This window comes from Triticum aestivum, chromosome 6B, assembly GCF_018294505.1.
Source record: "Triticum aestivum cultivar Chinese Spring chromosome 6B, IWGSC CS RefSeq v2.1, whole genome shotgun sequence".
NCBI classification, from domain to species: domain Eukaryota; kingdom Viridiplantae; phylum Streptophyta; class Magnoliopsida; order Poales; family Poaceae; genus Triticum; species Triticum aestivum.
The window spans coordinates 349,799,357-349,943,535 of NC_057810.1; the positions used below are offsets into that span (position 1 = coordinate 349,799,357).

Consider the following 144,179-nt stretch of genomic DNA (forward strand, 5'->3'; position numbering starts at 1 on the left):
CGTACGCGGCCGAAAGCAGACCTAGCCTAGTGGCGTTCCAGTCCAATTCGGCGCGCGCCGCTCCGTCGCTGACGTCTGAAGTGCTTCGGCTGATACCACGACGTCGGGATACCCATAACTACTCCCACGTAGATGGTTAGTGCGTATAGGCTCGTAGCCAGACTCAGATCAAATACCAAGATCTCGTTAAGCGTGTTAAGTATCCGCGAACGCCGAACAGGGCCAGGCCCACCTGTCTCCTAGGTGGTCTCAACCTGCCCTGTCGCTCCGCCACAAAAGATCCACACAGAGGGCCGTCGGGACAAAGGTCCTTTCAGCCCCCAATCCGTGAATCACTCGCGGGTACTCTTCGAGCTGACCCGACTTTAGTCACCATCTGTATAGTATGTATGTATGTATAGTATATACCCGTGATCACCTCCCAGGTGATCACGGCCCGATAGTATAGCAAGGCAGACTGACAAGAATGTAGGGCCAATGATGATAAACTAGCATCCTATACTAAGCATTTAGGATTGCAGGTAAGGTATCAACAGATGTAGCGACAATGTCAGGCTATGCATCAGAATAGGATTAACGAAAGCAGTAACATGCTACACTACTCTAATGCAAGCAGTATAGAGGAGAATAGGCGATATCTGGTGATCAAAGGGGGGGGGCTTGCCTGGTTGCTCTGGCAAGAGAGAGGGGTCGTCAACTCCGTAGTCGAACTGGTCAGCAGCAGCGTCGGTCTCGTAGTCTACCGGAGAGAAGAGGGGGAAGAAATAATGAATACAGAGCAAACAGATGCATATCGATGCATGACATGTCAAGAAGCAATGCTAGGCGTGCCCTAACGTGGTATGAGGTGGTACTGGTTAAGGGGGAATCATCCGGGAAAGTATTCCCGGTGTTTCGTGTTTTCGGGCAGAGGAGCCGAAGGGGGAAAGTTGCGGGTTCGATAGGTTAGGGGGGTGTGGTGGACGAACGGACTGCGTATCCGGAATCGTCTCGTCGTTCTGAGCAACTTTCATGTTGAAAATATTTTAATCCGAGTTACGGATTAAAAGATATGATTTTTAAAAGATTTTAACAATTTTGGAATTTAATTATTTATTTAATTAATTCGAAAAAAAGGTATTTATGACGTCAGCATGATGTCATGCTGACGTCAGCAGTCAACAGGGGTTGACTGAGTCAACCCTGACAGTCAACCCTGACATGTGGGTCCAGTGGGACCCACCTGTCATCCTCTATTTAGGTTAATTAGGGTTTAGGTTAATCTAATTACAGTTTAATTAATCTTAACTAGTTAATTAATTTAATTAAACCGGATTAATTAACTTAATTAATTAATTAATTAATTAATAATTTTATTAAATCATTTTAACTTTATTAATTATATTTATTGTTTTTATTTATTTTATTATTTATTTATTTTATTAATTTATTTTTAATTCCCTTTTTTTTAACGAAACGTTCTCGGGCTGGGGCCCCCATGTCAGTGGGATAGGGGCAGCCCAGTCAGTAGTTGACCCAGTCAACAGGCCAACAGGGGGCCCTGGGCCCACCAGTCAGCGGCCCAGGTGGTGGGACCCGCAGTGCCGGTCAGCAGGGCCGGCCCTCGCCGCCGGCGACCAAAAGCAACGGCGCAGACCCGCCGGAGTTCACCGGAAAGTGCGCACAGGGCACGGATCCGCGCACGCCTGGGCTCGTTCGAACGAGCGCGCAGAGGCGCATCTAGTGGGGGCGGTGGCGTGGCCGGAGGAGGGCTGCAGCGTCACCGGTGACGAGCGGGGAGGCGCAGGTGAGGGGCGCAGCCGGCGCGAGCGGTGCCCGGGGCGAGGCCGTGGCCGGAGCGGTGCACTGCCCGCGGTGAAGCGGCGATCAGGGGCCGTGGCAGGGGAGCCGGAGACGGGGCGGAGCCGGCGACGGGGGGGGGGCGCGGTGGTGGCGCTCGGGAGGGGGACGAGGGGAGAGAGGGGATCCACGGGGGGGGAGGGGGGGCGAGCTCACAGCGCGGAGTAGGGGTTCGGGCAGTGGGCTCGGGGGAGGTCGAGGGCGACCGGCGAGGAGGAGGGCGGGGAGGCGTGCACCGGCGTCGGGGAGGGCGGGGGCCGTCGGGGGGCTTGGTGCCCCGATCCAGAATCGGGATGGGGGAAAGCGGAGCGAGGGGAGGTGAGCCGGAGAGGCGGCGAGGCGAAGGCGCTCCGGGTGGTGCGGCCTCGTGCGGCGGCGGTGGCCTCAGGGGAGCGGCGGCGCGTCGGTGGCCTCCCCCCGATCCCGATCCAGATCGGGGGAGAGGGGAGCGAACGTGGGGGAGGGGGCGAGGGAGAGTGGGGGTCGTGGGTAGGGTTTCGGGGTGGGGGGGGATGGATAAGGAGGCCCGGCTGGGCCGGTGTTCGACTGGGCCGGCCTGCTGGGCCGGAGCCCAGTGGGGGGGGGCCTCCTTTTTCCCTTTTCCCTTCTCTTTTTTTTTGTCTTTTCTTTTTTTTATTCTATTTCTTTTCAGTTTTCTTTTATTTTTGTTTTATAAAATATAAAAGTTGTATCTTAAATAGTAACACTAATTATACCTCTGCCACAAAAAGGTTTAACCCCCAAATAATATAGTTTAGTATTTTATAAAATACCAACACATTTATTTATTTGTTTTACCGACAGTTTTAATTAATTGAATGCATTTAGACATTTTATAAAAATGTGGTTCCTCCACCAACATTACTTATGAATTATTTGTTACATTTAGAACATTTTAGTTTTGACTTTTGAAAACTTTAACTGTTTGACTTTATTTTGAATTTGAATTTGAATCGGTTTCGAACCAATGTGAGTTTAGCAACAGTAATCGTGGTGACGTGGCATCATTAGCAAAGGTTTACTGTAGCTTGATTATCCGGGCGTCACAATTCTCCTCCACTACAAGAAATCTCGTCCCGAGATTTAGGAGCGGTTATAAGGGGGGAAGGGATTTGGTTACGAAATTCTAACGAATCTTCTTGTCTTTGGTTGCTCTTCTCGAAGAGGTGGATCCATTACGTTGAAGTCTTCATTTCTCTGCTCCAGGTCATCATGATAGAGCCGTCATCCTTTATTCAGGATCTCCAATGTACTAACGAATCAATAAGGGCAGCTCGGCTACGACAAAAATGCTTATGAGGGAACAAGCTGGGGTTAACCCAAGAATGAGCATAAGAGTATCTCTCTAGTTTAACATATAAAATACATCGAGAGTAAGGTACGAAGGTACAATAAGAGGTTCCAAGCGGATAGATAGTTGCTCGAGGTCTGAACCAGGGTGAGAAAGGGGTTCAGAGCAACGAGAGTAAGGATTGCATCTGATACCAGAATAGAACACTAGGAAGGTGGCCCGTGAATTAAATACGAAGCCAAGCGTGAGGAATAACCATTGGAAACAGGGTTGTACAGGAGAGTCAGGTTTCGATCATGTGGAACTGTGGGTTATGGGCCCACCATGTGGTTTAAAAGCGGGAAGGCGCTAATATTTGCACGGTCAAGATAACAAGGTATGTCAGAGGATAGCCTGTCGGTTTTGTTGTCAACAATGTCGGCACCAAGGGCGAGGGACGAAGAGAACCATTTTCCTGCTCGTTGAACGAGGCGGACCAATAGGCAAAGTTCTCGTCCATCGATGACTACCGGAATGTCATCAACAATAGTAACAGGGTTACACCAGGCAAGATGGTACACCGAGGTGTTTACATAAGCAGGGATATTACTGCTTATATTATATAGATCACAAGAAGGTTTAAACAAACCAATGGAAAGGAAAATGTGTTTAAACACATCTTTCAAGGGTAAATCCTTCCCAAGGACAAGCAGAGCAAGATATCCATGACAGGATATAAAGTAGAAAACCATTTAGGTAAGGGGGGAGGAATCTCATGATAATAATCATACAACGGTGTTAGGATAATTGATAATTAAAATATAGCATCGTGCTTCAAACGTGCCTGTTGAAAATTGGAGTACTATTGACATGCTTCGAGATAGCCGTGACATGGTCTTCAGGTGAAGATCAGACTTTGGAAACACGAAGGATCCATCAAGAATAACTTGTAGAATAAGTCTTACAATTTCCTCATGGATGAATGGATAACCTTGCTGAAAAGGAATCTATAATGATAGGTCCTCCAGCAGGGGGGGGGGGTGCTAGGCATGACATCATGTTACCGGGTCATCAAAGGATCAACGTCATAACTCTTGGAAAGTTGTCCCAACCATCATATCCGACCAAGATTCAGATCCGATTGGTGTCAGGATACCTGAGACTCAGGATGTCCGAGAAGAAAAGGCGCAACACAAATCGTTGAAATGGCATTGCAAGCTTCTCGGGAAATGAACTATGGGAGCGGGTTTCTGAAGCAATAGTTCACCATTAAACCAAGGAGAGGACAAGGAGGTGTCTGGTGAACTCAACGGCAATTCACCGAGATTCCCAAAAGATGGATTTCCACAATTATGTGAACAAGGAGATAACATTTGTCGGATCAAATGAGAAAATGGTGTATGCTCGAGGAGAACATACACAGTTAAACATTGGATGAGAGGTGCACCGGGAATATGGGCTGAGTTGCACGACCAATGCCGGGATGATGTTTCAATAATCAATAGTCTAAGAATGAACGACCGACCATTAACTTCAAAGCAATAGGGTTGCTAGAAGGAAGGAATACAAACAACACCATTCACTTGTTGGAATTAACACGGGGACCAAGAAAGAATGGTGATGGTGAGAAGTATTTCGATGTCAAGAATTCTCAAGAGGGGGAACAAATCTCAGAACATTCTTGACATAAAGGACGGTAATACTCCAAGGTAAAGAAGAACAATTGCTGGATAGCAAGGAAACCAAGGTACAACACAAATGGTGAACAAGTTTGTGTTGGGGGGGGAGGCAAGAATGTTGCCGCTGATAACTCAAATCATCGAGGGACAAGGATGGTATTTCTCATCATGAATTCAATTGATATCCTGGAAGAACTCATAAGGTTGATGAGGAATTTGTCAACAGATTTCATGAAGAAGTAATCAATCAGCGACGACATCAAGTCAAAGGAATGATGAAGCCAAAAGTCATTGGAACCATGGGTACGACACAAACTCGAAACCAAGCTTGTTGTTCAAGGAGAAATGATATGACGATGAGGATCGACATAAGGTTAGTTCATCGTCGAAAATTGGTGCTCCGAGAATAAGGACCAGGTAGCACAGTTAGAATCGTCACGACAATGATATAGCCAAACAGGCTAGGAATGGCGTGATCGGGTACAAACTCGTATTTATAGAAGCTTACTGAAGAGTTGTTGAACCGTAGTGCGGACTCGGTTCAGTTATCGGTGTCTTTGAGTGTTCAATAACTCAGAGCCCGCGAAAAATTGTAATCAGTGGGAACGTAGCACTTGATGAAGAACTCATAAGGAGTTATGCAGTTCCATGATAATCTCGAGATACCAGGGGGGTAATACTCGACACAAGATCAAAGTAAAGGTGGGACTGGTGTATTGATCCATAGAAGACAATTGTTTTAACTTGTCCGAGAAATGAGATCAAAGAAGAACAATCATGGTCGGAACCACGGTTGCAAGGGATCAATTCACAGATACCATAGGTTAGTTATCAAGGAAATAGTTATTGTTACAAGAAGCTTTAATGATAGGATATATATCGCGTCCATGGGCATGAACACAAGTTCAAGGTCGACTCCCACTTCTCCAATGCATAACCTTTCATTCACTTCTCACGTTCGATGAAGTTGCAGTGTTGAAATTTTTTCTGGTGAAGCACCAGAAGAGTATGACTCGTGAAAACTTTCGGGTTCACACGGTTTAGAGAAGGCATAGGTTCAACCCATCGGGGCATCTTAGAATCCTACACCAGAATCTTTTAGAAGTAATTAACTCAAGCTTGAAGGCAGAGCATGGCTGAGGAAGCAGACGATACAATTTACCAAAGGCATTATGTATCCGAGAAAAAGGCTCACAAGTTTATCGAATATGAAGGGCATTGTCAGATAAAATCCAACATAGGATCTGGTGGTCCACAAGGGATCTAACGTGAGCATCGGTACTCAACTAGAGGAAGCAAATTATAGAAACAACTGACTAACTCAATTGTCAAATGCAAAGGAATTATGATTTCCAAATCAAGGGATCAGAAGCAAAGCTCTGATTAGAGATGGATAAGTTGAATAGCCTTAGGGTACAATCAACGACAATTGGATTGGTCGAGAACCATTTCCAGTTAAAAGAATGGCAGCTCAGCCGGAAAGATAATTTATAAGGATCAATGATGATTGCGTGTATTCGTAAACATACTGAGTCAACAGACTCAAAATGATAATGACAAGGAATGTCAATAAGACTAGAGACTTATGGGATTAACCATAATGCAAGCAAGCAAGAATTTCAAGAGCAATAGGCTACTCAGGATTTTCGGAAGTTCAAGTAGTATTTTGAATACTTTTGTGAAATACATGAATCAACTGGGGATGAGCGGATACTCGACAAGTGCGAGGATTTACTTGAAGGGGTATTCATGTGGCAAAGAACTGCTAGGCAGTAGGCACAAAATATTCTCCGAACAATAGAGAAAACTTTGGGATATCTTGTAATAACAAGATCAATGGGGGATGATCGTATGAATGGCAAGTGTAAGTAGTTATCCATACGGATTTATCGGTGGCCAGGAATAGCAAAAGTGATGGTCACAAAGTCTCGAGAGAATATCAAAGAGTATCTCCGAATTCTTCTGATTAGCAGACGATCATCTGAAGTGAGGGGCTCTCCGGGAGAAAGTACTCGCGAGAACCTAAAGTTAGCTTTGTTATTAGCAAAATCGTTTAACCCGAATAGAAGAGAGTTCAGAATCCCAGAGTAAAGATCGAGGAGTAAAAGATCCTAATACCACCCAATGGCGACGTGGGCCCATGGGCCGCACAGCCATGTTAGTAAAAGTTTTGTAAAGTCTAGACTCGACTTCGGCCAAGGAGTTGGAAGGGGGATTCCTACAGGCAGTCGGCTCTGATACCAACTTGTGACGCCCCCGATTCAATCGTACACTAATCATGCACGCAAATGTGTACGATCAAGATCAGGAACTCACGGGAAGATATCACAACACAACTCTAAAACATAAATAAGTCATACAAGCATCATAATACAAGCCAGGGGCCTCGAGGGCTCGAATACAAGTGCTCGATCATAGACGAGTCAGCGGAAGCAACAATATCTGAGTACAGACATAAGTTAAACAAGTTTGCCTTAAGAAGGCTAGCACAAACTGGGATACAGATCGAAAGAGGCGCAGGCCTCCTGCCTGGGATCCTCCTAAACTACTCCAGGTCGTCGTCAGCGGGCAGCACGTAGTAGTAGGCACCTCCGGTGTAGTAGGGGTCGTCGTCGACGGCGGCGTCTGGCTCCTGGACTCCAGCATCTGGTTGCGACAACCAGAAAGAAAGGAAAGGGGAGAAAGGGGGGAGAAAGCAACCGTGAGTACTCATCCAAAGTACTCGCAAGCAAGGAACTGCACTACATATGCATGGGTATATGTGTAAGGAGGCCATATTAGTGGACTGAACTGCAGAATGCCAGAATAAGAGGGGAATAGCTAGTCTTATCGAAGACTACGCTTCTGGTCACCTTCGTCTTGCAACAGGCAGAAGAGGGTAGGTCGACGTCCTCCAAGTAGCATCTCCAAGTAACATCTCATAGCATAATCCTACCCGGCGATCCCCTCCTCATATCCCTGAGGTAGAGCGACCACCGGTTGTATCTGGCACTTGGAAGGGTGTGTTTTATTAAGTATCCGGTTCTAGTTGTCATAAGGTCAAGGTACAACTCCAAGTCGTCCTGTTACCGAAGATCACGGCTATTCGAATAGATTAAACTTCCCTGCAGGGGTGCACCACATAGCCCAACACGCTCGATCCCATTTGGCCGGACACACTTTCCTGGGTCATGCCCGGCCTCGGAAGATCAACACGTCGCAGCCCCACCTAGGCAAAACAGAGAGGCCAGCACGCCGGTCTAAACCTAAGCGCACAGGGGTCTGGGCCCATCGCCCATAGCACACCTGCACGTTGCGTACGCGGCCGAAAGCAGACCTAGCCTAGTGGCGTTCCAGTCCAATTCGGCGCGCGCCGCTCCGTCGCTGACGTCTGAAGTGCTTCGGCTGATACCACGACGTCGGGATACCCATAACTACTCCCACGTAGATGGTTAGTGCGTATAGGCTCGTAGCCAGACTCAGATCAAATACCAAGATCTCGTTAAGCGTGTTAAGTATCCGCGAACGCCGAACAGGGCCAGGCCCACCTGTCTCCTAGGTGGTCTCAACCTGCCCTGTCGCTCCGCCACAAAAGATCCACACAGAGGGCCGTCGGGACAAAGGTCCTTTCAGCCCCCAATCCGTGAATCACTCGCGGGTACTCTTCGAGCTGACCCGACTTTAGTCACCATCTGTATAGTATGTATGTATGTATAGTATATACCCGTGATCACCTCCCAGGTGATCACGGCCCGATAGTATAGCAAGGCAGACTGACAAGAATGTAGGGCCAATGATGATAAACTAGCATCCTATACTAAGCATTTAGGATTGCAGGTAAGGTATCAACAGATGTAGCGACAATGTCAGGCTATGCATCAGAATAGGATTAACGAAAGCAGTAACATGCTACACTACTCTAATGCAAGCAGTATAGAGGAGAATAGGCGATATCTGGTGATCAAAGGGGGGGGGGCTTGCCTGGTTGCTCTGGCAAGAGAGAGGGGTCGTCAACTCCGTAGTCGAACTGGTCAGCAGCAGCGTCGGTCTCGTAGTCTACCGGAGAGAAGAGGGGGAAGAAATAATGAATACAGAGCAAACAGATGCATATCGATGCATGACATGTCAAGAAGCAATGCTAGGCGTGCCCTAACGTGGTATGAGGTGGTACTGGTTAAGGGGGAATCATCCGGGAAAGTATTCCCGGTGTTTCGTGTTTTCGGGCAGAGGAGCCGAAGGGGGAAAGTTGCGGGTTCGATAGGTTAGGGGGGTGTGGTGGACGAACGGACTGCGTATCCGGAATCGTCTCGTCGTTCTGAGCAACTTTCATGTTGAAAATATTTTAATCCGAGTTACGGATTAAAAGATATGATTTTTAAAAGATTTTAACAATTTTGGAATTTAATTATTTATTTAATTAATTCGAAAAAAAAGGTATTTATGACGTCAGCATGATGTCATGCTGACGTCAGCAGTCAACAGGGGTTGACTGAGTCAACCCTGACAGTCAACCCTGACATGTGGGTCCAGTGGGACCCACCTGTCATCCTCTATTTAGGTTAATTAGGGTTTAGGTTAATCTAATTACAGTTTAATTAATCTTAACTAGTTAATTAATTTAATTAAACCGGATTAATTAACTTAATTAATTAATTAATTAATTAATAATTTTATTAAATCATTTTAACTTTATTAATTATATTTATTGTTTTTATTTATTTTATTATTTATTTATTTTATTAATTTATTTTTAATTCCCTTTTTTTTTAACGAAACGTTCTGGGGCTGGGGCCCCCATGTCAGTGGGATAGGGGCAGCCCAGTCAGTAGTTGACCCAGTCAACAGGCCAACAGGGGGCCCTGGGCCCACCAGTCAGCGGCCCAGGTGGTGGGACCCGCAGTGCCGGTCAGCAGGGCCGGCCCTCGCCGCCGGCGACCAAAAGCAACGGCGCAGACCCGCCGGAGTTCACCGGAAAGTGCGCACAGGGCACGGATCCGCGCACGCCTGGGCTCGTTCGAACGAGCGCGCAGAGGCGCATCTAGTGGGGGCGGTGGCGTGGCCGGAGGAGGGCTGCAGCGTCACCGGTGACGAGCGGGGAGGCGCAGGTGAGGGGCGCAGCCGGCGCGAGCGGTGCCCGGGGCGAGGCCGTGGCCGGAGCGGTGCACTGCCCGCGGTGAAGCGGCGATCAGGGGCCGTGGCAGGGGAGCCGGAGACGGGGCGGAGCCGGCGACGGGGGGGGGGGGCGCGGTGGTGGCGCTCGGGAGGGGGACGAGGGGAGAGAGGGGATCCACGGGGGGGGAGGGGGGGGCGAGCTCACAGCGCGGAGTAGGGGTTCGGGCAGTGGGCTCGGGGGAGGTCGAGGGCGACCGGCGAGGAGGAGGGCGGGGAGGCGTGCACCGGCGTCGGGGAGGGCGGGGGCCGTCGGGGGGCTTGGTGCCCCGATCCAGAATCGGGATGGGGGAAAGCGGAGCGAGGGGAGGTGAGCCGGAGAGGCGGCGAGGCGAAGGCGCTCCGGGTGGTGCGGCCTCGTGCGGCGGCGGTGGCCTCAGGGGAGCGGCGGCGCGTCGGTGGCCTCCCCCCGATCCCGATCCAGATCGGGGGAGAGGGGAGCGAACGTGGGGGAGGGGGCGAGGGAGAGTGGGGGTCGTGGGTAGGGTTTCGGGGGTGGGGGGGATGGATAAGGAGGCCCGGCTGGGCCGGTGTTCGACTGGGCCGGCCTGCTGGGCCGGAGCCCAGTGGGGGGGGGCCTCCTTTTTCCCTTTTCCCTTCTCTTTTTTTTGTCTTTTCTTTTTTTTATTCTATTTCTTTTCAGTTTTCTTTTATTTTTGTTTTATAAAATATAAAAGTTGTATCTTAAATAGTAACACTAATTATACCTCTGCCACAAAAAGGTTTAACCCCCAAATAATATAGTTTAGTATTTTATAAAATACCAACACATTTATTTATTTGTTTTACCGACAGTTTTAATTAATTGAATGCATTTAGACATTTTATAAAAATGTGGTTCCTCCACCAACATTACTTATGAATTATTTGTTACATTTAGAACATTTTAGTTTTGACTTTTGAAAACTTTAACTGTTTGACTTTATTTTGAATTTGAATTTGAATCGGTTTCGAACCAATGTGAGTTTAGCAACAGTAATCGTGGTGACGTGGCATCATTAGCAAAGGTTTACTGTAGCTTGATTATCCGGGCGTCACAATCATGCACCATATTGTTGCATTTGATGTGTATTGATTGTCTCTCTGGTATTTTCTTCCCGATATGTTCTGCCTCTGCGAGTGGCATAGACTACCTATCCGAGGAACAATGCTACCATGTTGATCTTTCAGGCAAGCAAACCCCCTTGAGTGAAGTGCACCCTAGGTCCTCGAACTATTTTAAAGGTGTCACATAGGTCCTCGAACTATGAAAAGTGTCATTCAGGTCCTCAAAAATCCTTGAAGTGCAATAAGTGTGTACGTATGTGACACATTTGAAATAGTTTAAGGACCTACATGACACCTCTATAATAGTTCGAGGACTTGGATGACACGCATATTGCACTGTGAGGACCTGAATGACCCTTTTCATAGTTCGAGGACCTACATAACACCTTTTAAATAGTTTGAGGACCTTTGATGCACTTCACTCAACCCCCTTGGTCATTTCGATACAATCTCACTCTCTCGCTCCTGCTCTCTTTTGTTGCATTAGGACAAAAACGATTCAATTATTACTTGTTGCGGTAGTTAAACCCATTCCTTTGCATGACATGTCATTGTCACAATAAATAGTTAAACCTTCCTAGCATGATTATGAGTTGCTTGAGCTATGTTGTGACTTCATCCATGCCATGCTTGCTATTGCTTAGAGTTGTGCCAGGTCTGATTCATCTGGGAATGAATTGGAATGTTGTGTAGCTCAACTCACTTACGAGGAGTCCCGTAAGCAAACCCGTGACTTGGGTTCTCCCGCCGGCTCTACCTCTCACAAGCACCGGATTTGGGTTCTAAGCACCGCTCTTCCACCCAGATATGCAGATAGACCATAATATGTAGCGCCTCGTCCAGTTCAGCAGTATGCTCCACCCAAGCCTATTGGTGGACCGCCTACCAATGCGGGTCCAGTCCTACTTCCATGATTTGTTACAAGTGTGGAGAGCTAGGCCACATTGCTCGTAATTGCACTCAGACCACTATTGCTCCATCCCAGTCTAGGAAGTCTGTTTTCTATGGTAAGCCATCAGCCAAGATGTTTCATGTTGATCTAGCTATAACTAAACATGGACGTGTGCATCACGTCTTAGCCGAGGAAGCTCATGATGATCTTGACGTCGTTCTTGGTACGCTCCTTGTCAATTGTCATCCAGCATCGATTTTGTTCGATACTCGACCATCTCACTCCTTTATTTCTAAAAGCTATGCCCACTTGCATGACATGGAATTTTTTGATATGCCAACTCCACTAGAAATTCAAGCTCCAGGGTCTAGATGGAAAACTTCTAGGATAAGCTATGGCAATGAAATCCTTGTTAACAGACTTGTATTCCTTGCATCACTTATAGCCCTCAAGTCTACAGATATTAACATCGTATTGGGTATGGACTGGATGACAGCTCATCATGCCAAGATTGATTTTTACACTAGGTCTGTTCAGCTTACACATCCGTCTGGCAAGATAGTCACTGTCTCAACTAGAGTTGCAAAGCGTCAACTCTATTCTCTTAATGCCAGCCCTCTCCCAGACCTTGAAGATAGCCTGGCAGTCTGTGGCTTTCTGGATGTCTTTCCATAGGAACTGCCAGGCATTCCACCTGACAAAGATGTAGAGTTTGTCATAGATCTTATTCCAGGAACAAGCCCAATTTCTAGGAGACCCTATAAGATGGCACCCTTAGAGCTAGCTGAGCTTAAGAAACAACTTGATGAGTCCTTGCAAAAGGGTTTCATCCATCATAGTTATTCTCCTTGGGCTTGTCCGTCATCTTCGTCAAAAAGAAGGATGGAACGGATCGGATGATTGTCGACTATCGTCCCGTTAACTTGGCCATGATAAAGAACAAGTATCCGCTCCTCGGGATCAATGACCTGCAAGATCAGCTCGTTGGATCCTTAGTCTTTTCTAAGATGGATTTGAGGTTAGGCTGCCACCAAATTAACATCAAAAACAGGGACATTCCTAAGATAACTTGTGTCACTCGTTATGGCTAGTAACGTTATGTCCTTCAGTCTAACCAACGTGCCAACCACGTTCTCTCGCTTGATGAATAGATCTTCATGTAGTACTTAGATAAGTTCATCGTGGTTTACCTTGATGATATTCTTATTTACTCGAAGAACAAGGAAGAACAAGCCGAGCATCTTAGACTTGTGTTCGCAAAACTCACAGAGCACCGCCTTTATGCCAAGTTCTCCAAGTGTGATCTTTGGTTGCCATAAGTGACCTATCTAGGCCACGTGATCTCAAGTAAGGGCATTGTTGTCGATCGCGAGAGAGTTCAGGCCATCCTTGATTGGACTCCACCTGAATCGGTTAAGCAAGTTAGGAGTTTTCTCGGTCTAGCGAGCTATTGTCACCGCTTCGTTGAGAACTTCTCCAAAGTTGCTAAACCTCTCACTGAACTCCTTAAGAAAGATAAAAAGTTTGAGTGGTCCCCACAGTGTGAGCATAGCTTCCAGGAACTGAAAAGATGCCTCACTTCTGCTCCCATACTTGAGCCACTGAACTTCACCAAGGACTTTGTTATCTATTGCGACGCCTCACGACAGGGACTAGGTTGCATTCCTATGCAGGATCGCCACGTGATTGCCTACGCATCTCAACAGTTGCATCCACATGAGGATAATTATCTTACACATGATCTAGAGCTTGCAGCCATAGTTTATGCACTTGAGACATGGCGATATTACCTTCTTGGTAACCTTTGCAAAATTTACACTGATCATCAGAGTCTCAAGTATATCTTCACCCAAACGGATTTAAATCTCAGGCAAAGACGTTGGCTAGAGTTGATTACAGATTATGACTTAGGAATTTCTTACACCCCATGCAAAGCCAATGTCATGGCTGATGTGTTAAGTCATAAGTCCTATTGTAACAATCTCATGTTGTTACAAGGTCAACCACTTCTCCATGAGGAATTCTGTAAGCTTAACCTTCACATTGTTCCTCACAGATCTCTTTCTACTTTGGTGGCGAAACCTACTCTGGAGGATCAGATCATAGCTATCCAGCTGTATGACACGGGTATTACTCGGATCAAAAGAAACGGAGAAGGGAATTGTTGGTAGCTTTTTTTAGATGATTGAGGTGTTGTTTTCCTTGAGAACCGCTTGGTGGTTCCCAAGGGTCAACGTCATTGAAAGTTGATCCTTAAGGAGGCTCATGAATCTCCTCTAACGATTCAGCCCGATAGTACTGAAATGTATCAGGACCTACGCCAGAGGTTCTTGTGTACTAGGATGAAGAGAGAAATCGTTGAGTTCATTGCTAACCGTGACGTTTGTCATAAGGTAGAGCATCAGAGGCCTGCTAGCACCCTTCAGCCTTTAGCTATTCCTGAGTGCAAATGGAACAAAGTTGGTATGTACTTCATCACCAGCTTACCCAGGACCAAGAAAGGGAATAATGTCATCTTCGTAGTCATTGATCGTCTTTCTAAAGTGGCTCACTTCCTCCCTATTAGAAAGAGTATAACTGCTAGTCGGCTAGCTGACTTATATATATCTCGTATAGTGTCACTTCATGGTGTTCCACTAGAGATCAATGCTGACCGTGGAAGTCTTTTCACTTCCCGATTTTGGGAGAGTTTCCACACTACCATGGGAACCCATCTTTCCTTGAGTACCACTTTCCACCATCAGTCGAGTGTGGAAATTGTCAACCAGATTCTCGAAGACATGCTTAGAGCTTGTGTTATCTCATTCGGTATGGATTGAGAGAAGTGCCTTCCTTTCACCGAGTTTGCTTATAACAATAGCTACCAATCCATTCCCAAGAAAGCACCCTTCGAGATTCTATATGGATGAAAATGTCGAACACCTTTGAACTGTTCAGAAACCGGTGAAAGACAATTCTTTGGACCGGATATGATCCATGAGGCAGAAGAGCAAGTTCGCACTATTCATGAGAATTTGAAGATAGCCCAGTCTCGTCAGAAGAGTCGGTATGACCATCATCATAAGGAAGTAACCTATGAGGTTGACGAGAAGGCTTACCTTCGGGTTACCACTTTGAAGGGTACCCATCGTTTCGGTATTAAGGGCAAGTTGGGTCCTCGTTACATCGTCCTTTCCGCATTCTCGCTAAACAAGGAGAGGTTGCCTACCAATTGGAACTACCCCCACATCTTTCCCGAGCCCATGATGTCTTCCATGTATCTCAACTCAGGCGTTGCTTCACAGATCCCATCCGCGGAGTGGACCATGAAATGCTTGATCCACAAGATAACCTCACATATCGAGAGTACCCTTTTCATATTCTTGATCAGGCATAACATATTGCTCGACGTCGGAACATCAAATTTCTCAAGGTTAAGTGGTCTCATCATTCTGAGAGAGAAATACTTGGGAATGAGAGGATCATCGTCGACTGGAGTACCCCCGCTCTTTTTCCTACGCCTTCTGAATCTCGGCATGAGATTCTTTCGAGTGGGGGCGAGTTGTCACATCCCTAGTCTAGTAGCACCTAGACTACCTAGGCATGCTTGCATCATGTTTAAATTTCATTCAAATTTGAATTGGGGAATGATCCAAACCCTAGCACCAAACTAATTCAAATAGGTTCAACTTAAAATATTTTTCAATGAACCCAAAATGCCCTTCAAAAATGTTCATTTTCATGGAAAAAGGTGAAAACCCTAACCACAGATGATGCACATTTTTTCATGACATTTCTGGTCATTGAATTAAATCATAAATGGATTTGAGTTGGAGTTTAAAATTTACCATTAAATTTGGTTGCTCCAAATATTCTGGAATTTGATGTGTGGTTTAAATTAATTCAAATATTCCCCACAAAAAATAACATAATTAACCAAAGTGTTTTGGTTTGAAAATGAGGAAATGTGGTTGAAATCATGTACTGTAGGTGATGATTCGTTTGCAAGGACTATATAGGGTTGCCAATGTTTTGTCGAAACGTTGATTAAGTTCCGTTTCGTCAAATTTTTGGCAACCAATATGTCCTATTTTTAGCAAAGGTCATGCCAAAATTTTGTATTTTGTATACAAATTAAGTATATGTCCTATTTGTTTGTAGATGTCCAACATGGGCTCTTCTTTGACACATATGGACATGAGTGAAGCGGCATTTACGGACGCGCAAGGAAACGACAATTATGATGAAGATCTTCAGCATGAGGAGATAAATTCGGATGACTACTATGTGAGAGGCAGTGGCTACAAAGATATTCCTGGTGAGGATAGTAATCATGATAAGGGCGATGGTGCTGCTGAAGATGATACGGATGTCAGTGGAAAGTGTGGAATTGCTCGGTTGAAGGTCAGAAAGAAAGCAATCGCCAGTGCTCTCGGTTCCAGCAACGAGTCTTTTCTATGAGAATTAAGGAAAACAAACTAACCTTGTTTGTCTATGTTCACCTTGACATGCAAGACTCTTTTCCTAACTTGGATGTTTTACATGGCTAGTTCACTTCACTTTTTGAGGGATCCTGGATTGAAGTTTACTTGTCTATGAGTGTCCGAACAGCTTCAGATCCTTCCAAGGCGCATGAGTAGGGATGAGGAGGAGGTGGAGGTGGAGGATGCTCCAAAAACCAAGAAGCAGTGGAAACCTAGGAGCCGAAATGCTATTGGCACTAACAGGCTTGTGGTCACTCGAGTTAACTCCATTAGTGAGCCTATTTGTCCACCGAAGGTTGTCTCTCACTATGACAACGCCCTAGGTGTCATCCTTCGAGAAGTCTGCTCCATCAAGGAGTCCAATATAAGGGATTTAGGCAAACATAATCTGCGAGAACTCCTCATAAGAAGGGTGCATGCTAGATTTAAGTTTTCTGAGTACGACAACCTATCATACCCAAAGAATCAGGTGAACAACCATGCAATCCATAAGTTTCTCAAAGAATTTGAGTTCTTGGAAATTAGCCACAAGAAAAGAGGTTCACAAAGATTACTCCGTGATCAAGAAGAAGTCGCCTACCATTAGTGAAGATGACTAGAACATTTTCAAGATGCAAAATACGAAGAACCCTATGGTGCAGAGCCAATCGACATGGGTGAAGGACATGAGATCAAACACATTAAGTAACCACACCCTCAGAAGTCGCGGTTTTGTTGGGAAGAAGCCCGTGGGGGACAAGCAGGATGCTATACTTGCAGCAAAGGGCATCCCAAACCACTTCGAGTAATTCAAAGACCCCCTCAAATATTACTATGTCAGGGGCCGGTACCATTATGATTATAAGTCGGGGGAATTTTCCACCGATCACCAAACTAGAAGACTTGAAGAAGAACTGGCAAGGCAGCATGCGGAACCTCAAAGCTCTCAAGGGTCCACAGCCAGGTGGAACACTCCTCTTAACCGGTCGATCAATGTGACCCTCAGAAAGGACCCGTTGCATCCGCCAACGAGTGGTCCTGTGAACAGCGCCGGGTGTGGAGCCAAATGGGAGCATCATTATGTTGAAGACCGCGAGCAGCAATGGCAGAGAAGGAGAGCCAACAAGTAGACCATCAGACATAAAATAATTGCAGCCACAACAACTGCCGACATTGAAGCACGCATCAACACGCAAAGCCAAGCCCATGTCCAAGCCATGTCGCCTTCAATAATCAAGAGCGTCAATCAATGGATCAAAAACGACAAACTAGTAAACATTGTCATCGAAGCATCGCCCAAGGATAGCAGCCCTTTTGTCTCTTTCATTGGCAACCCATCGCCCATGGCTACTATCATAACTCAGCTGCCATGTGCAATCTTGATGGACCTATGCCTGCTGATCCCGTCCAAGCATTCTCTGTGCCTCCTGCTGTCCAAGATGATCAGCGTGTTGTTCATTGCCAGAAGAGTTTGTTCAATGAGGACTTCACGCCACCAAAAGCACAAGTGTCAATGCACTCTCAGTGATCTTGCGCAGAAAGAATTGAGGATTCTGCATGACACAATTCTCTGTAGGGAGAAGTATGAATTTTCTCATGCAGGTGGACATCGCCCCGTTTTCATAGTGATGGTGCCACCTAATATTGCTTTGTGTGACATTTTCTACTGCCCTACTATCCAGCTCAAGTTTGCTACCATCCTCAACAAGGATGCCATCGACCGTGCTGGCATTTTCAATGGCAACGCACCTACCAGCTTGGAGGAGATAAAAGCTCGCCTTAATCAGCAAGGGCACGATGCTGACGGACCGATGTCTCTTGCGGATCCGATGAAGAAACACATTAATGATCCTTATTATCGATGTGATAGGATAGTGATGACTTCCCCTCCCTCTCGGCCCCCGCACCACCTGCTCGGGCGACTCGGGCGGCGACTAGGGTTCCCGAGCGTCGCCTCCCCCACCCCTCCCCTTCCTTCTCGTCGCCACCTGAGGTGGTCATCGGACAAGCCCGCGCGGCCTCTAGTGACGGTGGCGGCGAGGCCCTCGTCGTTCCGGCTATGGAGGATCTGGATCCCTGGGGCGGAGGCCCCTGCGGGCGCGGCGTCGCCGTTCTTACCCTGAACGGTGCTCGCGGAGGGCTCTGGCCGGCATCCTCGACTGCGGGGGCGGTGGGGCGTCGACGCCCGGTGGCTACAACATGGAGGCCTCCTTCCTCGCCATATCTGGAGGTTTGACGAGCCCACTTCGCTCCCTCCCCCCTCTGCGCCTGTTTTCCCGCGGCTGGTCGCTAGATCCGGTGTACTTTGGGGCTGGTGGTGCAGATCGGGACCGGGGGGACCCCTGGCCGGTTGGCTCTGCCCGGCAGCGACGTCAGCCTTGGGCGATGTTTCCTTCTTGGAGGCGGTGTCGTGGTCTTCTTCTCCCCACCTATGTTTCCTTTCCCGGGTGAAAACCCAAAATCCGGCCGATGGGCAGCGGCGTCGTCGTGTGTGTCGTTTCCTCCATGGAGGCGTTGCCAGGGGAGTGTGGATTCGGGCGTAGGGTTGCTGAAGGTGGGTGTTTTGGCCAGCAGCAGTTGCAGTGCCTCTCGCTGTCCTTCTGTTTGCCTCTCTGTTGTTGCTCGGCGGCTTTCCTGCGGCCTTCAAACGTTCTAGGAGCGAGATGGTGTGGCCGGCTTGGTGTGCTTTCTTCGTCAAGGAGGTCATGACTTGTGTTTGCTCTAGATCCGGGGATCAGCATTCTCTAGCTCTCCGTGAGAGTCTCCCAGGTCCGACAGGACGACGTCTTTCGAGCCAAGCAAGGCGACCCCTCCCTCCTCCATGTCACCCCCAGCAAGGCGACACGGAGACCAAACCGCATCCCCCCCCCCCCCGCTCCTCCTTCTCCTTCCTCCTCCCTCGTCGCCGCCCAAAGGGCACGTCCAAGCACAGCCCTGCCGCCGCCGGCGGTAGTGTGCCCCCTGTGTCTTCCTGCTCGGGGGGTGTTGGCACAGGCCGATGTCCCGGGCCAGAACATGGCGCTGCGACTGGACTCCACAGCAAAGCGGCGGGCAGCGCTGCCTCCCCGCGGCGGACAGCCAGGTGGCAGGCGCGCTGGGGTGCCAGAGACAATGACGGCATGGTCCGGCACGACCAGATCTAGCGCGAGCGGCAGTGGGTGGTGGTGGTGCGGGCCAAGGTTGGGGACGGCGGACGTGGCGGCTTGTCCAGGTTTGACCTCGAGGCGCCGCAGGCGGCTGCCCTGACAGGGCCCTCTTGACTGGTCAGGGTAACGACCCCACTCCTCCTGATTCATGAGGCGTTCAGCTCTGCAGTTGATGGCACGTCTGATAATGGAACATGGCAGCTCAGCGCTTCTCACATTTGGCTAGCCTTGGCAGCAGGGGCACTCCGGGTCTTGTTGTTGCCAGGGGCAACGGTGACTGGCACGGCGGCTGCGACGTGGCTAGCAACTGCTGGTGGCCTCCCCCTGCCCTGCTAGGCTAGCAAGGCTCCGGATATACCAAAATGGCCTGCTTTTCCGGCCTCAACATGAGTGGTCCATGTTGATGGGGGTGGAGTGGTCTTGGAGGTCGGGGCAGAGGCTCTGGTGGTGGGAGCGCGAGGCTCATGGGCGGGGCTCCTGCTTAGGTGCTACCCGATGGACATGGTTGTGTGCACAGCGTGGCGGCCAAGGTGTGTGACGATCGATGGCGGTGGGGTGGCGGTCGCACATATGCCGAGGGCGATGAGTGTTGGGTCGAGGTGAAAATCTATTGTCTTCAGGCAGGCCGACGATGGCAATGTTCATTCCCTTCTTGAAGACGTCATACAGTCCTCATTGCCCGTCGTCTTGCTCTATGGAAAACCATGATCCTTAGTTCGAGCATTGACAACACCTTGTCATATCCTTCCCCGAAGGCACCACTTTGAAGCTCATGAGTCATCGTAGGCAACTTCATCTCTTCGCAGTGGCGTGTTCATGAGGACCCCGATAGCTCTTGTAGTGGTAGGGGTGGGGTTGTTGCTTCGCTCAATGCCAATGTATCCGCCTTGGGTATGTGCATGTGTTGGACTGGCATGAGTTTGGCATGAGTTGTCGATGGTTGTTGGTTTATACATAAAGCGGGGCAAAAGCCTTTTTAACAAAACATATTTCATGTATTCTACTTGGCGTGAGTTTGTACTGAGTTGTTGATGGTTGCTGGTTTATACATAAAGCGGGGCAAAAGCCTTTTTAACAAAACATATTTCATGTATTCTACTACAACGGGCTCACATGCACCATGTAAATGAATGAACCATATTTCATGCATGGAGAAATTCTGTAATGGTTTGCTGACCTTTTAAATAAACTATGTTTGTTAAAATTTATTTCATATAAATTGTGCTAGTTGAAATTTATTTCATATAGTTTGCTTGGCTTCTTTGTAGTCATGTAGGGAAAGACACCTCCATGGGTCATTCATAAAACATAACTGTTCATAGGTTATAGGTTACTTGTCTTCGCGGCTACAACGGATCTTTGCGCAGAGGGTCATCTAGTTCTGCTTAAAGAAAATGCTCTGGCTTCACACCACAAAAAGGCTATGTACATGTAATCAAAGGGTCATCTAGTTCTGCTTAAAGATAATGCTCTGGCTTCACATCACAAAAAGGCTATGTACATGAGAGCCACCACCAGCTATCCTGATATCCTAAACAAGTTGTTTTTTTCGTTTTTCTTCTTGAGCCTTGAGCATCCAATATATGATTATTCCCCAACGGAGTAGAAATCAAACTAGTAAGAAAAAGGCTTTCCGTGTTTCTAGCCGGAGTGGACAGGTTCTCCTTTGCCAGTAGTACCCACCTGTAGGTAAGAGCCGTAACTGTGGAAGGAAATCACCACTCAAATCGAGCAACAAATGATATCTTATTTTACTTTAGCGACTTCAATCCATTAGCAACCACGCGGGCTGCAAGCCAACTAATACCTGCAAAACATAAGCTCAATATGAATCATACTACATTCTCTGATGCCAACACCAATCGAAACAAACAATTCCTCAAAGAAAAAATGTCACAGCTACATTCTAGATTTTGAGCCTTCAAACTTAATTATGTGGCAGTGCTGTCAGCAAGATGGTACCAGACAAAGAATTATAGTCGTCTGGATTAACATTACACCACAAGAAGAAAAGGAAATAAGGAGATACTCCCAAGTTGGACCAAAGCTGCGACAATTAATATGGATCGGAGGGAGTAGTATATTTAAGACTAAAACTTCTATGATTTCTCAGTGCTTGCAACCACATATATACCATATGATAGATCTGTTAGGGAAATAGCAATTTGTATTTCCTGGGGGCAATGGCCAAAGACTATATACCCCCAGGACATATACATGTACAGGTGGTAAATATGCAGGAAACCCCTCATACTACGGGGAACTATACAGGCTATACATGGAACATAATATAACGCTAGCAAGATCCACTTATACCAGTTGTCAGGGAAGAAGTTTTCAGAACTCAAGCTGAATGTGCCTTTTAGCTCCAGTTTTAAAATTATAATACTCAAAGCTCGTGATAGAGAAACAACGGGGCTATAAGGTCGATTGATCATTTAGCAATCCAGATTTTACTCAAACAAGCTTGATTTTACTCAAATGATGGTGTGCAACACAAGAGCAGTTAAGTGTCAATACCTTTGCTTTAGCAGGTATGGGTACTCAAACGCAGCCCATCTGGAACATCACAAGTGTACATAATGTTTCTTGACCTTTTGCATGATCAATATCATCTATGCAAATGATAAATCTTGAACACTGTGACGGTTGGTATTGCGAGGGGCATATGGCTTTGGGACCTTCCATCTCAGTAATTCCTAAAGAAAGTTGACAGAAATCATTCAGCTTTGGTCCAAATTTAACTAAATTAAATCGGGCAATGTTAAGCACACTCCACAGAAAGTTTGGTATTAACATGAAGTTTAACCATTTTCTATTTAGTCTGGAACTAGGCATGCTGTGTGATTACGTGTAGATGTCATTTGTATTTAAGATTTTGTGTACCTTGATTGCATTTGGGCCATAGGTTCTATAGACTTTATCAATTGATGAGTAAATGATAGTCGCTTGATCAGAACCACGATTACACTTGATCAAATGAACAGCTTCCCTCGAATTCGCAGGCTTAGCCTTCAAATACAAAATAAGCTTTGAAGGCAAGGATCCAGGAGCATCTTTTTTCCCATGAGTAGTCTCCAATGTGACAAGATCATCCCATAATACATCCCAGATTACCGAGCATGGATCCTTTGCAGGATTGAACTTTCTCTGGGTCATCATCGGTACCTGAAACCAAGCATATAATGATTTTGACTGAATAATTGTTAAACATAGTGTAACTGGAGTGTAAACCCGTCTCACCTGAAGTAACGATACTCTTCTGTGCGTAACTAAGAGAATTTTCCCCTTGGGAAGTATGAAATGGTCCTCATAAGCATCAGTAGATGCAAACTTTCCTCGCACTTTAAAAAGGTCAACTTGGCCAAGAAACGTACCAGATTCAGCTAACTGCAAGACAGCCTTCATAATCCCACACACACACAAACAAAAAAAGGAAAATATATCATTCAGAAAATGCTATTCAAATACATCAAGGACTTATAAAGAGACAACTAATTACCTGGCCAGCTGCTTTATACTCGTCATAAGGATAGATCAAGCTATCACCACCAATTGCTCGGGGGAGACGTCTACGCAGCAACTGCTCCTCAGCCATTATAGCTGATGATATTTTCAATTTTACAGCATTTGCACCTTCAGTGGTTTTCGACAGAAGATCAAGAACTCCACTCACTGGCTGAGCAGCTGCACCAATTAAGCCTTTTCCAACTCCCTGTACAAAGCCCTCAACACCAGAAGATTTTGCACCCTCAATGGGCTTTGTCAATATGCCCGTGACACCTCTGAAGATTCCCTTCGCGAGAGCCCCACCTCCATCTCGTATGACATCACCAAAATCTTCGACGCCTTTGCTATCCTGGAGAAAACACAGCAGCAGCATTGCAATTTGTTTTAGGTACAACTCGCACCAGTTTTGTCACACGCATATGAACATAGGAACAATCATTGATGTACCTGTCTCATCCGGGCCTGAATGAACTTCTTGTCCATGGACAGTGCTGCTATACCCTTGCTCATGTTACTCAAAGCACTACTGGCATTGCCAAGAATATCAACACCAGAAAGTAGTTGAAGAGGTTGGCTAAGAAGATCTTTTTGGATGTTAGATATAGCAGAGTTCATTAGTGCACTTTGTCGCATGCACAACTCCTCACGGTACCTTTGAGCTATACGGACCTTATACATTTAAGAAAAAAGATTAGCAATAGAAAACAATTAACTACAGAAGCATAAACGTTGCCAGTTTGTAGAACTAGAGAGAAGTTAATGAATTATAAGTATTGCATGAAAGATGAAGATACAGATAAAAAATAAAAACGCTGCCCTACCGGCATGTGTTCCATGTTCCCCAATGCAGTCATCAAGGAAGACCAGAACCCAAGAACTCCTCTTGGCCTTTGGGTTGGGGACATTGCCATTGATACTCTAAAGCGGACCTCAGAGATATTCAGAAGCCTATAAAAGAAGATTCAGTATTAACAGCAGGGAAGAAAAAAAAAGGAAAAACTATTAAGATGCGGCAAATTGCATACCCTATTTTCAGAATAGGATCAATTGAAACAGCTGAAGGCTGAGAGGTACATATCCTATCAATTTTTAGGTGTTGAACCATCTCGTGGAGGCGCCAAATAATCGGTTCATGGATGTTAACAAAAAACACACAATTCTCAGGAACCTGAAAACATACACAGCTGTTACTGGAAAAGAATATTGAGGACATCATAATATCTACATGATCACTCGGGTATAGCACAATAACTGTCCAGAATGCAGCAGTCAAGATTACAGGGGGAAAAAACTAAAACTCTACTAGATAGTACAAGCTATGACAAGCCTGTAAAACTATAACTAAAATAGCTGTGGGAATCCAAAGACCATTTCCTGATAAACCATGTTGAAACAAATCAGCTCACCTGCACACCAATATATGGATAAACACAAAAATCTAGAGAATTATTGGTCTGCATCGTCATAGAGAACTTGAGCACATGGTCTGATTGATTGTCCGTCTTCTGAGGACAAAAGAGGACAGGCATTGAAACAAAAGGCAATTGATTGTCCACTTGAATCCAGTGCATTCGCACTTTAAACCTACCATTGAAAGAGTGCTTAAAACATCTAATCATAGAGGAAGGTGAGAAAACGAGAAATATAGCAGTGAGAAAGTAATAAAGCAAAAGGCCAACAGCAGATTATACCTATTGATTCCAGAACCCATTCCAGATGAGTAGGCAAGTAATAATTGCTGGACTGAGAGGTAAAGAACTTCCTCAGGCATATGGTCAATTATGGATATGCCCAGCTCTGTTAGTTCCAAAGTAACATGAAATTCACTATCAAGATCTTGAGATGACTGCCCACAGTCGACCTCTGATGGCTGAAAGATTGGTGATAATAGTCTTTCAGTTATCTGTCCTCGAGTTCTATTCTCTGGCAACCAATCACTAATTTGTGTAACATGCAATTTGCCTTCCTTGACAACAGTGATACGTAAGGCCTTCTTAAGCCCACTTGAGGTAGCTAGTGGCTGGTGATCCATGATGGCATCAATATCATATGTCATAGAGCTCGTAGCATCAGTTCCATCTACCAATACCTCCAACAGACGCCTTCTGCCAAGATCCTCCCAGAAGAAGGAAGCTGATGAATTTGGAGGTAGACTACGCCAAGCATAATCATCACCACCAACTTGACGAAATCGTACAGGCAAGAACATGGAGCGATTCTCCACCCTGTGTACGTGATTTTTAATTTGTTTATCAAGTGTAAGAGATATTGACGTAAATATGACAAGTAGCTGTACCTGTACGGGCTGGACCAGCAAGCAAGTTGAAATACAACTTCATAACGTGAACTTTTTGTTCCACTTCTAACATTTACCCTCACAAAAACTTGATCATTTCCTGTAACACTATTCATGAGCACACACATAACTCCATTAGCATCAATGCTAAATGGTGTACTCCATTTGTATCCCTCCATCCGCAACTGCAAGAATACAAAATCGAGAAAGGTAAAGAAAACAAATAACTTAAGAAACTAAACATTAGCATGAAGTATGTAAAAGGCACCAGTTCAAAGTTAATAACCTTTAAAAATTTGTTTCCAAATTCTGAACGCCATTGGAACACTTTTGGAGGATCAGTTGGATGTAAATGCTCCTCAACCTCACTATGATACTCTGATAAAATAATACCTCTCCCAGTTCTATTAATAAAAAGTGCACGCGGAAGAAAATTCACTACCTGCATTAGTAGAACATTTTTTCTGAATTCTTTACTTAAATCATACTGTGAGATATTATTCAAGAGAAAAAGAAAAGGCATACAATGGCATACATACACAGCATTGCCTCAAAAGATTCCTTTTAATGTTAAAGCACAATTGACAAAACATAGAAATAAAAATTGGGTAATTAACAGGAATGCCAATACTGCAGGCATGTGTAACACTCAAACACTGGTCATGGAAGGCAAAGGTCATCCAAGTAGCATGTTTTCAGGCCGGAGTATACACTTGCCATGCAGGACGAAAGTATCTTGATTATGATGGTATCTGAACCAAAAAACATGCACCAGCACAAGTCTCCCGGCCTAAACTACATGATCCAGAGTTAAGTTCTGTGTAAGCAGTAGCACTTCATCATAGAGAAGGGGCAGCTGATTCCATATCACAATAACATTCTATTAGAAACAAGTACTAACAATCTCACACAGAATAACTTGTGTCAAGGTTCACAGTTCGAAGGCAGTTAACAAAACCAACAAAAATAATCTAAAAAGGGTAAAAGAAATAGCTCAAGAGTGAAGATATGAAGTATAATTGTAACAGACATAAATAGACTCTGCGGTTAAATATGAACACATTCTTACCAATACAGTTAGCTTTATATCCTAGAAACCCTTGCATACTGATTTTGTTTGAGAATTTTTTTTTTCTCAAACACGCAGGAGAGCTGCGTATTATTTCATTAAGAAGAAAGAAATATGTACAAGGGTGAGGGCAGAAACTCCCTCAACCCAAACACACCTCAAGGCGCACCCCTAAGGAACAAACTAAGAACTCACACCACACAGAAAGCAATACGAACAAAACTCAGACCGAGGTAAGAAACCCATATAAAAAGTTCCTGAAGCGCCAAAGCTCCGGCTGAACACCAGATGACGAATTCGCTAGCAACACCATGGAAACATTTGTCCTAGCGCATTTTGTTTGAGAATTTGTAAAGCATATAGCTACTAAAAGAACTGTTCTTTACTTTTTTATGGTCCCAGCATGCATCAGGATATCAATTTATTGTCTCCAACTTATATATTTACTGATATATTGAGCTAAACCTTCTTTGACTACATATCACTATCCAATGCTGCCCGAGGCAAGGGAATAGATGAATGAGAGGCAACTATGACAAATTACTTACCATGGGAGTGCCTGCATTTTAATCTTGTAAATTAAAATAGGTCTTTGTTCCTAGTTCCAAATTCCGTACGGCAATAGTATAAATCAGAAGAACAGAGCTAAAAATATGGCAAGTGAACTTGGCACCCGATAAATTCTACAGGCCGATATATGACCACGGACTCAAATTTACATAAATGAACTACAACATGCAGAAAATAACACATGAATATTCAAACCTTAGTCCTATCTGAAGCCATCTTCAGTTGAACTGAGAACCAGTAATATGATCCATCAGAACCAAATGCTTTAACATCGACATTCTCCTGCACCAGATAAATGGCACTGAATCAGCAAAGTGTAGTGCTTAAAAGCATAATCAAATGTGTGTAATATAGCATTGTCAACCTTGTTCTCGAGCTCAAAGAGGGACACTCCAATACTGTACTGTTTGCATCTTCCAACAGCCACACAAATCGCAACCTGTGCCGGGCGGAAGGTGTTATCCCGAGACTCGCGCGTATTTGTCGAGCTGTTCACATAATCCTGTGGTGAAAGCATTATATAGTTCATAGCACAATCTTCGATAACTTCTAATATTTGTGTGTTTTTCTGTGATACGCTGCCTCTTCTGACAAGAGATTTTGAAGAATATCTGAGGGAAAATTTTGAAGATTTAGCCACTCTGCTCAATGAGTCTGGTCTGCTGAGTGAGTCCGGTCTGCTCAGTGAGTCTACATCTGCATTTACTGCTTGTTCAATTTCCACAATACGATAAGCTAGTGGAATGGAAGAATTGTTTTTTATCCAATATGGAACAAATAATCTTATCGTCTTTGGTGCAGCATCACTTGCTCCGAGATCATGTTCAACACTAACACGCAATTTCCTAATTTGATACACAAGCGAAAAACATTAGAAATACTAAACAATTGGGTCCATAATCATAGTTAACATAAAAAAATATAGAACACTCAGTCAAGTATTATCAACCTAGCGCGCCTATCAATAAATATGTACTGTTTTTACTCAAAATATATGGTGTTTGGATATTTGTTGATAAATATAAGCTATTTTGAACGCAATATATATGTTACTGATGTAGTACAAAGTTGAGTCACTTATTTTGGGACGGAGGGAGCAGTTAGGAAAGTGATTGACTACAAGCTAAATCCAAAAGGTCACCTATTTTTCTTTCAAAAGAAGAAACAGGTCACATACTCCCTCCGTCCGGAATTACTTGTCGCATAAATGGATGTATCTAGACGTATTTTTAATTCTATATGCATCCATTTCTACGACAAGTAATTCGGGGCAGAGGGAGTATTTTGACCAGATCATGCAGGTTTTTTCTATACTGAAAATAAGTTTTTATGCAAGAAAACGCAAGAGTGGATGCTAGATTGCTAGATCAAACTGTTATGGAGAATTTTAAATGGATCCCAAAAGAACAATACAAGCTAATGCACCTTCATAACCAGCCGGTGTGGCATATATTGATATGAATATCGTGTAATCAGAGAGCAGAGGGCTTCAGAAAACCAAACGTTATGAATGGGACCAAATTTAAGTTGTACAGAATTGTGTAACACATGGCAACAAATGTGATGCGACATTTCCCAAAACAAAATGCAAAAAATACTGTGGCTACATAGGTTGTTTGTTTGGACACCATCTGAAGAAAAGCTGAAATGTAAAAACTACATCTCGGTTGTACTCAAATTACTGTTCGTGAAATTCTACTAGGAAAAGCTGAAAGAATAAAAGCTTCAAACCTCTGGGTTCGTTTCTGAACCATCCAGAAAGAAGAAACGTGTTCCAGGGACAGCAAGTCCATTATCAGTTCAGCATCCTAAAAGGAATGAGAAATGGATAAATTACTTTAATCCCTCAAGTAAGTATACATGCAAGGCAGGTAACATAAATTAGTGATCTGTCTGGTAAGAAGAAAAAGAGATGGGAACAGCAGGATAGTACAAAGCGTATTCCAGAAACCAGTGGATTTATCACACCTATGTGCTATAGATCTCTAACTACACTATCATAAGAAGAACCATGATCCATTAGTTTGGTTTGGAAATGTTCTACAGAGACACAAATGCATTACCTTTTCTAAAATCCAGTCATTTTGAACAAACAGTGTGAGATAAATGGATTTCCGAATATCTGCTGAATAAATGAATGCGCTTCCACCTGACGATACAATACCATGCTGTCTTTCAACCATATTACCTTCAGCTGACTTCTCCCAAATAGAATACTCAGCTTCATATGGAAGCTTATTTTCAAGTCTAAGAATTGAATTGAAAGAGAACTTCCAGTCGTAAACAGGCATATTTAAGTCCGTATGAACAATGGAAGCATCAACTCCAACACTAAGCCAGAAATATTGTTTGATACCAACAAGAGGGGAGCAGTATGAAAGAACATCTTTTTTCTCGAGCTCAGCAAGCCTAAGAACAGAATTCCTTGATGGAACAGATGATTGCTTCATGGTGCTTTGCCTAGAAAGTGAAGACTGCTGCTGCTTAGGTAGGCTGTCACAACCTAGTGAAAGAACCTGACTCCAATTGTATGATTCGTCTGATTTTACAGAAAAAGGCCGAACTTGCAAGCACAAATCCATATCTTTGATCATGGCTGTCCAAGGCAACGCTGTAGATGAATATGGATCCACAATAGCAACTACATTCCTAGCTATTTCCACACTTTGTTCTTGCAATAGCTGCCTCGAACGTACCCAACGCCTTCGTCTAACATAGTCATGTGGTGATTTAGAAGATCTCCAGGATGACGGCCAGTTTAAGTTTTGAATATCAGCAGCATATGCCCATCCATCACAATCTACGGAAGTAGATTTTTCGATTTTCCACGGTGAAGTCCACTTCCAATCAGGTGGAAGACGGGGTTCAAAGAATGCCTTCATAATAAGTTGCATAGTTTTGTTAGATTAGAAGCTAATAACTTTTATATATGTCATTTTTTGCGTAACCTAAAACCAAATATAATGTCTATTTCCTCAAATAAAGGAAAGATTGATTTCCTTGATCAACGGGCCCAAAAGAAATTACCTTAGATGAGTAAGAGCAGTCCTTAGTGCTCCATTGCCCCAACTCAATTCCATGATCACTAGAATGGTTACTTGTCCATCCTGAAGTGGGTTGATACCACTGGTTTTCAAATACTTCATCAACGTTGTTGGTGGAACTGGTTGATTTATCATTTATCATGGAGCTATTAAGCTTGTTTATGGGACATACAGAAACTTCAAGTTTTATGTCAGAATCATTAGCAATAACAGCAAGGGACCTCAAAGTTGCATGTTTCTTTCCATTTCTCATGGTGATCTCAAACGCAAAGTGATTACTATTAAGTGATTTTGGGATGATTGACAGTGGTAAAACTGCAGTAAAACTTTCCCATGGACCATCTGGGGTAAGCCCTACCCAGAAACCAGTTTCTGCATTGCTTATGCTGTCTTTCCAGCTCTGGAAGTCTGTTTGAGTAGATCGTTCTATGTAACAACATGAAAGTACTAAAGCACCACAGCCTTTCCTGTCTCCCTCATCGAGTCCTGTGGCCTACAAAATGTTAAATATGCTTAAGTTGATGTAAAGTAATTAAGGATACTAACTGATGAGCAAATATAATATAAATTAAAAAAGGTTCTTTAACATTGTCAAAATAGCTCAGCAAGTTCTACAAAACAAAAGAACTACCTTCCCAGTAAGAGGACATGTCATTACTCGCTTGACATCAGCAGCTTGCTGAAGGATTCTGATAGAAGCAGCTCGTTTCAATGTTGTTGTTCCCCTTCCAATAGGGATTGACAAAGAACCAAGTACTTCACCTTACAAATGAATGAAGGGTGTTATTCAAATCCTAAACATTACTCTCTAGTATCCAAATTTCCCATGCAAGTGTAAGATTTAGTTCAGATATAACAGACAGTAGGCAAACGGGTAGTTCCGAAGGAAAGAGGCAAAGAAAAAATTGGAAGTCAGAAAAATGGAATCAGTATTTTGCTGTTAAGAAGAAACAACCAATAAGAAATACATAATGATCTTATAAATGGATTTGACAGGAAATATGAACAAAAAATCAAGAGCAAGCTGCTAAATGCCATACAGTTTTTATTATAAAATTACCTTTGCCAGCCTTTGATGCCAAATTTGTTACCTCAATCTCTAAATTAGCTGATGCCTGCAAAGCCCATGAAATAACAATTAATGCAATCCTACTAATACACTCATACAAGAAGATGTGAAATATTTCACGAATAAGATATAATAAGGTCCGACCGGGCCTACTAGGCTATGAGAAGTTATTACACTATGATCTGGCCACGGTACTACAAGACAGGCATAAAAAGAATGACTGTGCTATGTGGGGGGACGTGCCCATGGTGTCTTATGTGAGGACTACACTAGAAAACTTTTATCTCTCAAACCATTAATCCGATTGATGATCCGCTTTCCCTGTTGGTTTCACCGTGGCGAGATCTTCGAAACTAAATTCAATATCGATATGTTTTGGCAACTTTTTTTCACCAGTAGTTACCAGATTAATTTCACTTACCAGATTTAAATATACTTAGTTATCAGATGATGGGATGCCATTCTCCATTAGTGTAAGACTTGCACTATACTACTTTTATGACATTATCATTTTATACTTGTAATATTTGAAAAACTCACTTTGTAGCTGTACAAAAGGAATGGAATGCCTAATAACACATGTAAATTATTGCCTGGTGACCATTCATATTATTGTGGAAACTGTGTGTTGCTAAATATGGTAACCACGTACTATAATCTGGTAACTGGTGGCGACAAAAAATCATCTAAACATGCCAATACAGGATCTTATTTTGAAGCCCTCATCAACACGAACTCGCCAGTGAAGACATATCACTAATCTGATTAACAGCTTGTGAGATAAATCATTTCAATAAATCAAATTTAGCAATTAATGTTGATGATGTCAACGCGAGGTGTAAGATTATGCATGCATGCATATCTCTCTCCCTTATAGGGACTGCTCTATTAACAACCTGTCGCTCTCTAAAGCAATGTGGGGCTCGTCCCACCATAGATTTTCCATTAAAAGGGTGAATCATCAAATAAATTTCACTGAAACCACTACTGGAAAATTACCTGTTCTGGAACTTCAAATATAAAATGTTCATTCCACTTAGCATGATGTGTCTGTAACTCAGCTGTTTTCACAGGGTTTACGCATCTTGTCCTGGCACTCTGTGGGAATACCTTGTACTGATCAGAAGTCTGACTTCCTATGAGCAAGCGCAGAGCACAGAAGTAGCTATGATCATTACCATCATCTACGATAGGCAAGCCCTGTCATGTAGAAAAAACATATTGTGAGTGCCATACCGAGAAGTTGCCTGTGCAAAGCATAACATAAGTGCAAGTATGACCTTGGACTCAAAGATCTGTATGACAACATAATATCTTGCTTCCGTAGAATTTGACAATACATTTAGCTTATCGGAAAACCTCGCAGGCGGCATCAACAGTGAAATTTGATTGTCATGCTGTAATAGCTGAATAGTGTTTTCATTATCTTCTTGTTTCTTAAGATAAACATCACATCCTAATTTGTTCTCGAAAACTACCCTCTGGAAATCATCTTCATCCAACGCAGAACTGGACAAATTGTCAGCTATTTTTAAATTTTCCAAAGAATCCTGAAAAACAGGTGGAGAGAGAATATAAATCATTACAGGAAGTTTACAAAAAGCAGCAATAGTCAACTAGTTGAAATGATAGATGAAACCTCATTTCTGATTGATGATCTATTTTCAAGATCAATTTGTCTTCGCCATGAAATTAAAGTTTCGATAAGCAAATCAAGATTTGCAGAACTCAGGTTGACATTTAGAGGACTTGTTGCAGAAACACGAATCCTCTTACCAACTTTGGAAGGAGGGTGCTCACTGGTATCATATGTTTCCAACCTAAAATAAAGATTGAACAAATATAATGTAGTGCAGAAACAGTGGATTTGTCAGAACAGTAGAATTTTGTCAGGTGGATGGAAACAAGAAAACAGTCAAGTAGAACTTACTTGAATATTCCATCAAATGGCTCAACCAAAGGTTCCCATGCTTCCAAGTGTCTATTGAATGTGGATGCAGCAATTGAACAGATCAACACGACATTAATTGTCTCAAATCTCCCATGTGTTGCAAGATTTATACTCGAGATTGTAGTGTCGAAAATTGGTGTGACCTAAATATTCAGAAATTATGTAACTAGAAAATACAAATATTTCAACAATTTCTTTCCATTTCAAGAAACATAATTTAGCATGCCTACGCACCATTCCACACGAGCTATCTAGGATGCTGATTGACAAAGATCCCAGCTTCAACTCAGCAGTAACATTGTCAGGTGCCTTTGGCTTAGCATGATCTGCAATACTGTATGCCAATCGAGCTGATGGTTTTTTCAGATCAGGCCGTGCAAGGAAAGTACATCCCTAAAACATCACAGAGTGTTGGATTCATACAACCATGAGCTAATAATGTATAAAGAAATTGATTCAAACATAACAGATAACCTGATTTCCAACTTTCCAGATGCTCCAGCAGTTAGGTCCCTTTGAGCTGGAAGACCTTGAGATAGGGTCCTCTGAGATATTTGCTTGATTCACCAAACCCAACTTAGGGCAGCAAATGGAATCCTTGCTTGGCATCTCATCTGTTTTTGTCACAACACATCCAAGAGAAGCGTATCCAGGAGGTGCCACTGGATACCACAAGAATATGTCATCAATGCCCTTTTTGTCAATTTGTGCTACTTTCATGAATCGTACAGGCTTTTCAGAAACTATCTTGTCGTCACACTTGCAAAGAATGCCAAGTGTAGGTGGTTCAAGCCTGAAAGAATCATGAAATATGTGAACAAGTATCAGAAAGCACGGAGTATTTGAAAACTATATGTCTATATTAAGAAATCATTACCCTTCAGTTATACAGTCGCCAACTGGAGCGAAGCCGAAACGAGGTAATGGCCGCCATATTGAAAATGGCCTCCTTGAGTCGCCACCTTTATCCCACCATATCCTTTCAAAATGTGGAGTAGACGTGCAATAGCTACTTGGTCTTGACAAAGTTCTAACAACATCCCACCCAGAAGTACTCTTAGGATTACTTAATTGATCAGTTGGCTGGTCACTCCGAACAGGAGAATCTGCAGCCAGATCTTTAATGATATAGCAATTTGGATTCCTTAGCAGAACATGATGCAAATCAAGAGCTTCTGTTCTACTGGGTTGGTTTGCAGAACTGTGTGCATGGAATGTGCCAATCACATTGTCCACACGCCAGATGCTAAATCCAGAAAGTATTCTGCAGAAAAAGGATAAAAAGCGAATCCATGATACCACTGTTGGTGTTTTCATTCAAACTCTGGGTAGGTTCTAGAAACTCTTTTCATGAAGTGAAACAATCAAACAACACAATGGCAGGCCAAATAAAAAAGAATGATGATGTCATTACCCAGGAGCAGACAAGAGTGTGTGTATGCAGTCTGAAAATGTTGCAGAAGTCACTAGATCAGAACGAAGGCAGTACACAACATTATTGGAAGGTGGCTGATTTCCACTATTTACCACACATCCTAGAGCTAAGTATCCACGTGGCGGCACAGGAACCCAGACTGAACAGTCATTTTGCTCACTTGACTTCTTGGAATCCACTAAGTCTAGAGATCCAGGTAATGTATGTACAAGCCTAAAACCAAGAGGTTTCCGCACACGGCCATAGGTGTTGCTTAAAGCAACCACAACCTGAGAAGGTGGCACAGACCTGAAAAGGCAAAGTCACACATTATATACCGAAAAAGGCAAAGTCACACATTATATTAGCATTAGCAGGAGAAAGATGAAAGATTAAAGGGGAAAGATAGCAACCAGATCAGCGAACTGCCTAAAAAATGTACATATTACTTCTCACAGAACTGAAATTCTATTGCATCTTTTATACTCAACATTTTTTATGTCTTAGAACACAGTAGAAACTAATGCATTTTTCATTAGCTTCTCTGCCAAACAGACTAGGCATAGAACTAACAAAAAAAGGTGAAATAGGTCAATGGGCATTGTTATTATGAACCTTATTGTAACTGCTAGTTGAGGCAATGGATTATGGAAATAACAAAGTAGAATTTATAACTACATGTCCCTCATTTACGATAATCTTAAGGTGTAGGCAAGTCTTGCATGTAGTTACTGCCAGGTTTTGAAACCCCACTTATATTAAGTGGCTTCCTTGACTCAAAAAGCTGTTCTTAACATAGCTTGGTTATCAGACCATGCTGGATCTGATTTTCTAAAACCTGGCCTGGTATATCACTAAACTCCTCCATTTGACACAACTGTTAAGAGGAGCAACTTGTCTGTATTGCACAGCCCATGGCCAAGGCCTCCTGAGCAGCCTCACTGAACCTAGACTTCCTAGGATCACGCTCGCAGGACTTGGCGAACCTTGATGCCCCCTTTATGGAGATATGGGAGGTGGTGCGTCGGATGCCGCTAGGGACGGCGCCGAGACTGGACAGATTCACGGCGGAGTTTCTTCAGGCCTGTTGGGGGACCGTGAAGGACGGTGTCATGGATGCTTTCGCCAAGTTGCACTCTTCTGTGGGGGCGGGGGTGTTCGAGGGTCTGAATCAGGCCCTCCTAATCCTGCTGCCCAAGAGACCAGACGCCTCGGCCGGTCGGCCCTGACGGATTAGCCTAATTCACATCTCCGTGAAGCTCGTAGCCAAAATCCTGGCCACCAGGTTGTCGCCGAGATTGGGGCGTTGGTCGAGGGGAACCAGTGCACATTCATCTCGAAACGCTGCATCAATGATAACTTCATGTTGACACTTGCACCAATTGGGGGAGCCTTGCGCAACTACGAGGTACTGCTAAGGTTGGCTTTGGCCCGCGCTTCCATGAGTGGATTGCCATCAATGGCGAGCCAGGGCCGCCGGTTTGGCACCACAAGGGCCTCCGGCGAGGCGACCCGCTTTTCGTGATATTGTTTGTGTTGCTGATTGACACACTCAACATGTTGTTGGCCAAGGCCAGGGAAGTCAGGTCGCTCCATCTACGCAGACGATGTTATCATCTTTTGCCCTCCAGAGCAGGAGTTACTTGTCGTTTGTCGCTTGCTTGGGCTCTTTGGGCATGCTTCGGGATTGCACACTGTTGGGCTGTGTCTTATCTGTACTTGTGTGTGTGTGTGTGTGTGTGTGTGCGCTTATGGCCCATGTGGCCCATGTGGCCCATGTAACCCAGCAGCCTATATATGTGCTGACCCCTTGTACAGGGAACCCTAACTCCAATAGAATACAATACCAGGCTATCTCTCTATCCCAGCCGCCACCCCTCTCTCCCCTGATTCTACATGGTGTCAGAGCTTGGGTTCCTAATCCCAGCAGTGGTGATGGTGGTTGGCTGGTGGTGCTTGCTGGCGATTGTCTGAGAGGAGAAGGCTTGTGTGGAAGAAGGAGAGGTGGAATCCCAGATCTGAGGGGAGAAGGTAGTAGAGAGGTTGAAAGTGGGGAGCAGTGGTTGCTGGAGGTTGCTAGTGGTGTGATTCAAGCTTGGAAAGATGGGGGACAACCAGGGGTTGGTAAAGGCATTGGAGAAGCTAGCTGAGCTCATCACTGTCAAGGCAGAGGGTGTGCCTTCCCCAGGTACGCTTGTTCCTCAGCCTGAGGTGATACAGAAAATAGAATTGATGCCAAATGAAATCAAGATGGAAGGGGTCACAAACTACCTAAGCTGGTCCAGAAGGGCATTGCTAATATTGAGGACAAAGGGGCTGGAAGGCTATGTCAGAGGGGAAGTCGATGAACCAGCGAACAGGGCAAGTGAAGAGTGGAAGAAGTGGAGTGTCATTGACTCTCTGGTGGTGGCATGGCTGCAGAACTCCTTGACTCCATCCTAGTGTTTATCTGGGTCACTGAGCGCAGACTGATATGACTATCAAAGTTGCTGGTACAGTGCTACTAATACCCAGCGCACACTTCACAACAGAAACATAATGTCACCAGGTGGCAGTTCTCAGAGGGAAAATTACCTTGAGGACACACAATCACCCAAAATAACATAATTCGAAGGAGCTTGTGGCCTCCAGAAGGTGAGATTGTAACCAGGTAGATCACCTACAATATATGATTGATCAATTAAATTAACAGGGGGTGTAACCAGTTGAACAAAAAGAAACAAAAAAACACTAATGTGTCTTGCAACAAAAACTAGATGAACTAACACATAAGTACCTTCTGGTGACGCCCAAACTCGCTTAAAGTTGGTGCAAGAAACCAGTGGGTTAATATTGCCAAACTGCAAAGCTGCAAGGGTCTGATTTTGCAGTTTGAGCATGAGAGAAGCAACACCGAGAGAAAGATGGATGCATATTTCTGAAGATGTCAATATTATGTTTGTCTTTTCACTGACTGAAGTATATTTCCAGGAAAAATCTACTGGCTCAAGAACAAGAAGACCGGAACCAGCTTCTATTGTCAGGTCTTTAACGACCGATCGAGCCCATATGTCTTTTTCTTTTGAAGCATACCTGTTTACATGTAAGAGTTTATATCAGTAAGGAGAGAAACTACTCCCTCCGTCCCATAATGTAGGACATTTTTTGACACTACACTAGTGTCAAAAAAACGTCTTACATTATGGGACGGAGGGAGTAGTAGATCTACAGTGACATAAACGAAAAAAATGGTTTAGTGGAACTAGAGAGAAAAGACAAACATGAAACTGAAATCCATCTTGGCACGAAGAAGCTTCTCGATGTGCAAGGAATCATCCATTGTTAACTTTGAACTGTCATAAAAAGTAAATTCTGGCGAGACAACCTGCACATTCCCAAATAAAAATGTGCACCATCAAGAAATCATACCACAAGTAATCTGTATGCCCACAACTCAATAGATCACTGACAAACTACCACTATTATGAGTTAAAGAAAATGTGCACATACTGAATCCTGGACCTCTGGTCGAAGATGCATCTCCTGAACATGACAGTTGGTGGACGTTCGATATATATTGGGCTTATTATACCATTTTGTATTACCACGTTGGATGAGGGGTTTCATGCATATATGTACCATGTACCATGTTGAGTGTGTTTTCTTACGGCAGGCCACTGATTCTATTTTCAAATTTCTAGCCTTTCTGCAGCACTGGCACCCACTCTCTAGACAGTGGGACCGGGACCGGCTTGGCCGCATGTTGGACGCGATGACTGAGGCAGGACAACTTCTTCCTATGCCTCATAGTCACTGATCTACCGGACACTTGGTGGGTTTTTTCCTCTTTCTTTTAGGGCATGTTTGTGCTGTTGCCCCAGCAGTTATCTTTACTTTTCCTGCACTTGGACCTGTAATCTATAAAGCGGGGTGAAGCCTGTTTCAAGACAGGAATACATGTTGTTATTCCTGTTAATGGTTTAAGGAAAAACAATTTGATGATTAGGAAGCTTGAGAGCTTTATGAAGCAAATATGTAAATGTGAAAGATTAAGTGCTTGGTGGAGAACAGGTGGATTCAGGAGAGCGTAGTGACCTGAGCATGATATAATCTCAAGTCCAATGTACACGGAGGTGCGACGCATGGATGAATCCAAGGTGGTGAAGAATATTCGTCAAGGTGGAGTTTGTTAAAATTGTGTCGAATATTTGTACAAGGTAGGTTACAGTTGGATTTGAATTTGGACTGTGTGTACATAGGGTCCAAAGACATGTTCGAGTAGGACACCTATATCTTAGGACTCTTATATAATGAGAAGGTAGACACACGATCTAACCTATGCCAACATAATAGCACAGACACGCAGGGGAGCCGGCGTCGTGTGCTAGGGCCCAGGCGGCCGGGGTGCGGTATTGTAGGGGTGTCATGGGGAGGAGCCCCCATAGTCAGGCCCCGGGGATGTAGCCACGATGGTGAACCTCGTTAACAAATCTCAGTGTCGTGCTCGTGTGATTGCTTGGTCCTCAGATGATCTACTATGCGCCTCGGATTAATTCTAACACACTTTGATCATGATGGGTACTTGGATGATGTGGTAACATAGGAATGATTGTGTACTCAATGGAGGCTAACCTAATGTGCAGCTGATCCTTAAGCAAATACTGGAGGAAGGACATCTCTGGATTTTGGCAGCAGCTAGGAGATTAGCGCGCTTGAGGCTACTGTCTACCAAGGCTGTCTAGTAATTTATTTGCTTTGGTCGAAGTCTCACCTTGCTGTCGCTGCTGTGTATGGTTGTAGTTTTAAACTGTCAGTAATGCAATGATACACAGATCTCATGTGTATTCAAGAGGGGATAAAAGATTAAGTGCAGATAGCACTTCAAATTGTAATTCAGATTTTGCAGTGCCATGGCCACCAACATTCACTTGATGACCAGCATCCTGCAACATCCTGCACAGGAAGCCTCAGCATGCGCCAAGTCTGGAGCTAGTAGCCAAGGAATTCACGGTCAAGACTGGTCACGAGTGCCTGCCATACCTAGAAACCCTGCCTTCGCCTCATGCTCTATTACCAAATAGCAGTGCTCCAATTTCTTCCACACTCATTGTCTGGAGGAAGCAACCTGCCATCTAGCAAGATCCAGATGGAAGACGAGTTCCCTGGGAGCAAACATCCGGCAAACAAGACTAATGTACCCTGTTGCTCCAGGATCGGCCTCTAGCATGGGCCATTACCAAACCTCTTAAACCATCTAACTGTAACCAGAACTTCTAGAAATGGGACTGCTTTTAGCATGCAGCTCTTCAGACTGCCACTGATACACATACGTCTATCACTTTTGAGATACCAGCATATGTATTGCTAAAGAGTCTCAGTGGTATGCACAAAAACGGCTAACGGTTAATAGCAAATCCGAAAGTATAAGACTTAAAGTAGCATTTAACTAACAGACAGACCCAATTGAATGCACAATGGTGCATGTTTGCCAGGGAATTAATATAACTTCTAAAGTTAAGTGTCATACCTGCGCTTCAAATGTAAAATTTAACATTTGGTTTGAGGGTGAACCAGCAGCAGGCTGAAGTGCATTGAATTGTCTGTTGTATTCTTCACTTTGGAAACGATTGTCTTCATCGTTATTAAAAGAAGTTTCCAAGACTGAAACCTCAACACCATCTTCAGCAGAGATTGAATAGCTGCTTCCAGTGTTCAAGTAAACACACTTCCTCAGTAATGCACCATTCTTGTATACATACAAAAAGTATGAAGTTAGGGTACATAGCAATGGTATGAGTCAAAAATTAGGACATCATTCAAAACCATAATAGTTGTGTTAAAGGAAGAAAATTAAGCAAATCACAAGTTCACTGAGCATGCACCTCAATTTTGACATTTTTGAATCTTAGCTTTTTACCCCGCCCAACAATGATTATAGTCTCAGAGTATAACTGCTCCTTCTTGTCAAGCTCTTCACATAATGATATGGTGCCTCCACAACCATCATAAGTAAACTCATCAATATCGCAACCATCAACTATTAGTTGCCTCTCAGGAGAGAGTTGAATAACATTCTCTCTCTGTAAGAAAACAGGCCCACAAAGTACAATGTCATTTGAGGTCATAAGAGGGTCATTTTTTGGGTCCAGACTTTCCTCTCTGCCTGTTATTGTACCTATCGAAGGCACAAAATACTCAACTACTGGAAGAAGAAAATCCAGGACAACAAGTATGCGAGGCTGTTGGACTCTTATAACAAATGATTTGAAGGAAGAACGCCATCGATAATCTAGTATCAGCATGGTTAGGTTAGAAACCCCCCCATCTGATGAAGGGTCTGGTGTGTTCAGCTTAGAAGTCTCTGAATAAGATCCAAGCATCAAGCGCATCTCAGACTTTGTATCTGGGCGGATATCACGAATCGAAAGTTTAAGTATAGACAAATATAGATCCATCTCAAACAGTGAAGTTGTCCTGTAAGAAACCCATAAACCTTCTAGCTGCAGAAAAAGAAATATATGACAGTAACCAACATGCTATCAGGGTTAAAAAATACATTGCATAAAAGCTTGAACAGGCATTAAAAATGTGCAGGACACATAATATGAAATATTTACAGGACCAGTGATAAACAATCTCATTGATTCTTTCCCCTACAAGACAAGTTGCGTAACTCTTAAAGGATACTCACAGCAAGTTCCGCGAGAGGTGACTCGGCATCTGGACCATTGCAAAGTTCTAGCAAAGCATAGTGGACATTCACAGTCATGATGACAACAGTACGTGAAAGCATCAAATGGTTATTAAGGTTAACTTTATCCGCAAGTAGGCGTATTGACTCTTTTGTCCGGTTTACGTTTTCACGGAAACTGGGGGGAAGATTGGGTGTCTCCGATAGATTTGTCGAAATACAACTTGTGATGACGTTGTATTCTTTATCCGACATAACAGCATGCAGTAATCCTATCTGCAGACAAAAGAACATAGAATTACAAAAAAATATAGGATTTCAGCTATAACCACATAGGGGTGGACAGTTCATAAAATATTCTCCATTGATGCATCTGCCAACATAAAGCTGAGCTAGTAACCATTGCCGCCGGTACCTTCTGGTACCTTCTTTATCATTGTCACTTTGGCATCCAACAGATAACAAAAGTATTCTGGAGATGGAAACTCAGCATCTGAACTATCTTTGAGCTTTAGTTTAACTTTTCAAGTATGAGTGAAGAGCACAAATAAATAGAGCAAGAGCATGCATACAGTGTCAAATAGGATTGCACTATAAAAATCAGGCCAGAAAACAAGATGTCAGCTCTAAAGTACAAAACTATGGCGATCAAATAAGCAAGAGATAACAAGCCAAACTTTATACGAAAAACAAATTAATCACCTGAACTTTCATGGAGAGCATTGGGACCTTTCGGAAAACATCCCTCAGACTACGCCGCACCCCTACATTGATGCCATGACCCTCTTGAATCATACACTTCCCGAGAGTGCCATTGACTCCAACCGCCATGTTGATTCCATTTATCTATTTGCATGTTATTGAAGCAGGAGAATAAATAACCCAGGCGAGGAAACTAAACAATTTAGTTTGCGTCCAATAAATACCTCAGCATGGAGAACATCAAGACGCACAGCAGATGGGTCACTCTCTTCACCTCCGTGCCAACTAAAATCATTTTTAACTTTCAGTTGCCCCAAATCCAGTTGTATATAGCTACAGAAAGATGTGAAGATAAATGTCATGCTTTCTTGTATCATAATGCCGTTATTGTCGTTAAGGAGTACTTCAAGTCTCTTGTACTATATATTTGCCCCTTTGGGCTATATTCAAAACACTAAAATTGCTCCTTACAATGGAGATAAATGGCATGCTTTCTTGTATCATAATGCTGTTATCGCTGTTAAGGAGTATCCGTAAGTATTCGTATTAGTCTAGATTTCCTTACTTGTACTCCAAGTCTCTTGTCCTATATATTTGCCCCTTGGGCTGTGCAATACAGTGAAGTTGCTCTAGTATAGTATCATGAGCCCAGGTTTCGGAGGATCTGGATCCTTGCGATTTATTCCTACAGTGCCTGTTTGATTCACAGGATTGGAACCCTTAGGAATTTTTTCCATAGGATTCACTTGTACTACATTTTGGAGGAAAATTTCCATCCACTCAAACCTCATGGTAGAATTCCTTTGTTTTTCCTGTGCTATCAAACACTCTTCCAGACAAATTCCTGTAGTTTTGTAATCCTGTAGGATCTGGATCCTTACTATTTTTTCCTACAGTGCCTGTTTGATTCACAGGATTGGAACCCTTAGGAACTTTTCCATAGGATTCATTTGTACTAAATTTTGGAGGAAATTTTCGATCCACTCAAACCTCATGGTGGAATTCCTTTGTTTTTCCTGTGCTATCAAACACTCTTCCAGCCAAATTCCTGTAGTTTTGTAATCCTGTAGGATACAAGAGGACATGACACTCTATTCCTGCATTTTGAGAATCCTGTCAATCAAAGAGGCCGTTAAGGGATTTTTCCCAGAGCGGAAATTTTCCAGCCTCACCTCTCTCGATCGACCTCGGTTTCATCTTCGTCTATTTTGCCGATTTTCTGCTTTCCCAACCCCCGATTGCAACCTCCTCGCTTGGACTGGGCCGATCTCCAGATCCGCCCCCAGCGCGACCTCATCAAACTCGAAGCCCGTGTCCAGATTGAAGTTTCCGTCACAATCCCATCTGGGCACCGTGCTCCCAGTCCAAGCCTCTTAGATCGAAGCCACCTCTCCTCCTCGAAGCTCCACCATCTCAGGCCGCCGTTGCCGCCTCCTAGGGCGTGTCGCCGCCACCGGCGGATCGATGCCTAGGCTACCTCCAGGTCGCACCACCGCCGCTTCGCCTGCCTCCAGGTATGTTGGAGGTTCCCTCAGTGATCATTGTCCGTTCACCTGCTACACCGCCTGTCGCACTGGATAGGTGCAAGCCGCCCTCGTCCTCATTGCACCTAATGCGGCAAGGACAGTCACATTGAGCCGACCTCTTCAGCTGCAGGACTTCAGCATCTGCTTGCGGCTACTAGATCTTCCATGAGGTTCTGCAGGTCTTGTTACTGACTCTTCTGGCTTCAGAGACCACCTTCACAGCCAGACCGCAGCACAAGAGTTTGACTGGTTTCACATTCCTTCCGCTGCCACTGTCACTAGCCTCCCCGCCCCTCATTAAGTTGCTCCTCTAGCAATTGCATGTAATTCCCTTTCAACCGTGAAGGGACACTATTTGATCAATTACCTTATCTAGTCCCGTTCTTCTCGGGGTCCAATAATGTTTCCGCTGAATCACTTGATGCACCTTTGGTTGCAAAGTTGCTAGAGGAACAGATTGATGCAGGGCTCCTCATATTTTCGGGACCCCTTGTGCTGCCCACTGCTTGGATCTCATGCCGGTGGATGTTAGGAAGATACCGGAGTTTCATTGAAGAATTCTTGATTTGATGAGGAAGAAGACCAATGGTGGTGATCTTATGAGGCCTGCAGTTGCTCGTTTTGCAACATCGTTGCTTACTTTAAGCTGTCTTTGTTAACAGATTCAAGCCAACTCCATCGGGGAAGAGGAGTGAAAAAACTGTGCTTTCCCTGCCCTTTTGGACTTTAGTGGAGAATTGCATGAGAGCTTCACAACCACTATTTATTGCTCTAAGGATTGCTGATGGTGAAGAAGCTTTGCAAGGAAACCTGCTTTACCAAAAGAGGTGCTAAATACTGTTGAAAAGAGATGGACCAACAGATGGAGCAGATGTTGTATGGGGCATCATCGATCTTGAATCCAAGCAAAAGAAAAAATCACATCAAAGAGACAAACAGAAAAGCTTGCTGCAACACTTGCGGTCAATCTTCAATGATGTGGTATAGAAGATGGTAACAATGAACACCAGAGCAAGATAAGCATTGCGACAATGAGAGAGTTGAAGGCTGCTTCTCAAAGAAAATGGCGATCAAAGACCGAGATAAAAGGAATGCTCATAAGTAACAAAGTATAAGCATAATTAATTTTCTATCAGTTTGAGCAATGTCTAAACTTTGATTTCATATGCATGATATTTTTGTAGTTTCTTGGTCGGGTGCATATGGTGGACTTGCTTTCGAGCTCCAATCGTTGGCAAAGAGAATCATAACTCTTTGTTGTTCGTCATCGGGTGGCTGCAAGCGCAATTGGAGTACATTTCTCAAGTAGCTTGCAAAATTGTGATTTTCATATGTTAATTGCAGCTGCCATTTCATTGCTTAATGAAACTTGTGCATGCAGATCCATACCACAAATCATTTAGAGCACAAGAAACTGAATAAGCATGTATGTTTCATACAAGCAGAGAATGAAAACAAGATTTCAGGAGCTACGAGAGGCAGGCTCTAAAGGGAAGAAGATAACCCACTAATCCTTGAGGAATCTCAGTGGGAAAATGAATGGGTTTGCTCATGCCGAACCTGTTCACCGAGACGATGATGGTGATGAATTAACTTGGGGTGATGTTTATTCAGAAATGGGTGCTGCGGAAACACTAAGGCTTTGTTTGGTTGCAAGGGGAGGACTGCCCAGGGTAACAAATCCATGTGGGGGATTTTCACGGACACAGGGGATCCCCTTCTCCCATGGGGATGATCTCCTTTCCATTTGGTTCTTCGGCAACACCCAGGGGAGGGGAGGCCGCTGCTCGTGATTGGAAGGAGACGAAGCGGGTGCTGTTGTTGAGGAGACTGCCAACAGGAAGGCCAAGGCAGAGGAGGTCGGGCCATAGCCTACGGATTTCGTAAGTGGGAGGCGAAGAGAACGCGAACGGCGGCTGGGGACAATTCTCCTGATGTGGGGAGACGTGGGAGGGAAACCCGGAGATATTGGATCGATCGGGACATGAACTTCTCCTCAGTTCCACCAAATGCTACGGCGGGAAAATCGAGACTAACTTTCCATGTGGGGTTCTTAACCAGGGAAATAGCGGGGATCCTGGGAGGATCCCGTGAAACCAAATGACGCCTAAGAGGGCGGAACTACCCAAGGACTGCTCGTGGTGATACTAGTAGAGACCCATAGGCCCTCATATCACTTGTTTTAGGAAGAGGATGGAGACAGTTGTTGAAGAAGAGGTTGAGTAGTAGCAAATCTTCTAATTCACTATGCTCCCTAATTTTGGAGCCCTCCCATTCAATTGAGGTGTTCAATTTTTTGGATTTAGTTCACCATTATGACCGGGTCAACGATTTCTCAAGGAGCTTTCTCATTTAATTAAGGTGTTCGATTTTGGATTTGATTAACGATTTTGACCGGGTAAACGATTTGTTGAGTAATCGGCAGAGGCAGCCTATAAAAAACATATCAATCCTGTGCACCCTCGCACTACCACGAAATAAAGCGCCAACATGTGACAATGTAGCACCAATATGATACATGCGGCCACCAGCGTAAAGAAACTTCCCCGCACAAGTATGGGTTGGTTAGCAGATAACACATAATCACACTGCCAAGAAAGCCCACCAAGACATCGCATCATAAAAAAAACACGGTCATCTTCCCAGCGGGCCAAACCAAATAACAAACAAAAACTATGAAATCACAACACCAACAGTGCAGCGAAGCGCGCCCAACCCTTCTAGTAAGATATCATGGGTGAGGGCAACGATGAGATGGACAACTGGGACATTGATAGCGACGACGACAAAGGAGGAGAAACACAAAATGATGCTGGACAAAGCCATGAAGCCGGTGAATTTTGATTGGATGAGCAACCAGATGTTTGACTTGAGGCCGAAAGATGTGATGTGAAATTATGGGGACTGGAGAAAACTTCTGGATTGTGCAGCCTTTTGTTGCTTTTGATAATGTCCTTAGGAACTTTTCTTAGGGAATAATGTTGTCAGGAACTTATTTGTTATGCACTTTGGCTGATGTCACTTAACTATTTGTTGTAACGTTGTATGACACATGATGTGTTGACTTGTTCAGTATTCATTCATGGCTAATGGGCATGGCTGATGGTTCATATGTTTAAATTCCTTTGTTTTATTTGTCAACATTGCCTTACTCATGGTACATGCTCTGCCTAGTTCCCTTGACGCATTTTGTGTGTGCTATATTCGTATCTAGGATAATATTTGTAACGCATGGTACATGATGGTAGACAACGATTAGCCACGACTAATCCTAGCTAGTCTAGACTAATTCACAGGTCGCTATCTCGACGACTCATCATTTCTGTTTGCCAAGATTTTGTCCCACAAGTGTGGTATGCCATAGTTATTTTAAACTATTAGATTAATTAATGGAAACAGTCCTAAAGAATTATTAAACTGAAGAACATAAAGCGTGGACATACTCTTCACTCTGGGAATTCTTCGGGACAATGATAATGGGTGTATCAAGTGAAAGATCCAGCTTTATAGCAGAAGAACCATCCATCTCATATTTCTGAATCAACCACTCAAAACCTCCAACTTTATCCATAAACTTAATTGCTTCTTCAGTGTGAGGGGTAGCAAGCTCCATGAAGTAAGAAGTAAACTGCAAAGCGAAAAAGCACTTCAAAAAATACATATCATGGAAGATCAGATAATCCAACTTGGCTTGGTGATGTATACCTCCTGGACAAACCGATAAAGAAAGACAATACGGACGGCACAAAGCTGCCCAGTCAGACTGTAATTATGACCTTCGTAGTCATCATCGTCAGCACTGTAAGACTGGAAGGCAAACTGCAAAAGAATGGAAAGGAAAATTACTCTACTGCTTCAGCTGCCAGAAACAAATGTATTATCGAACTTCAAGTATATGTGGCAATCATAACCATTTCAAAGTTGCACATTTGAAGGTAATTCGAGCCACATAACAGAGAACTATTTACCATACTGTTATTAACAGATGTCACAACACCACCACCAACAACAACAACAACAACAATGAAGCCTTTTGTCCCAAGCAAGTTGGGTTAGGCTAGATGTTAGGATCGTGGGTTGGAGCGCATAGCCATGGCCTGAAGGTGCCTGAGGACCGATGAAGATCCACCGGGCAGGTGTCTTGCCGGTGTTGAGGGGGTAACAGAGGAGGAATAGAATAGCTTGGGGAAAAAGACTTTGACTTTATTGATTGCTTGGGTTTCCTCGTACAGGCCTCCTCTCAGAGTCCAACTTCTATTTCTCTTCCTAAAGACCTTCCTACTACAAATTGATACCTCCCATCAGGGAATCAATCCTGCAAGGAAGTAACCCGTACTGCTGCTCCTACTTGGCCGTAGCCTATCCTGCTACAGGCTGGGCCTTACGCCTGCTATAGTGGATACCCCATGTAACCCTAGAGATGAAACCCAACAGAAAACTGTGAGAACCCAAAAAGAAGAGAGTACAGGTAAAGAAAGTGAAGGAAAGTAAATTAAGGTTCTGATACATGGATTGCTGATTTCAATACAGTCCTATCAAGAGCCAAATCCTTGGCTACATTCCAATCCCTCAAGTCTCTTCTTTTTTTTTTTTGCTTTCTTTGCTCATGCATGGACTTCTCCAGCTTCTGTTTAATGCATTTGTAATAAATAAGAAAATGTGCTTTGGCCTAGCAGGTGAATTCCTGGCCAAGTGTGGTTAAGTATGTAATTCCATTTTTTATAAGCTTGCAGATGAAAATGACAAATGATCTTAGCATTTGGGTTGCATCTCAGTGAAAATGCAGGAAATAGAGTGCTAACCTAACCATGCTCAACATAAACTTAGGCGCTTCTGTAATATAACAGAAACTATGACTTGAGTTTTTCAGGCGGCGAACACAACATATTGAGCTTTGATACTGGTAACCATGCTAGAACCTTGTTTGTAAGTAAAATATGTAACACATGGCCACACTGTACTTCAGGATTGAAGAGAAGACTGTTACTCTGCTAATCTGGTACTCCCTCTGTTCCATATTAACTGTCACCGATTTAGTACAAAGTCGACAATTAATATGGAAGGAAGGAGTACCCCATTCAGGGATGAACATTTATCGCCAAGCCACGAAAATAACTGGACATGTACATCAATATATATTACCTTTATAAGCGACTCAACACCTGGTTTCCGTATATCACAAAGCCAACCCCACCGATGATCTGGCCCGAGGGACATGTCACAAAATCTCATATTACCAAGCATACCATCAATAGAAAATGAGCCCGGGTGAACCTGACAATTAAAGAAATGTGTAAATGAAATAACAGTCAAGTATGAAATCTAAGAATGTCCCCTGTTCCTGTTCTCATGGACGGTCATACCAAGGAATATTTTTGTTTTTTGTATTAATCTAGCATCCTATAAACAGCACCAGCCATCCAAAACATTCTAAATAGCATGCCCAGATATATAGAAGATAAATAAATAATATCCTTCGGCCCTATACTACCTTCAACTCACCTTCAGGTCAAACAGAAATTTCTCCTGCACAAACATCGCAAGCTGAGAACCATCTTCCTTGTTAAGAAACATAGATACCCGATCCACATCCATTTTGATGTTGAAAATAGTTCGACGTTTTCCATAACCTAACAGTCCTTTAACAACAGTACGGCCAGTGTGTTCCTTCCCAGTGGGTATTGCACTGTGTGTTGCACCTGCCATGTCAGGGTCACTCTTTGGCACAGAATTAACCATGCTGACATCAACTCCAAACTCGATAAGAGCAACAAGTGTGGGTCTGTTACAGTAGAACTCCAGTGCAGACATACGGATACTCATCTGTAATGAGCAAAACATGTAAACAACAAGCTTTAGTGGAAGGGAAGGTACTGACAGCCAAGGATTAAACAGAGAGAGGATACCCAAGCATACGTCCCAGACCCTGCCTGTTACTGGTTACCAACTGGCAACCTGTTTAAAGTCTCCCAATATAGCTAACATATATATTTTTTGAAAGATTGCTTCAGACGCCTATACCTGGATAGGAGTGCAGACAACATAGAGAAGTACAAGATGGCGAAGAAGGCCGCAAAGCGAGTTGTTGGTGAAGCAAGGGGTCGGGCATATGAGGACCTCTACCAACGGTTAGGCACGAAGGAAGGTGAAAGGGACATCTATAAGATGGCTAAGATCCGGGAGAGGAAGACGAGGGATATTGGCCAAGTCAAATGCATCAAGGACGGAGCAGGCCAACTCTTGGTGAAGGACAAAGAGATTAAGCATAGATGGCGGGAGTACTTCAACAAGCTGTTCAATGGGGAGAATGAGAGTTCTACCATTGAACTGAATGACTCCTTTGATGAGACCAGCATGCGTTTTGTGCGGCGCATCCAGGAGTCTGAGGTGAAGGAGGCTTTAAAAAGGATGAAAGGAGGCAAGGCGATGGGCCCTGATTGTATCCCCATTGAGGTGTGGAAAGGTCTCGGGGACATAGCGATAGTATGGCTAACCAAGCTTTTCAACCTCATTTTTCGGGCAAACAAGATGCCAGAAGAATGGAGACGGAGTATATTAGTACCAATCTTCAAGAACAAGGGGGATGTTCAGAGTTGTACTAATTACCGTGGAATTAAGCTGATGAGCCATACAATGAAGCTATGGGAGAGAGTCATTGAGCACCGCTTAAGAAGAATGACAAGCGTGACCAAAAATCAGTTTGGTTTCATGCCTGAGAGGTCGACCATGGAAGCCATTTTCTTGGTACGACAACTTATGGAGAGATATAGGGAGCATAAGAAGGACTTGCATATGGTGTTCATTGACTTGGAGAAGGCCTATGATAAGATACCGCGGAATGTCATGTGGTGGGCCTTGGAGAAACACAAAGTCCCAGCAAAGTACATTACCCTCATCAAGGACATGTACAATAATGTTGTGACAAGTGTTCGAACAAGTGATGTCGACACCGATGACTTCCCGATTAAGATAGGACTGCATCAGGGGTCAGCTTTGAGCCCTTATCTTTTTGCATTGGTGATGGATGAGGTCACAAGGGGTATACAAGGAGATATCCCATGGTGTATGCTCTTTGCGGATGATGTGGTGCTAGTTGACGATAGTCGGACGGGGGTAAATAGGAAGTTAGAGTTATGGAGACAAACCTTGGAATCGGAAGGGTTTAGGCTTAGTAGAACTAAAACCGAGTACATGATGTGCGGTTTCAGTACTACTAGCTGTGAGGAGGAGGAGGTTAGCCTTGATGGCCAGGTGGTACCTCGGAAGGACACCTTTCGGTATTTGGGGTCAATGTTGCAGGAGGATGGGGGTATTGATGAAGATGTGAACCATCGAATCAAAGCCGGATGGATGAAGTGGCGCCAAGCTTCTGGCATTCTCTGTGACAAGAGAGTGCCACAAAAGCTAAAAGGCAAGTTCTACAGGACAGCGGTTCGACCCGCAATGTTGTATGGCGCGGAGTGTTGGCCGACTAAAAGGCGACATGTTCAACAGTTAGGTGTGGCGGAGATGCGTATGTTGAGATGGATGTGTGGCCACACGAGGAAGGATCGAGTCCGGAATGATGATATACGAGATAGAGTTGGGGTAGCACCAATTGAGGAGAAGCTTGTCCAACATCGTTTGAGATGGTTTGGGCATATTCAGCGCAGGCCTCCAGAAGCTCCAGTGCATAGCGGACGGCTAAAGCGTGCGGAGAATGTCAAGAGAGGGCGGGGTCGACCGATTTTTACATGGGAGGAGTCCGTTAAGAGAGACCTGAAGGATTGGAGTATCGACAAAGAGCTAGCTATGGACAGGGGTGCGTGGAAGCTTGCTATCCATGTGCCAGAGCCATGAGTTGGTTGCGAGATCTTATGGGTTTCACCTCTAGCCTACCCCAACTTGTTTGGGACTAAAGGCTTTGTTGTTGTTGTTTTGTATATATTTTTTGTGCTCTACAATCTATTTACCATGGTGAAAAGGTAATCTATTTACCATAGTGAAAAGGTAATTCACTTTACACAATACAACTTGCCCTTATTAGCTTCGCAATCATTGTCTAAAAATAAATTAGCTTGGCAATATTCCTGTCATTAGCTTGAACATATATTGAACAGTAACTATATTATCAGAATTTCAACTTGAAAATTCAAAATTTGAATTAAGAATTGTTTAGACTGATAATCTTTTCTGGGGCAAGACGAGTAATCTGACTGGAAAGTCAAATTAAAATTGAAACTTGTTGGATCAATATTCTTTTACCAGGCAAAACTGGTACCCTTCTTACAGCACCATTGGAATAAGAAGACAAATACACGATGTCTTTTGTAAAGCACAGAAATAATTACCTGTGAATCTATACCATCATAAAGGCAAGAGTCTGGAGTCCTACTCAAAAATGTAAGAACAACAAAATCAGTGACATTGTTGTCTTGTGCCTCATAGAAAATTTCAGTAGGTTTCAAATTTTGCTGATCGCCATCAAAGCATAAAGTGTACTCATTCAGATCAGACATTGAGTTTGATGGAATATCATGATCAGGGAGATTGAAACTTTGGTCAGAAGTAAAATCTGTCAATGCATCCATGAATGAATCTTCCTCCACAGAGAAGGATTTGGGGTGATCCTCCATGTCAGGTGTAAAAGAACCTTCAGGCTGCAAATCTTCATTTTTCTTAGGAAAGGACTCCAAATCTTCATTGATAACAGAACATACTAAATACTTCGTAGACATTGAAAGACGACCATGTAGCTCATCCTTTATCTTCAATGAATGCAGCTTTGTTTTCACACTTAGACCACGAGAAGATTGAACAACATTAACCTACAAAAGTAACTAAACAATAAGTATTGGAGCTGGGGGCAAAATGAAGATGGAACCTTGTAAATCATGATGTGCAACAATTGCTGAACCATAAAAATATGAAGCACAAACAGATCAGCAATGCCAAGATGAGTGGACAGAGAGGTCTGGGTCAAGGTCAAGTGCCTGGACTCCTCCAAGCTCCGCGCCACAGTCCGGGTGTTCTTCAACGACCAGGGCTTCAACCTCCGGATCGCTCCTCCTCACTTGAGGAGAGTGAAGGTCATGACTTATTGAAGCAGAACGTCAATTGGCCAAGAGAAGGGGAACTCCTTTCGTCGGTAACTATTGAATTGCCTATCTAATAGTGGAGCGAAGCGGAACGTTGAACGGGAAACTCGTGTCGTCGGTTATCCAATTTCCCTCCTTTCTGTTTCGACAAAGAAAACGTTTAGGTATCGGTAATAGGATTCCCACTATGATTTGCAGAAAAAGATAGATTCTATAATAATCCATAAATAATATATAGAATCAGGCTCCGTAATCAAGTACTCGCTGAGCTTCCCAACCACGTGGGCCGCCCTCGCTACTCCGATGATGGCCCTCCCGGTAGCGGCCGACGGAGACTACCACGGCCGCCACCACCCGCGCACCGCTCCGATGATGACGTGGGCTCGGACGACTCCCGCTCCCGGTCTCCCTCGCCTACGCCTCCGGCTCCATCCGCTAGGGGGCGTGGTCACCAAGCCACGCTGGCTCCCTCGGCTGCGACGTCGCCCCCTCGGGCCATCTCGCCGGGCCGTGCGGCCGGGGCTTCCGAGGGGGAGTGACGCCTCCAGCGTCGGGCTAGTCGTCTTCCCGGCCTCCTCCCCTCGCTCCCACGCCGCCCTCTCCATCGCTCTGCCAGATGTGGGGGGAAGCTGACCCCTCTGCCGTCCGATCCGGGGCCCCGCGCGGCCGATCCTCCTTCGGCGGATGAGGCGCCCGCGCTTGCTGCCGGTGGACCACCCACCCCCGGCCACGGACTCGGCGGCCGCCAACTCCCTGCTGCTCTCCCCGAAGACCCCGTCGAGCTGACCCAGGTTGCCCCGTCTGCCAGACTCCCCTCGCCCCCGGGGCCCCCTGGCCTGCCTCCCTGCTGCGGCTCCCACCTTGTGGCGCTCTCTCTGTCGCGTGCTCCGAGCTGGATCTGCGCCCTACGTCCCCGACGGCTGCAATTGCGGATGAGGCAGGGTTGGTGACCACACCAGTGGTTCCCCACCCCTCCCCCCACGCATGGCTGCCTACTCCAGGCGGGGCCGCTCAGCCTCGTCTCTGGTGTCGTCCTCCCGCCGCAGTGCTCAGCTTGACGCGGCACGGCCGGACGATAGCCCGGCTCTGCCCATCTCCGAGCGGGCAGCCCGGAACCTCAAGACAGGTACCCCAGACATCCCTGCTAGTTCTTTTACGTGCTCGTTCTCCTCTCTCGAGGCTGCTCCGCTTGGCCAGCTGGCCAAGGTGGCGGCGGACGCCGCGATAGTTTTTCGAGGGGAGATTGCACCCCCTCTAGTCCAAATTGAGGCCATCAGGCCAGAGAGATCCTTGACGGTAGAGTGGCTGAGGCTCATTCTCGGTTGCTCAGCACTCCCGCCCCTCCCCCCTCCACGGTTGTGGACCCTCCGGCACGTCAGGGCCGTCCCGGTCGCCGCCTGGAGCTGGGAGACTCCAAACTCCGGGGCCGCACCCGTTCAGGGATGACGGCCCTTCACGCTCAGAGCCTGTACCGTGTTTTGGGGTCAAGTAGCCCCCCGATGGCCCCCTAAATGCATACGCTTTTCTGGAACATCCGCGGCTTTGGCCATGATGGCTGACGCCGCCAGCTCATCGAGTACATGCGAGACAAACACATTGACATCATAGCAATCCAAGAAACCATGTTTACTGAGTTTTCCCTGTCCAAGCTCGGGCGGCTGAGCCCCCATCTGTTCGCGTGGCACTGGCTCCCTTCTAGTGGGATTGCCGGCCGCTCGGGTGGCATCCTATTAGGTGTCAAGGATGCCACCTTCGTGGTGGGTGGGTGGGATGGACAGGGGGGGGGGGGGGGGGGTTCTTTGTCAGCATGGAACTCTACGAACGTGCTATTAAGCTCAAGTGGGAAATCGTTATTGTCTATGGACCGGCGGACCATAGTTGGCCCGCCTCCTTCCTCGAGGAACTTAGACGTAAGGTGTCGGCTGCCCCTCTCCCAGTCATTGTCGGCGGCGACTTCAAACTCCTCCGCTACGCTCGGAGGAGAAGAATAACAACCGGGTCAACTACGCGCGGATGCAAATGTTCAATGACTGCATCTCGGACCTTGGTCTTCGCGAGCTTGACAGGGTTGGTGCCAGGTTTACTTGGACCAACCGTCAAGCGAACCCAGCCCGGTCTGTCTTGGACTGGGTCCTAGTCTCGCGGGAGTGGGAGTTCCACTCCCTGCTTGCCTCGCTCCGTGCCATCACTCAGATTGGATCGAACCACGTCCCCCTCCTTCTCTCCTCGGAGAATGATCGTCCTACCCCCCCCCCCCAACCGAGATTCCGGTTTGAAACATTCTGGCTCCACCAGAACGGTTTCGCCGAGGCCGTCCGCGGTAGGTGGTTGGAATCCTGGCTTGCCCCTCACCGTGGCGTGTCGGCGGTAGACGACTGGCACTTTTGTGCCAAGCGGTCTCCGCAGATTATGGAGGGTTGGGGCGCTAACCTTGGCCGAGATCTTCACGAGCAGAAAAAGTCCATCCTCACGGGCCATTCAGGCCCTGGACATTCGCGCGGACTCAGCAGGGCTCGCCCCTGGCGAATGGTTGCTTCGATACAACCTGGAAGATCAACTCTCTGTCATTTACACGAACGAGGAGGCCTATTGGCGCTTACGGGGGACCCAAAAGTGGGTCCTTAAAGGTGATGCCAACATCGCCTATTTTCAGGCCATCGCCAATGGCCGCCGGCGGCGCAACACGATACCTCTGTTGTGGGATGGCGAGACCCTTATTCAGCGCCCGACCGACATTCGGTCCCACGTCGATGGCTTCTATAAAGCCCTCTTCGCGGCCTCCCCTCTGGGAGGCCTAGCCTTAGCTACTAACTTCTGGCAGGATGACCAATGCATTTCGGTCGAGGAGAACGCAGCCCTCACGGCTCCATTCTCTGAGCAGGAGGTGTGGACGGCCATTAAGGGCATAAATCCAACCTCCGCGCCGGGCCCAGATGGTCTCCCAGTGAAGTTCTTTCAAGCATTCTGGAGTGTTATCAAACCTGAGGTGATGGCCCTCTTTGAAGGATTCTATAGGGACACTTGCGACCTTCGCCGCCTCCACTACGTGGTCATTACTCTATCCCCAAGGTTCCTGGCGCTACGGATATTCGCCAATTCCGCCCGATCACAGTGATCAATGTGATCTTTCGCATCTTGGCAAAGGGGTACGCCAATAGGGTGACCTCTTTGGCCAACCGCATCACCCATCCGGATCAATCGGCCTTCATCCAGGGACGGTTCATTCTCGTTGGAGTCCTCGTCTTCCACGAGGTACTCCACGAGGCCCGCGGCCGTCTTCCTGAAGATTGATTTCCATGAGGCATATGACACGGTCAGCTGGGCCTTCCTTCAGGAAGTGTTGCTTAGGAAGGGCTTCGATGACCGCTGGGTCACAAGGGTCAAGCAGATGGTTTCCTCTGGTCAAACCGCTATCAACATCAACGGGGAGATAGGCCCCTATTTCCCCACCCTATGTGGGGTTAGGCAGGGCGACCCTTTCTCCCTTTTCCTATTCAACATGGTCGTTGATGCTCTTGCGACTATCCTCGACAAGGCGAAGGCTGCGGGCCACATACGCAGCATTGTCCCTCACCTTGTCAAAGGCAATGGGGTCTCTCTGCTCCAGCACGCAGACAACACCATTATTACGGTGGAAGGATCAGCGAATGATATCATGAATCTCAAGTTCCTCCTATGCTTCCAGCACCTGTCGGGCCTCAAGATCAACTTCGACAAGAGCCAGGTCATGGTGTTAGGATACTCTCCTGAGGAGAGACAGAGTATTGCCGACCGGCTTAATTACCCATTAGGCTCCTTCCACACTACCTACGTGGGGATCCCCATTAGTGACTCTTGGCTGTCTGGTGCTGATTTGCGGCCCTCGATGCTCAAGCTTCAACACCGCATCGAACCCTGGCAGGATAGATGGCTCTCGAAGGCGGCTCGGACAATCCTCATAGTCCAGCCTCCTGTTATTCATCATGAGCTTCTACAGCCTGCCCGAGACCCTACACCATGAGATTGGTACGATCCAAGCACGTTTCTTCTGGGCGGGCGAGGGAGACAAACAGAAATACCACATGGTCCGCTGGTCCGAGATCTGCAAACCTCGCGACCAAGGCAGCCTTGGTATCATGTCCTCCAAACGCATGAACATCGCCCTCCTGACACAATGGCTGTGGCGGATCACCAGCGGCGAGGGTGGTCTCTGGCTGCAGATTATCCGGAATAAATATCTTCGCGGCCAACCTCTTGCTTTCTGCCAGCAGGTAGGTGGTTCCCAGTTCTGGCAATCTATCATCCAGTCGCTTCCTGTCCTCCGGATTGGGACCTCCATCGCTGTGGGAACGGGATCAAATACGCTATTCTGGTTCGATAGGTGGGCGGGTGAATCCCCCTTCGCGGCCCGCTTCCTAGACTTGTTCACCATCGCCGTGGACCCTCGGGTATCCGTCGAGATGGCCCTTATTGACTTAGGGCGTCTTGCGTTCAGGCGGCCCTTTGGGCCCCTGGAATTGGGTGCTTGGCACGAGCTCTTGGACAATGTTGCTCTACACGAGCCGGACCTCGCGTGGCCTCGGGACCTCATGTCCTGGCGCTTAGAGCCTTCGGGCTCCTTCTCCACCAAATCCCTTTACCGGGCCATCATCCCCACTACCGCCCCGGAGCCACTTATAGCCCTCAGCGGAACCCCATACTACTTGTCCTGTTTCGTTTTTTGTGTGTGTGTGGGTGTGAACCTTATTGTATCCGTTGGCTGTGGTGGTGGTTTGCTTTATTTATAAAGCGGGGCGAAAGCCTTTTTCGGTGAACCAGGTGTACACTTTCAGGTACTGTGTTTTGCAGTGGTATATTTTAGATGTCTCCCGTCTCAAAAAGTTCACCTGGAACAGGTTTATAACTTCCATATCACCTCTTCTCTGGACTGAAAGGGGAGTACTGCAATGTTTCAAAACAATAGATCCAGCGACAGTACTCCAGTTTTTCTACCAGACACTATTAAGTGCTATTGTGTTCTCTAACCTTTAACAATAGGAAATATATTTTTGCCAACACAAACAATGTATAGCTTTTCAAGTAATGGTTCCATTTTACTCCCTTGAACATTCATCAAAGTGCAATTAACCGATTTCTTGTAGGCAGCGGTCCCAGCCGGCATAATAAGAAGAGGCTGGTAAAGTATGAGAGATTAACTCATAGTTACCAGATTCGCCGGGAGAGGGCTCGAACTCCGATCTAGATCGAACAATTCAGATCGGAGTTCGAATTCGCTCGGTTTGATCTGGATTCGCTGCCCGATTTGTCGAACTCTAATCGAACCAGAAAATGGATTTGGTGGCTAGAGGTGGTGGCTGGCGACGGCGACTGGATGGCAGAATAAACGCGGTGGGTAGCGCGACAGATGGTCGCGAAAACCAGGCAGCAGGCTGGTTGCTGTCGCGCAACAGCAGCCCCTCCTTGCTGCAGATGCATGTATGGAGGATGAGCAGGAGAAAGAACGACCGAGGATATGCTAAAGCCCATGAGGCTGTGGCTCTGGATTGTTAGGTTAGAAGGAGGCTATCGGAGGCAGCTGAAGCAGCAGGTCATGGCCTCGTAGGCCTGTTTGGGCTGGACCAACCAACAATTTTATCTACTTCCCATTTATTATCGATAGAAGGGGAGCCTTGGCGCAGTGGTAAAGCTGCTGCCTTGTGACCACGAGGTCACGGGTTCAAGTCCTGGAAACAGCCTCTTACAGAAATGTAGGGAAAGGCTGCGTACAATAGACCCAAAGCGGTCGGCCCCTTCCCCGGACCCTGCGCAAGCAGGAGCTACATGCACCGGGTTGATCTTGCCCTTTGCCCATTTATTATCGATCTAGGATCTTCGATGGCTATTTGCATGCAAACCTTACAGTAAGCTATCCAGAACTGGAGATAGCAAGTTCATGGACCGGATCTCCAATTCGTGAATCAGAGATGTATACCCCATATCGAACCTACTCGAATTGTGAACCGAACGAATCGCAGATCAGGTAACTATGGATTAACTTTGACAAAAATGGTTGTTTCTCAGCGATAGATACATCGACTCTGATATCCAAGAATATATAAAAGGAATGCACAATCTACACCTTGCTGGCCAATAGCAATAACAAAATATGTTTTATGCACGTGATTGACATAAAATTTACACATCGAACTAAGAATGCTGCATGCTAACTCTTTGTTTCGCAATATAGGTAGATTTTAAAAGGAACTGTTGCTTTACAATGTGTATCTGAAAATCAACAATATTGTTACAACATTTCCCTAGTTATCGTTTGTCAGTGTTGTTAAGCTTGGACAGAACAGACGGAGTAGATTAAAGATGCACAGTTCTAGTTTTGCCTTTGTTTCTTAATGCAAGATTAAGACTGAAGCAAAATACCTTTCCCCCATTCCCAAGGAGCTCTAACATTAGAAGCTCTTCTGGATCTCTGTTCTTTCTGTCCAACTGCAAGAATGGCATAAATATTAACTACATCAGTGCACCAGAATACAGCTGAATTAACACGATGTGAATCTGCGGTCGTGGCCATTAGCGGCGCACAAATAAAGTCAAAAATAGCAGCTACACATAGACGTGAATAGTCAGCATTTTTTTACTCCCTTCTTATCTTCTTGGTCTTCTCATCTACGAACTGATGTCTCTATAGAGACCCAACTATCCTTCTCCCATCCAAGCACATAATGATCTGAGCACTAACCACACCCATAACACAAAAATCTTCAACATGCCTAATCTAGACTCTTGGCTTTTCCTTTTTAATATATACCTCTTTCTGAGAATGGACACTTGCGGGCTTGTGGCACCACTCTGGTTTCTGGCGTCACTCCTTTATATACAGCTCTATCTAGCCCCTCGTACACCCCCCACCCCCTCCTTTTCCTCCACGGTACAGCCTCAGCCTCAGCTGTTGTGCTGCCCTCTGAGTAAATATATCCCTTTCACAACAAAATTTTACTTGTTGGAGCCTCCACCACAGTTGTTTCCACTAAAAAACGACACCCATTTCACATTAAGGTGGCAAAAGGATGAGAAGTTTACCCTTCCATAGAGTGAAAGCTTTGTTTCAATTACAGAGCCATTCACAAGGAGATCCACTGACCCCAAACTGCTAAGCCTTGGAGTGCTTGTTTCTGGAGCAGAACTGAAAGGATCTCCTAATATGTTCAGCTCAGGAGGTGCCTACAACAAGCAAAGAGGAGGAATAACATAAGATAAACCAAGTACAAACCTCATGTTATGTCAAAATTTATTAAGTAATGAAAGGCCTACGGAAGCTCGATATGTTGCTTGGACAAGCACTTTCATCCAATTGGCCTTCTCTATTTCATTATGAAATTCAACTATCAGTGTGCTGGTTGATTCTAGTGCCTGCAAATGGAATAATGCTCAGATGAAAAGAGAACAGGGACTGGAAAAATACATTAAGGCAACAGTCTTAACAAATAATGGAATATCTATACCAATATAAAAAGACCCAAAGTGGCAGATCCAACAAATCTCAGCCATCAAACAGTGTCAATTCAATGACCTATATTGCTCCAATGGCGAACGCTCAACATGTTCAGCATGCAATTAATAACATACCAAATATAGACTATCCAAGTAATTAACACGTAAATTGATATCCTACCTAATATTAACGTGCAATTGATTTTCTGTCCAATATCAATGTGCAGTTAATTTTCTAACTGATCTCAAGGTGCATTGCACGTACGCATTTACTAGTAGGGTAGTAAAAGCACTTAGAGCATTGATATCCCCTCAAACCCTCCCTAAACGTCCGGGCGAACAGCCCAATCACCGACCAGTCACAAAATGGCCACCCAACCGGACACCCAATACCCAGCCCAAACGTCCTGGCGCACCCGAAAACCCGTCGCCACTTCTCTAGCTTCCTCCGATTTTGTGAGAACGCATCCATGTCGCCGCCCCGGCTCACCGCCCGAGAGCCAAGGGTCAGTTCTTTTGGGCGGCTTAAAAAATAAGTTGTTCTCCCCAGCTTAAAAAATAAGCCACCTCCTAAATTTGTGGAGACTTCTAAGTTAGTTATTTGTAACTAGTTTAGAAGCTCCAATAAATAAAAGAGGCAGCTTATGAAAAAAGCTGGCGAGGATGCGGCTTATTTTTTAAGCTGCCAAAAGAACTGGCCGAAATCCGGCTATTTAAGCCGGACTGCGAGGGAAACCCTAGCCGCCCCCATTTCGCTCCTCCCTTTCGTCTGTACCAACACCACTCCCCCTGTCTGCTTCCCCTTCCACTCTGACCTCGCCGTCACCATGGTCCAGAAGAAAATAACCTACTCCAAGATGCTCACGCCCGAGCACCAGCAGAGATCGCCGCCGAGATGCACTCAAATTGCGCTGGAGCAGGAGGATGTACCAGAGGATGAGGAAATGATGGAGGAGGCGAAGGAGGAGGACGCGTCGGGCATGGAGGAGGCAGAGTACGCGTCGGGCATGGAGGACTGGAGGTTGAGCCCGGTGGCTTTGCCATGGAGGAGGCATCCACCAGCGCTATCCATGAGCACATGGTCAGATCTGCCCAGTCCTGTTGTAGATGCTCTTAGTAAGAGATACTCCCTCCGTCCCAAAATAAGTGTCTTGAGCTTAGTACAAATTTGTACTATAGCTAGTACAAAGTTGAGACACTTATTTTGAGACGGAGGGAGTATTAAACATGTTATGAAACCTCTGTCTTCATCACTTAAAACGTAAATGCTTAAGTTATAGATACAAGTTGCTTCATCTGTCAAATACTCTCTCCAATCCAAATTAATTTTAGTTCTAAATTTGTCCTAAGTCAAACTTATCTATGATTGACCAAGTCTTGTGGCCCTTGGGATCTCGTTTTACTTCCTCCCTGTGTTCCAATCACTTGTCTTGTGGCCCGTGGTTTTCAGCAAGAGCATGGTCGTGACTACGATGACACAATTGCTCCTATGGCCCACATTGCCGTCGGTCTCCACTGGTCTGTCTCTCAGCTTGATATCAATAATGCCTTTCTTAATGGTAAGTCGAGTGAGGAGGTCTACATGCAGCGACCTGGTTATTCTGTTCCTAAAGGCATGGTATGTCATCTTCTTCGCTCTTTATATAGCCTCAAGCAAGCTCCTCATGCATGGTTTGAGGGCTTCGCCTCTATGGTCAATGTTGCTGGTTCTCCGGCAAGTGATCATGATCATGCGCTCTTTGTCCACCTTCCATCCCGTGGTTGGACTCTTCTTCTCTATGTCGATGACATGATCATCACCGGAATATATACCGAGTATATTTCCTCACATGATGCACATGTATATATACTGGCCTATGGCACCATGGGAATACAAGTTGCATATCTCCTAACCGAGGTCAGATCCTTTAGACTTCATTTTACGTATATCTGTGGGTGCATAAAAACCATGTCTGACCAACCACCCAACCTACACAATTGCCACCTGAAAGTATGTCATTTTGTCTTTGATTGCTACTCTTCGTATCATGTATGGGCGTGTTAGCGCGCGCGGCGGGGGGGGGGGGGGGGGGGGGGGGCCTTTTTCGCCAATATGGGCGTATTATGATTCGTCAAGACAAGGGTTTGACCAACAATTACTCTGCTACTATGTAGTGTATGTGGTACAAAATTATAATGATAAGTACCTTCGAATACGAATCCAATAACTTAGTATATCATACAAAGTGTATATTAACAAAGTGTTGGTCAAACATTTGACTTAGCAAATCATAATGCACCTTATATTATGAAATGGATGGATTACTATTTAGTTGTTAGGCAATCCTCTAATAGAAGATAAGGAAGTATGGTATGCTCCATGCATGCCAGGCTCACAATGGCACAAAACTAACAGCCAAGGACCCCATATTCAGTAAACCCTATTACAACTTTAACTTCTAACATAGAAGAACTGTTGTTTACTACTGCTTCTGAGATACTGATGTGTTTTTTGGCTAGCCACACCACCAGGTGAGCAACAACGATGATTTAAAAACATCGTTTGCTGACCACAGAAAATGAGGGGGGAAATGGACTAATGGAGCCACGCAAGACCATCTTCTATAATGCTATAAAATGTCAAAAGTGTTGGAACTAGACATTAAATAAAAAATGCAGCATCCGAAATTCAGAACTTCGGCAACAATGAATCCTGTATTGAATATTCAGTCAATTATGGTTGCAGGTAAATTAACTTTTTGTCTGCTTTTCACAACCAAATCGCTCTTCAAGTTTCAACATTTAATAAATCTGTGAATGTGTTACAGAGCCTTGAACGTTTGCTCTTTTTCTGTTGCAACTACAAGCTGTTTCTTAGTTAAGAAAATACAAGCTGTTTCAGAATTCCCATGATAGTCTAATAACAATCATATGTAGTAACAGAAAAGTCCGCAAAGTTAAAGAACGGCGAGAAGGCTAAATAGATTACCTTCTGTATATCTGCACCTCTAGAACACACAGCAATACTGTAAAGAGACCCACCAACACTAGCTGATGGCACGTCAAATACTTGCCGGCTTGCCATGCTGCAATATCAAATATTAAAACCCATGTAAATAACAAAAGGTGAAAATGTTTCTGAAAAAATAATAAGGGTGCTATTTTGAGCAACAATGCCATTATAGGACCAAAATTTACATTTATAATATTATCTTCTAACTTTACCAAAACAAAATTGGAGAAAAATACTAAAATCGAGGAAATACAATCCTGCCTGCCTCTACAATTCCTTCCGAACTTCTCTTAGAATCTCATTCCACTTAAGAAGTACTCCCTCCGTTCCTAAATATAAGTCCTTCTAGCCATTTCAAATGGACTACAACATACGGATGTATGTAGACATATTTTAGAGTGTAAATTCACTCATTTTGCTCCGTATGTAGTCCCTTGTTGAAATCTCTAAAAAGACTTATATTTGGGAACAGAGGGAGTACAACAACAATACAATATTTGCTACTCATTTATCGGAAAGGCCAACACCAACAAATACACATCCATTCTACTATGCTAAAAATATACGGAATACCATGCTTTTGTTTGTCAGTGTGTGGATAAACTAGGAAAAGATATTACGCACCTACAACACCTTTGGTAATTTTGGGATAATTCTGACTCCAAGATATACAGATACATCCCAGATAATACAACATGACAGGTATGCCACTCAGCTAGTGAATAGCCAAGGCCCTTTTCATCACCAAAAAATAAACAAAAACCATGTTAATTAAGTGAATAAATCCATTGTAGTAGAACACTGAACTAAAACAGAAAGGGGTAACTTCATACCCTCCAAACCAAAGTTCTAGCATCACCAGCTAGATCAGCAGGATGCCAAGGCGCCAGATTACCATTTTCATAGCTGCTCGATTCTTCATTATTGTTCCCCTTCAACTGGTAAACTACACCAAGCAGCTCGACAATTTTGCAGTACCTTTTTGGTGAGAAGTGGATATCCAGATTGGGTACTTGAAAAGAAACACGGGTCGATGGATAACTCGGATGTGGAACTTTGATCTTCATGCATACAGAATTCATCAGGCAATGCATTTATATTAGCTTCATAGAAAATTAGTGAATGACTCAAGACTGCATTAATATTGGAACAGACATGTACACCTAAATATCAAGAAAGTCTCTACACGTGTCACAAGAAAACGAATGAATGAGGTAGAAATTGGTAATGGGACAAAGGACACACTCCTTAGCTGCATCACGCCCAAATCCAGGGAAGATGCGGTAGGACTTGTAAGGTCTTGTGGGGACGGATCTTCTCTTTTATAATAGTTTATTTCTTGCCAAGGAAATACAGATGTTCCTAGTCCCACATATAAAGCTGCCCCTAGCAAACTCAATCTAAACTAACATAATTTTAACAAAGCACCTAATTTATTTATTGCGAACAAATCAACTAACTTCTGAAAAGCGAGCTAAGATAACTTTGCTTATCTAAGCCATAGCCCGATGTTGGTGTGCAAGGTTTCCTGTACCCCCATTTGAGTGCATGATACCTTGCTCAATGAATACCCACAGAAAAAAAAATTACACAGAATTTCAATGCTAAAATCCATCCCTGCAATAACAAGCCGAAAAAGGAAGTCGTTGTATTACGACAAATTGAACAAAAAATTTGCAGGTGTGCATGCCACTATATGTACCCAGTTTTAAGAGAAATAGTTTATACCATCATAAAGGATGACAGATGGGGCACATCCGCACAGGTCCACATGTTAGGTTGTCAGTGCACATGGGATGGCTCACTAAGACATTATAGTGTCTGTTGTCTAGCAGTGCTTCTCGGCAAATATCTTTTTAAGTACCCAAAGAATTCATTGCCGCCATCTTCAATTTGAAAAGCAAGTAATAGGTTTAGTCCGGCAATTACTCGTATTACTTATGTAACCACCACTTAACGAGGGCAAATGGGTGTTTACAAAGTTATGTCATCTCTAATGTACCATCTAAACGAACTTCATAAACTCAGTTGTCAGTTTCAATAAACTCATCTACAAATTCCAAGACAATCTGATGAAAGAACAGCAGTGCGTTAACAAAAGATAGCTCCATGAAAATAGACTAAAAGAAATCATGTCATTCGCCACCTACATTGGTTCCCACATTTCAAGTCAACAGATCATTAATTGGGACAGCGTAAGATTGAAAAAACTGGAATTATTGGGTCTACCAAATTGTTAACTACTCAAAACAAAAGGACTGCCATCTATGTTACCTGGTCAATTATCACTGACATTCCGCAGCGATCAAGAAGAGAACAGAACCGATTAGCATCAGCAGTAGGACCTGGGAGCACACTGTGAGACAGATTTTCCGGTGCGGAATATATGCCTTCAGCTACATCACAAACAAGAAAAGCAGCCATATCCCTGCCGGCAATATAAAAGCGTGAATACAAACTCTGTCTTTCTTCATCCCGTGTTCCATCCTACAATTCAACATAACAGTTCATAAAAACCAGCAGAAGAGTGTGCTATATTCAAGTACTGAAGCTCAAACTTACTCTTGTATGCAATGTAAAATGGCCAAGATCCAGGACAAATTGCTCACTGCCGATTAAGGGAATCCTAACTTTCGGTGCATCCAAATCGATCTCAAGTCCAAACCTAGAAATATCACAGGAAATGATGAGCAAAAGATAAAAAAGAATAACAACTTTAGGTGCCCCCTCCTTTCCCTCGCAAGCCACACAGGTCGTCGCCCTCACATCGCCCCATGCACCCAGACCAACCCACATACTCCGCTCAGTGGCTCTCGCATGGCCCATGCACTCTGATGGATTATGGTAATTACTATGATTGATCCATCCTTCGACACGCTTGACCAATCTGAGAGTTGGGAGCTGTTCATCTATTGGGGAGACCACAAACTGCAGGGTCAATTTCCCCCTTCTGCTCTCTTCTCCTCACCGAATTGACGCGAGAACTGAGTTCTATATTAAAATTCCGTCCTTGTGCAAGTATTTGCCACCTCCATGGACAGCCGAGCTCCGCCAGCTCGCGCACGTCCTCGGTGCCGATGTCCATGGCATCGTTTTTAAGGCATCCCACCTTGGACGCTTAGGCGGCAAAGCGCTCTGGCAGCGCCTTGCAATTATGCCCGCTTTAGGCGCTTAGGTGCCGCCTAGGCGTCAAGGCGCTTGGGCATCGCTTAGGCGTCAGGGCGGTGGATGCTCGCTTTCGGTCGCCTTACCGCCTTAAAAACATTGGCCTCGCCACCGAGCTACGCCACCTCCTCGCCCTGCCTCATCAATGGATTAGAGGGTGGACAATGAGCCCTGCCTCACTGTACTGTCGAAAGATGCCCCTACCACACTCAATTTTTCACCTCCAACCACACTCGGGAACATGCGAGAACTCCAGGGATTTCTCGGAAGACGACGGGAAAAGATATGTTGCATGCATGCAGTTACTCATACGCGAGGATAGAGAGATGAGCGAAAAGATTTGGGGTAGTTTGGGGAGAAAGGGTGGTAAACCGCACCATGCGCCTTATCCAACGGAAGTAACACAAAAAAAATGCACCTTAAGCATAGGAACGGAGGGAGTATTATAATGTAATTACGACTGAGCACGGCAATAAGGGAACACATGTACCTGCTCTGCTCTTCCAGTACTATCTGAAGCTGCTCCTGAGCCCTACGTGTAACCTGCTCTAATTTAATCTGCAGTTCAAAAGGTTGAAGCAATCGTTACAACTTCACCTACCACTATATCCAAATAGTAAGGAGAAAACATCTAACAAGACATTACTACTACATAACTGGGACAAAAGGACATATGAACTTACTTGCAGAGCGGTGACTGTCTCCATTGCCACTGTTGGGCTGACAGCATTGCTCCGTTTGATGAACTCCAGAAACCGTTCATAACTCCCCTTCAAAACCTACCAAACAATTGAAATTCGATCGGGTTACAAATCAAAGGCAAATCAACAGCCACAAAGAAAACAGGGCTTTCAAACAACTACCAGCAACAAAGTCCAGAAATAACTATTTTTTCTCCAAAACACAAGAGAGCTCCATATCATTGCATTAAGAATAACTGTAGAAGAACAACCTTTACACACTAACACAGACAGCACCAAATTACATATGCGCCAGCAACAACAACGACAACCAAAGCTACTAAACTAAGACAGTTGACAGTAGGGATGTAAACAGCGTCCCGTTTAAGCCTGTTTAAGTCCAATTATCGGTCTAACAGTTCAAAAAAGATATATTTTTTCCGGGGAAAATGAACAATCGAGCTAACCAAACGTCCTGCGGTGCCTTTTATTGCGCCATTTACATCCCTAGTTGACAGCAACCTCAGCCTGCACCAACTTCTGAGCTCTCCCTGGAGAAGACAGCTGATCAAGGCATGTTCAATGAACTCCTCCTTGTCGATCGCATAGTAGACAAGAGCTCGGGTGAGATAAACCCCTACGAGCAAGTCTGTCCACAGTCCAAGCGCCTATTAGTCCTAAGCCACCTATTATGTCCTGAAATACCTACGTACAATCATTTCGGTGCTGCCATTCTACCGCATGTTACCACTTGAGATCCCTCTTTGACTCATCAGGGCATCGGCAAATGCGGCAAAGCATATTTCTTGTAACGCACAACAACAATCTATGGCGGGCACTGTCAGGAACCAAGTCGGTCTACTGAACTAAACGCAAGAATTGCAGAGTTTAAGAGTAAATCGAAACAAACTTGCTAGAGTTTCGAGATGAGTAGTGCTGTAGCACGCCACGGCGGCTAGGGTTACAACCCAATTAACAAAACATGAGCCCAAATGAAAGAGGAAAGGGGCTTTATAGCCATTACAGCAAAGGAGCATGTGAAAAGCAAAACAGAAAAGGAAGAGTGGTTGCCGGACGTTGAACAGCGAGGCAGCAACTTCCGAGAGGCGTCCGATGCGAGATCAAGGGCTGAGAGCAAATCACACTTGGGAACCGGTAAATTGACAGGAAAGCCGTTGGATTCTAGATGAACGACCAGCACTGGATCTGAAACGCAGAAACAGGTGTACTGTCAACTTCTTCAGGTAAATTCAGCTTATGGCCTGACAGGCACTGCCTGGTCACTTGGGCCAAAAGGGGGTCTTGGCATCCTAGGGTTGCATTTGTTTGACCTTAGCTTATGTTTTTGCCATATGCACCCCCTATCAGCAGACCACCCCTGTTGTTGGAAGTATAATTACAGGGAAACTGACACTGGATATATATAAATCCCAAACCACAAATCTCTCCTCTCCCCAGCCTCACTCCTCAGTCTTCATTCTCCATCCATCGGACAACACAAGGAGACGGAAACTAGGGTTTCCACACACAGCTAGTAAATAACACATAATTCCGTGAGCATTCAAATAAAATTTCAGCTCTTTTCAACAAGGCACAAGGAAGGCGAAAGGGACATCTGTAAGATGGCCAAGATCCGAGAGAGGAAGACGAGGGATATTGGCCAAGTCAAATGCATCAAGGACGGAGAAGACCAACTCCTGGTGAAGGACGAGGAGATTAAGCATAGATGGCGGGAGTACTTCGACAAGCTGTTCAATGGGGAGAATGAGAGTTCTACCATTGAACTGGACGACTCCTTTGATGAGATCAACATGCGTTTTGTGCGGCGAATCCAGGAGTCTGAGGTCAAGGAGGCTTTAAAAAGGATGAAAGGACGCAAGGCGATGGGCCCTGATTGTATCCCCATTGAGGTGTGGAAAGGCCTCGGGGACATAGCGATAGTATGGCTAACCAAGCTTTTCAACCTCATTTTTCGGGCAAACAAGATGCCAGAAGAATGGAGACGAAGCATATTAGTACCAATCTTCAAGAACAAGGGGGATGTGCAGAGTTGTACTAATTACCGTGGAATAAACTGATGAGCCATACAATGAAGCTATGGGAGAGAGTCATTGAGCACCGCTTAAGAAGAATGACAAGCGTGACCAAAAATCAGTTTGGTTTCATGCCTGGGAGGTCGACCATGGAAGCCATCTTCTTAGGACGACAACTTATGGAAAGATACAGGAGCAAAAGAAGGACTTGCATATGGTGTTCATTGACTTGGAGAAGGCCTATGATAAGATACTGCGGAATATCATGTGGTGGACTTTGGAGAAACACAAAGTCCCAGCAAAGTACATTACCCTCATCAAGGACATGTACGATAATGTTGTGACAAGTGTTCAAACAAGTGATGTTGACACTGATGACTTCCCGATTAAGATAGGACTGCATCAAGGGTCAGCTTTGAGCCCTTATCTTTTTGCCTTGGTGATGGATTAGGTCACAAGGGATATACAAAGAGATATCCCATGGTGTATGCTCTTTCCGGATGATGTGGTGCTAGTTGACGATAATTGGACAGGGGTAAATAGGAGGTTCAAGTTATGTGAACCATTGAATCAAAGCCGGATGGATGAAGTGGTGCCAAGCTTCTGGCATTCTCTATGACAAGAGAGTGCCACAAAAGCTAAAAGGCAAGTTCTACCGGACTGCGGTTCGACCCGCAATGTTGTATGGCGCTGAGTGTTGGCCGACTAAAAGGCGATATGTTCAACAGTTAGGTGTGGTGGAGATGCGTAGTTGCGATGGATGTGTGGCCACACGAGGAAGGATCGAGTCCGGAATGATGATATACGAGATAGAGTTGGGGTAGCACCAATTGAAGAGAAGCTTGTCCAACATCGTCTGAGATGGTTTGGGCATATTCATCGCAGGCCTCCAGAAGCTCCAGTGCATAGCGGACGGCTAAAGCGTGCGGAGAATGTCAAGAGAGGTCGGGGTAGACCGAATTTGACATGGGAGGACCGGAGGAGTCCATTAAGAGAGACCTGATTGGAGTATCACCACAGAACAAGCTATGGACAGGGGTGCGTGGAAGCTTTGCTATCCATGTGCCAGAGCCATGAGTTGGTCGCGAGATCTTATGGGTTTCACCTCTAGCCTACCCCAACTTGTTTGGGACTAAAGGCTTTGTTGTTGTTGCTGTTGTTGTTGTTGTTGTTGTTATTGTTGTTGTTGTTGTTGTTGTTGCAGAAAAATGCCATTCTATTGGGTTGAAGCTGGCTACAACCGCTGAGTTTCAGTTTTCGAGTCAAGACAGTCCAAGGGTTCGTGCCTACCAAGAACTTTTGTACCTTATATTGGGCTAGCTAAATGTATACAATGTGGATGCTCTCCCCTGAAAGGAAGCACATGGTAATAGGTGCACCTGCACAAAGTTGAGATCTAGAGCCTACTCAAAACCTTACCATGACTTCACAAGGATGAATGATAAAGAGGTGGGTCTACTTTCAGAAATATTCAAAAACATAAGTTCATATATGTACCGTAACATAGCATGGAGATATCTTTGCCACAAACTGCCAATCCAAATCCATGCCAATAGGTGCGCGCACAAAACTGACATCTAGAGCATTAGTCTTCCCCTCACAGACAACGCTCTGCAAAAAGTAACCAACAAGGTGTCACTGCAGGGCATATATCATAGATGTTCGAACAAAGAGGTTCATCCAACATAATAAGGACTATGTGATGTCATGCAAAGTAAAAGCATATGTTATTAATGAAAGCCAATGACGCACAAGCTGATGAGTAAATGAGTAAAATTAAGAACCACAAAAGCCTGTGATGTGACAAGAATTTGCAATTGTCTGACAGATAGCAGCCCAGCACCTCACATGAGATAGAGCATTGTGTCAAATTGTAGTTTGCACATAAACAGGCTGTTACATGGGGAACCACATATGGTCTGCAGGCCCCCACCTGGCAGCACCACTCCCTGATCCGGCCCAAAATGGCTAGGATTCCTTTATTACTAAACTACCTCATTAGGTTCGGATTCATATTAGGTGCAACCGTGCAGAGTCCGTATTAGAATCAGTTTGAGAGTCCATACTGTATCTCCTTTGAGTCGGCTTGTCAGCCAAGATACCCCTCCTTACAAGGCCTAGGGTAGTTAGAGTTTGATATGCACTGACCTCAGCAAGAGAACCTTCAGGGGATGACAGGCCACAATATCTTAAAGTTACATCACATCGAGTACTCTTCGGATACAAACTGGTGACCACTTGAAGCTGCTCAAATCTACCACACATAACCTCTATGTGACCAATATTGATGATCCTCGCAGCAGCTTGGCCAATAGACACGTCCACCAAGAAGCGGATTGTGTTTGGTGAGACCTTTTCAACAGGAAATGATAGTTCATCATCCGGTTGGTAACTTAGCAATTTATTTATAGCCTGCCACTCTTCTTTAGTTAGCTGCTCCTCATCCAACTGTGGTTCTAATCCGCCACCTTCTTCAGAAGGCAACCCAGCCGAGTTCCTAGAACAAGAAAAAAGGCATACTTGAGATGTGAGGACAATATTGATTATTATTTTTTGCATTCAATAGTACAGATCTGAATTAACTCATGCTAACAATAGGGATATTGATCCTCTATATCATCCAGCTGTTTTGATTTCATCTTTCAACAAAAGTAGGTTGCAACTAGGCCTTGATACCAAGCACAAACTAAAGGAAGGAATGCCAGCCAATAACACAAGCTCCAACGAGTTTAAAACTAGTTTATATATATGGATATTCTTCTGTTCACAGAGTTGAAAGAGCAAGATTGTCAGATGAACACTGTTGAGGAACAAGATATGCTTGGGTGTATGATTAACTTTATTCCTACCAACACAATTAAACAAGACGCAATGCTTTTGCGTTTTCTCGGAAAAATGTGAATGCGATGAAAGGATATAAAAAATAGCAGCAACGGCACAGCGTCTCCTCTGCCTTGTTGTAAACAGCCCTTAGGGGTAAGTAATACTCCCTCCGTTTCTAAATATAAGCCTTTTTAGAGATTTCAATACGGACTACTTACGGATGTATATAGACATACTCCCTCCGTCCGGAAATACTTGTCGGAAAAATGCATAAAAATGGATGTATCTAGAACTAAAATACGTCTAGATACATCCATTCCTCCGACAAGTATTTCCGGACGGAGGGAGTATTTTAGAGTGTAGATTCACTCATTTTGCTCTGTACGTAGTCCATATTGAAATCTCTAAAAAGGCTTGTATTTAGGAACGGAGGGAGTATTATTTAATAGTAAAGGACTCAAGGACACGCCCAAACCCTAGACCAATAGGAGAAGACCATTATTTTCACCCTTAAGATAAGAAAAACAAACACTTTTTATATTAAAAGAAAGGGGAGTGACGGTAGGAGAGATGATGCAGAAGACCTGCAAACCATTACAGAAGAAAAAATACGAGATGCCATAAAAAAGATGTGTTTGTTATACTTGGTAGTGACTACTAGCTAGCGTGGTTTTTAAGGTGTTCATAAAGCCATGCTTAAGTGGTAAGGCACACCCCTGGCACTTTTTCTGCCTCAAGCGCTTAAGCGCACTGGGGGTTGACCACTTTAGACGGCTTACCACCTTAAAAACCTTGCTACCTAGCATCTCAAAATCAGAAGCAACGAATAATTAATTAATGGATTTGATTAACTAGTGTCAATTTGTTTTACGGACCATCCAAAAGGCCACCATCTTCTCTTTGAGGAGCCCTTCTTATGCAATGTTTCCTTAGATTTCACGGTTTCAACTTTAGCATGACCCAGCAACCTGAAAATACAAATAATATTATAACCAAGTGAACATCAATTCAAACTAAGGACAAACTAACATAGAACCTCTGTAGATACTGCACTAGCACACCTCCAAAGTATAATAACTTTTGAGTCTAGAATTTTCTCAATCTGCCGAATTTCGTAAATATCAACACTAGGTGCTTGCTGCAGTAGGGTTGCATAAAGTTGAACATAACGACGACGAAGCTGGCACAGATATCTAGTTCTCTCCCATGAGAACCAATAGCTGGGAACAGAAGAGAAATAAACTTCAGAATGACAATTCAACTTTATAAAAAGCTTAAACAAAAATTGCATTCAAAACATATTAACATCCGAATTATTGTGCATTTATCAGAGGAAATAGATGTATTGCCTTGATGTCCATGACCAAAACATATGCATTTATCACAGAATACGCGTATTGCATAAAGGAAGTGATCTATGTATTGTGTTGAGTCATCTGTGTATATCTCATTTGATACAGTCCACACAGCTAAGTACTTCATTGTGCAGAATAGAGGAATTGATCTTCTGTAATAATAAAATGCAAATCCATCTCAATTTGTGAAAAATCCAATCCATATCTCAGAGTTTAGTGGCATAAGAGATATAGGCTCTGTTTTTTCACTTCTTCCTTTGCACATACAAAATCTCACGGTATCAGGGAAAATGTATGTAGAACTTATAAGAGTAACATATACCATAATTTCTTTTGTCGCAGACCAGCCAGCACAGCATAACGCCACCAAGCACGACAATCCTCTTTAACAGGCACAATAGGCCGTAAGTGAGAAACATCAACACGTGTCCTGAATCTTGAAAATGTTTCCAACAGTTTAATGCAATCATAATACTGGGCCTGGTACAGTAATAGATTACAAGTGATAAGTAACTTGCCAACACCATAGTTGAAACATATCAACGAAGCATAAATGAAGGGTTACCTCAGTAACTGTTAGAGAAACATCACTTAGGACAAGTGATGCTTTCTCTAGAGGATTGTTCAGGTCCCCTCTTTCCTGCTGTCCAAGTCGATTATATTTAAGGGTTCCATTTATAGGGGAAACCAAATATCTCCGATTCATCGCCCAAATAGAATTGCCAGGACGATCATCGATGCCATCTTGAAATACCTGTGAAGGATCATTAGGGAAAAGAAGAAACAAATAGGAACCGAGGAAAGGTTGTGCTCTAATATAAAAAAGGAACAACCTCGCTCCATTCACCAGGATTAAGATCCTCCCATTTCTTGGGGAGCTTCCAAGGATTGCTGTCAGAATCGTGGTAGATGGCTAACATATGCAGTTCGACCGACTAAAAGATGGACCAAACAGAGTGAAAATTAATGTCACAAGAATATAATTTTCTGAACTACTAAGACAATAATAAAATAGAAGCAACCAACCAAATAGGTAATAACTTTGTAGGATGTCACATTATCTTATATAAATCAACTGATTAAATCATTCCTAAATAGTTGCAACCTACTACCTATATTTCCTAGCATGCAGCTATGCCACACAGCAAGTCTTGCATGTCAGTGATAAGTTACATCTTTTGCATTAATCTATCCATGCAACCATGCCACATCAGCAAGTCATGCATGTTAGTCACAAGTTATTTTTTTGTGTTATCATGGACGGTGTATGTGTTGGACGCTTGGAGCATACCTTCAGTCCAGAAGTATCTCTTGTTAAACACCATTTCGTTACATACTTCATATGTTTTACTGTTTTATTTAAATATAAATTGAGAACACTCCTACGTTTGCTTTTTGCAGTAGTTTTAATTGTTTTTATCACACCAATTTATACATTTCTATTAACACGTTTCTGCAGGAACACGCAGGGTATCATCTAGTTGTGTGAAAAAGTATGTCAAAATAAGCGCACAGAAATGACAGCCACCTGTTAGCTGTAGAAGTACCACAGTGATGACACACTCGAAACAACAAAAAATTGTGCACGAGCACCATAACAATGATAATGAATTAAAGCTTGTGACAGACAAACCAGATCTAGTCTCAACATTCACCATACTGTAGACCTTGCAACACAGTGTATAACGAGATTCCAAGAGTTAAGGAAGATAAACTCTCCGATGTAAATTTGTTCTAACCTTTCGCAGCTTATCTAATGCTACACCTGCATCAAACGTCTCATTACCATCCTCATCAACTGTAACAGCTGCAAGTTTCGATAAAGTGAAACCAGAAGCAAATGGATGCCCAGCATTGCTGAAGGAAGAAACACATAAACTATTAATAAAAAAAAAGAATACATCCAGAACAACAAAAACTAAAACAATTGTCACTGATTTAGCAAACCTGACAGAATCTTCATATCTGATGTGTACGTTGCTGATGGTGACTTTAAGATTTCCAATTATTGTAGATATTAAATTGTATAGCCATGAATTTCCACCTGGTATCTGCAGCGTGCAAGGACAACTATCAAAAACCAAGCAACAAAGATATATGGAATTTGTACAAAACAATAGGACAGATAAATGTCAGTAATCGCACTTCATGTTCAAGAGAAAAATGTAACAAACAAATCGGCAACTGTCGGCGTTCTGGGAACGGGGTCCCCAGACTTGCCTGCCTGCGGCCTGCGGCGTGGCTCAAGCAGAGGCCCAGTACGGCCCGTCTTCATCAACCCAAGTTCAAGACCCTCGCGAGGGGCCAAGCCTCGCGGGGCGGACGACGCAAGGCTTCCTCAGGGGCGGGCTCGCGAGGAGGCGGAGAGATCAAGACAAGGAGTACCTTGCGAGGTGCTCATGACGCAAGCCATGACGATCGAGACCAGGCGGGCGCCAGCCCGCGCAGTGTTCTCATTTCCTCTTTGGTGCAAAAGGGGCAAGCGCAGGCGCGGAGTACCGAGGCATCAAGCAAGGGTTACCATATCAGTGCAACAAGACCAAGACCAGCAAGACAGCACGACGAAGGTCACCGTGGAGCCCAAGACGGCGTCATCGCCGGTGCCTTTGGCAGTCGAAGACCAACTTTAGTCAGGATAGCTTGTACTAGCTGCCCCCCTTCAAAATGGCCGTTGTTGGCTCCCTTCCCGCTCAATATTTAGGAAGAGGACCAGGGCCCCTATAAATAGAGATAGCCACCACCGTAGAAGGGAGGGAGATCTCACCTAGAGCCAACAGAGTCGATCGCATCCATCCCAAGTAGAGCACCACACCAGCTCAAGAACACCTCTTGCGAGGTTGTTCTTCCTCTATACTATTCATCATCAGCCCCAGAGGCAATCCACCACACCACACACTGGATTAGGGTATTACACCACAACGGTGGCCCGAACCAGTATAAACCTTGTGTCCCTTGTGTTGTTCATCGTGTAGCTTAGATTCGCGACGAGGCTTTGGGGCGTGGATCAGTAGGGAGAAGATCTTCGTGCGCACCCCAGAGTTCGAACCTTAAGGGTTTTGCCAGAACCCGATATCCGACAGCAACACTTCTATTCTCTAAAATGGCGTCCTTTCATGATCTAAATGTTATTAGGTGGTCGTGCAGTCACCCGCGAGCAAGTCATTGACAGACTTAGCACATAGTCCATTGAGATAAGATGCTCCGACCGATGCAACACCTCCAGAACTATTATATAAAGTTGTCATGCCGATCATACACTCTGATGCAACTTCCAACTTTGAGAAGGAAAAAAAAACATCCATCCTCGACATCTAAAACTGGGGTGACAATATGCTTCAAGATGTTACACTAATATGATTTATTGCAAATTGATGTAACCGTTCGCTATTAGAGAATATCTCTTGTGTAACATAAAAGTAACAGACATGTTAACAGCACAAGAGATCTTACAGGTCCTCCTTTTGAGCTCCTACTTGTCGCTTCAAGAGTTGTTGTCTCTGCAGCCTGCAGATAAATCCATTAGAATTTGAATTGCTCGCATGAAGCTTATTATGCTATAATCTTTAGGAATGCAAGAAACCAGCAAAAAAATTGTCCAAAAAATGCGTGAATGCAAGAAACCAGCAGAGAAAATGAAAAAAAAAACATCGATAAGTTCACACAATGTATGTTGCTTCAAAACCAATTTTTTCTATCCGGAACAGTTCCCATTATCTCATCACTGGGTAACTAGTACCATAGTTGGCTCATGGTTCGCGGACCTCGATTCACCATAACCTGGGATTAGTTTCAATAGGCCACAACTTAAAGGATTATGGTGTGCTTTTAAGGGGATTGGCGGGGGGACCAAGTTTCCCTAGCTACTTGGGTGCATCCATGCTCAAAAAAAGGTGATCCGACAAACATATAGCACAACTCCCAAAAACAAAACACAACTAAAAGCAAGTATTGCAACATCCACAACCACAAAGATACACTATTCGTGCAATTTGTTTCCTCCATCCATGTTGATTACATGAGATTGCATTTACCATGTTCTTGTTTGTCTAAAACTATGATCTCCAAATATTGACCCTATAATTCTGGTCTCAACAATATGTACTTCACAGCTAATTCTGGTTCTCCTTTCTACAACTTCGGACGGGTGCTCGTTATGGCATTTTTTTCCTCGGGAGCATTATGGTCTTATTGAATGGAATAAAATCGAAAGTAACATACACATGGAACTGAAGATGGCAAAGACATACCCTACAACTTAATAAAGACATAAATTAGAAATTAGGAGCGTATCACCATGACCAAATCCTACAGATAGGCAACCTAAATCAGATGAGAGGCCTGGTAGCACACATTATTACTTAGGCATAAAATTCAAATCTTAACTAAGAGAAACTGGAGCATGTCTTGAACTGCCTTGTTAACTTTATATGAGTACAGGTGTATAATTGACAGATCATTGTCTTGAGTGTCGGGAGAAGAGAACTAGCAAGTTGAAAAATGAAACAAACCTCAATCTGCTGAAGCTTGGCTTCAAAAAGCTTTTCTCTGTCTTCTTCCTAATGAAAGAAAGAGAACCACCACAAATATATACTCAGATAAAGGAACAATGAGAAAATGACATGCATAAAAAGGTTGCAGCCAATATAATTTAAAATACCTTCAGAGTTTGCCCATCAGGAGCAGGATGAGCAAGAATGAATAGACGATCAATAAGAACAATAACTGGTTCTTTACCCAAGCTTTTCCATGGAACCTATCAGAAATCACATTTTGCATGAACAACTGAGACATATGAGATAAAGCAAAGGCAGGCCCGGAAGAAGATGCTCCATAGTTGGGCGACAAGAGCTATGATTGAAGATCAGACGATACACACAACACATGCAACACAAACACCCTAGCACAGCGGTTTGCACAACTGATAAGTTGAAAGCCTGTAGCAACCGCTCAGGCACTGCACCTTGATGCCAAAGAAATATACTCCCTCTGTCCCGTTTTTCTTGTCGCGGAGGAAGAACTACGGTAGTACAAATCAGGTATACAAATGGAGATAACAAAAACAGAACAGAGGGAGTGCTTATTTTGTTAAGATTCATGCACCAGCAAGTAGAACCAAAAGTCCAACTAATGGAGAAGGTTGGACAATCTGCATATAATTCAACACTCCATCTCACATGTGGCTAGATAAGGCCTAAACATGGACAAAAAGAGGGCAAGCAATTTCTTTATATTATTTGCGAAAGCCGAGACTTGAACCCAAGACCTCTTGGCTATGATACATATTTAGTTTCATGCACCAGCAGTAGAACCAAAAGTCTAAACTAATGGAGAAGGTTGAGCAATCCACATATACTTCATCAAGTTCTTGGACACATTTCAACTATGCACTACCTCCGCCCAGGTGCATAGGGTGCCCTACGAAAATCAAATATTCCAGATATATTAGCCGCCTTTTGTTTGTTAGCACTAATTGCTCACATGCATTCCTCACCACACGAAGCATTTTCAGTTTCCCTCTCCCCCCTTTCCACGTACAAGACAATCATCTGCCTCTAGCATTTAATTCTTGTTGCATGCATGCATAGAGGATTGGAAGAATAGGGAGAAACGGGTGGTGAGCCAGTACATAGGTGTCCAACCATCACAGCAATTAATATGAGATTAACTATAGGGAGAGAATCGCGTGATGATTGGCTTTCTTCATGGTTTGAGAATTTAACGGCGTCCAATCTACACGCACCTAGATTGCGCTGCCCTTCCTTAAGCGCCCTATGCACCTGGACGGAGTACAAAAGGTTGCTGACTGTAGAACTAGTCAAACACTAAGCAACTAGCTAGGTGTGATGCATATGAGAGAATGAGCAGGGAGATTGCTATAATACATTCTGACCTTAGACAGACACAGAAGATAATTTTACATTTCATAAACATGTTTTTTGCGGGGAGTAAAAACGGTTTTGTTGAAGACCCAAGTTATCCAATATATATAAGGTGCTAAAATATTGATACGCCCGAGTAACAATACTGTGACACAATAGCTTAAGAAAACATTAAATGTGTAATGTAATGTACGAATGTGCTACAACGTTCTACCCAAAAATAATCAAGTTCCATAAACAAAAAGGAACAAGAGACATACCTTCAATGTTATGGTGCCAACAAACCCAGCTTTCACTGTTACTGGAAGCTGAAGAGAATTGAGTGCTTCAGCCTTCAGTTTCAAGTCTTTAAGGACGACATCGCCTATTCAAAGAGAAATCCAAGCAGAGTAAATACAGCAATGCATAGAGCAGTAGTGCAACGGCACAGTTATGTGCTAAAATTTCCAACACAAATGATAGCATAATGAACTACAAGATAACTTATATGTCATGTGTCCATAGTAGAAAGCTACAAGCAACTGTGCATTTCTTAAAGCAGGATACGATGCACCGTGGATCATGTACACCACAAATATTGTCATTAAATGGTGATTGCACCCCTACAGATTCTGATGTGCCAAACTGTTGAAGCTTGATCACACTGTGTCAGCATAGACTGCATGCAACACCTCTCAAAGGCCAGCTACACTAGACTGAAAGGCAAAGGGCTCACACGGGTTCTGCTTTGCAACACCTACCAGCTACCAATGGTTGGTCACGCTGCCTCAGCGACTGTTTACATCAAGATGCCAAAAGCAAAGCTTTGGAAGGCATATCTCTACTTCTTAAAAAGAATGTAAGGTTCCCATTTCACCTTTCTTCCCACCACCTCCTCGTCCAACCTTCCCCATATAATAATCAATCACCTTAATTTACTTACCTTCTGAACCAATTCCACTTTAATTTACTTATCAAACTTCTCATCAACACATAAGGTAAATCACGAACAGGATTTGATAAACATTTATTTACACAATCACATTAATATGGGCAGGTAAATCGCAAGTTAAGGTACTAGAATATGTATATCCCGTTGCAACGCACGGGCATTGTCCTATTATTTCTCTACTACTTAAAAAGAATGTAAGGTTCCCGCACCTTTATTCCCACCACTTCTTCGTCCAACCTTGCCCATATGACAATCAATCACCTTAATGTACTTACCTTCTGAACCAATTCCACTTTAATTTAGTTACCAAACTTCTCACCAGAACATCAGGTAAATCACGGGTAGGATTTGATAAACAGTTATTTACACAATCACATTAATATGGGCGGGTAAATCACAAGCTAACGTACTAGAATATTTATATCCCTTTGGAACACCCGGGCATTGTCCTATTATATAAATTAAAAAAAGAATAGTGTTCCTTTTCATGCCAGGCGGAGTGCTTCGTCCAACATTCCATATCTTTTCTGATGATCATGCCTTGAAAACCGCCTTAATTGTCTCATCTTTTATTGACTTACCAAATAAACTATATTTTCTTTGGCAAGACAATAAGTGATTAAAAAAATCATGACAGAATTTGATAAATATTTATTTACACAATCATATAATACAGAATTATAGGCTAATGTACTAGAATATTTATACCCCGTAGCAATGCACTGGCAAATACCTAGTTCACAGAAAGTTGTGTTTGTGGGGTGTTCTTTGAACAGCGTAGGGAAGCATCAGTCTCTTGACTTTATCAACTGTTTTGTTCAATTAGACTTAGGCTGTAATTTTGGCATTGCAATGGCTTCCCAAAAACACTTGCACCATGCTATTTTAGTATTTTTCATGCTAAATGATTGTCAGCTTTCCCCTTGGAGATGTAAGAGATATACTTTACAAGAAGTCGGCTTTCTCTATGATTACTGAGCCCCAGCGCTGCAATAACAAACTACTCCTTAGGATCATGTGCTAGGATATCATATACAACTGGCATTACAAGAATAGGTGTTCTTTAAGCATTAGCACAACTGCAACGGTTATAAGTACAATGTAAGAATCATAGTTGCAAGGTCTGCTGTCCATTCGGTTCGCGATTCACCACTTCTTGTGAATAAAGTTTGATGGGGGGTATACATCTCTGGTTCGTTAATCTGATGACTGATTCATGTCAATGAATCTGATTCGCAAACTCCGAGTAGCAATCAGAGTTCCCAATTTGTAAATCTATGTTTGTGTATTTAGTTGATTAAATTTTCCATCATTTCTGTTGCTAATTGTCAAAGGGGACCCTTGGCGCAGTGGTCAAGCTGTTGCCTTGTGACCATGAGGTCACGGGTTCGAGTCCAGGAAGGCTGCATACAGAAGACCCAAAGTGGTCGGACCCTTCCTCAGACCCTGCGAAGCGGGAGTTACATGCACCGGGCTGCCCTTTTTTCTGCTGCTAATTGCCCCAATGCAAAGAAGGTTTACTTTTTATGGACTGGACAGGTAAAATGCAAAGCACATGACCCATCATGTTCTGCAGATTGATTACAGGAACAAATTCCAAAAGGATTAGGAAGAAAATAGCCACTGAAACATCACAAATTCCAAACTGATGCTCAAAAGTCCAAATGTGTGGCTCACACGTCCAGGAAGGCTTAATGCTGCCTCCAAAACCCATTGCTCACAGCTTTCCAGGAGGCCATCTTTTCCATGAGCTGCTCATCTTTCTCTCATATTCCTCAAAGAGCTACTCGTATTGCTCCAAATCTCCCCAGATCCACCATGACAGAGCTCTCCGAACACGTATCCACCTGTGCACCTGGTGTAAGATAGCCCACGGGCACACAGAGGGGAGGAGGCTGTCCTCCAAGCATGCAGCCAGGTCGCACCAGCTGACCCTGTAAGGTTCCCATCGTCACATGGCAGGCGTTGGACGCCAGTGTCAAGCTACTGTTAGCTTTCCCTCACGATAGGCCCTCATCATAGGAACAACCGTAGAACTCTGTTAGACGTCACTTCTCTCCCAATTTGTGTGTAGACTGGCCAGTGGCTGTGCTCTGATCAGGTTTGTTTGAGTTCGTAATTCGGCGAACAAACTGCGCGAATTCGAGCCCCGATCTAGCTCAAACAATCTAGATCTGAATACGAAGCCACTACCAGAGAATTCGGTAAGTAAGGTAAAAATAACATCATGCGTAAGATTCCAAGAAATAATCAAAAGACAACAAAAAAGATGGTCAGAAAAATATACCTTTCCACACACTTATTCTAAGTGCTTCAACAGAAAGTCCTTCAACATATTCACCCAAATATTTGCGAAGCAAAAACAGCACCTGCAATTAAAAATATATAATTCCTTCATGCCTCGGAATTTTAAGTACTATTATAAGGATGAAACTCAGTGAATAAGAAAATAGTAATGGTTTAGAAATTCAGGATTGATATGGTTGTGCTAATCTGCTACTTTGCATATTTGTCATACGTCAAAAGGGCAGATAAAAACTTGGAATGTTACAAAATTATGCAAGGACTTAATAAGATTGTATTCATCAATATATCTCATTAATTATGACATATGCCAGGTGGGCTTCAAATAGCTGTGGACTATTTCCAGAATCAGCAGGACGTCCTGACACTCGTCAATGTGACAGGTTAAAATTGCTGGTATATTTTTCTCTCCCTTATGGGATATTATCCATTGTCTGTAACCATTTAGCCTGGTTCGCAGAACTGATGATCATGACAAGAACTGATTGTAGCACCGCATAACTTTCTTACTGGCACTGCTAATGTTTATTAGTTTACTACTATATATCAGTGTTGCAGAAGTCGAGACACTGAGCAACCTTGGAGAATGAATGGTTGCAAACTTAGAATATGATTGCCCAGAACATAGCTTTGACCACAAAAGTACTGGTGCTCAAGTGACACTCGTGACTATACTTATTACAGACAGGCTAAGCATATGTAACACCCTGTTGTACAATCAATCCATAACTATAAACTCTTCATCCATAACTTGAGATACAATGCGCCAGGCAAACTGACAATCCGATCGATTTGTTCAACATAAGTGCAATGCATCTCCACCATGGAACTTAAGCAGACAAAAGTTACGAACTATTTTTTGGAAAAATATGGCCCCCTGCCCCGTCACCGCAAACTCTGTCCAGGTCACCAAGGACAACGTGCAATCCATCAAGACCAACCCGAAATCCCCCATAGTTCCGCACCAACTGCGCAGCGTCCGACCACTCGAAACCTGCAGCGCGATCGCACATGACCACCGCTGCAGGGGGAATCACACACACGCACGCACGCACCCAATTGCCGCTCGATCATGCGTAACCTCGTCCTAATCGAAGACGGAAGAGAAACGAGGGAAGCGGGACAGGGAGAGAGATCGAGATCATACGTGGCCCTCGAACATCGCCGAAGTCGAGGGGCGGCCGACGACCGGGTCCGGAGCGGGAGGTGGGGTGGGAGCACTCTAAGGCGACAGCACGCGCGCGAACCCGTTGCCTCCGCACGCCCGGCGGGGAAAATCTCATGGACGGGACCGAAGGGGCTAGGGTTCCGGGAAAGCCAGAGGAGGCGCGCCGTGGCGAGTAGGACGACGATGCGAGGAGGTGACGCGGGGCGGAGAAAATGGTGGGAGTGGTGGGGGTGGAAGTGGGGACGAGATGGGGTCGGAACGGGGCGCTGGCCGGTGGGGGCGTGGGGCTCTTTTTGGCTGGGTTCAAGTCGAAGACGGGTTTTGTAATTTTTGTAAGGCCAGTACTGGGCGCCGGCGCACCGGCCGAAACTTTCGGCCGGTCCAGCCCCAGTCGTTCGATTCACCTAATAATAACCGTTCAAATTGCATCTACTCCCTTGCGCGTGGGTCAAAGCCTCCTCCATCCTCACGTACAGGCTCGTTGTCGTCGGTAGCTTGCTCGCCGGAGCCGCTCGTCGGCGCGCTCGTCAGAGCCGCTCGCTGGAGCTGCTCGTCGGCGCGCTCGTCGGAGCCGCTCGCCGGACCTGCTCGTCGGCTTCCTCGCCGGAGCTGCTCGTCGGCCTGCTCGTCAGCTTCCTCGCCGGAGCTGCTCGTCGGCTTGCTCGCCGGAGCCGCCGCTCGCCTGCATGCTCGTCGGCGTGCTCGCCGGAGCCGCCGCTCGCCTGCATGCTCGTCGGAGCTGCTCGCCGGTGCGCCATGTGCGATCGAACTTCGCCATGGCCGTTGCAGCAAATCACGTCGCCGGACGCAGCTTTTTTTTGTGGCCGGTTGTAGCAAAAATCACGAAGCCGTGTGCGATGTAGCAAAATGCGACACCGGTAGTAGCAAAATACGATGCCGGTTGTAGCATATTGTGATGCCAGTTGAAGCATCTAGCAAAAAAGATGTTGGTTTCAGCATCCCTGTGACAATGATGGTCACATGTAGCAAAAAATATGGTGGCCATGCGATGTAGCAAAAAGCGACGTTAGATGTAACAGTGTGGGACGCCGGTTGTAACAATTTGTGACAATGGTGGTAACATGCAGAAAAAACGCGGGCCATATGATGTAGCAAATCGTGAAGCCGGTTGTAGCTGCGTGGGAAGCAGCTTGTGCAATTTGAGACAACGGTTGTAGCATTAGGAAAACTACGATGTGGGCTGGAGGTAGAAGAATGGGAAGAGATAAGATAGAAAAGAGAGCCAGATGCGTAGGACCCGCCATGTGCGGGAGCAGTTTTGCATGCAGCAGTTTTGTGGAGAGCCAAGTGCGTAGGACCCGCCATATGTGGGAGCAGTTTTGCATGCAGCAGTTTTGCATGCGGCTGCACGTGCGGGTCGTGCTGCATGTGCGGGGGGTTGGGTGTGAGCGCGAGCGGCCGGCCGAAAGTTCGACCGGCGCGCCGTTTCGAAACATTTCCCTTTTTGTAATGTATAAAGTAACTCGAGCGGAGCTTCAGCCCGTTCACACGTGGGGAGGTGCTAGAAGATTCGGTAAAAAGCCTTTGCCATGGAGGGAATATTTTTTTCCTTCATACATTTCTTTGCTTCTTGCATATCTTCAGAATTGAAAAATAAGATACCTCTCTTCTTCGGAGTGGGTTTAGACGGTGATTCAGAAAGTGTCCAATCATTATAATTCTTCAATATATTATTTAATAATTTCTCAACTTGTTCAACAATTTGTTTTCTGAAAACACAACCATCACAGCTATCTGTGAAATCCCTAAAAGCATCGGTTAGTCTATTATAAAAGATATTAATTATTTATTTTTTCTTAAGAGGATGATCAGGTAAAGCATTAAGTAATTGAAGAGTCTCTTCTTGTGAGAGACTCTCTTTTTAATTTGCACAAACTTATCCTGAGGAATGTTCGCACACGAACACGTCACCGTGTACCCTCGACGCCGGGGCTGATGCACCGCAGCTCACGTCGAAGGAGACCCGCCGAAAACGCGGTACGCAGGCAATCCGGCGGGCGCTTTTGAGGACCCGAAACCTCACACGCCCGGGAGCGACCCCGTCAGGGCGCGTAGCGGCTATGGGTTGCCCTAGGTCGACCTGATCTCCCCTAGGGACTCGAGGTTCGCCGCCCTGCAATGAAGAAGAACAAATGAAGAACGAGAAGAAGAAGAACTAGGGTTAAGGAGAAAAGATAAAAGATAAAAAGTGGTAGATAAATTGATCGATTGTGTGTTGTTCAATCGGCCGTCACCCCTTGATAGAGGCAAAGGTGTCCCGTCTTTCGATGAGATGATGGATTTCGCTTTGGTGGAAGTCGACTTTGACGATCCGACTACGAACGTGTGAGGACGTCGCGCCTTAGCAATCGCTAAACCAACTCCGAGAGGTTATTGACCACGCCGGAGCACGATCAACCAAATCACGAAGGTCTGTTTCCTGCAGGCAAACGAAGAACAAGCAAGAAACTAAGATTGCAATCTGGATATTGCGAATATAAGAGGAAAACTTTATTGATCAAGGTGGGGTTCTGTGACGCCTTTGTCTGGTCGTTGAACACAAATGAAGTACGCGAAGTTGCAGTTATGGCGAACTTTTAATCCAAACAAAACCCAAAGTCTAAACGACGCCCTAAGGGCTGTATATATGGAGGAGGAGGGGGGAATTTCGTGGCCCTTGGGGAAGGGGTCCGAAACCAACCATATCTCTTGTTTCCCCACATATACGGATCTAAAAACAGCCTATACTCAAGTATTTCGAAAATACATGGGCCTGGCCCAATAATAAGGTGACGCAGCACCTAGAATAGCCTCTGGACGAAAATTATGAAGTAGCATCTTGTATATTTCGTCCAAGGCTTCATGCACTCATTATGGTGGCTTCAACATCCTGAAATCATCACTTGTAACTCCGTTCTTGTTCCCCTTGCGCATGCCATCATCTTCATGCTTGTTCTTGCTCCAATGTTCATCCTTCTCCAAGCTAGGCCCTTCATTTGTAAACAAAACAAATGTATCCAATTTAGGAAGCATCATATTCTCATGAACATTAGAATCATTACCAAGAAACGAAAGTACCTGGTAATTTAATTGGCGTGCGCGAGCTCTAGTAATTGGTCCAGTATGTATAGCAGCAGGGGTTGTGGGTGTAAGAATGGTATTGATGTCCTCATCACCCCTTAGGTATATAAGAGGCGGCTGGACTTCTCGTGCAAAGAAAAGGCTTGGATTCACGTCCAAAACTCTAGTCAAATTCGAATTGGTTTTGTCCGAAATTTCCAAAACTGTTCGGTTTAAACTGGTTGCACCTTATGGGTCATTTTTGTGGTGGTAAACGACCTCGGATGGAAACGAGTCCAAAAGCAATCTTGACCGTTTCTACGAGACGAACAACTTTCATGTTGAACATTTTTTATCAGAGGTCATCTTAAGGTTCAAATAGCTCACGTAAAACATCTGTTTGCTCGCGCTACCCATCAGAATGGCGTTTGGTGGGGCGCGCCATATTTCGCCTCCTGACAGGGCTACATTTTGATAGCTCTAGCTTTTGCATACGAATTCATATTGGTATGATTTTTATAGAAAAATCAATCGTTTTGACGAGACGAAGACAATTCCTGTAGATTGTTTTTCCATACGGGGCAGTCTTGAGGGCGTAATCAGCCGAATAGTGTTCTGGATACAAAATCTCATTACTTCGAACATAACTTCGGCCTTAGAGATGAGACCGGATGGCTATGGTCCAAATATCAAAGTTTCTCATTTTGACGATACGGAACTTTGTCGCATTGAGCACTTTTCCATTTGAGGTCTTCTTAATTATGCTTTTGACTATGCCAAAATTTAATGTCAACACATGCCCCCCTGTTTTCCGGCAAAACTTGTGTGCCGAATAATAACTTGTGCATAGCTTGTTCTAAGGACGATGTCAACACTCCATCGGCCATTTTGCATGTTCTTAGGATGATAAGTATATATCGGTCATTGCTTGTTTGAACCTCTTGATGCAAATTTGGGTGAAAACTTCTCAGCTTCTATAACAATCCGGTGATAAGTTCCATAGATCAAAACCATCCGCCGAACCATATTGTTCTCCCTTTCGCTAGGATTTTGCAGATAATCAAGAATGTACTTCCTCCAATCCTTACTTCGTCTGCATAAAAGTTTCATTAGTGGTCGAAGCTGTGGACTTCGGTTCAGCCTTACCTATCTTGACGAGACGAAGCATCGGCTATTGAGAGAAATGCAATACACCATGATTAGCATAGTAGCCGGATGTTTGCTGTGCCAACTCATTCGAATTGTCATGTCTAAATATATGAACAGTACTAAAGCAACCCAAGGTAAATTCTATATCTAGACATACCTCAAGGTAAATTATAAGTGATTCATCAAAACATTGATAACCCTTGGATATTTGTTGCACTATTCATAACGAATCACTGAAAGCCTCAATGTGATTAGCACCTATGACACCAAAAAGCTCCAAACCGAATAACATTGCATATTCGGCTTTGATCATTTGTGCATAAATATTTTAAGCGGTATGAGGCTTCATAGAATAGCACCATTAAACAACACCAAGACCTTGGCCATTGCTAGAAATTTAATCATCAATATATAATCACCATGGTACTAGAGAGATAAAGCTAACATCAGTATTATGCATGATGTCAATATGATGCTCAATAATAAAATCAGCTATGATTTGGCCTCTTATAGATATCAAAGATGCATAAGCCAAATCATATCCAAACAAAGTATAAGCCCACTAGCCAATTCTGCAGCTATGAATTGGTCTATGCAGCATATATTCAATGACATCGGTCATGATGTCTCAACTCCATTCAATCATAATATAGGCATACCTATAAATTTCCATGAGCACGTATCTTGTCTCGCTCTCCAATCAAACTAAGGACGATGTTAGAATACTACACCGTCCATTCATAGATATATTCTTAGGGCAATAGTTAAGTATCGGCCATTACCATGAGGTCCATGTAGAATTCATCCACCAAATCATGAATAGCCAAAATAAACAAATGAAATAGCAATAAAATATTTCGGCCCCTTTGTATTAGCAACAAAAATGTAACTAATCAAATGTATAGTGACTTGGCAATACCCTCTCATGATATAGAAAATTATGTTGCATCCACGGATCAAAATAAATCCATGGACGGTAATTGATCATACTTATGGATGAATTCAACGACAAAGACATCAATGGCATTGTTGAAGAAAATGGATGATGTGCTAACTGAAGATTTTGATGTTGTGATGCACACCCTCGGCTTAATTGTTTGTTGCTTCCATTCTTCTCTTTCTTCACTTTTATTGTACTTATTGCAATAGAAGTATGCACATCATTTTTGTTATGATTGATCCTCTTGGGAACCCATGCCATGTTCTTCTATCTCAGCTCTTGTGCACTAAGATTTTGTTATTTCATTTTTTGCCAATACGATAAGTCGAGTGGGCATCTCGGTTGTGATTCTGTCTTAACCAATGGCAATTCCATTTTGGCCTTGTGCACTCTCAACTTCTTTTCTTCAGATTTGGCACTTTGACTCTCAATAATTGGTTGCTTTGTCTCATTGCCTTTAGTAGCCAATGTCAACACTTTAATTGGCTCTTTTTCGTTTGAGATCAAATCTGAAGTTGCACTCTTACGACCATCTCTTTTAACACGGTAAACTTGCTTGACCACCTCTTTCTTCTTCCTTGACCTCTGGACCGATTCCTTATGATTGAAATGGTCTTTAATATGTGATTGTTCAAATGTTGATCTTCTCGGAGCTGCATAATATTGGTGAGATGGTCTAAAATAAGATGGAGAATGCGCCCCTGTATCATACTTGTCTCATGATGGATATGGATCTATATGAGCATAGGGAGGCATCCACGACATTGGCATTGGTGGCCCAAAATAAGGATATGAATATGTTGCATTAAAATTCTCACTTTGCCAATACCGATCCTCATATTTGCGCCTTGGGGATGATCTTGGTTTCTTTGCATGATTTGGCTGATAAGCATTCTTCTCTTCACTCTTCTTTTGATATTTTTCCAATAGTTCAACAAAGGTGATTTTTGATCCCTTCCATTTGCGCTTTCGGCCTTTGTTTTTTTTGGTTTGCTTTCATTGATCATTGGATTTGCTTGCTGCCCCCCACTCCTTGGCGTCTCCATTGTAGCTTCGACGGAATTCTCGCCCTCAAGATTATGTTCGTTATGCTCTTCAACAACTTCTTTACTTGAAAGCTTGATCCCATCACCTGCAGCTTTTACATTCTCTTTAAATGGATCGGCTTGAAGCAGCCGATGCAAAAACTTTTTGCCATTGGGACCAATCGGAATAGACTGGTCATCTCTTGGTGTTTCAACAAACTTCAATCGTCCTTTTTTAATGGTGGATTTAACTATTGGACGAAACATGTTGCAATTCTCAAAATTATGCTTGGACAAATCATGCAACTTACAATACATTCGTCCTTGGATTGATGGCTTAACATGGTGATCAAGAGTTGTTATGTATTTATTTTTTAGCAACAAATCAAATATTTGATCACACATGCTTGAATTGAAGGTATACTTCTTGTTTTCTAGCCGATCTTGCTGTTTGAACGGCTTTGGAGATAAGCAAACGAATGGTTCAGATTTGGAATCTCCCCATTCGGCTATGCATTGCGTTTTCCACTCTATCTCCGATGTCTTTGGGTAAGATATTATATTAGCATCAGTTTTCTCAATAGAATTTAACCTTGGCTTTAAATTTCTGAAACGAAGATATTTAGAACATACATGTGTCAGTTGAGACCATGTGCAAGCCAAGTACGAAATAAGCAAAGCTACCCAACTAGATATGAGCTTTAGATAAAGCAACAGGGAAAGCTTTGGCCGTAACAATAAGTCATTATCGATCTTTATAAATGGCGCAATGGGTTGACCGATATGTTCCATAACAATTTTATTGCTAGCGAGTAAATTACCCTTCTTCATTGGTCTTTCAAAATTACTTATGAGAATATTTCTTATAGATGCATCAGTAATGAAGGTGCGACCAAATCTGAAAATAGGTAAATTACTCGCTATGCATACCTCTTTAAATACGTTGGGAGACCATGATGGTGGTGTGACTTGAACAATATCTAGCTTCGTCTTTGGATGACTCTCCAACGCCTTTTCATTATCTTTTTCTTTATTTCGTGCATCATTACCTTGAAGATCCTTATCAGCCGAACTTTGTTTGGCTACTTGCTCTTGTGCTTGAGGCTTGTCAATTTCTATGATACGGAACTCATAGGGCACGAAGTAGGTTCCCTTAACTTCAGAAAAATCAAGCATGGTCGTTTTGTTATGCTTGCCATGCCCTTTCTCAATAATGCTTGCCGCTTTGGGTTTGATGGACTCAGAATATAAACTACTTGATTCGGCTTTTTCAACCGAAGCACCTTCATGTTCCGAATCATCCTTCTTTTCATTGATTCTACTAATTGGCAATGCTTCTTTTATTTGAGCCAATTCTTTCTCCGTTTGTTTCTGGCGGTGAGCGGAAAAATTGGCTTTAAGTTTTTTTCTCAATTTCAGCCCACTTCGGATATGATTACCCCCCAATGCTTTTAGATTCTTTCAGCAATGACACACGAGTGTTGCCGAAATTTTGCAATTGTGTAGGGGGTGTATAATATGATGTAGTACTAGGTGAATGCATATGCTTTGTTGTAAAACCATATTTTTGCTTGCCAATTTTATCAATTGGCAAAGATTCATCTTCTTGCAAAACTCTAGCTTTTATTGCCACATAATCAGGAAATTGCCCTTTTTTATGTTGTTCAAGGCAAATGTAATGCCGCAGATACAACTTTCCATATTCGTAACTCCGACTCTTGCCATTTCCTGCTATGTGATTTGTTATTTCCTCCGTGGTTGGGTTTTTGTCTGTTGTTTTGCATTTTGTTCTTGTTATGCATCTCATCTCATGTCATCATGCGCATTGCATCGGCATCGTTTTCATAAAACTTGCATCCGTTCGTGTTCCGCCGGTTCTCTCCGTTGTCCGTTCTGAGCCCGACCACACTCGCACGCGCCCGCGACACCTCCGAAATATTATTTTATAAGTGGCATAAAAATGTTCTCGGAATGGGTTGCAACTTGTCGTGCGGTCTTATTATAGTGTAGACAGGCCGCCTGCCAAGTTTCGTCGCATTCGGAGTCCATTTGACTGCCCAACCGTTAAATATATAATCGCGATATAGTCGGTCTAGCGTCGGACGTTTTCGGTATCCGGAAGCTGTTGCCGGGCCTCTCTTCTCTCCTCTCCTCTCAGCCCGAGGCCTCTCATCACAGCCCGTCTAGCCCTCCTACACTTCCCCTCGATCCGGAGCCGTCCGATGTCGATCTGAGGCCCCGAAACGCTTCGAAACCCCCTAGAGTCTAAACCCTAGCCCCCCTTTCCTATTTAAACCCCCCCTCCTTCCAAATCTGGTCGCCCTATCCCCCCTCCTCCTCTTTTTCCGCGCCAGCCCAACCCGCAGCCACCTCCTCCCACCTCGGGGGCCGCGCCGCCGCCTTCCCCCTCCAAATCCGGCGCCCTCCAGCCCACCTCCGCCACGTGGCACGTCCTGAGCGGTCAACCGCTGCCCGGTCATCGCTCCCCGCCAACCAGGGATCGCCACGCGGCCTCCCAGCGCCCCCCTGGCGTTCCCCTCGCCGCAGCCCGTCCAGGCCCGGGGAGGGCCCGCCAAGCCCATCGGGGCCCGTCCCCGAGCCCGTGCCCCTGTGCCTCGTCGAACCAGGGAGGAGAGGAGCTCCTCCCGTTCGCCTCGCCGCCGCCCGATGCGCCGCTGGCCGCCGTGCGCCTCCGCCTCAGCCTCGTCCCTCCGCCCGAAGCGCCCTGCCAGGTCGCGCCGCCCTTGCCATCTCTCTCCATCTCTCCTCGCCCGGCCTCACGATCTCTCTCTCCCTCCCACTCTGCAGGGCTTCGCCGGCGCCGTTCTGGAAGGAGCTGCCGTCCTCGACTTGGATCCGGCCGGAGCTCGTCTTCCGGCCCCGGATCTGGACGATCCCGACCACCTCCGCCCGTTTCCCCGTCCCCGGCGCCATCTGCAGTTGCGCCAAGCCCGGTGCCGTTGCATCCTCTCCTTCCCCTGCTTCGAGCAGCGGTTCGAGAACGAGCGCTCGACCGCGTGCGTTGACCGCGCACGCGTGGACCAGGAGGCCTTCGATCGCCTCCAGCGCCTGGGCCAGCGGCCTCCAGGCCCAGCGCGCCCATCCCGCGTGGGCCTCCCCAGCTGCAGCCGCGCCAAGGCCCAACCCAAGCCAGATCCGGCCTCGCTCGGCCTCTCCATCAGCCTGGGCCCTGGCCCAAGGGTGAGCACCTCCAGCGCCCCTCTCCTGTACACTGCTGGCCCAGCCAAATTCGGCCCAGAGTAGTTTTTTTTTCATTCTGCGACTTGCTAATTATTCCAGTGATTTACTATTTTACAGAAAAGCCCTTGCACCTCATGCATGTAATAACTAAATAATCGTAGCTCGGTTTTAAATAAACTTTATATGTAAATGGGGTGGAAAATGCCTAGTTTAACATGGTGCACTTTATGTTGCCGTTTAACAACATTAAAATTGTGTTTAGGGCAGAACGGTACCAAATTCATAAATTGCACATGAGGATTTTCCGGACTTGTTGTTTGTTGTTCCGGCCTCATTTAAACTTGTCTAGATAGGTAGTTTTTCATATGCTTCACCCCTTGCCATGTTTAATAACATTTAATATTGTTGGGTACATAACCGAGAGTGAACTAAATAATTGATGTGGTATTTCGTCAATATGCAACTCGTTGCATATTGAGCTCCACTTAACTTGTAGTATTGTTTGTTGCACTTTGCCATGCCATGACTCATTAATCGGACATGCATCATACTTGTTTGTGCATCATGTCATGTTTATGCTTGTGCATTTACCATGTTGTTTGTTTCTTTCCGGTGTTGCTTCATAGTTCCAGTAATGTTGCGATCGTGAGGATTCGTTCGTCTACGCTTGGTTCGGTTTCATCTGTTCGTCTTCTTCATGGACTCGTTCTTCTTCCTTGCGGGATTTCAGGCAAGATGACCGCTACCCTGGATCTCACTACTATCATTGACATGCTAGTTGATTCGTTCTATCGCTATGCTGCTGTACCTATCACTTATTCTTCAAGCCATCCCAAATTGCCATGAACGTCTAACCTTTGACACCTTTCCTATGCAAACTGTTGTTTGGCTATGTTACCGCTTTGCTCAGCCCCTCTTATAGCGTTGTTAGTTGCAGGTGAAGTTGAAGATTGCTCCATGGTGGACAGGATTTTTTTGGGATATCACAATATCTCTTATATTATTAATGCATCTATATATTTGGTAAAGGGTGGAAGGCTCGGCCTTATGCCTGGTGTTTTGTTCCACTCTTGCCGCCCTAGTTTCCGTCTTACCGGTGTTATGTTCCCGGATTTTGCGTTCCTTACGCGGTCGGATGATTTATGGGACCCCCTTGACAGTTCGCTTTGAATAAAACCCCTCCAGCAAGGCCCAACCTTGGTTTTACCATTTGCCTCACCACCACCTATATTTCCCTTGGGAGTAATTAACCCAAGGGTCATCTTTATTACAGCCCCCCCCCCCGGGCCAATGCTTGTCTAAGTGTTGGTCCAAACTAGAGCACCGTGCGGGGCCATCCCTTGGCAACTTGGGTTACGTCGGTTCCTGTACGCTTCGCTTATCTGGTGTTGCCCTGAGAACGAGATATGTGCAGCTCCTATCGGGATTGTGGGCGCATCGGGCGGCTTTGCTGGTCTTGTTTTACCATTGTCGAAATGTCTTGTAAACCGGGATTCCGAGTCTGATCGGGTCTTCCTGGGAGAAGGTCTATTCCTTCGTTGATCGCGAGAGCTTGTCATGGGCTAAGTTGGGACACCCCTGTAGGGTATAATCTTTCGAAAGTCGTGCCTGCGGTTATAGGCAGATGGGAATTTGTTAATGTTCGGTTGTAGATAACTTGACACCTGATCCAAATTAAAACGCATCAACCGCGTGTGTAGTCGTGATGGTCTCTTTTCGGCGGAGTCTGGGAAGTGAACACGGTTTCTGGGTTATGCTTGACGTAAGTAGGAGTTCAGGATCACTTCTTGATCATTGCTAGTTTCACGACCGTTTCGCTTGCTCTCTTCTCGCTCTTATTTGCGTATGTTAGCCACCATATATGCTTAGTCGCTGCTGCAGCCTCACCACTTTACCCCTTCCTTTCCCTTTAAGCTTTGCTACTCTTGATACCCATGGTAATGGGATTGCTGAGTCCTCGTGGCTCACAGATTACTACAACAACAGTTGCAGGTACAGGTTCATGCGATGATCATGACGTGAGAGCGATGCTTGCTTGCGTTGAGTTCGTCTTCTGCTTCTTCGATCAGGGGATAGGTTCTAGGTCGGCAGCCTGGGCTAGCAGGGTGGATGTCGTTTGAGTTTCTGTTTATGTTTCATCCGTAGTCGGATGTTGCTCTTATGTATTGTGATGATGTATTCGTGTGGCATTGTATGCCTTATGTATGTATCCCCATCTATTATCTAATGTTGATGTAATGATATCCACCTTGCAAAAGTGTTTCAATATGCGGGTCTATCCTTGGTGGGACCTTCGAGTTCCTTTTGGATAAGGTCGCATATTGGGCGTGACAAGTTGGTAATCAGAGCCTCGACCGACCATAGGAGCCCCCTTGATTGTTGGCCGTTGTTGAGTCTAGAAGAAAACTATTTTTGAGTCTTAGGATTATATATATCGGAGAGTAGGATTCTTTTTAGTTCTCAGCCCCTTCGTTGCTCTGGTGAGGTCTCCCGACGTAGATGTTTTGTCTTTCCTCTCCTCAAATTTCACTAAAAAAATTTAGGATCACGCGGGTATCTTGGAATCGTTCCGATGGTTTTGTGACGAGAACATTGTTCTTGGTGCCTCCTGTCTATTTATGTGGCATTGACCCGGGGAGTTGAGCTCCGAGGTGTTGTCGTCACAATTTTATCGTTGCAGTTCTGGAATACCTGAGTTTTGCCGACAACGAAAATCTCTTTTATGCAGTTGTTGGTGAGATAACCTCGACGTCACCCAGTACTGGGGAGTTCGGGAGTATTGCCATAACTCGTATAATAGATGCTTTTCGAAGGTTGAGGTACACGATTTCCGAAGGTTTCTTGGTTATGTGTTGACAGATGGATACAGCTGGATGTAGGAATTGTTAGTTTGGGTGAGATATATTGCTTCCCCTGTATCCCCAACACCAGATTGCATAACCAAAAAATTTCGGGAGTTTTATAGGTGGGAATTCAAGTAGCTCCTAGAATATCTTTTCGACAGATGCATGATATGAGATTGGGGTTCGACGTCTAGTGGTCCGCCTTTCCACGGTCGTTTTTACAGTGGTCTCGTTGTGTCTTAAAGAACCCTTGGCTATGCTGGTTCAGGGACACTTCGTATGTCATGTGCACTGCCTTGTACATGATGGTGTTGTACAATCGAGCCCGTGTGGGCCCCACCACGAAAACTTCGGACGGAATCTCTATCATATGTTTGTTCCGGCTTATTCTGCAAGCCAAATCCTTTGTTTTGTTTTGAGTTGTGGTATTCGAGTTGCTTCAATGTCAAGTGTTGATTCCATACCTTTCAGATGGTGTTCTCATATTGCTATGTGAACACTAATCCTTTTGATCATTGAGGTTGTCATGTTAATTCTTTTCCAACTGGTGCGCTTCTCTTCGAGATGATCCCATCATTCTCCCCATCCGCAATATCAATTCTAAGTTTTCTCAACGGTGTTTGTTCCATTTTTTCCAAGTTGCCTTTGTTTTCCCACCCTCCCACCCTTTTTTCTTCAAGGACTCAGATTTCTTAATCATGTATCCTTTTATTTGTGGGAAGTCTCTTCGTTCTTTGCTTTCAATGTTCTTATCCGGTGGATTTCCCATGAAGATGCTCAACAGTTTCAAGCTCATCATCCTTCATCGTTGTTTCTTCTCCGGTGGATCCAATTCAAGCTTTCAGTGTTGATCATATTCCTTTCCTCGTGTCAAATGCTTTTTCATACCGGTGCACCTCTTAATCTTTCACTTCTCGCTATTCATTTGTTCCAGAGTGTTGAAGATATCTTGGAAGACTTGTGTTTCCATTCTCAGTCCGTTCAAGATATTTCGAGGTTGTTATCTCATTCAAGTCATTTAGTTCAACCGGTGCAATCCCCCCCTTTCAATCAATTGTTCAACGATGTTTCTTTCGAGTGGGCCCTAACCCAAAGATCTTTTCCCAGGATCTTACCTGACTCTTCTAATTTTTCCGGAGCCATTCCCAAAGTCTTTTGAAGTTTGACGTACGAATGAATTATCATCAGTCAGATGTCTTTCCAAGATCGATTTCAAATCATTTCATTGTTGGCTCAACCTCTTCGCTTGTCATCATACCGGAGTATCTCAGTAATTTTGCTGGTGTTCCTCGTCGTCATTCTCAACATTTGAAGACCGAAGAAGAGTTCCTCTTAAATCTCGGTCCGTTCTCTTGAAGATTCATAGTTCTAGCTTATGTCATCCTCTCATAATTATTTTCGATTGTGAGAATTCTTTTCAACCATCTGATGCATTTCAGGAGTTGCTTCCTTTCTTGATAATCCGAATGCCATCATTTTTGAATATTACTCATTCTCAACCTTCAACTCTTGTTCTCCAAATCTTACCGGTGAATCGTTCAAATACCCTCTAGTCAGTTCATGATCTCTTCGTTCTCATGTATCTAAATCGCCTCAAGTATCTTCATTCGTTTTCCAATTCTTCCCGGTGAATTGTGCCTTTGCTAGTCACATTTTCAATTCTTACGGTGGTTCGTTCAAGATTTCACTTTCTTCGTTATCGTATCAATTCATCCATTCTTTTGTTGTTTCAATTCCACCGGTGGTTCCATCAAGACCTTCTCAAGTTTGCTCTATATCTCTCTTAATCCTTTCTACGAGAATAAGTAGTATGCCAAATCCATTGCTTGTCATCAATTTAATTTGATGAAGGATAAGCATACAATAAATCTTATTCTTATTTCCTCGAGGTGATTCAATTCTTTTATTTTCGGAATTCCAAGTTTTCTTGGTTATATCGTCGCAAAGCTCCATCTAAATCATCGCATGGCTTCACCTTGTGTTTTCAACTTCTCTTTCTTTTTATCATCCTTTTATTACCGGATTTCTTCATGGAGGTTCTACATGGTGGTTCATCAAGGATTCCTTTCATTCTTCAATTGTTCTTCAAGATTTCTCTTGAAGCTATGATCCGCCAAGCTATACTCAAAAATAAACATGGTGTTCAACACATGTTTTGTTTTGAGGAGCTCAAGTATTCTTCATCTTGCATTCCAAAGTGCAATTCTTTCTACCTTATCTGTTGAGGTGGTGTTATATCATTCTTGACAATTTTCATTCATGTTTCGCGATTCACATATTGTCAAGAACGAGGTATTTTAAATCCATCAATCTCTTCTTTGGAGTTATCTTGGTATAGATTTCACCTAAATCCTTCCCTAAGGAATGTTGCTATTTGTGGTGCTTATCAATGATCCAAGTTCTTCATTTATCCTCCCGGAGAAATAAGTTTCTCGTCTCCTTGTTGATATCAATCCAATCATTTGTTTCCGTTGGTGGAAGAAGCTCACCTCATCATTTTGAGATGTTTGCCATAAGCCCATAATAAGCTTATTCTTTTGTTATTGGCTTTCCAACAACTTCGTTCTAACCTTCTTGGAAGGGTGCTTTCCAAGATCATTTGTGGCAGAAGTTGGCATTTCCTTCTCCATTTTGTTATTCCAATGATCTATATTCTATTCTTTCTTCCGGAGACATTGTGATGTTGCTCTTTTCACTCATCATCTCGTTTTGTCGAGATCATGTTATTTTCGTGCTTATCCATTTAACCGGAGTGTTGTGCTCTCTTCAAGTTCTTTGCATCTTATCAAGTTTTGCCTCCTTCCTCAACCGGAGAGCTATCTGAAATCTTTCTTACCCCTTGTGCCATTCTTTCAATAGTTCCGGAGTGCTGCCCGAATTCTTCCTCTCTCATCTTGTTTTAACCGGAGTGGTTTCGAATTCTATCTTGTCCATTAAACTCTTGATTCATGTCTTTGCAACCTTCAAGTTCTCGTAATGTTCCTTGTTCCTCTTTTCTAACGAATTGTTTGCAATCTCGTTCATCTGTGTTGTACTCTTTCTTTTTAATTGCTCAACCTCTCAAGGTCCATGGTTTCACTCGTTTGTCAAAGAAGCAACTTTGTTTTACCTCTCCTCTTCCTCTTCTGTTTCTCTCCGGTGCCATCCTAGATCTCGGGACGAGATCCTTCATAGTGGTGGAGTGTTGTAACGCCCCTGATACAACTTTCCATATTCGTAACTCCGACTCTTGCCATTTCCGGCTATGTGATTTGTTATTTCCTCCGTGGTTGGGTTTTTGTCTGTTGTTTTGCATTTTGTTCTTGTTATGCATCTCATCTCATGTCATCATGCGCATTGCATCGGCATCGTTTTCATAAAACTTGCATCCGTTCGTGTTCCGCCGGTTCTCTCCGTTGTCCGTTCTGAGCCCGACCACACTCGCACGCGCCCGCGACACCTCCGAAATATTATTTTATAAGTGGCATAAAAATGTTCTCGGAATGGATTGCAACTTGTCGTGCGGTCTTATTATAGTGTAGACATGCCGCCTGAGTTTCGTCGCATTCGGAGTCCATTTGACTGCCCAACCGTTAAATATATAACCGCGATATAGTCGGTCTAGCGTCGGACGTTTTCGGTATCCGGAAGCTGTTGCCGGGCCTCTCTTCTCTCCTCTCCTCTCAGCCCGAGGCCTCTCATCACAGCCCGTCTAGCCCTCCTACACTTCCCCTCGATCCGGAGCCGTCCGATGTCGGTCTGAGGCCCCGAAACGCTTCGAAACCCCCTAGAGACTAAACCCTAGCCCCCCTTTCCTATTTAAACCCCCTCCTTCCAAATCTGGTCGCCCTATCCCCCCTCCTCCTCTTTTTCCGCGCCAGCCCAACCCGCAGCCACCTCCTCCCACCTCGGGGGCCGCGCCGCCGCCTTCCCCCTCCAAATCCGTCACCCTCTAGCCCACCTCCGCCACGTGGCACGTCCTGAGCGGTCAGCCGCCGCCCGGCCATCGCTCCCCGCCAACCAGGGATCGCCACGCGGCCTCCCAGCGCCCCCCTGGCGTTCCCCTCGCCGCAGCCCGTCCAGGCCCGGGGAGAGCCCGCCAAGCCCATCGGGGCCCGTCCCCGAGCTCGTGCCCCTGTGCCTCGTAGATCCAAGGAGGAGAGGAGCTCCTCCCGTTCGCCTCGCCGCCGCCCGATGCGCCGCCGGCCGCCGCGCGCCTCCCCCTCAGCCTCGTCCCTCCGCCCGAAGCGCCCTGCCAGGTCGCGCTGCCTGTTGGGGATATACATAACAGGTAGGCCCACGAAGGGTCGAAATATCATGAAGCATGGGGCCCACACAACATGTGGGTCCAGGTCAATTTCATACAGACACACTATCCACTCGGACAAGCAGCATACTATCCACTCGACCAAGCAACATACCATCCACTCGGATGACGGCTCACCACTCGACCGTACGACTCACTCGGATATACGAAGACCAGCAGGCAGCAAGGCAGTCAGCATCTTTCTAATAGTGAGGGCTTAATAGCGGGCTGGCATTATGGCATTCATACCCCACTTTGTAACATAGGAGGTGAGGGGGTGGCGTACTCTATATAAGCCACCCCCCACCACTAGACAAGGGGGCTTCTTCTTCTACCTCTCTCTTTTTGCACCATTGGTCTCAGGACTTAGCTCAGGCATGGGGATCCGTTCCTCTCTCTCACACACATTGTAATCTCCGGATACATACTCAGATAAAACAAAGCCTCTCCGGAGCACGAGACGTAGGGTTGTTATCTCCACCGTGAGAGGCCCGAACTCGCTAAAACCACCGTGTCACCCATACGCATCTCGATAGATCATGCTCCGTTATACTACCCCTATTCTACTGCCAGACTTAGAACCACGACAGTTGGCGCCCACCGTGGGGCATGGCGTCTATCGAGCCATGATGTGGATGGTTATTTCTTCAATCACGCTGCGCTTCTGCGCCGTTGGCTCGTTCATCTTCGATCTCGTCTGCAAACGCCGTCGCCGCTCTCTCGCGCATGGCCGGCGCACATGCGGACGAGTGGGCGAGGAGATCGGACCCGTCCGACCATTGGAGCGGTGAAGTGCTACATCGTGCTCGACGGCCCTGCGCCGCACTTGTCGGCCCGTCGCCATGCTCGCCCGCCTTGCGGTGCACTCTGTGGCCCTGCGCCACACGTGCCGCTAGGCGGCGCGCTCGCTGGCCCTTGCCTACATCGCCGGTAGCACATGCTACCCTGCCACCTATGTCTCCTACTTTCCTTCGTCTACATCGGAGAGTACGTACCCCATAATCCCTATTACATAACGTGAGCCTCATAATTCTCTGTGCGGTGGGTTGGCCGTTTCGTTGAGGTGATCCCCTCATTAAGCGGCCAGTTAGGTATGGATTTCCTCCAACGCCGGTTACTCCATGGAGTGAGTGCCTAATTACGGCGGCCAATTAATGGTCATCGCATGGTGCTCCACCTCCTCTTTTCTTCCGCACAGGGCGTGCTCTCTCTTTCGATATACACAGTCTCTTTACGTGCCCCGTTATGCGTAATTACCGTCAGATGCGTCCGTACCAGAAAGTTATGCCGCGCATGCACGTATCTTTGCATGCTTCACCCGGGTTGACCCAGGCACGCTTCCGTGCACTCCCGTATGGTAGTGCTAGTGCATGTATGCACTCAATTGGCAAACGTACTTGACCCAAGTGCAATTTATGGGCCAGTTACCATTTCATTAAGTTAATCACCTCATTAAGCGGCCATTTAGGTGAGCATTTTCAGCACCAATTACCTATTTACTGCAGCCAAAACTTCCGCCGTTCCCATGCCAGTTAATTATGCATGCATGCATAACCATCCTGGTCTTTAATCCTTGCACAATAGCAATCCATGCAGGGACACTTAGTCCAACAAAACAATATTCGTGGATGTACTAACTTGCAGGCTTACTGAGATGAGCAATGTCGATTGACTAACTCGTCATTTGTTCCACTCGACTGATGGTGTGGCGACCGGATCGCAGCCCAACTATGGTTCACTTGATCGATCCACCTTTTCACTCGACGGACTAATGAACAGGTTCACTCGACCGGCTAGCCCGGAGATGATTTTTTGCACTCTGGACAATTAACGTGCAGGCTACTTGGTTAGTTGGCTTCAACATGCAGTCACCAGCGCCATCCGCCTCGTCGTCGTTTCTGGTTTCGTCTGCGAGGCCGTGGTCGAACCTCCGCGCACGGCCACCAGCGTCGTCCGGCTTGTCGTAGACTCCAGCCTCATCTGCAACGTCTACGACGAACCCGGCGAAACAAGTCCCCAGCCACTCGACGGAGGATTAAGGACCTTAACCTTTCTGATCGTTTTACAATTTAGTTCTTAAATTACTATACAATTGCTTAACAGTCCCTTTTCTATTCGAACTCAGGTTCACTCGGATGGGACTAAAGCACACTTGAACGACCGTCCACTCGAACGATTCGCACGCATGCTCGGATGAATTTACTCGGATGGTTAACAAACCACTACGACAGTCGGACAAAAACGTTTTGGTCCAGCAACCACTCGGCCGCCCCGCGCGTCGCCACTCGGTTGGTCACCTCATCACCACTCGGCCGCCCCGCGCGTCGCCACTCGGTTGGTCACCTCATCACCACTCGGCCGCCCCGCGCGTCGCCACAGGTTGGTCACCTCATAACCACTCGGCCGCCCCGCGCGTCGCCATCGGTTGCGCACGTCTTCATCACTCGTCCGCCCCGCGCGTTTCCACTCGGTTGCGTGCGTCTTCACCACTCGCCCGCCCCGCGCGGCGCCACTCGGTTTTGCACGTATTCACCACTCGACCGCTCCGCGCGTCGCCACTCGGTTGGTCACCTCATCACCACTCGGCCGCCCCGCGCGTCGCCACTCGGTTGCGCACGTCTTCATCACTCGTCCGCCCCGCGCGTTTCCACTCAGTTGTGTGCGTCTTCACCACTCGGCCGCCCCGCGCGTCGCCACTCGGTTGGTCACCTCATCACCACTCGGCCGCCCCGCGCGTGGCCACTCGGTTGGTCACCTCATCACCACTCGGCCGCCCCGCGCGTCGCCACTCGGTTGGTCACCTCATCACCACTCGGCCGCCCTGCGCGTCGCCACTCGGTTGGTCACCTCATCACCACTCGACCGCCCTGCGCGCCTTCAGACAGCTAAGTCATTTTACATTCTGTTATTTTCGTCTTCCCGAGTATTCCAACAAGTTCAGTAGGATTTCTCGCTTCGACAAGTGCGAACGAATCCTTCGCTCTTTCAAACTTTTGTTGGTCAACCAGCAAGCCCCTTGCACTCCCAGCGGGTGTCTATGGGTGTTATTCACACAAATCATTTCAGCACACATCAAATTTCCTCAAGAAATTATTGTGTTGACTTGTGCCATTTTTTACACAAGTTACCGTGATCACTCGACGGCCCTACGCGCCAACTTCATCGCTGCTCGGACTCGGTCTCCATACTGGTCCTAGCGCACCACAACACTGACTTTGTCGCCCTATTGATTTCAAACATGTCCGGCCAACCCCTCTATGGAATTCTCTTCATCGTGTCAATTATATAGACCTCGTCGGGCATGAGACAGATAAGTCCCTTTCATAATTAAACTTCACACTTCACTCTTTTGCAAGTTTGCTTCTTCCGAGCATCACTCGGAAGCTTCTCCTCATCTTTACCCAAATCCGACTCGATGAATTACAAATCATCCATTCAAAACTATATTTCTCATATTCCGACATGTCCGCTGTCGAAGCATGTAGTATGCTCGGGGGCTACGCCGCACTCGGGGGCTGCATCTCATTTGGAATGACACTCTCCTAAGTGGTCGAGTACTTCATCACCGATCAGACCCTTCACTTCAACAAGTACATTCGATCCGTCACTTTGACAAATTTCATGATCACCCAGACACTCTGCGTGCCATCTTCGTTCCTACTCAAATTCAGTTGTCGCACCGGTCTTGTTGCGCCACAGCCACACTACACCGACCTTGTCGCTACATCAGCTTCAAAAGCATCTGGCTAACTCCTTCAAGGACCATTTTTGCCACTCAGCTGGACACTTAGTCCTTCACTCGGCCGCCCCGCGCGTCGCCACTCGGTTGCGCACGTCTTCATCACTCGTCCGCCCCGCGCGTTTCCACTCGGTTGCGTGCGTCTTCACCACTCGCCCGCCCCGCGCGGCGCCACTCGGTTTTGCACGTATTCACCACTCGACCGCTCCGCGCGTCGCCACTCGGTTGGTCACCTCATCACCACTCGGCCGCCCCGCGCGTCGCCACTCGGTTGCGTGCGTCTTCACCACTCGCCCGCCCCGCGCGGCGCCACTCGGTTTTGCACGTATTCACCACTCGACCGCTCCGCGCGTCGCCACTCGGTTGGTCACCTCATCACCACTCGGCCGCCCCGCGCGTCGCCACTCGGTTGCGCACGTCTTCATCACTCGTCCGCCCCGCGCGTTTCCACTCGGTTGCGTGCGTCTTCACCACTCGCCCGCCCCGCGCGGCGCCACTCGGTTTTGCACGTATTCACCACTCGACCGCTCCGCGCGTCGCCACTCGGTTGGTCACCTCATCACCACTCGGCCGCCCCGCGCGTCGCCACTCGGTTGCGCACGTCTTCATCACTCGTCCGCCCCGCGCGTTTCCACTCAGTTGTGTGCGTCTTCACCACTCGGCCGCCCCGCGCATCGCCACTTGGTTTTGCACGTATTCACCACTCGACCGCTCCGCGCGTCGCCACTCGGTTGGTCACCTCATCACCACTCGGCCGCCCCGCGCGTCGCCACTCGGTTGCGCACGTCTTCATCACTCGTCCGCCCCGCGCGTTTCCACTCGGTTGCGTGCGTCTTCACCACTCGCCCGCCCCGCGCGGCGCCACTCGGTTTTGCACGTATTCACCACTCGACCGCTCCGCGCGTCGCCACTCGGTTGGTCACCTCATCACCACTCGGCCGCCCCGCGCGTCGCCACTCGGTTGCGCACGTCTTCATCACTCGTCCGCCCCGCGCGTTTCCACTCGGTTGCGTGCGTCTTCACCACTCGCCCGCCCCGCACGGCGCCACTCGGTTTGCACGTATTCACCACTCGACCGCTCCGCGCGTCGCCACTCGGTTGGTCACCTCATCACCACTCGGCCGCCCCGCGCGTCGCCACTCGGTTGCGCACGTCTTCATCACTCGTCCGCCCCGCGCGTTTCCACTCGGTTGTGTGCGTCTTCACCACTCGGCCGCCCCGCGCATCGCCACTTGGTTTTGCACGTATTCACCACTCGACCGCTCCGCGCGTCGCCACTCGGTTGGTCACCTCATCACCACTCGGCCGCCCCGCGCGTCGCCACTCGGTTATACACGTCCTCGCCCCTCGGCCGCCCCGCGCGTCACCATCAGTTGGACATGTCTTTACCTCTACACCCCCAGCACGGGAACGACTAAGTTACTCATATGGTCAAACCTCATACCACACTCTGTAGCAAGCTTACCTCCTTCGAGCATCACTCGGGGGCTACGCGCGGCAGTTGGCCATGTCACCCTCAGGGGTTACGCCCATTTGGTCAACCTGTTGATCACATCAAGATATTCTTCTGACCATACATGCTCGGTTCGCCGAAGATCTATAAGTGAAGCACGTCCACTTGGATAAATACCCCTTTTCATGCAAAAGGGTAAAAATGAAGCGCCGTCGCTGAATCGTACAGGCGACCTTACTCATCGTTCGTACAACCACCTCGTTACGCATCCATCCGATTGATTCAATTCCAGACAAAGATATTTGCCATGCCAACTGCATGGAGGTTTACCGAGAGACTTAAACCCTCTGCCAGACTCATCTAGTCCGACAGAGGCTCGGGGACTACACCCAGTGGGTGCACTCAGCGTGCCCCCACTGGAAGAGGATTCAGAAAGAAACATTTTGCTCGATGCAAACCCATCTCCAGTATTACTCGACCTCTGAGTCAGAGAAGAACAAGTTCGATCAGTACAGCTAAGAAGAGTTTTAGTTCTCTCATACTCCCGCCGACTGCCCACAGTCGACAGCAGTCTCGGGGACTACACCCAGTGGGTGCACTCAGCGTGCCCCCACTGGAATGGTATCCACTCGGAACGGTCCGCCCAACCCGAGTGACGGCCAAACAACAACAAAAAGACAGGCTCTAAGACTCCCGCCGACTGCCCGCAGTCGACAGCAGTCTCGGGGACTACACCCAGTGGGTGCACTCAGCGTGCCCCCACTGGAACGGTATCCACTCGGAACGGTCCGCCCAACCCGAGTGACGGCCAAACAACAAAAAAGACACGTTCCAGGCGTGAAGAAATTCCGAGTAATCAGTTACTCGATGCAGGCCCAGCTCCAAATCACTCCAAAAAATTCTATAAGGCGAGTTTAACGCTCCTCCATGGACCTGTTTTGAACCTTCTTCTAGGACTCAAAGCGTGAAACTCACAAGTGTGGATCTGAAACCGACTCGTATTGGCGTTCCTCCGGGATAAGAATGGCATCTCTCTAAAAGAGCAGTCCATGTGCCAATCTGGTTGCACGGATTTAATGACACGCCCATACTCAGATCACGAGTTAAACCTCTCCCGAGAGATGAACGAATGTCACCAAGTTGCTCCTCACAGACGCTTACCTCGATTAGTCGGGAAGCATGGTGCCGGAATCCATTGAGATTTTGTTCAAACCTTGGTTGTCTGAAAGCGCAGCGACATGTACCGAGTATTTCTGTAATCACTCGGACCAAACTGTGTCTTACACCAACTCGTTCTGCAAAATCGCAATCGATTCGGGGGCTAATGTTGGGGATATACATAACAGGTAGGCCCACGAAGGGTCGAAATATCATGAAGCATGGGGCCCACACAACATATGGGTCCAGGTCAATTTCATACAGACACACTATCCACTCGGACAAGCAGCATACTATCCACTCGACCAAGCAACATACCATCCACTCGGATGACGGCTCACCACTCGACCGTACGACTCACTCGGATATACGAAGACCAGCAGGCAGCAAGGCAGTCAGCATCTTTCTAATAGTGAGGGCTTAATAGCGGGCTGGCATTATGGCATTCATACCCCACTTTGTAACATAGGAGGTGAGGGGGTGGCGTACTCTATATAAGCCACCCCCCACCACTAGACAAGGGGGCTTCTTCTTCTACCTCTCTCTTTTTGCACCATTGGTCTCAGGACTTAGCTCAGGCATGGGGATCCGTTCCTCTCTCTCACACACATTGTAATCTCCGGATACATACTCAGATAAAACAAAGCCTCTCCGGAGCACGAGACGTAGGGTTGTTATCTCCACCGTGAGAGGCCCGAACTCGCTAAAACCACCGTGTCACCCATACGCATCTCGATAGATCATGCTCCGTTATACTACCCCTATTCTACTGTCAGACTTAGAACCACGACACTGCCCTCGCCATCTCTCTCCATCTCTCCTCGCCCGGCCTCACGATCTCTCTCTCCCTCCCACTCTACAGGGCTTCGCCGACGCCGTTCTGGAAGGAGCCGCCGTCCTCGACTTGGATCCGGCCGGAGCTCGTCTTCCGGCCCCGGATCTGGACGATCCCGACCACCTCCGCCCGTTTCCCCGTCCCCGGCGCCATCTGCAGTTGCGCCAAGCCCGGCGCCGTTGCATCCTCTCCTTCCCCTGCTTCGAGCAGCGGTTCGAGAACGAGCGCTCGACCACGTGCGTTGACCGCGCACGCGTGGACCAGGAGGCCTTCGATCGCCTCCAGCGCCTGGGCCAGCGGCCTCCAGGCGCAGCGCGCCCCTCCCGCCTGGGCCTCCCCAGCCGCAGCCGCGCCAAGGCCCAACCCAAGCCAGATCCGGCCTCGCTCGGCCTCTCCATCAGCCTGGGCCCTGGCCCAAGGGTGAGCACCTCCAGCGCCCCTCTCCTGTACACTGCTGGCCCAGCCAGTTTCGGCCCAGAGTAGTTTTTTTTTTCGTTCTGCGATTTGCTAATTATTCCAGTGATTTACTATTTTACAATAAAGCCCTTGCACCTCATGCATGTAATAACTAAATAACCGTAGCTCGGTTTTAAATAAACTTTATATGTAAATGGGGTGGAAAAATGCCTAGTTTAACATGGTGCACTTTATGTTGCTGTTTAAGAACATTAAAATTGTGTTTAGGGCAGAACGGTACCAAATTCATAAATTGCACATGAGGATTTTCTGGACTTGTTGTTTGTTGTTCCGGCCTCATTTAAACTTGTCTAGATAGGTAGTTTTTCATATGCTTCACCCCTTGCCATGTTTAATAATATTTAATATTGTTTGGTACATAACCGAGAGCGAACTAAATAATTGATGTGGTGTTTCGTCAATATGTAACTCGTTGCATATTGAGCTCCACTTAACTTGTAGTATTGTTTGTTGCACTTTGCCATGCCATGACTCATTAACCGGACATGCATCATACTTGTTTGTGCATCATGTCATGTTTATGCTTGTGCATTTACCATGTTGTTTCTTTCTTTCCGGTGTTGCTTCATAGTTCCAGTAATGTTGCGATCGTGAGGATTCGTTCGTCTACGCTTGGTTCGGTTTCATCCATTCGTCTTCTTCATGGACTCGTTCTTCTTCCTTGCGGGATTTCAGGCAAGATGACCGCTACCCTGGATCTCACTACTATCATTGCTATGCTAGTTGATTCGTTCTATCGCTATGCTGCGCTACCTATCACTTGTTCTTCAAGCCATCCCAAATTGCCATGAACCTCTAACCTTTGACACCTTTCCTATGCAAACCGTTGTTTGGCTATGTTACCGCTTTGCTCAGCCCCTGTTATAGCGTTGTTAGTTGCAGGTGAAGTTGAAGATTGCTCCATGGTGGACAGGATTTTTTTGGGATATCACAATATCTCTTATATTATTAATGCATCTATATATTTGGTAAAGGGTGGAAGGCTCGGCCTTATGCCTGGTGTTTTGTTCCACTCTTGCCGCCCTAGTTTCCGTCTTACCGGTGTTATGTTCCCGGATTTTGCGTTCCTTACGCGGTCGGGTGATTTATGGGACCCCCTTGACAGTTCGCTTTGAATAAAACTCCTCCAGCAAGGCCCAACCTTGGTTTTACCATTTGCCTCACCACCACCTATATTTCCCTTGGGAGTAATTAACCCAAGGGTCATCTTTATTACAGCCCCCCGGGGCCAATGCTTGTCTAAGTGTTGGTCCAAACTAGAGCACCGTGCGGGGCCATCCCTTGGCAACTTGGGTTACGTCGGTTCCTGTACGCTTCGCTTATCCGGTGTTGCCCTGAGAACGAGATATGTGCAGCTCCTATCGGGATTGTCGGCGCATCGGGCGGCTTTGCTGGTCTTGTTTTACCATTGTCGAAATGTCTTATAAACCGGGATTCCGAGTCTGATCGGGTCTTCCTGGGAGAAGGTCTATTCCTTCGTTGATCGCGAGAGCTTGTCATGGGCTAAGTTGGGACACCCCTGCAGGGTATAATCTTTCGAAAGTCGTGCCTGCGTTTATAGGCAGATGGGAATTTGTTAATGTTCGGTTGTAGATAACTTGACACCTGATCCGAATTAAAACGCATCAACCGCGTGTGTAGCCGCGATGGTCTCTTTTCGGCGGAGTCCGGGAAGTGAACACGGTTTCTGGGTTATGCTTGACGTAAGTAGGAGTTCAGGATCACTTCTTGATCATTGCTAGTTTCACGACCATTCCGCTTGCTCTCTTCTCGCTCTTATTTGCGTATGTTAGCCACCATATATGCTTAGTCGCTACTGCAGCCTCACCACTTTACCCCTTCATTTCCCTTTAAGCTTTGCTAGTCTTGATACCCATGGTAATGGGATTGCTGAGTCCTCGTGGCTCACAGATTACTACAACAACAGTTGCAGGTACAGGTTCATGCGATGATCATGACGCGAGAGCGATGCTTGCTTGCGTTGAGTTCGTCTTCTGCTTCTTCGATCAGGGGATAGGTTCTAGGTCGGCAGCCTGGGCTAGCAGGGTGGATGTCGTTTGAGTTTCTGTTTATGTTTCATCCGTAGTCGGTTGTTGCTCTTATGTATTGTGATGATGTATTCGTGTGGCATTGTATGCCTTATGTATGTATCCCCATCTATTATCTAATGTTGATGTAATGATATCCACCTTGCGAAAGCGTTTCAATATGCGGGTCTATCCTTGGTGGGACCTTTGAGTTCCTTTTGGATAGGGTTGCATATTGGGCGTGACAGCAAAGATCACTAATCCTCTTATTCTGGGCTAAACTCTTCAATGCAACCACCACTACCTCATCTTCTACAATATTTGGCACTACCGCTCCTGTAAAATTTACATTTATTCGGCTATGACCAGAAAGGTGTGAAACCGAACATCTACAGTTGTGTATGCTGCTGAAATATTACTGTCATGAGGTGTAGCATATGATGGTTGAGAGTAACTGGCCGAATAGCTAGTAGCAGTATGGCCAATTCTCCCATACATCGGCAAGGTTGGATTCACATATTGCAAATTAGTTGCCGATGAATAAAAGGGCGAAACACTTTCTTGTATGCCATTGGAAATTTTAACATAAGGTGTTTCAAATTGATTAACCAAACCCATCATGTTGTTCATCGGCATATGGATTTGTGGGGTTGCCGATGCATGAGAGTTAGGATACATACGTTGTATGTTATTAGTATCATAAGAAGTTGAAATATGTAAAATACTTTGGATCGGCCTATGCACGTAATTAGATGCATTGAAAAAACTAGGGCTGGCCAATACCGTATAATCATTGAATGATCTAGTAACACCATATGAATTATTTGCATCTACAGTAGGGAATTGGGTATTCATATTACCTTTGTAGATTGAAACCCTAGATGACGATCTCTTCGTAGCAAGAATGGGCTGGAGACCGTTCAAAGCTTCGTCCCCAACGGAGTCGCCAAAAAGTGTGTTCGCACACGAACACGTCACCGTGTACCCTCGACGCCGAGGGTGATGCACCGCAGCAAACGTCGAAGGAGACCCGCCGGAAGCGCGGTACGCAGGCAATCCGGCGGGCGCTTTTGAGGACCCGAAACCTCACACGCCCGGGAGGGACCCCGTCAGGGTGCATAGATGCTATGGGTTGCCCTAGGTTGACCTGATCTCCCCTAGGGCCTCGAGGTTCACCGCCCTGCAATGGAGAAGAACAAACGAAGAACGAGAAGAAGAAGAACTAGGGTTAAGGAGAAAAGATAAAAGATAAAAAGTGGTAGATGAATTGATCGATTCTGTGTTGTTCAATCGGCCGTCACCCCTTAGGTATATAAGAGGCGGCTGGACTTCCCGTGCAAGGAAAAGGCTTGGATTCACGTCCAAAACCCTAGTCAAATTAGGATTGGTTTTGTCCATACTTTCCAAAACTGTTCGGTTTAAACTGGCTGCACCTTGCGGGTCATTTTTGTGGTGGTAAGCGACCTTGGATAGAAATGAGTCCAAAAGCAATCTTGACCGTTTCAACGAGACGAACAACTTTCATGTTGAACGTTTTTTCAGAGGTCATTTCGAGGTTCAACTAGTAAGCTTGCACGTGCAACGCACGTCTAAAATGTTGAGAAAGTTATTTCACATGTTACAAATTCAAAATAATTCTTTCAAAAAAATATAGATGAAATGAATACAAAATAGCATGTCACTCAAGTTGTATTTTTTAAATGAGTCACCATTGTGATCCAGGAACCAATTGAAGAATCTGCCTGGCCACTATAACTAAACTTTTTGAACAAACTGATTTTCAAGATGAATTTACACATGGTCAACAGGTCGTGAGCACATGTAAGCAAAAAAATTGAATTATGCAACACTTGCTCAATCCTACGGACGACTATTAAATACTTGATTCATCTCTACGATTATGGCAGTATCTTTTTTTGTTGAACTGAAACACCATGCATTCCAAACTTACGACAGACCAACACAATCGACGGTCACAACTCGGGTTCACAGAGGCACTCTGGCTACCAAGATTCGCCAGCACATGTGCTGGTGGTGATTTTTTACAAGCTCTCGAGCAGCACATGACTTTGGCCTCTATGATACCTAACTGGGGACATTTGGCTTCACGGAACAACACCCCCAACAGAGACAGGTCTAATGATGTAGAGGTAACTTATTGTTGCAGGCCCAGGGAATCAGTTCCCAAAATCAAACGCCCCATAACTTGCATTTCAGCAAATTGGATTGCCTGCAGAAGGGTCGTAGCCTCAGCTTGCAACGGTCTAATGATGTAGAGGTAACTTATTGTTGTAGCCCCAGGGAATCAGTTTCCAAAATCACACGCCCCATAACTTGCATTTCGGTAAATTGGATTGCCTGTAGAAGGGTCGTAGCCTCAGCTTGCAAAGCGCCAGACTAAGCTGTTAGATGCCGGCTGTAGCACAAAGGATGTCTCCATCAGCATCCCTAGCAATTAGGCCACACCGACCCTCCTTTGACTCGCCTCGGAACACTGCATCCACGTTCAGTTTGATAAAACCAGTGGGGGGTTTCAGCCAGGAAGAAACATGTTTCTGCACACCAGGAGGTTTAGGCTCGAGGAACTCTTTCCATTCAGCACACCTAGCGATATTAAATTGAAATTCCATCTCTGGCATGCACTTTTACTTGTGATTCACTTTCTTTCTCCCACTCCACCAGACCCATAGAAGAGCAATAGCTCGCATCTTCACTTCATTTGGCATTTTCAACAGGGCTAGAAGAACCTCCTTCAGGGTTTGGTAGTACACTTCCAGATATCACGCCATAAGTTGTCTTGCCCCCTGTTACCCGACGAGCTCTCTCCCAGTGGCCTAGTCTTCTGATTCTGCAGCAGATCGAGGTGAACTCTGTAAACAGGCCCTTGCTGTCAGGTTGCCATGCTATGAGATCCTCATAGTGTTCGCAGATTGGGATGCTAAGGATCACACGAGCGTCTTCTGAGATAAAAGTTTGCCTCACCAGCTGGTCATCCCACTGACTTGAGAGTGGATCGATCAGCTCAACGACCTTGGTACCTTGTCAAGACGGATTGAGTTTGCCCATAAATTTAACATTGTCTTCTTATATCTACTTGGCTCCCCTATGATGCGGAGCATCCCTCGTCCTTCCACATGGACACGCCATCACCATCGCAAGCACCGAGAGGACCGGTGACAAGAGCACGTGCGCACAACATCGACAACGAGGTCACTTCTTTCCTCTTCGAGTCTCGTTCAGAATCGCATATGAATCGGATCCTACCTCAATCGGAGACGTTGTGCATTCTTAGGTACTTGGGAGATCGTCACGAGGACGCACGGAGGGAAACACCAAGTTCACCCGGAGACACACGGAGGAAGGAGAAGGAAGATGGGCACGAAGGAGTGGAGCCACTGGACACCCTGGGTGCCCGGCCCCTGCATCCCCGGGTGCCCGGCCGTCGGCTGTGCTGGGCCTGGCTGCTCTGGGTGCCTGGCCCCTCCCGCTGGAGCAGCTGCCTTCCACCCCGGGTGCCCGGGCCTTGCTTCCCCGGGTGCCCAGCCCATGCCCCCAGCCGCCTGGCGCGCCCCGGGTGCCCGGGCCATCTATAGCCGGCCCTGTCCAGCCCGGGTGCCCGGGCCTCTTTGCACCGGGTGCCCGGACCACTCCATGAATGCATGCGTGCAAGTTGGGTTTTTTGCCCTTGTAACCCTCTCCCTCTCATATTTCGCCCCTAGACTATAAGTACCCCCCACCTAGCTCATTAGAGGGATAGCAAAGAATAGACACAAATCATAGAGCTTAGCTCATGTTCCCTTGTGGGATTCCTCTTGAGAGAGAAGACTCCATTGGAGTGCAAGACCTCCATTGGAGAAGATCCCTAGGGATTCAAGCCCCCTTGAGGGAAGGATCTACCTAGATCATCAAGCCTTCATCTCCTTCATAGGATTTGGGATGAACTCTACCATGTATCTTGTTTCCCTTTGATTGTTCATGTACCTTGTGGATCTTGTGTGATTGTTGGTCTAATGAATGCGTGATTGGACTTGTTCTTGAGTGTTCCTCTTGTTTTCTCTCTTGTGTTCATCTTGTTCTTGGGATTCCCCCTCCAATTCGTGAAAGATCTTCACTTAGGGTTCCATCCTACAACATCTTGGTATCATGAGCCATGGTTTCTCACGAAATTGGAGCCCCCATCTTGTTTTCTAGCCTAATTTTGTGTGTTCTTCCCCAATTTCGAAAATTCCCCACCAAAAATAGCCCCAATTTTTTTTGTGATTTGCTGGTTTGATGAGATTTTGTTGGATTTGATCCATGGATTTGCTTGGTTTCAAGTGGATATAGCATTCCCCCATTCATCTCCACCTTTCCCTCCACAAAATCCACCAATTTCCCCCATTTTCCCACGATTTTCCGGCCAAATCCGACACCCCCGGGCACCCGGACCTCAAACCCCGGGCACCCGGACCCCCCGCGCATCTCCGCTGACCACCCCGGGTGCCCGCACCCCGAGCCCCCGGGCACCCGTGATACGTCTCCAACGTATCTATAATTTTTTATTGCTCCATGCTACTTTATCTACTCTTTTGGACTATATTGGGCTTTATTTTCCACTTTTATATTATTTTTGGGACTAACCTATTAACCGGAGGCCCAGACCAGAATTGTTGTTTTTTGCCTATTTCAGTGTTTTGAAGAAACGGAATATCAAACGGAGTCCAAACAGAATGAAACATTCGGGAACGTGATTTTCTCACCGAACGTGATCCAGGAGACTTGGACCCTACTCCAAGAAGTGCCAGAGGCGGTCACGAGGGTGGAGGGTGTGCCCCCCTGGGCGCGCCCCCCTACCTCGTGGTCCCCTGGTGCTCCACCGACATACTCCTTCCTCCTATATATACCTACGTACCCCAAACGATCAGAACAAGGAGCCAAAAACCTAATTCCACCACTGCAACCTTCTGTATCCATGAGATCCCATCTTGGGGCCTGTTTCGGAGCTCCGCCGGAGGGGGCATCCACCACAGAGGGCTTCTACATCAACACCATAGCCCCTCCGATGAAGTGTGAGTAGTTTACTTCAGACCTTCAGGTCCATAGCTAGTAGCTAGATGGCTTCTTCTCTCTTTTTGGATCTCAATACAATGTTCTCCCCCTCTCTCGTGGAGATCTATTTGATGTAATCTTCTTCTTTTTGCGGTGTGTTTGTTGAGACCGATGAATTGTGGGTTTATGATCCAGTATTATCTATGGAAAATATTTGATTCTTCTCTGAATTCTTTTATGTATGATTGAGTTATCTTTGCAAGTCTTTTCGAATTATCTTTTTTGGTTTGGCCAACTAGATTGGTAGTTCTTGCAATGGGAGAAGTGCTTAGCTTTGGGTTCAATCTTGCGGTGTCCTTACCCAGTGACAGAAAGGGTTGCAAGGCACGTATTGTACTGTTGCCATCGAGGATAACAAGATGGGGTTTTTATCATATTGCATGAATTTATCCCTCTACATCATGTCATCTTGCTTCAGGCGTTACTCTGTTTTTACTTAATACTCTAGATGCATGCTGGATAGCGGTCGATGAGTGGAGTAATAGTAGTAGATGCAGAATCGTTTCGATCTACTTGTCTTGGACATGATGCCTATATACATGATCATTGCCTAGATATACTCATAACTATGCTCAATTCTGTCAATTGCTCAACAGTAATTTGTTCACCCACCGTAGAATACTTATGCTCTTGAGAGAAGCCACTAGTGGAACCTATGTCCCCCGGGTCTATTCCCATCGTATCAATCTCTATCGCTTTATTTACTTGCTTTGCTTTTACTTTTTACTTTGCATCTATCTATCTATCAAAAATACCAAAAATATTATTTATCATCTCTATAAGATCTCACCCTCGTAAGAGACCGTGAAGGGATTGACAACCCAATCGCGTTGGTTGCAAGTAGCTATCGTTTTGTGTAGGTACAAGGGACTTGTGCGTGGTCTCCTACTGGATTGATACCTTGGTTCTCAAAAACTGAGGGAAATACTTACGCTACTTTGCTGCATCATCCTCTCCTCTTCGGGGAAATCCAACGCAGTGCTCAAGAGGTAGCAACCCGCACCCCGGGCTGTTTGCCCCGGACCACCCCGGGTGCCCGCACCTCTTGCCCCCGGGCACCCGGACCCCCGGGCCTCTTCTTCAGCCCAACCTCGCTGACCACCCCGGGTGCCCGCACCTTCCACCCCCGGGCACCCGCACCTCCCCGAATCAGCTCACCGACCAACACCGTTTCGGCCATAACTTTTGCTCCCGAAGTCCGTTTTTGACATTCTTTACCTCGTTGAGTAGCTATTGACATCCCCCGTCCATATAGATAGTTTTCAACACCATTTGACTCCATCAAGAATTTGGCATTTTGGCATCTTTGCCTCGGCCATCCACCATATCATCCGCAAAACCACCATAACTTTCCGCAACCTAACCCATTTTTGATCCATATAGCATTTGTGGTTGCTTGAGTGGTGACTTGAGTCTCCTAAGGTGTTTCGGCTACTTAGGGACGGCTGCTTCGTCATCAACAACCACCACCACTTCCGCATTGCTAACTCCGGAACCACCAACGCATTCCGCTACCACCATTTGACATTTTCCTTGAGATTTTGAGTTCGCGGTTTTTTACCGTTTCCTAAGGTGTTTCGGCTACTTAGGGACGGGTCTACATCATCTTGGTATCTACATCAAGAACACCGTCACTCATCATCGCCACGAGGTCGTCATTGACATTGACCACTTCACCATTTTGACAACCTAACCGTAAGCAAGAACGGTAACCTCCATATCACCTTGGTATTGTGGTATCCTATCATTGTACATTCTTGCCATTACATTGTTAACCCCTTAGCCCATTTTGCGTCACTTTCCTATCGAGACTAGCCATTTGAGTATTGCCGGCAACGTTACTTGTGCACATTAGTGATCCATACCTTCCATTGCATACATACCATATCATATTGGTATCATCGAGGTATCATCATATCATCCCTTGTGTCACAAGATCGTTCCCGCATATACACAATTGCTATCTTGGTTTGTGCATTTTGCGTAAGTGGCCATATAAAAAAAGGAATAAGCTTTTAAGCAAAAAGAGAGCAAAGAGCTTGTGAGCAAGAGCCATAGCATCATACCACATTGCACATAAGATTGTCATATCCGATCATCTTGGATCATCGTGTGCGAAACACCGGGAACATCATACACATAGCATACTTGGGATAGAAAGCTCATACATCTTGCATCTTATAGGTTCTGCACAAGTGTCGTATCCGCCTATTGAGCAATCGTGCTAGCATCTCTCTTGAGTTGTGCAACACGAGCGTTTTCTGTGGATTCCACATTTGTGCTCATTCCTTGGTTGCACGACCCCATTTATCTATCCGTGTGTGTGTTTCGTGTGCCACATATTGCTATTGGTCTACTTGTTTCACTTGCGAATTTGTGAATCTTTTCCAACATTATTGACTCTTGCTAACATTTGCATCAAATTTTTGTGCCACTATCCTCACCGAGCTCCACTATAAGCTTTACTTGATAGGTGTGAGCGAACAAGTCCGGTACCAATTCCACTATTGTTTCATCTCACATTGAGTGAAACGGGATAGATCTTCAACTTTGGGAAAAGGTAACTTGGTATTGTTTATCTCATTTCCTACTCACCTCTACTCGAGTCTTGTGATGGATAGGCAAGGCATTTCATCTCCGGTCTTCCACGACAACGACAACGCGAACAACTACATCACCAAAACGTCCATCTTCGGACTACAATGAGCAATGCAAGGCATTGAGCGACTCGCCATCGACATTCGCCAAAACGAAGCAAGTATAAGGGACTACCTCGACACCAAGTTGGCCGAACAAAGGGATCGAGTACGAGACATGATGGCCAACTACAAGTCTTCTTCCCCTTTGTCATCTTCAAGGCAGCGACGCTCAAGTGGCCAATCTTCGGAACATCATCGAGCTCAAGCACTACAACACCATCAAGATGAAGATGCTCGCGATGCGTACACCTACAAGTCCCAAAAAGCTCTACATCAAGCTATGGCCAAACTTCGTGAGCACAAGAGAAGACTGCGAGACAAGCACCACCAAGACGGAGCTACGACCACTTCGGCATCTTCGCCAAGTGTCATCAAGGCATCTTTGCCTTTGGACGTATGGCATCTTCGCCTACCTCCGACGAGTACGCCTACTTCGGCCTTCCTCCACGGCGACGGTGATGAGATGATCGAGCATGGGATTTTCCCTTCAGTCATGGAGGAGAGCGATGGTGTGCCATCTTCGGCCTTCATCCACGATGACGACGACGAGATGGGTGAGCATGGGATTTTCCCTTCGACCACGACGATGTATGATGACTTGAGTGACTTGTGGCACCATATTGAGAGTGAGAGTGACTTCACCACTAGCCCCATATATGACGAGTTGTCCCAATTCCCATGCGAGGAGAGCCACCACCACCACCACTTGAGTGATTTGAGTGACTCCACCATATGTGACATTGAGTGCACCTACCTTGAGGGAGTGAGTGAGCCACCACCACATAGAGAGGTTAAGTCTACTTGTTTCCATGATGTCCTTGATTGTGCTCAATTTATGTGCTTACATGCCATGCCACACCCCCTTGTCACACCATATGCTATGCTTGATGACAACACTTGTTTGGTGAATCACCTCTCGAATGCTTGGTTTTGCTCTAACGCTAACCATATTTGTTTTTCGAAGTGTTTGTTCTAATTGCTAATTTTGAAGGAATCACAAGACGGTGCGACATCAGAGAGTGACCATTTCGAGCTTGACGATGATGAGTGCTTGGTGGTTGTCCACTTCTACACGGCGACGCCATCTCTTTCCCATGGTGATGAAGATCACGATCCGTGGACGGATCTCTCCCAAGGGGGGGGGGAGATGATGCGGAGCATCCCTCGTCCATCCACATGGACACGCCATCACCATCGCAAGCACCGAGAGGACCGATGACAAGAGCACGTGCACGCAACATCGACAACGAGGTCACTTCTTTCCTCTTCGAGTCTCGTTTGGAATCGCATATGAATCGGATCCTACCTCAATCCGAGACGTTGTGCATTCTTAGGTACTTGGGAGATCGTCACGAGGAAGCACGGAGGGAAACACCAAGTTCACCCGGAGACACATGGAGGAAGGAGAAGGAAGATGGGCAAGAAGGAGTGGAGCCACTGGACAACCCGGGTGCCCGGCCGTCGGCTGTGCTGGGCCTGGCCGCCCCGGGTGCCCGGCCAGGAGGACCCGGGTGCCCGGCCCCTCTCGCTGGAGCTGCTGCCTTCCACCCCGGGTGCCTGGGCCTTGCTTCCTCGGGTGCCCGGCCCATGCCCCCAGCCGCCTGGCGCGCCCCCGGGTGCCCGGCCCATCTACAGCCGGCCCTGTCCAGCCCGGGTGCCCGGGCCATCTACAGCCGGCCCTGTCCAGCCCGGGTGCCCGGCCCTTCGGCCCTGGGTGCCCGGCCACCTACAGCCGCACCACCTCCGGGTGCCCGGTCCTCTTTGCACCGGGTGCCCAGATCACTCCATGAATGCATGGGTGCAAGTTGCGGTTTTTGCCCTTGTAACCCTCTCCCTCTCATATTTCGCCCCTAGACTATAAGTACCCCCACCTAGCTCATTAGAGGGATAGCAAAGAATAGACACAAATCATAAAGCTTAGCTCATGTACCTCCCCTTGTGGGATTCCTCTTGAGAGAGAAGACTCCATTGGGGTGCAAGACCTCCATTGGAGAAGATCCCTAGGGATTCAAGCCCCCCTTGAGGGAAGGATCTACCTAGATCATCAAGCCTCATCTCCTTCATAGGATTTGGGATGAACTCTACCATGTATCTTGTTTCCCATTGATTGTTCATGTACCTTGTGGATCTTGTGTGATTGTCGGTCTAGTGAATGTGTGATTGGACTCGTTCTTGAGTGTTCCTCTTGTTTTCTCTCTTGTGTTCATCTTGTTCTTGGGGATTCCCCCTCCAATTCGTGAAAGATCTTCACTTAGGGTTCCACCCTACAACACCCTACATGTATTAAGATTGTACCAGAACTGAATTACTTATGTCACAACTAACTAATAAGCATACAGTTCAGTTATGTACAAATGATTCAGAACAAACTTGTGGAGAATAAATTACAGAAATAAGGTTCTGCTTGATGTTTCTTACATAAAAAAAATTATGGGTCTCTTTTCAAACCTGTATTTTTTTATTAGTAGATGGCCAAGAAGGCGACTCAACTTACAAGTCGTGATCCAGAAACCAAAATAATAGTAAGAACACAAGCAAAATAGAGAAATTAAGCAAAGTATTTTCCGTGTAATCCTCCATAGCATCTTTAAATAAAGCAAGGCATCCATCATACCAAACCATAACATTGAAGATTACAGATTTTTTTCAACTTCCATATTACAAGCAGACTGCAACTCCGTCTCCAAATTGCTGAAAAGGGGGCTCAATAGTTATTTGCTCTAATTCGAAACTTGGGTTCACCTTTAGTATTTTGGTCGTATCTCACAAATCATAAATTCAATTTGAACAAAATTGCACCTGTTGGCTTAGAACGAACGACATGACCTCCACGATTGACTTAATTTGGTAGTAAGCACTGTTTAATTCCAGTTAGACTAGTAAGTTTACTGGCTCAGACAAGCAAAGCTCAAATCATTACTTGGCATGAGTTTTCCAATCCATGTATCTACTTTCCATCTAAGGCTAATTGGGGTTTACTTTTTTTGAATTTTAATTGGGGTTTACTTTTGCTGCATTGAATCACACATTCATGCCAAACTCACGAGAGTGTTCATAATGAGGAAAAAAGTGCTCATAATGAGGGGGAAAAATGTTCATAATTTCCATTACATAGAGAACGCATGATGAAGCAAAACTGAGGAGCAGAAGACATAGCTGCAACATAGGGAGGCTACTGGTGGAGGTGAGAGGCGATAAATGTCGAGGTGGAGTGCCTCACCGTGGTAGAGATGTCGGCCGTGTCGATGGGATAACAGAGGTGAGGAAGACAACTGAGATGGTAACTGGTGAGGGGAACATATCACGTGTTGCTGAATCAAGCCTTTAGTGATACTTACCAGTTCCAGTGATACTTGTCAGCCTAAAAAGATTTGGTCACATCTGGAGATGAAGTCAAATTCATTGTCCAGGATAAAAATAGTTAAACACTTTTTCACTGCAAATGGTATGCATATCTTACTAGTGTAAAAATAGATCAGTGATGAACTTGTGTTCTTGTTTTACTTTCTGAACTGTGCATGACCAAAGCCTCCAGAGCCAAACTGAAAAATGAAAAAGTATCAATACAATGAGTTTGAGTGGTACTGACAACAGTCTGGGACAACAAATTCACAACGTATTTTTGGCATAATAATTCAGTGCGTTGATATAACCACAAAGTACATAATTTCCAAATACAGATATACTTTGTCATGATCTCAGAAAAAATACCTGTTTAGGTGCACGATCTTTGTCTGACAGATATAGATATATTCCTCGACAAAGTCCAATAAGCTCCGCACTAACAACGACATTCAACTCAACAGAAAAGCCCTGTGTTATAGACGAAAATATATCCTTTCTAACAAACTGCCTCAGCTCAGCCTGGTTTGTTGCAACAGCAAGGTGAATCAATGCACCATAAAAGGGTATTACTTTAGTCACTTCTTCACTATCTGTCCAAGTGAACACTTCAATAGTTATTCTCAAAGCAGTTAGGGTAATGTCAACATTAAGCATAAGAAATCTGTAAATAAATAGTAGCAGTCAGTCTTTGTTCATCTGTTAAGGTGCTGCTCGATGAAATTTAAGAACTAAGGTATACACACATATGTGGCAAGAAATTTTTCTAGTACCCAATAAGAGAGCTGGAAGCAAATGATTCCAGACTTTTAAGAGAAGAATCAATCCGGTTGACAGTTCCAAGTTGTTCCAAAGATGGAAGTCTACTCTCAAACTAGGTAATGCTAAAACCCAAAGCACAGAACAAACTTCACGAGTCAAGTCTTGTAATAGCCTCTCTTCCATCACCTCTACCTTAAGTTCTGACCCAGAAACATTACCGAAGTTATCAGGAACCTGACCTGCTCTTTTCACTCACAAAATAAACAACACACAGAGAGCCACTCAGGACAAACGATAGCCAAAGAATAAATTTTGAATGGTCTCTTGTACAAATAAAAATGAACATCTCTCCGTCTTTGATTTCTTACTACAAAAGACCATGCATTTGACATGTACAACAATGATTTATACTGATTTGCAATGTACGATTGTTCTTAAGAAAATTGTTGACTAGGTAACAGAAAGAAAAAAAAAGAAGTGGTACTTGACTCGGTGGTGGATCTCTAGATGGACGCCGCCAAGGAAGGGCGTGCTGGCCGGGGGCGCCGTCGAGGGAGGGCGCGCTGCGGCGCTGCAGGTGGCACGGGGGCGGGGGAGCCGCCGAGGGACACCGCCCTGGGACGTGGTGGGCGGCACGGGGCTGGGGCGCTGCAGAGGGAGGCCGCGCGGGGGCGTGACGGGCCGCAAGGAGCCGGGGGGCAGCGCCACCGTGGGAGGGTGCGAGGAGCAGCGACGGCTGGTGGCAGGGTGGGCGTCCGAGTGAGGGCTCGGCGGCCGGCGGCGTGGGTGGTTCCGCGAGTCGTGCGTGGGAGGTGGGGTGCTGATTTTTTTCGTTGACCAGAGGACCAGATAGGATGCGCAGATGGCAGAGTTTTGTCCGCTCATGTAAATTGCTAAACATACACAGGAGAGGATTACTTTTTATGTGGACGGTTAGATGTAATTAGGTGGATCTAATCGTGAGGTGGTATTTTGTCTGAGCTGTCCTTTGTACATGTTTCTGGGTGCGTTTAGAGATGAACATGTTTGTTTATTTAATAGTAGTATAGAATAGCTCACGCAATACATCTATTTGCTCGCGCTACCCATCACACATGGCGTCTGGTGGGGGGCGCCATATTTCGCCTCCTGACAGGGTTGTATTCCGATAGCTCTAACTTTTGCATACGAACTCGTATTGGGATGATTTTTATATCAAAATCGATCGTTTCGACGAGACGAAGACAATTCCTGTAGATCATTTTTCCATAAGAGGCAGTCTTGAGAGCGTAATAATCCTAATAGTGTTCTGGATACAAAATCTCAGTACTTCGAACATAACTTCGGCCTTAGAGATGAGACCGGATGGCTATGGCCCAAATATCAAAGTTTCTCATTTTGACGATATGAAACTTATCACATTGAGCACTTTTCCATTTGAGATCTTCTTAATTATGCTTTTGACCATGCCAAAATTTGGTGTCAACAAGGACAATGCACACAACCAGGAGCAAGAGTATTGTACCATATCTTAGCATCACACTTTAAAGAGAAAGGAAACAACTTAAGAATTTAATAGTAGTGAATTTTCTTATCATGAGCAAATAGGGTAGCTATATCATTTAGTTTAGTAAGATGTGCCACAACAGTTTTAGTTTCATAGCCATGGAAAGGATCAGATTCAATCAAAGTAATTAACTCTGGGTCGACAGAGAATTCATAATCCTTATCAGTAATAAAGATAGGTGAAGTAGAAAACTTAGAATCACATTTCATTCTAGAATTCAAAGATTTTTATTTCAACTTGCATAATAACTCACTAAGATCATCTCTATCCTTACAAGCAAGAAAGTCTCTAGCTACCTCTCCATCCATAACATAAGCCTAAGGTATTTTAGGCAATTCATATCTAGGAGAGCTAGGTCTAATAGGTGTTTCATAATTCTTAGTTTCAAAGACTTCATCAGTTTCAGTAATTTCATTAGTTTCAGCATTCTCAATATTTTTAGCTCTAGCAAGTTGTTCATCAAAAAATTCATCTAGTGGCACAGTCTTATCAAACAAGGTGCTGGCATCATCATAAGCATCATTCATAGCAGAAGTAGCATCATCAATAACTTGCGACATATCAGGATTAATGGCATGTGGTGGTGTTGCAAGTCTATTGAAAACAGAAGGTGAATCAAGTGCAGAGGTAGATGGCAATTCCTCACCTCCCCTCGTCTTAGAGGAAACGATCTTGGTTCTGGTATCTTTTAGATTCTTCATATTGATCAATAGATATAAATCTCAAGTGACTCAACAAATATAGTTATGCTCCCTGGCAACGGCACAAGAAAAAGGTCTTGATAACCCACAAGTAAAGGGGATCGCAACAGTTTTCGAGAGTAGAGTATTCAACCCAAATTTATAGATTCGACAAAAGGGGAGACAAAGAATATTTGAAAGTATTAGCAGTTGAGTGTGAATTCAGCCACACCTGGAGATTAAATATCTGCAGCAAAGTGATCAGTAGCACAGTAGTATGATAGTTTGATAGTAGGAGTAACAATAGCAGTGGTAACGGTAACAGCAGTAATAGTTTTGTAGTAGTTGAAACCATAGCAATAGCAATAGTAACTTAGCAAGAACAATATGTGAAAAGCTCGTAGGCATTGGATCACTGATTTTGTTGGATGATATTCATCATATAACAATCATAACCTAGGGCGGTACAAAACTAGCTCCAATTCGTCAATCTAATGTAGGCATGTATTTCGTAAATAGTCATCATCCTTATGGAAAAGAACTTGCTTAATAAAGAACCAGAACAAAGCATTAGCACATAGTGAATACATGAACTCTCAAACTACGATCATCACCGAAAAGTATCCTTGGGGTTTACGGATCACAACACGTAACAGGTGCATATGACTAGCAAGATCAGATCAAGAACATAGATATAATGGTGATAACATAAATGGTTGAGGTCTGAAATCATGGCACTCGGGCCCTAGTGACAAGAATTAAGCATAGCAAAGTCATATCAACATCAATCTCAGAACATAGTGGATACTAGGGATCAAGCCCTAACAAAACTAACTCGATTACATGATGAATCTCATCCAACTCCTCACCGACCAGCGAGCCTATGAAGAAATTACTCACTCCCGGCGGTGAGCATCATGAAATTGTTGATGGAGGATGGTTGATGATGAAGAAGACCAAATATCCCCCTCTCCGGAGCCCCGAATGGACTCCAGATCTGGCCTCCCGATGAAGACCAGGAGGTGGCGGTGTCTCCGTGTCGTAAAACGCGATGGAACTTCCTTTCCTATTTTTTTCTCCAAAATAGGAATTTATAGAGTTGGAATTAGGGCCAGTGGAGTCTCGTGAGCCCCACTACCCACCAGGACGCGCCAGAGGGGGGTGGCGTGCCCTGGTGCCTAGTGGATAGCTGGGGGGCCCTCCAATGGGTCTTGTTTCTAGTACTTCTAATTTATTCAAAAATAATTCTCCAAAAAGTTTCGTCCAAATCCGAGAACTTTTATTTCTGCACAAAACAACACCATGGTAGTTCTGCTGAAAACAGCATTACTCTAGGTTAGTTTCATTCAAATCATGCAAATTAGAGTCCAAAACAAGAGCAAAAGCGTTGGGACAAGTAGATACGCTGGAGACGTATCATGCTTCGAGCTCAGAATGGTTGTTTTTTTGCGGGTGAGCTCAGAATGATTCTGCTAGAACTTCAAGGTAATTGAGTGCTATATGCACATATGATCTAACCATCTTCATCTTACATCTCTCATCTCATTTGAACTCATGTGGACATGGCGAACTTTGAGATGCTAGAATGCCGCAGACGGTTGCAACACTGTGGAGATCACCTTTTACTTGATATTTACTATGAGAGATCACCCTAATAATTGACTACTTTGCAATCAAAGGTTGCAAACAACAGTGGGATAAACATCTCAGGTTGTTCATACAAGCATGACATGGTATAGCCCTGGGCGTCGGGAATCTCCGTGATCATCTTAGATCTCCAATTGAAGCATCATGGCGTCCAATATTTTTTGTCGTGGCAACCATTTCAAAAACGTTGTCATTGCAGCAATTTTAGAAAATGTTGCCATGGCAACTATTTTAGGAAACGTTGTTGCGGCACCAAAGTCAGAAATTCCGCCATAGCACGAAATTATAGCTCCTCGTCTCGCTCCTAGTACACCTTCTCCTCGTCGGAGTCCTCCGTGTACGGTTTGCCATCGACACATATGACCTGTAGGCTATCTCTACGATATTTACATTAGCTTGGCAATCTCGTGGCTCCAGCCATCATGTCGTGATGCTGAAAGCACAAGGGCTCCCTGGGTGATTTTGGTAATTAATGTCAACATATCTCTTGTTGGACTAATTCTTTCAACTAGTATATTTCAGATGAGTTCAACATTGCAGTGGCAGGACAAGAGGATGTGGAACCCCTTCAAGATGCTAAGGACACATATTGGCAAAAGCTCAAGACTCTACATTTTTATTTTAGTGATCCAAGATCACATTGAGTCCATACGAAAGCCAATACTATTAAAAGGAGATGAGGTGTTGCTTAATGACTTGCTTGCTCAAAGTGCTTAGCGATATGCTCCAAAGCCCTCAACCACTTTCTCATTTTCACATATGTCCCAAACCTAAAGTCAAACTCGGCCCCACCGATTTGATCTATCCGGCGCCACCGAGTTCACTTGACATGGCCACTGCCAGAAACCCTAATTAGTTCGGTCTCACCAATGGGATCTCGGTCTCAGCAAGATGGCCTTGAAAACTCTCTATTACCTATTGCGGATATTTCGGTCTCACCGAGATATGCGGTTGGTCCCACCGAGTTTGCTTGACCAAGTCTTTGTTTGCTTATTGCTGAAATCGGCCGCACCGAGTTCATGCAATCGGTCTCACTGAGATGAGGTTTTGCCCTAACCCTAGCACATCGGTCTCACCGAGTTGACCTTGTCGGTCCCACCGAAAACCCTAATATTCACATTTTTAACCATATCAGTATGACCGAGTTTCACTTTTCGGTCCCACCGAGTTTGGTAATTTGTGTGTAACGGTTAGATTTTGTGTTAAAGATGATCATATCCTTGGTGTTGAAGATGTTATATTTGACAAGGATAGACTTTGTAGTGCTTGCCAAGCAGGAAAACAAGTTGGAGGAAGTCATCCCGTGAAGAACATCATGACCATGAGAAGACCACGCGAGCTACTTCACATGGATATTTTCGATCACAATGCCTACAAGAGTCTCGGTGGTAACTCATTCGGATTGGTCATTGTTGATGATTTTTTCAAGATTTACGTGGGTGTTCTTTCTTGATGATAAATCGCAGGTGCAAAAGATCTTCAAGAACTTCACTAGGAAGGCCAAAAATCAATTTGAAGTGAAGATCAAGAAGGTTCGCAGTGACAACGGAACAAAGTTCAAGAATGCCAATGTGGACACCTTTCTTGATGAAGAAGGGATTTCACATGAGTTCTCGGCTACGTACATGCCTCAGCAAAATGGGGATGTTGATAGGCAAAATTAGACGCTCATAAAAATGGCGAGAACGATGCTTGATGAGTACAAGACGCCAAAACACTTTTGGGCGGAAGTGGTTGAGAAAGCTTGGCATGCGAAAATCGTTTATATCTTCAAAAGCTACTCGGCAAGATGGCATACGAGCTTCTCATCGGTAACGAATCCCAAGTTGGAAACTTTCGGGTATTTAGCTCAAAGTGCTACATTCTCGATAAGCATCGTCATTCGAAATTTGCTCCTAAATCTCGTGAAGGTTTCTTACTTAGTTATGGCTCAAACTCTCACACATACCGTGTCTACAACAATTTCACCTTAAAGGTTGAAGAGACGGTAGATGTGAAGTTTGATGAATCTAACGGCTCGCAAGTAGAGCAATTGCCAATTGATGTAGGCAACAAAGATCCTTCATAAGCAATACAAGACTTGTCTATTGGCAAGATTCGCCCAACGGAGGTGAAGGACAGTACCTCATCTGTCCAAGTGGAAGCCTCAACTTCACGCTAAGGTGATCCACAAGTTGACTTGGAGGCATCCATAAGTGGAACACATCAAGACGATGGGAACGAGGATGTACAATAAGATGAACCTCATCGACCTCCTTCTCCACCTCCATGGGAGAATAGCAATGCCAATGCCAACGGAGAAAGACAAGAAGAAGAACAAGACAATTAAGAGGATGTTCCACCCCGACCCAAACAAAAGCTCTCACGAGTTCGAGCAAGAGTCTTAAGAGATCACCTCGTTGAACAAATCTATGATGATATTCAAACTGAGAGAATTACTCGCTCAAAAACTCGTTTGGCTAACTTTTGTGAACATTACTCGTTCATTTCTAGTATTGAACCTATGAAGGTTGAAGATGCTCTTGATGATCCGGATTGGGTGAACGGTATGCATGAAGAGCTACACAATTTCGAGAGGAACCAAGTGTGGACGTTGGTTGAAAAGCCCGATGAGAAGCACAATGTCATTGGAATCAAATGGTGTTTTGGAACAAGCAAGATGAAGATGGACAAGTTGTACGCAACAAGGCTTGTCTCGTTGCTCAAGGCTACACTCAAGTCGAAGGTATGGACTATGTTGAGACATATGCCCCCGTTGCTAGACTTGAATCCATTCGCATCTTACTTGCTTATGCCAATCATCATGATATCACTTTATATCAAATGGACATTAAAAGTGCTTTTCATAATGGTGAAATTGAGCAGGAAGTTTATGTTAAACAACCTCCCGGCTTTGTTAATCCCAAGAAACCCGATCATGTATACAAACTTCACAAAGCTCTTTATGGTCTTAAACAAGCTCCTAGAGCATGGTATAAATGCTTGACTAAGTTCCTTATTGGAAAAGGCTTTGAGATTGGAAAGAATTTATACTAAAAGGGTTAATGTTGAATTATTTGTGTGCTAAATTTATGTGGATGATATCATATTTGGTTCGACTAACCCTCATTTTAGTGAAAAGTTTGGAAGACTAATGTCGGAGAAGTTTAAGATGTCTATGATAAGTGAACTCAAGTTCTTTCTTGGTTACAAATCAAGCAAACTAAGGAGGGTACCTTTGTTTCTCAAACAAAGTACACCAAGGACTTATTCAAGAAGTTCAACATACAAGAGTGCAAAGGTATGAGTACACGCATGCCTACTAGTGGACATCTTGACTTGACAAAGGATGGCGAACCGGATGACCAGAAGGTTTACTGCTCTATGATTGGTTCATTGTTATATCTATGTGCCTCTCTGTCGTGGATTTGTCACGGCAGATGTCCTTAGTGTCAGGACTTAGTCGCGAGGCCAACGCATCTATGCGGTAGCTCGAGAGGGGTTGATCGGGACGAGAGACGCAACACACAAGACAAGGATTTAGACAGCTTCGGGCCCCGGGAAACATCATCCGGTAATAACCCTACATGCTGTTTGTGGCTAGGTCTCATTATGATCATGTGGGAGTCGCCGGTAAGCCGGCTCTTTGTGTCTAGCCCTAGAGATTGTTGTCTCTTCTTGCTTGTCCCTCTTTGGGGAGCCCTGCCCCTCCTTATATAAGTTGAAGGGGCGGCTTACATGTAGAGTCCTATTAGGATTAGAACTAACTTATTCTCTATTACAAGTCGGATACAAGTATGGGTCTTGCTTCCTCGTAAAGGAAATATTACTCATGCCTTCTGTCTTAAGCCGGCCCACCATAATATGAGTCGGCCTACTGGGCTTTAGGCCTAGTCTTCTATGTGACCCGCCGTCGGGGTCATCCATGAGTCGTGTGACATGTAAGCCGCTAGACCTGTGAGTCGCCAGTCCTCCGGCGGGTCATGGTGAAGCGCCAAGTCCGGCCGGGTCATACTTCCGGCCGGGTCATACGGCGGGGTATATCCCCGACATTAGCCCCCAGTTTAATTTGGATTTATCCATGTTAAACTGATCCTGTAAAACAAACACAAGAACAACTTTGATAGATTGTGTTCCGGGTTAAAAATTCTTGTATGCCGGCACCTGATCATCCTTAATTCCTTGTGCTCCGGGTTAAATATTCTCCTAAGACAGGACCTGATTATCCTTAAGTCCAATTGTGATTTCCTTCATCTAGAAAATCCGAGCCAACAAGCTAGCTTCATACTCAATTTTCTGATGTTGGTTTCTCACAGAAAAATATTGTGAAGAATAATCCACTTGAGTCGGCTTCCAAGGCGCCGGGTTAAATAATTTTGGTCTTCAAATACTCATCTGATATTCAGTCGGCTTGAAGATGTAAAACTTGCCGGTTTATCATTACCAAAAACTGCCAGATTATAAAACAGACGATGCCGGGTCATAATTGTTGTTGACACCGGTTTATGTAATTGATCCTCCTGATTTGCTCAAAACTGATAATTTGAAGATTTTTCTCCCTTATATCCATATTACATGTAGCCCCCAAGTCTTGAGCAGAACAAAGTGATGGTTTAAGACTTGCTCCAATAAACGTTGCAACCTTGAACAAATCGGTTTATTCATCTGAATCATATAAACTGAATATTCCACACATGTAGCCCCCAAGTGCCGGGTTGTCATGCTTGCAGCAACCTGGGACTTGTAATTGCTTTATGCTCATGAAAACTTCAACCAGTGTAGCCCCCAAGGGCCGGGTCATTATGCAATAATGAGCAGGGACTTTGTAGATATAATCATGTAAATTTGAACAGCAATGTGTAGCCCCCAAGGGCCGGCTTAGTAAGATAATATTGAGCTGGGACTTTGTATATAATTGATAATAACATCATATAATATAGTCTCCACCATGGGGCTTGAACCCACGTCCACAAGGTTAAGAGCTTTGTACTCCACCAACTGAATAGTGGACCGTTCAACATAATGAATTAATGCTTGTGTACCTTAAATTTTTGACAGGAGCAATTGGTAGCCCACAAGGGCCAACTCATTTAGAATGTGATGAGTCGGGTCTTCAATAAGTTGAGCAAAAAAATGACTTTGCATTAGCCCCCAAGTACCATGGTGCATGCTGGCAGTGACATGGGACTTGCATATTTGATATAATCCCAATCAGAATAATGTAGCCCCCAAGTGTCGGGTCGTAAGCCTGCAGCGACTCGGGACTATTCCTTCCATTGTAGAATAAATCATATCCATTGATAAAAATAATAGCCATTGCGCTAAAGTGACTTTGAAAACCTCAACCATAACACTGGTTATTGATAATCATAATAGAAATCCAGCCATGTTGGCTATTCAAGATTTGAATAATATAATCCGGTATGAAAACCTCAATCATTCAACATCATCATAAAAATCCAGCCAGTTTTGGCTATTAAAGATTTGAATACCTCATCAGTTGACAAGTAAATCCGGAGTTTAAATACCTGGCGGCTCTTGGCCGATGACGACTTAATGCACATTCATTGTAAGCCGGAATTTTTGTAACCCGGTGGCCTATAGCCCTTGAGAAAATCAATAATTGATAACCCTTTTGAGACACCAATTTCAGTGATGAGCTTGGACTGAAGTATTTATATAAGTCATAATTCTGCAAATCCTGCACAGAGTTTAAACAACATATGCCCTAACAACTTAACTTCAAGAGCCAGGGTGGGTAACCACCCAAATGTAGTCTTACTCTGCACACAAGTAGATCACAAGAACCCTTGGCGGTTTACCGCAGGCCGGGTCATAATACCTCACATATAACCACTGTGATATTGAATTTGTACTGACGGTTTACATGACCTGTGCAGTAAGGGTGATAACCCAATCCTTAGAAGCCAATGCTTCCACATAGATGATGATTGTCATAAGCTGGCGACTTATAGTCAAAAGTCAAGCTGGGTTAAGCATAAAACACTTATATACATTTGAGATATAATCCAAAAAAGGTCTCAAGTCAAACCCAAAATTGTTCGCAAAAAAGACTTAAAAAATTTCAGGCTTCTAATTCGTATATGATCAGAAAACCGTTCCAACGGGGTTGAGCGAAGAATCGAATACGATCATATAGCCCCCAGTGGCTTTGGCGTTGCCGATCAAGAGGGTACCGACAGCTATGTTCTCTTTGGTTCGAATATGACCTAAGTTTGAACAGGAAGCCCCCAAATGACCTTGAGAGTTGTTTAACGACGCTGATTCGAATACGATCCACGTCGGACCCAAAAGAGGTTAAGCTATGATTCAGATACGATCAAGAAGCCCCCAAGTGAGTTTGGCAGTGTGCCGATCAAAAGGGTTTCGACAGCTATGTTCTCTTTGGTTCGAATACGACCTATGTTTGAACAGGAAGCCCCCAAGTGACCATATATTAGCATTGCACCGATCAAGAGGGTACCGACAGCTATGCTCGATGAGCAGGAAGCCCCCAAGTGACCATAATAAGATAAGCCGTAAGCAGGATACCTATATTTGAACTGCGCATCATGGTAACAAGTTCTTTTTGGCAACCTTTAATTTTTCTAGAACTCGAACTTGCGAGAGATTAATTCTTTTTGAACCGGAACTTTAAACCGGATTTGAAAGCTTCAAAACTTTGTGAGAGACAAATTTACCTTGAGCCGGATTTGAGAGCTTCAAAGCCTTGTGGTAAATAAATTTCCCTTGAACTGGTTTTTAAATAGGATATTAAGAGTGTCAGTGCTTTGTGGGAGAGAGATGTCTCTTGAACCAGATTTTAAACCGGAATCCTTCTTTTTTAGTCAGAAATTTTCTGACGGCCTTTAAATTTTTCACCAATATAGTGGTAGCCTCTGGAACCGGGTTACCTTCCCTCCAATGACCCGGAGTTCTTGAATTCACTAACACCGGCCAATATCGCCGAGTCATGTCATTGTAGCCCCCGAGTCTTAAGACGACTCGAGGAGTTGTCTTGAGATTCTTCATATTTGACCATGATATAAACCGGTACGAGTCATTCAACATCTTAGTGATATAACTTGTCCTGCACTAGAGAACTTGAAAGCCAGAGTAATTGCTCTTTTAAAGAAAGCAATATATAATATAAAATATACTGGATGAATTTCACCTGATGGGTCAGGTCAGTAATTATCACCGCGGAATTGATGATCACCATGGTGATGCTGAAATCAATCACGGCCGAGCCGGCCGCGGGAGCAGACAGATGATGTCGTGGAATTGTCACGTCAGATGTCCTTAGTGTCAGGACTTAGTCGCGAGGCCAACGCATCTATGTGGTAGCTTGAGAGGGGTTGAGCGGAATCGAGAGACTCAACATAAGACAGGGATTTAGACAACTTCGGGCCCGGGAAACATCATCCGGTAAAAACCCTACATGCTGTTTGAGGCTAGGTCTCATTATCATCACGAAGGAGTCGCCGTAAACCGGCTCTCCTCTTTGTGTCTAGCCCTAAGACTGTTTCTCTTGCTTGTCGCTTGTCCCTCTTTGGGGAGCCCTGCCCCTCCTTATATATGTTGAAGGGGCGGGTTACATGTGGAGTCCTATTAGGATTAGGACTAGTCTATCTCTAATGCAAACCGGATACAAGTCCTGGTCTTAACTCCTTGTAAGGTAAATATTCCTCATGCCTTTCCTCTTAAACCGGCCCACAATAGTTGAACCGACCTTCATGAACCGTCAGACGGGCTACTGGGTCTTGTCGCTCCTCTGACCCGTCCGCTGGGTCACCAGTGAGTTACAACGTCCTGGCGGGTTGCTGGTAAATTGCCAGGTCTGGGCGGGTCACCAGATGAATATCGCCAAGTGCCAGCGGGACCTCTAATAAACCGCCAAGTCCGGCCGGGTTAACTTCCGGCCGGTTTACACCATGGGGTATATCCCCGACATTAGCCCCCAAGTTTAGCTTGGATTTATCCATGGTAAACTTATGCTGCAAAATAAACACCAGAACAAATTTGGCAGGTTGTGCTCCGGGTTAAGAATTCTTGTAGACCGGCACCTGATCGTCCTTAAGTCCTTTGTCATTTCCTCCTTCTAGAAAATCCGGGTCAATAACCAGCTTCATACTCAAATTGCCGATGTTGGCTTCTTATATAAAAAATATTGTGAAGAATAATCCACTTGAGTCGGCTTCCAAAACGCCGGTTTAAGAAATATTGGTCTTGAAATACTCATATGATATTCAACCGGTTTGAAGATGCAGAACTTGCCGGTTTTATCATTGCCAAAGACCATCGGGTTATAAAAACTTGATAATTTCGAGTCATGATTGTTGCAGACACCGGTTCATGATTGTTGCCAACACCGGTTCATGATTATTAATGACGCCGGGTTGCAGCCACAGGGTCATAATGATTGGTGACGCCGGGTCAACCTAGTTTGCTCAATCAGAGAATTTGACAATATTTCTTCAATAATAATATAATACCTGTAGCCCCCAAGTCTTGAGCAGAACAAAGTGATTGCTTAAGACTTGCTTCAATATAAATACTGCCACTTAAGAAGAAATCCATGTTGTTCATCCCAGTCACTTAGTAAAAACTGAATACTCCATATTATGTAGCCCCCAAGTGCCGGGTTGTCATGCTTGCAGCAACCTGGGACTTGTAATTGTCTTATACTCATAAAAACTTCAACCAGTGTAGCCCCCAAGGGTCGGGTCATTATGCAATAATGAGCAGGGACTTTGTAGGTATAATCATGTAGATTTGAGCAATGATGTGTAGCCCCCAAGGGCCGGCTCAGTAAGATAATATTGAGCTGGGACTTAATATATACTTCAATGAAAATAACATCATATGATGTAACCCCCATCATGGGACTTGAATCCACGTCCACAAGGTTAAGAGCCTTGTGCTTTACCAACTGAGCAGTGGACTCTTCAATATAATGAATAAAAAGCTTTGTGCCTTTAACTGTTGACAAGAGCAATTGGTAGCCCCCAAGGGCCGACTCATTATAATGTGATGAGTCGGGTCTTCAATAATATGAGCAAAAAATTACTTTGCATTAGCCCCCAAGTGTCATTGTGCATGCTTGCAGCGACATGAGACTTGCATATTTGATATAATCTCAACTTAAATAATGTAGCCCCCAAGTGCCGGGTCGTAAGCCTGCAGCGACTCGGGACTATTCCCTCCATTGTAGAATAAATCATACCCATTGATGAAATAATAGACATTGCGCTGAAGCGACTTTGAAAACCTCAATCATAATATTGGTTATTGATAACCATAATAAAAATCTAGCCATGTTGGCTTATTCAAGATAATATAATTGGCGACTTATAGTCCAAAGCCAGGCCGGGTTAACAAACACCGCATAATTTCTCATCATATACTGGCGACTTATCGTCTTAAAGCCAGGCCGGTTTAATAAACACCGGATAATTTATCATCATGCTTTATTCAACCTGTCTCTGCATACAACAAGTTTAAAGTGTCCTGGCGGTTTACCGCCAGACGGGTCATAATGCCCAACATATAACCCAGGTTTATAACCAAGGCTGCACTTAAGAATAATCAATGAAATATATCATACCTGTGGCATTGAATCACATCATTGGTTTACCAATTTTTTGTAGTAAGGGTGATAATCCCAATCTTGAGTAATGATAACTCCTTTCATACCGTGTCGGTTTATGATAAAACCGTATCGGGTTGTGATAAACACCAGTTTAACCATATATAATACTGGGGACTCGTAGTCAAACCAGACCGGGCGAATAGTCTCCGGATTATGATTTGATCATGTATTGACAATTTGTAATTGAAAGTCAAGCCGGGTTAATGAACACCGGTTTACTCCATAATAAGATGGTAACATAAAATCGAACCGGGACAGATAGTCTCCGGTTTAGGATTTGACCGTGTTCCGCCAATTTGTAATTGACAGTTTGAAACGGATTAACAATGTCGGTTTAAAAATGCAACAAAAATCAAATAACAGTTATGAAAAAAATATGGAAGCAAAGGCAATGATAAGACCGTTTGCAAAAAGAGGCTTTACTGAGCCGATCAGATGGTGTTACCATGGTCGGACACGACCAAGCTCCCAATAAGGTGTAGCTATGGTTCAAGTCAGCCAGGTCCCCAACTGAAACCGTGGCATTATGCCGATCAAGTGGTGCGGCAATGGTTCGGGTTCGACCAAGCCCCCAAGTGACTCTATGGCCTTAGGCCGATCAACAGGCGTGATTGGTTCAGACTTGACCATGTCCCCAAGTGATCTGGTGGCTTTCGCCTATCAAAAGGTGTTGCATTGGTTCGGACACGACCAAGCCCCCAAGTGATATTGTGGCACTAGGCCGATCAAGAGGCGTGGCTATGGTTCGGATACAACCAAGCCCCCAAGTGACCAATAATATGATAAGCCAATAAGGCATGATACCCATGTTTGGACCGCGCATCATGGCAGCAAGTCCTCTTTGGCACCCTTTAACTTTTTGCAAGAGATAAATCCTTCTTGAACCGGGATTTTGAACCGGATATTGAGAGCTTCAAAGATTTGTGGGAGACATCTTTCCCTTGAACCGGATTGTAAACCGGAACCTTCATTTTTAGCCGGAAATTTTCTGATGGCCTTTCAACTCGAACTTGCGAGAAGTTAATTCCTTTTTGAACCGGACATTTTTAAACCGGATTTGAGCGCTTGAGAGCTTTGTGGGAGAATATATTTCCCTTGAACCGGATTGTAAACCGGATACTTGAGAGCTTTAGTGAGACTGACTTCCCTTGAGCCGGATTTTAAACCAGAATCCTTTCTGATGATCCGGAACTTCTTCATTGAGCCGGGATTTTGTAACTGTCATATACTTACTAAGCCGGAAATTTTCTGACGGCCTTCAAATAACAGTAGCCTCCGGGACCGGGTTATCTTTCCCTCCATTGTTCTGGGGTTCTTAAATTTGTTGGCAAGATTTGCTTAGTCATGTCATCGTAGCCCCCGAGTCTCAAGGTGACTCGAGGAGTTGGCTTGAAACTCTCCATATTTGGCTGTGATATAAACCGGCATAACTAGTATATCATTGGTGTTGATAACACGATGTAAATCCACAAAAGGTTGTGATGACTGCGGCGGGTTATAAATGATCCCGTATGAGCCGTGTCAGCAACTCGGCCAATGATTCCTTTCAACTGGCGATTTGAAGGTAACCAAACTGTAGTGGCGGCGACTTGTGCGCCTGCCCATTGAGCCATCCTGTGTAGACGGCGGTTGATAGTATATGATAATTTGCCTCCATTTTGAAAGAAAACTGGGCTACCCAAGCTGTGACTTGCTCATGCAGACAGGTGCGGCCTGGTATGTTGATGTAGACCAGGCCGCAATAAATGGACGGTAGAGACGTCCACAATATTAGAGGTGGCTTGGGCAGATGAACCGGCCACGGTTTTTTAAACCGGTTCGGACGGGCGAGTCAAACACAGGCACGGTCCCGGCAAGCTGATGTAAACCGGGCCGTAAGGGCGGCGTCTTGCACGCGTCCATTCACCGTGTAATGTGGCATGGACGAACACCGGGCAGGACGTTGCCAGCGCATGCTTCGTACCCATGGTATAAACCATGTTTATAATGAATAATTGTCCTGCATACAATATTGCAGACCAAGGCAAAGATAAACTGCTTTTTGACAAAAATAATATGCACTAATAAAATATATTTTAGATGGATATCACCTGATGTGTTAGGCCAGAAATTATCCGCCATGGAGTTGATGATCACCACAGTGATGCTAAAATTAATCACGACCGAGTCGGCCAGACGAGCAGACGGATGGTCCGGTCGCGGTGTTGTAAACCGGACTACGGGGCGGCGGTTTGTGTTCCGATTTATCAGTGTAATATACGCAGATGCTGGTGTAGAACAACTAGCGCGCGCCGTCCACAGTAGGGCATCACTTTTATAGTGAGCACTTGTCCTGTATAAAAAGATATAGGCTGGAGTAATTGTTCTTTGATAAAAACAATATGTTAAGAAAAATAGATGGATATCACCTGGTTCGTCTGGATGACAGATGGAGTCTTACAAACACCGAGTTAATCGCTCGCCCAAGGCAACGACGGAAACGGTGCACTAGAGCAGTGAAAACGGCCCGAGGTGAAACCGTGGATGATGAAGTAGAGGCAGCCCACAACTGACGTGCAGCGACTCGGAACAACGTTGCTGCGGCGGCTCGTGGAGGCAGGTCCGCGGGCCGTGGTTACAACAACGATAAAAAACGCACCAACGGCTTGGAACGGCGCGGCGGCCCCGCGAAGAGGTGAAGCGGCGGGTGGACGGCCAAGGCCAACTGGGCGGGTCGAGGCGCTGCAATGGCCGCAGCGGCAGTGAAACGAATCCACGCCCACGGCCCCATCCACTCCGGATCGTGGTTGTTTTGATTTTCTTTTTACCTTACCTTACCATGAGGATGATCCTATAGTAGCACTTGCCTCCTTCCGATTCGGATGGATGTAGTCATTAAAGACAGAACACGTCTTGATCTAGTACTAGTACTCAAGTAGTATTAGCCCTCTTCCCAAAAAGGAAATAATTGATGTTGGCTTTCACATGACAAAGTACTAGAAGTACTATAGCGGTTTGACCGAGAGTCCCTGCCATGACCTGCCCGGATGCAGAGAGTCACTTTTTCCCTGATCTTCACGTGCTAACCCTGCGTAGCACCTTCTTTCGATCCGGCTTCAGGAAATCGTCTCGGTAACTCCCGCTTGCGACAGCGGCGACTCGGCAAATCAGAAGGAAATAACAGTATTTTGATGATCTTGATCCGTATTGATGAAACCTCCTTTGCACTTGGCTTTTTGCGGCGATGCAATGGAAAGTGATACGGCCACGATGGATCGCCTGGCCGCGTTTGACGGTGCACATAGACGCGATCCGGCTCTTCTCATCTGAAAATTATGAACTTCTCCATCCTTCCAAGAACTCAACACCACCGTGCGCAGGCCCCACGGTGGGCGCCAACTGTCATGGAATTGTCACGTCAGATGTCCTTAGTGTCAGGACTTAGTCGCGAGGCCAACGCATCTATGTGGTAGCTTGAGAGGGGTTGAGCGGAATCGAGAGACTCAACATAAGACAGGGATTTAGACAACTTCGGGCCCGGGAAACATCATCCGGTAAAAACCCTACATGCTGTTTGAGGCTAGGTCTCATTATCATCACGAAGGAGTCGCCGTAAACCGGCTCTCCTCTTTGTGTCTAGCCCTAAGACTGTTTCTCTTGCTTGTCGCTTGTCCCTCTTTGGGGAGCCCTGCCCCTCCTTATATATGTTGAAGGGGCGGGTTACATGTGGAGTCCTATTAGGATTAGGACTAGTCTATCTCTAATGCAAACCGGATACAAGTCCTGGTCTTAACTCCTTGTAAGGTAAATATTCCTCATGCCTTTCCTCTTAAACCGGCCCACAATAGTTGAACCGGCCTTCATGAACCGTCAGACGGGCTACCGGGTCTTGTCGCTCCTCTGACCCGTCCGCCGGGTCACCAGTGAGTTACAACGTCCTGGCGGGTTGCTGGTAAATTGCCAGGTCTGGGCGGGTTACCAAATGAATATCGCCAAGTGCCAGCGGGACCTCTAATAAACCGCCAAGTCCGGTCGGGTTAACTTCCGGCCGGTTTACACCGCGGGGTATATCCCCAACAGATGAGTCGGCCGCGATGTTGTAAGCCGGTGTGGATGAGCAAGTTGTCCTCCTTGTTGTAAGCCGGTGCGGACGCCTGAACCGGCCGCGAGAGCGGACAGGCGAGTCGTCCGTGGCGTTGTAAGGCAGCGCGGACGAGCAAGTCGGCCGACGTGTTGATGTAAATGGACCACAGTACACATGTCCGTGAAGCTGTGCGGCACAGCCGAACATGCATCCGCGGTATAATAGCATAAACAATTGTCCTGTGTAAAAATGTTACAGGGCAGAGTAATTGTTCTTTTGACAAAAAACAATAAGTGTTTAATTAAATAAGTTCAGATAGATATCACCTGATTTTTTGTGAATGACAGATGATCTGTATGCCGCGTCAGGGGTGGGTCAGACAGACCGGCGACTTAATATAACCCCGGCGGCTCAAAGCGGCAAAGGCGGCTCAACGCGGCTCCGACGGGTTGATGTAGATTAAGGTATGTATCCATCGAGCATCACGGCATGAACAAGTACTACTACAAACGTGACGTTGGCGTGCACCCCTTATGCGACACCTTTTTTTAATAAATAATGGTCCTGTGTCCGTTAGTCAACCCGGCACGTTGAATAGGCCAGATCGTAGGGCGGACAGTAAAACGACCGCAGCATCAGAGGCGGCTCGGACAGATGAGTCGGCGGCAGCATTGTAAGCCGGTGCTGACGGGGAGAGACGGCAACAACGTTGGAAACGGCTTGGCCGCGGATGCGGATGATGAGTCAATCGCGGGTGCGGTAAGCGGCACGGATGGCCAGTCAATCACGGGCGCAATCCTAGCGAGTTGAAGTAGATCGAATTGCACGGGCGACGGCTTGCGCACACCCGTCCGACAGCAAACGATGAATCATTATCCTGCATATATAAAAATATACAGACAAAGTAATTGTTTTTTTGACAAAAAACAATATGTACTAGAAATAGATTTAGATGAATATCACCTGATATTTTTTTTGGTCCAACGTTTATGCTAATGTTGGACAGCGGAACAGTACTAATAGTACTGAAGTCGCTTCATGCATGTTGGTTTTTCCTTCTGGCCAGCTTGTCCATGCTGGAATTTTTGCATTGATGCTTCTGGTGTGACACTAGCTCCAATGCTTCTTTTTTCCACTGTTTCCTTTGACCCAGCAGATCTCCCGTGGGATATGCAGCCGTGGTCAGGTGCGTGACACTGCATAAGTACCCGTCGCAGAGGAGGCGACCGGGCTTGGCGGTGACTTGGACACCGCTGGTGACTCGGCATCAGAGCAGAATCCGGGTCGTGGCCTTCTTCCCTTTGAAAGTACTAGTAGATTCACGTACTAGTACTCGTGGCTGGTTTGATCAAAGGAATGATTAAAAAACGAATCTGGATCTTGTTGTATAGATTACTCCTTCCCAAAATCTGAGGTTTCACGTGATTGCTGGTTTAGCTTATAGGCAGCCTCGGGTCTTGAGCCCTTGAAGTTAGACGTATAGTATCAGACTACTTCTCGTCATACAACACGAGGTCTTCATGGATTTAGCTTAACACAACTGCCTGGGTCAATAGAACCTGCTAAGTTTTACAGATCACACAAGGCGACGGCGGCAGGTTACGAGAGCAGTGGCTCAGCAGACCGAGGAGAGGCCGAGCAAGCCAGTCCCGTAGCTGACAACCTCGGGCGGGTCAAACCAGGCAGGGTAAACCGGGATGGCGCCGCACAATCACAGGCGGCGACTCGGAGCGAGGGTTACTGCAGAACCCGTGTCCTTCTTCGGGTCATGGTCATACTTGATTTGTTTTCCTTTCCTTATTGCTATGGCGGAGATCACAATGCCCAGCAACACTTTTTTGGCAAAAAGTAACAGCAGCAATTCCGTGTTTCATCCGTACTTGACGCACCCGAGAAACAGGCAGCAGTAGGAAATCGACGTCCTCGGCGACTTGTAGTTTAACACGCTGCAAAAAATCTCCTATCGGTCCGTGCGACGTGATCCTTGCACTGATCGATCTTCAACTTGTAGCGGCGGCAACGCACCCGACGCCATCTTAATTTTCTTGAACTCAAAGCTTTCATCTATCTAATCACAAGCTCCTCGATCCCTGAAGAGATCGCTCGAAGACCTCAACACCACCGTGCGCAGGCCCCACGGTGGGCGCCAACTGTCGTGGATTTGTCACGGTAGATGTCCTTAGTGTCAGGACTTAGTCGCGAGGCCAACACATCTATGCGGTAGCTTGAGAGGGGTTGATCGGGACGAGAGACGCAACACACAGGACAAGGATTTAGACAGCTTCGGGCCCCGGGAAACATCATCCGGTAATAACCCTATATGCTGTTTGTTGCTAGGTCTCATTATGATCATGTGGGAGTCGCCGGTAAGCCGGCTCTTTGTGTCTAGCCCTAGAGATTGTTGTCTCTTCTTGCTTGTCCCTCTTTGGGGAGCCCTGCCCCTCCTTATATAAGTTGAAGGGGCGGCTTACATGTAGAGTCCTATGAGGATTAGAACTAACTTATTCTCTATTACAAGTCGGATACAAGTACGGGTCTTGCTTCCTCGTAAAGAAAATATTACTCATGCCTTCTGTCTTAAGCCGGTCCACCATAATATGAGTCGGCCTACTGGGCTTTAGGCCTAGTCTTCTATGTGACCTGCCGTCGGGGTCATCCGTGAGTCGTCTGACATGTAAGCCGCCAGACCCGTGAGTCGCTAGTCCTCCGGCGGGTCATGGGAAGCGCCAAGTCCGGCCAGGTCATACTTCCAGCCGGGTCATACCGCGGGGTATATCCTCGAAACTCTCGTACCAATATTATGCTAAATGTGTGCGTGTGTGCACGATATCAAGCGGCCCCCAAAGAATGTCATCTTAAGGCTGTGAAAAGGATAGTGAGATACTTAATTCACACACCAAACTTTGGCATTTGGTATCCTAAGAGGTCTTCTTTTGATCTTGTTGGCTACTCCAATTCTGACTATGCCGGTGACAAGGTTGATGGAAAGTCCACTTTGGTTACTTGTCAATTTCTTGGTAGATCTCTTGTGTCTTGGTCCTCCGAGAAACAAAACTCGGTATCCTTATCCACCGCCGAAGCAGAATACATTGCCGTCGGTTCATGTTGTGCTCAATTACTTTGGATGACCAAAACTCTCAGAGATTATGGGATATATGTGAGACATGTTCCATTACTTTGTGACAATGAAAGTGCTATTAAGATTGCTCATAATCCCGTGCAACATTCTCAAACTAAGCATATTGAAGTTCGTCATCATTTCATTCGAGATCATGTTGCAAAGGGAGAGACCAATCTTAAACATGTTCGTACCAATAAGCAATTGACGGATATATTCACCAAACCGCTTGATGAGAAAGTATTTTGCCGTTTGAGAGGTGAATTGAATATCATTAATGCCTCAAACTTGGAGTAGAAACTCCATTTGGATGCATGCAAGGCATGAGCCTTTCTATGACTAATCCTTGATATTTCTCTTATGATGATGATCATATGTATTGGATACACTTGTACTCTTGCATGTTATCTAACCCTTGTAGGTACTTGGATAAGCCCAATTCTATGAGATTGCAACTCAATCACATTCTAAGCAATCTCTACATCACCAAGTCTCTACAATATGGTGGTTGAAGACAAGGAAGCATGAATCCTTTCAATATATCCTTTGACAATTTCTATATATCAAATTTCATTTGGTATCAATTTTCATGATTGTCATTTTGGATACACAAGTGTTGTTCCTTGCATAAGTAACCCATGTAGGAAGATGAACTCAAACTATAAGCGGTGCTCCAAACTCTTGATGAACTACATCAACCTTGAGCATCCTACACAAGTTCAACTACATGATCAAGATCACCACCACCACCAAGGTATGTCATTCCATCTTAGAGAAGATTTACCCCAAGACATGGGTCAAAGCAACTCAACAAGATGTGAATACATCAAAATACTTAACTAAAAATGGCAACCCCATTTTGAGCTAAAACGATGAGTATGACCTATGATCAAGTGTCTTCACTTGACTCCTAAGTCAATATACTCTAACGTAGGTGACTTTGTCGCCGACCAATTCTAGATGAAGTTCTCGAGTGTTTATCTGTGTTCTTGCACTTGTCTCTTGCATGTTTGTTTCGCCTTTCAAAAAAAACTTCATCTAGATTTCTTTTCTTTTCTCTGTTATTTTCTGCATTCCCTGCATTTAATTCATTGCAAATCCTTTAGTTAATTCCCTGCAAATCTTTGTGAGATCCTATTTGCCTAGTGAGCTAAGATGACAAAATCTTTCTCTGTGTTGAACTCGGCCTCACCGATCCTTTCTTCTCGGCCAGACCGAAACAATTTGGTGTCACCGTAGAAAATGACTCGATGTTACCGATTTCACTACTGTGGAAACATTTTGTCATTTGCATCCTGCATATCTAATCTAGCTCCACTCGATGATTCTTATCATCTACCTGCATCACAACCCACATGTTGCTTTGTCATGTGACTCAAGGACCAAACCTATTTGACTTATGCTCCAAAAGATCCCTTCTTGGAAATTGATGTCAAAGGGGGAGAAAGAGATCACATCAAAGCTTAACACATCAAAGGGAGAGAGAGAGACCTTATGGGAGAGAAAGACTTCTTAATCTTCCCAGATGATTGGTATACAAAGAGGAGAGAAGCCACGTGTCTTTAAGAGGGGAAAAGACATGCTAGTAGAAGATGTTTCTTTGTGTCTTTTTCTTTGTTTTTAATTTGCTCTGATTTTCTATTACCCTATCTTCTCCCATTATCCAATATCAGATTCAGGGGGAGAAAGACATCTAAGGGAAGAAAATCTTTGGAATTCATTGCATATCTTTATTCCTTGGGGACATGTTAATATCCAAATAGAGTAATAAGTACTCACTCTCTGCATGTCATCTCAGTCTTGGTACTCTTGTGTTTTCTCGTTGTTGCTCTGATTAGTAGATGTTCCTGTGTTATCTAACCCTATTTTCTCAGGTTCATCTCTTCCCAAGTTAGCTCAAGACCACAAGGTAAGTATTTGCATCACACTCATGTGCATGAGGATCTCTTGCTAATGTACATATTGTTTGCAAGAAAGACTCATGAACATGTAGGCATGTTTCTGCATTTCATATCATTTGCTCTGATGCATATAGCCAAGATACATGTAACTCATTGCTTGCTCTGACATGCTTATGCATTCACATACTTTCATAATCTATATTCACATGATTGCATACATGTCAGGGGAGCCAATGCATGTTACATGTCTTTCCAAAGCTTTACTTGTTACACTTCACATCTTTATCTAAAGCTTTCATGTATGTTGTCACACTACTAGGGAAAAGCCTAGCAGCAGCGCGGGTTTTGGGCCTCT

General features: G+C 45.3%; 2 protein-coding genes across 4 annotated transcripts; both read right to left on the bottom strand.

Annotated features, from left to right (window-relative positions):
• Nucleotides 1-20,736: 20,736 nt before the first annotated feature.
• On the bottom strand, nt 20,737-83,433 carry LOC123137134 (uncharacterized). Of its 3 annotated transcripts, XM_044556741.1 has the most exons (65): nt 83,135-83,433; nt 81,971-82,052; nt 79,013-79,116; nt 77,531-77,626; nt 77,382-77,429; nt 76,324-76,377; nt 74,821-74,924; nt 74,613-74,730; nt 73,707-73,808; nt 73,439-73,627; nt 73,196-73,353; nt 72,580-72,738; nt 72,394-72,486; nt 70,844-71,192; nt 70,193-70,306; nt 66,666-66,761; nt 66,473-66,540; nt 65,380-65,482; nt 65,092-65,304; nt 63,651-63,878; nt 63,442-63,551; nt 62,794-62,890; nt 59,646-59,744; nt 59,415-59,555; nt 58,755-58,820; nt 51,615-52,091; nt 48,787-49,107; nt 48,427-48,558; nt 46,990-47,103; nt 46,728-46,912; nt 41,983-42,091; nt 41,759-41,902; nt 41,057-41,332; nt 40,248-40,865; nt 39,893-40,111; nt 37,647-37,750; nt 37,163-37,458; nt 36,961-37,045; nt 34,387-34,695; nt 33,850-34,236; nt 33,447-33,765; nt 33,207-33,365; nt 32,952-33,115; nt 32,661-32,841; nt 32,302-32,571; nt 32,021-32,221; nt 31,013-31,067; nt 30,584-30,714; nt 29,936-30,445; nt 28,972-29,784; nt 28,640-28,716; nt 27,273-27,753; nt 27,104-27,190; nt 25,556-25,711; nt 25,270-25,454; nt 24,665-25,198; nt 24,380-24,557; nt 23,999-24,141; nt 23,795-23,921; nt 23,421-23,642; nt 22,966-23,322; nt 22,707-22,865; nt 22,350-22,631; nt 21,984-22,162; nt 20,737-21,270 (listed from the first exon to the last, which is right to left on the bottom strand). In XM_044556741.1, exons 1-64 carry the CDS (start codon nt 83,147-83,149, stop codon nt 22,079-22,081), a joined length of 12,657 nt encoding a protein of 4,218 aa, XP_044412676.1. In that variant the 5' UTR covers nt 83,150-83,433; the 3' UTR covers nt 20,737-21,270; nt 21,984-22,078. The 3 variants fall into 3 exon arrangements, with proteins under 3 accessions (XP_044412676.1, XP_044412675.1, XP_044412677.1); XM_044556740.1 differs by having other exon boundaries at nt 74,613-74,924; XM_044556742.1 differs by lacking the exons at nt 20,737-21,270; nt 21,984-22,162; nt 22,350-22,631; ... (1 more) ...; nt 22,966-23,322; nt 23,999-24,141 and having other exon boundaries at nt 23,569-23,642; nt 74,613-74,924.
• Nucleotides 83,434-119,571: 36,138 nt separating this feature from the next.
• On the bottom strand, nt 119,572-122,123 carry LOC123139212 (uncharacterized). Its single transcript, XM_044559010.1, has 3 exons — nt 121,723-122,123; nt 120,846-121,140; nt 119,572-120,676 (listed from the first exon to the last, which is right to left on the bottom strand). The coding sequence occupies exons 1-3, from the start codon at nt 122,121-122,123 to the stop codon at nt 120,635-120,637; spliced, it is 738 nt and encodes a 245-aa protein (XP_044414945.1). The 3' UTR covers nt 119,572-120,634.
• Between the last annotated feature and the right edge of the window lie 22,056 nt (nt 122,124-144,179).

Coding starts and splice junctions, on each gene's coding strand:
- LOC123137134 (XM_044556740.1), bottom strand. Junction 65,305..65,379: donor ATTTTACATTGCATACAAGA/GTAAGTTTGAGC, acceptor GTTGAATTGTAG/GATGGAACACGGGATGAAGA. Junction 41,333..41,758: donor TGCTCTCCATGAAAGTTCAG/GTGATTAATTTG, acceptor TTTTGTCTGCAG/ATAGGATTACTGCATGCTGT.
- LOC123139212 (XM_044559010.1), bottom strand. CDS start 122,123: ATGAGCGGACAAAACTCTGCCATCTGCGCATCCTATCTGGTCCTCTGG. Junction 121,141..121,722: donor GAGATCCACCACCGAGTCAA/GTACCACTTCTT, acceptor ATTTATTTACAG/ATTTCTTATGCTTAATGTTG. Junction 120,677..120,845: donor AAGATCGTGCACCTAAACAG/GTATTTTTTCTG, acceptor TTCATTTTTCAG/TTTGGCTCTGGAGGCTTTGG.